This window comes from Diadema antillarum, unplaced genomic scaffold (assembly GCF_040938485.1).
Source record: "Diadema antillarum isolate AM-2024a unplaced genomic scaffold, OU_Dant_1.0 seq00000059_RagTag, whole genome shotgun sequence".
Classification (NCBI taxonomy): domain Eukaryota; kingdom Metazoa; phylum Echinodermata; class Echinoidea; order Diadematoida; family Diadematidae; genus Diadema; species Diadema antillarum.
In genome coordinates, this window is record NW_027271164.1 from 1,164,735 (window position 1) to 1,275,417 (window position 110,683).

The 110,683-nt window shown below is 38.8% G+C and overlaps 1 protein-coding gene across 1 annotated transcript; it reads left to right on the plus strand.

The window, feature by feature from the left end:
* The first annotated feature begins 5,038 nt into the window (after positions 1-5,038).
* On the plus strand, positions 5,039-98,625 carry LOC139725787 (telomerase protein component 1-like). Its single transcript, XM_071636868.1, has 50 exons — positions 5,039-5,165; positions 8,058-8,879; positions 9,906-10,040; positions 11,208-11,369; positions 12,191-12,287; positions 14,432-14,687; positions 15,793-15,950; positions 16,350-16,550; positions 18,759-18,870; positions 19,433-19,613; positions 20,562-20,714; positions 22,105-22,182; positions 22,816-22,961; positions 23,628-23,781; positions 24,355-24,437; positions 24,863-25,039; positions 26,187-26,429; positions 27,131-27,244; positions 28,145-28,265; positions 29,064-29,246; positions 30,154-30,329; positions 31,017-31,170; positions 31,726-31,902; positions 32,388-32,480; positions 33,033-33,165; positions 34,019-34,199; positions 34,922-35,031; positions 35,527-35,729; positions 36,361-36,642; positions 37,166-37,261; positions 40,227-40,351; positions 40,783-41,038; positions 42,061-42,180; positions 42,665-42,763; positions 43,207-43,470; positions 44,401-44,576; positions 44,973-45,075; positions 46,155-46,277; positions 47,023-47,130; positions 47,833-47,968; positions 48,533-48,735; positions 54,110-54,229; positions 55,808-55,902; positions 56,659-56,737; positions 57,343-57,479; positions 58,097-58,264; positions 58,734-58,830; positions 59,369-59,551; positions 79,733-79,834; positions 98,298-98,625. The coding sequence occupies exons 2-50, from the start codon at positions 8,175-8,177 to the stop codon at positions 98,415-98,417; spliced, it is 7,878 nt and encodes a 2,625-aa protein (XP_071492969.1). The 5' UTR covers positions 5,039-5,165; positions 8,058-8,174; the 3' UTR covers positions 98,418-98,625.
* Positions 98,626-110,683: the final 12,058 nt, after the last annotated feature.

Genomic DNA, 110,683 nt, shown 5'->3' on the forward strand with positions numbered 1-110,683 from the left:
TTCTAGTCGTACGACTGGGTCTTAGCGCCAGTCGTAGAGATTTGACATGTTGAATTCCTACGACCAGTCGTGAGCTTTCAGCCATTCACAATGCAGTAAAATGCAAGCGCGCGCAGTGCGCACTGCGCGCGCTTTACAGTCGGGTCGTATAGTGTGCGGTGTGCGGTCGTACGACTGGTCTTAAGACCCAGCTTGGCTTAAGACTTTAAGACCAGTCGGATCGTGTAGTGTGCGGTGGCCTTAAAGTGAAAACTAAGTTTCGGTAAGTGCTTGAGAACCCGTCTAGCACCATTTCATTTTTGCTTGCAATATATCGAAAGAGTCCACTAAGAAACTTACCTGGCTGACGCGGTTTGCCGGAATGATGAGTCGGTTTGGAGTATTTTGAGAAAAATAATAATAGTAGGAAAACCGACTTTTATTCCAGAAGGCTCCAGACTAACTCGGTCTCGGGAAAAATTCGACCCTCCTTCAGACAATTCACAAGCAGTACGTGATCGCCACATTCTACTGGCCACTGCATAATACCAAATGAGGCCTAAGTGAATGGACAGGAAAGTGCGTGCTAACGTAATCCTGTACAAAACAAAACAAAAATGACAGCGCGCGGTCCTCAGTTGCTGAGACGCGCGGTCTTTGGAGTTTTTGTTGTTGTTTATCAAGCGCCTTTGATTGTTTTAGAGGTGCTTGATAGGCGCACACTAATTTTGCATGCGCGCAAAAGAGGTTTTTGATGCGCGCATTGTAACAACTCGGACCATTACTGCGAGTAGCCAGAACACGAAGCGCTAGTTTATACAGGCCGCTCCCATAGGACAACACTGTACAATCAGAGGGACAACCATTACAACTCATCCCGCCGTCAAAGCGAAGCCGAGTTATCCCCAAGTCCGAGTTTAGCCTGACCCCGCTCGGGTAAGTACTGAGACTGAACCTTTTTGGTTAATATTTCGCATTTTCGTCGTTACCCATTGAATATCTTGTAATAACATCGTTATCCTGCACATTTCCTAAGCATACGTTCACATTTGGGAGTGAAATTTGACAACTTTTGCAGGCGTACCAGAACTTTGTTTGGGCTTTAATCTTGAAACATTTGCTATCGATGAGAAACAATCAACGTGACCACGTGGTTGTTAATGACATGTAACTTTCAGGCCTTTTGTCATTACTAATGGCGGGTCATTTTCCCTAGCGAGCATACCGGATAGATCAAGTATGGAAATGTAATTGATGATATAATAAGGTAAGCAAAGTGTCGGTGGGGAAATGCTTTAATTTATCAAAAATACAATATGCTGAGATATAATCTTACAACAATAGTTAACATAAAATTTCCATTATAACTTACTATACATGTTTAGATAAACACAAAGAATTTAGTGAATGAGACCATTTCAAGCGGAGAGTCGTCAAGCACAACATTGTCTGGCAGCGTTTCAAGCGAATTGCTAAAAAGTATAAACTTATAGTCTTTGGCAGATTATATTATATGTATATGAAGAGCTTGCTTCCAAAAGGCGCTAAATCCATTGAAAAATGATGGATTTGGCGCCTTTTGGAAGCAAGCTCTTCATATGTATATACATATATATATATATATATATATAAGGGCCGGCGCAGTGTTTTCAAAAGTGTGGGGGCCCACTTCCGGGTTTCATGAGCTAACAAGCAAAAAAAAAGGTCCTCAGCTCATCTCTCCCCGTCCACTTCCGGGTTTCTGCAGCTAACAAGCAAAAAAAAAAAAAAAGGTCCTCAGCTCATTCTCTCCCCTCCCATTTTAGTGCCACTTACGTACTTCCGGGTTGAAAAAAGTGTGGGGGCCCAAAGTGATGACACCTTATGTATTCCTTTGTATGGTGCACAAAAAGTGTGGGGGCCCAAGCCCCCACGGCCCCCACGGCTGCGCCGCCCCTGTATATATAGAGCGAGAGATAGTTCCCTGGGTCCTAAACGTCCCAAGCTTGACTGAATAAAAGGGAGACTCAAGATCGATAGCAACGTCCGCCTCAGTCTAGTTTCTTTCAGTACATATATATATATGTATACATATATATATATATATATAAATATAAATATAAATATAAATATATATATATATGTATATATATATGATATATGTATTATATATATATATATATATATATATATATATATATATATATATAATTATTGTTGGCTGGTATCCTTTGTGTATAATGTTAAATCTTCCTTGATAATTTGTAAAGGGATTTCGAGATCTCTAATGATAAAACCGATTACAGAATCATTGACAAAATTAATAATACAATGAAAGAGAGCGTATCAGAAGATCTATGAAACACGCTGATACAATAATGGATAAAAAGTTACTAGATACCTTGTGTACGCCACAACATGACATTGTCACAATATTGTGGATACATTATTGTCAACAAAAACAAAATGTATACGTTGTCTATTGGTGAGATAACTCCTGAACCACTCCACGGCCCTTTCACGGATGTCGAGTATAATGCTGTAACTTATTGAGTAAGATTTCATGGTTCATTGTGTCAAAGGCCTTGGAGTTGTATCCAGGAACATAGGGCCTGTATGAGGAATACACCGTTTAACAGTCGTGTGGCAGTGGTGTAATCTATGCTAGTCTATTAAGATTATTGTCCTTCTTTTGACTGAAATTGACACAATGTCATGTTGATGTACTCTCTAAAAAAAAAAATCGAGTGAAAAAATTCACTCTTGAAGGAGTGAATACAAAAAAGAGTGAATTTTAGAGTGAAATTGGAGTGAATTTCGACTGAAAATGTTCATTTTCACTCATTTTGGAGTGACGTCAGGGATCACTTCAATTTCACTCTAAATTCACTCTTTTTTGTATTCACTCCTTCAAGAGTGAATTTTTTCACTCGTTTTTATTTTTTATTTTTTAGGGAGTATAATTCGTAACCCTCGTTTTTCTGTTAGGAATAATAGAAGTAAATCGTACGAGTTTTGTAAGAATTTCAACTGAGTTTGAAAACACTTTTTCCTCGTCTCTACTGCATGTGTGAACACATTGATTACGAAAGATAGGATAAGAGACATTTTTCTCAAATTGAGAGAGTTTGTCTTCTGCGCAATGTAGGCAAAGCGCCGTCTTGTGTTTATCCAGGCTGATAGCTGTCGGCGGTCATGATGAGATTCAAAGCAGGAAGGCATGGTTGAAATTGGTTTAAATGCTATTGTGATCTGGATCTGGATCTGGATGAATACGCTGAAAAACTCTGGATAGAGTATCACTCAGCACTGTGGTGTGTGATGTGCAGCTAATCACAACGGAGGTGACGCTGGAGCGCTTCTTTGAATGTGTCAAATTTATGAATCTGCTTTATGTTACTCGGCAGATTATTCCAATTCTTCGCTGTTCTATGGAAGAAGGAGTTGGCGAGAGCAGTTGAGGAACCGTGTAAAGTAGAGTAATTATCCGGATGATAACTTCGGGTTGTCATACCTCTCGGTGCTTGAGCAGGACTGATATAATCCTCGAGATTTAGATCAATATTTCCGTGCTTTATTTTATGAAATGTTGATAGCCTTAAAAGCTTGCGTCGTTCTGGGAGTGGATGAAGTTTGAGATCCTTTATCATTCCGGAGACGGAAGATTGCCACTTGTAATCATTACAGATGAATCTGGCTGCTCTATTTTGTACTGCTTGAATCTTGGAGATGTTACGTTGAGTGAAGGGGTCCCATACTGTACAGCAATACTCCAAGTGGGGACGCACTAGGCTCTTGTATGCTTGTAATTTAACATTTCTCGGTGCATTATGTAGATTACGACGGAGAAAGCCAATCATGCTGCTTGCTCTGGCTGTAGTTATATCAATATGTCTATTCCATTTTAAATTGTCTGATAAGACAACTCCTAGGTATTTGTGACTGGACACTGTTTCTATCTGGTGACCGGCTAAGGTGTACGTGTGATGAATGGGACGAGACTTCCTTGTGAAGCGCATAACGTTGCATTTGTCCAGCTTGTATTTCATTTGCCATTTTTTTCCCCAAGCCTCTAAGGTACGTAGATCTTGTTGAAGTATGACACAATCTTTATGTGTCTTAATGGGACGGTAAACTACACAATCGTCTGCGAATAGGCAGACGTTGGATGAAACTTGTTCAGGGAGGTTATTAATATATGATAAGAAAAGCAATGGGCCCAGAACAGTGCCTTGGGGCACTCCTGAAGAAACATGAACGGGTCTTGAGGATGACCCTTGGACTACGACTGTTTGTTCCCTTTCTGTGAGAAATTGTGAAATCCATGAAAGTAATGAGCCCTGGATTCCAAGATACTTGAGGCGATGAAGGAGCCTCTGATGTGGTACAGTATCAAACGCTTTTGCAAAGTCTAACACAACAGCGTCAACTTGCTTCATGGTTTCGACAGAGGAGAAAATATGATGAATTGTTGTAATCAGTTGGGACTCACACGACCGTCTGGATCTGAATCCATGTTGTGTGTTACTGAGGATATTGTTATCCTCCAGATGGCTCATAATGTGGCGATAAATGATATGTTCTAAGACTTTGCAGCAGGTGGATGTGAGGGATACCGGCCTGTAGTTGGCTGGGTCGGATCTACTACCATTCTTATACAGAGCATTTATATTAGCTTGTCTCCAATCTCGGGGTAGCGTGCCAGTCCGAAGACTTTGCGTAAATATGACTTGCAATATAGGTGCTACTTGTGCAGCACATAACTTGAGAAATTTGGGAGAAATGCCGTCTGATGATTTTGATAGAAAAAGGGTTCTCGTTCTAATAGATTCTCAGAGTTTCGTAGTGGATGGTTTTCAGGTTCAGCCTGATACACGTGTATGTGCTGAGTGTACATAGGTCTGTACAGAGGGCGGTAGATATTTCCCCATCCTTTCATCATGCACTTGCTACGAGGTTGGCAGGTGATGGTGCAAGACAAAACAAGCCGCACCCCCTTTCCGCGCTGGGCATATGGGCACTGCATGCATGCCCGACACAAACGCCGGGGACATTGGGGACATAGCTTGAATGCGACTTCGATCACACAGTCAGTCGAAGATATTCCCTGCTGCCCAGCTCAGCCTTTGCTATAGACATCGTGGAGCTGGCGCAAAGATAACTTGAAATGTCTCTCTTGTAATAGATATACCGGCACTTTATGCCAGGTAAGTTGACATGCAAGATTCAGTGTTTTAAGTAGACATAATTTACCATAAAAAGGTCTAACTGGTTCCCATAGCAGTACTACTACGTGTATACTGTGTAGAGCTCTCGGGCCTGGGAATGCTAAGTGGGTCTAGTAGAGTAGTAACTACACGCAGCGCTGGCGACAGCGCTGCACCTGTATTCCTTCGCGGACGTTGTTATCGTTCACTGTTTCCTTCATGAATATCTTTATTAATCGTGGAAAACTACAATATAAGGAATTATCGTAATCTATGACCATCATTCAATAACCGGTATGCGATTTTTTGTTTAATTACGTCTAAAACTTACCGAAATCTATGGCTGAAATCAGGTCTGTAAACGTCCTTACTGCTTCACTCCTCATCTGCGTGTTATGTGAATGGCATTCACTCTCGTATACTACAACGTAGGTAGTCGGGGCGGAAGTGATGAGATAGTCGGATGACCCCGACTAAAAAAGTTCAAATCATTGCCGGTGCAGCACGCGCGGATCTACTACAAGCTTTACGTAACACATGAAACGCACGGGCGCACGGGCGTACGTAAAAAGCAACCACTTCTCAGTGCGCATGCGTGGTAGTTTGTTGCTTTTGTGAAGCTCTCGAAGGAAAAGATGCCACCGCACGATCTACTCCGAAAAATTCAACAATAAGGTCTGGATACCAACAAAACGCCGAATTCAACTCAACCATCAGGAAAATACGCTGTAGGTAAGTGTTGCAAATTATATTACTCTTAAAATCATACAAAATAAAAGGTATTTTATGTGATTTTGCCGTCAATAGTGACGGTCGTTTACAACGTTGAAACACTAACACATGTCAGACCCTGTGCGCAGCACAGTGTCTGGTCAGGCTAGTAGAGTAGTAGACCTACTACTGACTGCTGTGTGCTAGCTGTGACGATGTCAAGTATGATCTAAACATTGCCATTGCGAACCTTCGTTAGAATAAATTTTACAGTTTTTTATTTATTAAAGCTAACAGTAGCTCTACAGTCCAGATAAATGAGTAATGACGAATACTGAAATGTGTAGAGATTTAAGCCAAATATGAACAATAACGTTGATGAAGCGATTTGCACAAAGGAGAACAGGAAACAAAAGCTCAAGACTCCATCATTGCAATGGTGCAATGCCTCTGCAATGGTGGGTGGGAGGTACCACCAGACATAGTGAAAGAGCACTTGTTTCTGTAACCCGACCAGACGCTGTTAGTATGCTGTGCGAATACAGCGTCTGACCAACGAGGCATGCACCTTCATAGTGGGGAACCACAACACGACTACAAAACTTGTCATTACTCACGTTAAGTGCATGCTTGTATTACAAAAGGTTCATAAGTCCATAGAGAGCCTCACGATAAGTCCATTGAACGAAAAAATGGCACTTTCTAGCGCAGTAGAACAGCGAAGGGTTCATCGTTTCAGAATTCAAAAATGGCGAGTGATGACTACTCAGCAAATTATGTGTGAGCGTGCATGGCTGGAAGTGCAGCGATCTATTGCGTGCGTGTATGGTAGCAGCACGCACGGTCGACAGATCGAGTGAACTGCCGATTCAGATGTGCCGTTCGCGCATGCTGCATATTAAATCATTTTTGTTAAGATGTGAAATGTGAATTTCAATATTGATAACATAGATATGAAGTCTCATTATTATTTTATTCATTAGATGAGTTTTAGGTGACAAAAAAAAATGATCTTAGGTATCGAAATTTAAAGCAATCGCCATGCGATCGTTGAACTCTCTTTGTGTTTGTTGGTTCGTTGGTACAGCCCTGTCGCGCTACTTTTATACAGCGACTGGGCTGTGTATAGTTATTGTTTCTGTTGAAATCTTGCACCATCTCTAATGTGCAGACCACTTGTGTCATAACTGTTTTTGTTAACTGCCCACTTGGCATGGCATTTGAATAATAAGAATTTACATGTGAGAACAGCAACAAGCTTTCTTTGCTTCAGTTTCACAGATATCTTGGTACATTGTTCGGTACATCATTTGTGTAGAGAGCTAGACAACTAATATTGAAGACTCAGCTCAGACTAAGAATACTATGTGAAAACAGAGCACTGAAAAATCCTGGGCTTTGGAAAAAACAGCAAGATATTGGCTGTTGATATCATTTTTATTGTCTTCTTTTTTTTTTTTTTAATTGAATGGTTCATGACTAATACTGACATCCACCTTCATTTTTTTTTTCCCATGCTCAGTAGCTTTCTTTTTTTACCATACTGTTGAAAAATGTTCTATTTACAAGCAATTTACTGATATACATCATATAGTCATACTGTTGCCATTACGATTTGAGTAGAAATATGTTCTGTTTGAGGTTTTTAAACTAGTTCATGTACCGGTAACAGTCTAAGATATTGTATTTATATTATTAGGCCTACATGTATATTCAGAATTTTACTAAAATGTCATTTAACAAAACAAAACATGGACTGTTCCAAGTAGAGGGAAGTGGAAGGCTGTTAAGGTTAGTTATTTTTTTTCCTATTGAAAATGGCATATTTTGCATAGTGTAAACCCTACACACAAAAAAAAAAATCCGAGGCAAATGCTCAAATTGACTGCATTTTAAGGCAATGATCAATTGATCTTTTGCTCCATAATGCATTTTTTTTTTTATTATTTTTAAAAAAATAAAATGTACAAGAAGGTATGATGTCTAAAGACCCTGTTTGCTGTTTTTGATACCGGTGTCATGATGATGGTTGATGCTTTGTATGAAAATTCTATCAAGACTAAAAAGGCAGTCACTGTGGGCTACTAGTGTGCTAGTGTCTGTGGGGTCCAAATTTGAATCTGTGCAAGCCAGAAATTCATACTCTGCAGTGTTATTCAATGTTTTTTTTTCTGTTTTCAGCTTGTTTCAAGAACTTCACCATGGAATAAAGTTAAGAAGGCAACACGGCAGTGGCAGAGAAGGAACATAGGTCAAGATTTTTTGTTGAGATTCAAGTAGTGTGAGACCAGCACTAAGATGAGTCTGTTGCAGAGCAAGTCCCGGCTCTCTAACCCACTTCTTAGTGGGAGCACATCATCAACTGCAGGTTCCTTGGGATTAGGAGCCACCAAGCGTAAGGCTAGCAATGATGGTCAGGCCATGCGGTCCTCTCCAAGCAAGCAGAAGCTTGGAGGGTTGACCCTCGGTTCGGGCAGCCTTCTGCTGGGCAGCTCACTCCTGGGGCAGTCTGGGATTGGGAAGAAGGAGGAGAAAACATCAGCCACAGGCTTTGGCCTTCGGTCGTCTGGTCTCGGACTGAAGTCCTCACTCCTGGAGAACAAGTTACTTTCATCACCAACCAGTCTGAGCATCCGGGGCATGCTAGCTGAGAGCACTTCAAGGAGCACCTCAAAGTCTTCTGCACCAGAGAGGAGCAGAGCCGTGTTGGCTGGTGGGGGAAAGTCCCTGCTCGGCAAGCAGAAGTCCCATGGCAGACCCAGCAGCAATGAAGGCAGGGAGTCCAAAGCGAAGAAGGTCAAATCCCAGCAGCCTCAGGACTACCTCGTGGAGACTGCCCTGGACAGTAGTCTCACCACCTGTGAGCTGCCGGATTATGACTTTGCCCGGGAGCTGCCCGTTGTGAAACCACATCCCCAGGAGTCTGTGGTCTCCTTTGATAAACTGGATGATATTGGAGGAGTGCCAATGGCTGGTAGAATTGATCCTCTGACGAAATCCAAGGTATGTAGTTGGTTACTTGTACAACTGTTTCCTTTAAATGTGGTTGATACTTAATGAATACAGGTTTTAAACACAAGTAGGTTCATCGGAGAAAAACATATTTCTCATTCAGTTAAAATGTTTATGACAAGTAACTCATCTTTTGCATTTATGATTGGCATATTTTCATATTTCAGCACAAATGCTTTCAATTTCATTGTAACTTGTAAAAATTTCCTTGAAATCTGTTGATATTTCATTTTACTTTAATTGCCTTGAAATTGATGTATTGATAATGTCATGGAAATTGAGCTTGCTGACAATAGTAATGGCTGCACGAAGCCTGCACTGCCCAGCAAGCTGACCAAAATTATGATTCCTGTAGAAAAGTGTGTGTTAAATTTGGAATCATGTAGAGCAGATGCAATAATGTGACACAATTTCTTCAGATTGGAAAAGTGAATTATATTAGTTTCTTCAGCTGTTAAATGATGCACCATGGTGTGTGTTAGGGTTTTTAGTATCCTGCCATGCCTGGCAGTTTTACCTATTCAGTCCCAGAAATCAAATTTCTGTGGTTTTATAGTTGCCAACACATCTTTCATTATAATATCTCATTATTTTTCATTAGTGCTTTATGAGGTTGAGTAAAATGTTTTCTTTCATTTTTAGTGCTTTTGTTGTTCAGATATAATTATTTGTTATGATTTCAGAGTTTTAAAAAGTCTCTTACTTTCTAAACTTGAAACCTTATCCTTAATTGCAACACATTAAAAAAGAAAACATTTGCAACACATTTTAGATTAGTATTCCTGTAATCCTGTTTATCAGCCAAATTAGTAAGTTTGGGGATTTTTTTCTTCTGATTTTGGTGCAGATTCAATTGATTTAATCACTTCCATAACCTTCCTCCAATATTATTGATACAAAATTAAAAAAATTAAAGTTGCCAATTGAGTGAAAAAATAGTGCTACTTTCTGCAACAAAGATTTGGTGACTTTGATAATGCAGAAATAACGCATTTTATGTTCTTGTGCAATCAACAGCAACAGTTCATCAATGCGATCAGCGCTTCGCTGATTGGCGGGCCAAATTTCCACGAGCGAGGTGATCTTACCCGGAGAGAAATCAAGAGACAGGCCGAGGCGATCATCGGACAAGATGCAGAGTTTGTCCTCAAGGTAAGTACAGTATGTCCCAAAAAAATTATAATCAGATTTTCGCATTGATAACACATAATATAATTGAACCGTCTGAATGCTACTTCGAGGTCGTAAAATATAACATCTTAGCTCTATTGTGCGGAAAACCCCATTCAGTGTGGTTAAGTGGTCACAGAGAAATGTGGATTGTTGTGAATAAAGCATGTCATGAGTCTGATTCTTCCAAGTTTAGCACTTGGATGCTCTTGGGCTTTCATGTTAATGTGTGAACACAATAGACAAAACTTGAAGGGAAAAGATTCCTAACATGCTCTACAAAATTCCTCATTTCTCTTTGACCACTGAAGCAAATCGAATGGGGTTTTCTGTAAGGTGTGGGCAATGAGTTAAAGTTTCATACCCTGAAATTGTGTATGGAATGAATCACAATTTTTAAAGTTATAATTGTTGTATTTTTTGGGGGGACATACGGTACTGTCTGGCAGTTGCATTGTCTGAACAAGAGATAGTATTTCATGCACTTGTGTGATGTTGCATCATGTACACTGCAATATTGGCCCAGCTTTGTATGACTGACATATAAGGGTAAACTTGTCTGTCATTGTGTCTATCAGGATTATAAATTTATTAGTGAAAAATTCAGCAGAGAAAATGGGATTCAAATTCCCAATGGAATCTCATTTTCTTTGCTCAATTTTTCACTTCTAAATTACATACATATCTGGTCAATTTCCGTTTGTTTGCAAGGATTACAAATTGTTACAAATCCTGGTAGCATATTTGTCAATAAGTTCTTCTTTGTTTATTGTATATGAGAGCCATTTATCATTTCCATTACTTTTTCCTTAGTTCAATGATCTACTTTACAGGTGTGTGTATATCAGGTTTTGCATGTTTTTTAGAAAAGCTGATTCTCATAGACTGCTGGTGTGGCACATCTGGTCCTGGTAAACATCAGGTTAACTATAATGAAGTTACTGAACCTGCGTACAACTGGTATATGGTGCAGAACTCTTGTCTTTATGAGAGTAAACAATGTCTTTATGAGAGTGAAAAATGTCATGCTTAAGCAGACAAGAGAGGGACTGAGTTGAAACCACTTCAGAGTTGACACAGTGTATTGTACATATATTGGGCTGATTGCACTTTCGTAGCGGGTCTTATCAATGCATCTTTTTACACAAGGTGGCATTGTACACACGCAAAGAGCTGAACATTCGCACCACGGCAAATTTCCTGTTGGCTCTAGCAGCGATGACCCCTGACTGTCGACCTTTCCTCAGGAAGTACTTCAGCTCCAGCATCAATCTGCCATCTGATTGGATCGACGTGGCCGAGCTCTACCAGGTATGTGCGCTCACAGAACAGGATGCGCATTGATTAGCTTATGATGTGTCATGAGGGGAAAAAAGGGCCTGGTTTATGAATTAATGGCACAGGTGGCTTCTTTGCATACATGTAGATCGTAAGTAGACCAGGAAGTAGGCAACCCCTCCCCCATAAATTCTAGAGAGAGTGCTGAAATAAGAGGTAGAGAGTCAAAACAAGTTTTTGTGTACATGTACAACTGTAAGTAATGAAGACAGTTTTTGAAGATCTTATTTTCTTGCAGGTTTCCGTTACTTAGAAAAGTCATACAAGATTTGTCAGCCTAAGTCCCTGCTGGAATTAAGTCAGAAAATGATCCACTTTGTCTAATTTTTTTTTAATTCTGGCACATAACATCCAATTTCTTTATGTAAGGACTAACAAAACTGAGGGTGATTTAGGGCATTTTTAAGCCAGGATTTCTCATAATAGTAACTAAAAGCAACACCTGGATAGGTGACAGGGCTGTGTGATATTTGGGACAGAATATGTAGTTAGAACCACAATGGATCAATATGAAAGTATGAAAATGAAAATGAAGATGTAACAGACAACACTTTTCATTTAGCACTTTCTGTCTTTATTTTCTGTGTGTTACCATTCATTTTGAAGGTAACCACATTGGTGAAAGATAAGGATTGCCAACTTATCTGTTGTCCTCCATTTTGAATAATTGAGATAAATACCAGGTACATGCATGTTGGTACTGTGTAGGTTCTACATTTTTAAGCATACCAAAGTGATGTACACATACTATGTGATTGTCTCATTAAAGATTAAACTTGCCCTTTTCTATGAAGACTTTTCATGACAAGAATATCAACTATGGATCACTGCCCTCCGCCCTCCGCAAGGCCATGATTGACCGCTTTCCGAAGTTTGACCAGTACCAGCTGGGTGAGTAATGAAGCCTGAGTGTGAGCTCTTTTTAGGAAGTCTTTAATCTTCAGTTCTACATACCCATTTATTACATGATCTCTGCATTTTTGTAGCACGTCAGATGTGCCTGGATTGTCCCAAACAATATGATGTGATGCATTCTAGCTGCTTTGCATCCAGTCTTAAAAATGTTCTAGTGAGTTTGACTGTGTAGCAGACATGTTACAGTTGAAATGTTGTCATCTGTAAATCAAAAGGTGATAAAAGCTTTATGATTCTATATTACACTTGTACATAGTTTCTCTCGGTATGAAGTATCAAACATATCATGAAATCAGATATAGTTCACTTTGCATGATCTCTGTTCCTCAGAACATTTTCATACTTGCCAGATGAGATTGACACATATAGTGTGTAGAGATTCCTTTAAAATTTGTGGGAATATATTGCAGAGGTTTGGTATGTCAGTCAAAGTGTATTAGGATTTAATGAAAGCCAACTCCAGTGGTCTGCATGAAAGCTGTGGGTTCCTGTTTGCTTTGGTTTGAAGTTAACTAATTCATAGCTATAACCGGTTAAGTCTCATGGCGATGTGTGTTAAGGATCTGCTCTTAAGATAGTCTATTCCTCTCATTCATTCCATGCCCACCTACCTTTCCTCTTTGTTCTATTTGCAAGAGAGCTGCCTCATGTTTGTTTGTGTGTCTGTATGTGTGTACTTCTTCTTTGTCCTACATTACTTCTTATTTTTGCCATGCTTTATCGGTTTTGTAACTAGATTTTTTTATGAGGGGACTGCAAACTACAAGCTCTGATTTATAGCAGTCTCCTCCATTTCCAACAGCTTTTCTCTTTTGTATTTTTAATGAAATTTTCAAAAACCGTATCAGTTCATAGTTTCGTTCTCATGACATTGTTGTGTTATTTGTCCCCGCCGAACGAGTTCGAGCAGGGGACTATGAAACGGGCTCCGTACGTGTGTGTGTCCGTGTGTCCGTGTGTCCGTCCTTCCGTCCGTCCGTGTGTCCGTCTGTGTGTGCGTCCGTGTGTGCGTCCGTGTGTGATCAAAATGTTCAAAATGCTACTCCTTCGCCATTTCTAACCCGATTTTGATTCTGTTTGCTTTATATGATAGCACTACATGGGAGCTTTGAAACTTCTATACAGAATTTCAGTTGTGACCTTTGACCTTGACCTTTGACCTATATTGTACATTTTGCTTCAAAATGCTACTCCTTCGCCATTTCTAACCCGATTTTGGTTCCGTTTGCTTTATATGATGGCACTAGGTGAGGGCTTCAAAACTTCTACACAGAATTTTGACCTTTGACTTCTTTGACCTTTGACCTTGATTTTTGACCTACATTGTACATTGCCTACAAAATGCTACTCCTTCGCCATTTCTTACCCGATTTTGATTCCGTTTGCTTTATGTGATGGCACTAGGTGAGGGCTTCAAAACTTCTACACAGAATTTTGACCTTTGACTTCTTTGACCTTTGACCTTGATTTTTGACCTGTATTGTACATTTTGCTACCAAATGCTACTCCTTCGCCATTTCTAACCCGATTTCGATTCCGTTTGCTTTATGTGATGGCACTAGGTGAGGGCTTCAAAACTTCTACATAGAATTTTGACCTTTGACTTCTTTGACCTTTGACCTTGATTTTTGACCTATATTGTACATTTTGCTACAAAATGCTACTCCTTCGCCATTTGTAACCCGATTTCAATTCCGTTTGCTTTAAGTGATGGCACTAGGTGAGGGCTTCAAAACTTCTACACAGAATTTTGACCTTTGACTTCTTTGACCTTTGACCTTGATTTTTTTACCTATATTGTACATTGGCTACAAAATGCTACTCCTTCGCCATTTCTAACCCGATTTCGATTCCGTTTGCTTTATATGATGGCACTAGGTGAGGGCTTCAAAACTTCTACATAGAATTTTGACCTTTGACTTCTTTGGCCTTTGACCTTCATCTTTTTACCTATATTGTACATTTTGCTACTTAATGCTACTTCCGGCGGGGACATATATTACGCACCGCGTAATTTCTACTTTTCCTTGTATGTGTATTAAAATGCTGTAATCATGTGTGTTGGAAATGAATTAAAACAGAATGAAATGAAATGAAGTCTTTTAATTTCCTCACTGCAGCAAAGTACAACAAGGATAAGAAGAAGAAGAAGAAGGAAACAAAACATGACTCCACCAAAAAGGATGGACAGGAGCCATCGGAGGAGGAAAAGAAGAAGAAGAAGAAGAGTGAGAGTCAGGACAGTGATGATGAAGGGAACGACAGTGATACAGATGAGGAGGAGGTGGAGAGACTGAGCTTTACTTTAAAGCAACTCATCAGGAAACTTCACATCACAGAACCAGTAGACAGTGTCATGTGCCTTCTTGGGAAAAGGTAAAGCATGTTTAGAGCTCTTTCTCTATATTTCTCATTTTCCTTTGATACTTTTCTGGTACGTTTGTCATATGAATCTACATTTTTAATTTTTATGTAATTCATCCATAAACAGTGTGGATGTTGACTCTGTTTTGAATTTGGTGCACATGCCATACTTTGTAGGATGTTGTATTACCCTCCCAAAATAAGAATGTACCCCTGGGAGGCATTTCATGAAGCGTTTTGGTCGGATATCTTTCTGACAAACTGTTACAAGCTACTGAAATCCTTACATCTGGGGGGCATTTCATGAAGGAACTTGTCGGATAAAATATCTGACAAGTCAATTATATCCGACAAGTTTTGAGAAATTCTTTAGTCTGATTGGCTGATTTCTCTGAACTTGTCGGATATAATTGACTTGTCGGATATTTTATCCGACAAGTTCCTTCATGAAACGCCCCCCAGATTGGCTGAGAGCAAATTTGTCCGACAACTTTGTCGGACAAAATGCTTCGTGAAATGCCCCCCTGATATAAACTTTGGTGCCAGTTAACTATAGAACATTTGAGAACAAGACAGACGTACAGTATATATGGGAGGGGGTAGCAAAATGAAACAAATGCTGCTTGCTTTTGAAGACATTAGTTTGCCAAAGAAGTAATTTAGGTAAGAATTACATTTGATGATCGAATGCAGCTAGGTTGTCACCATCAGTGTAAATTTGTAGTCCCATGGTGAGATAGTGACCATAAAAGGAATTATATCACTGATTCATATATCTGTAATCGTTATGGCATAGGATGAACTCTCCTGGTATAGTGGAATAGGAATCTGTACAGCAAGAAACTTGAGTAGAAGAAACAACAATATAATGCTTGTAAGTGAGTGCTTTTCAATGTCTCATGGTCAAACTCATGTTCTGTGTACAGAAACAAAGATTGTAATGTAAGTGTGCATTCAGCTTCCAAATCTCTTATGTTGTTTGTTTTGCACTGACTTGACTTACCGAACACATGGTGTTGTTATGTTCCAATTTTACAACACATTCTCAGTTTTATCTTGTTTTAAATGTTAATCATGAGATGTCAGACTACACTGCTGTCGTTTTTGTATCATCCAGGTATCCTGAGAATTTGGAGACGTTCTACCAAAGTCATCTTCCGGGCACTTGGGACGCTGACCGGGCCGGCAAGAGGATGAAGCTACCTACCCCAGAGACATGGGAGACCCAGGTGTCACTGAAGGGTAACAAGGCCCCAGTCTGGGAGCAGCTCATTGGTAAGAAAGCTCAGCAGAATCTCATTCCAAAATGTCGTAATCATGGGAAAATAGTAAAAGGCACAAAGCCACAGTCTCAGGATCAAGTCCTAAGATAAATCCCCATTAATTGTAATACTAGTCAAAAGTCGTGACTGACTCTAGTAATATTGAACATGGTCTAAAGTTGTGCTGCACTCCGATTAGAATGTGCAGAGAAAATTATGAAGTTATGTTCACTGGTTTTAGAATCTGCACCAGCCAAAAGTAGCGTGAATATGCGAAAATTATTGTACCATGAAAATTTCTGCGTGTACAGTATTGGGATTCAAGGTTAAGTTACATATAGACAGTGTTCATTGTTTGCCCTCTCTTTTTCCTCCTGTTGTGATCAAAGTTTTTTGCTGTTTCCCTTCCTAGACAACAAGAAGCTCCCCTTCATGGCTATGCTGCGCAACCTGCGCAACATGATCGCGGCAGGGATCAGCGAAAAGCACCACAAGTGGGTGATCTACAAGCTGACTGACCGCGGCTCTGTTGTCAACAGTAGGCAGTTCCCCTTCCGATTCTTCTCAGCCTACGACGTGCTCACAGACATGGAGAGGGATATCGTCAAGGCTGGTAAGTGGCACTCGCGATTTTTCATCGTAACTACTGTATTTTCGGTACAGGACTAGAGCCTCTACAGACCTAGTAGCGTGAGGAAACATGGGCAGTCCAATTGCAACAGCCTTCATTCGCTGCCCACCGGGGTACTTTCAAAGCCATGAATAGCGCCCGTCAGCCATGTGTCAGCGAATATGTACACTGAAGTGCTTTCTCATCGGTAATGGTTGACTCTGGTCAAGATTCTTCGGCTGTGCATGTAATCGCATAGAGATCAGTGATAAAGTTGTACACAATTTGTTGCAGGGATTCTCGAATGTAACAGAACCGGGCCCTCCTTCCTATTCCGTGAATCCCCATGCTGGTCTTTTATAGAGATATTGGGCATATATCCTGACTTTAAATTGTCAGGAGGCTGTAGTTACCCCTGAATTGCTTACATTACCCTCGACTGTCAGCTCCCAGAATATAGACTTTTTTGCCACTGTTTAATGTTGAGTGGTACCTTGAAGGTTGTTTTGTTTGAATTATCTGCGTCATTGCAGCCCATGGTGAGATAAAAAGGAAATCAAAGGTTACAGCAGAATAGTGAGATTTGATTTGAAAGGCTTTGTTGTCCCCGCCGAACGAGTTCGAGCAGGGGACTATGAAACGGGCTCCGTACGTGTGTGTGTCTGTGTGTCCGTGTGTCCGTGTGTCCGTGTGTCCGTGTGTCCGTGTGTCCGTGCGTCCGTGTGTGATCAAAATGTTCAAAATGCTACTCCTTCGCCATTTCTAACCCGATTTTGATTCTGTTTGCTTTATATGATAGCACTACATGGGAGCTTTGAAACTTCTATACAGAATTTCAGTTGTGACCTTTGACCTTGACCTTTGACCTATATTGTACATTTTGCTTCAAAATGCTACTCCTTCGCCATTTCTAACCCGATTTTGATTCCGTTTGCTTTATATGATGGCACTGGGTGAGGGCTTCAAAACTTCTACACAGAATTTTGACCTTTGACTTCTTTGACCTTTGACCTTGATTTTTGACCTATATTGTACATTGCCTACAAAATGCTACTCCTTCGCCATTTCTAACCCGATTTCGATTCCGTTTGCTTTATGTGATGGCACTAGGTGAGGGCTTCAAAACTTCTACACAGAATTTTGACCTTTGACTTCTTTGACCTTTGACCTTGATTTTTGACCTATATTTTACATTTTGCTACAAAATGCTACTCCTTCGCCATTTGTTACCCGATTTAAATTCCGTTTGCTTTAAGTGATGGCACTAAGTGAGGGCTTCAAAATTTCTACACAGAATTTTGACCTTTGACTTCTTTGACCTTTGACCTTGATTTTTGACCTGTATTGTACATTTTGCTACCAAGTGCTACTCCTTCGCCATTTCTAACCCGATTTCGATTCCGTTTGCTTTATGTGATGGCACTAGGTGAGGGCTTCAAAACTTCTACACAGAATTTTGACCTTTGACTTCTTTGACCTTTGACCTTGATTTTTTTTTACCTATATTGTGCATTGGCTACAAAATGCTACTCCTTCGCCATTTCTAACCCGATTTCGATTTCGTTTGCTTTATGTGATGGCACTAGGTGAGGGCTTCAAAACTTCTACATAGAATTTTGACCCTTGACTTCTTTCACCTTTGACCTTGATCTTTTTACCTATATTGTACATTTTGCTACTAAATGCTACTTCCGGCGGGGACATATTTTACGCACCGCGTAATTTCTACTTTTCCTTGTTACAGTTTGTACCCTTCTTTTGTTTCACTACAGGAATGACTTCACACGTGATTAGCTGAGTAATGATAGATTATTACAGCACATATGTAGCCTGCATCTACAAAATGTATGTCCATTATACAATGTTTGGCACTTTATTTTTTTCTGAAGTATTTCCATTGCATATAATAAGGGTCAATGATTTCTAAAACTTCCTTTGTCATTGCCATATGCCCCCTTGAAATGAGTATAATGCAATCTGTTTTTGTATGTATAAATGCATAATGCTTTAATAAAAAAGCAAGTATTTCTAAGAAAACTGAGTAGAAAGTGACACATCTAAAAGGCTTGGTCAGAGTGAGTCAATACACTTTAGCCCATTGAGGATGGGCTGATTTTGCTACAACACCATAGACACCTGCCTGAGTATACTCGGGACCCGTCCTCAACGGGTTAATGATGCATGGTTTGTGATGTCTGTCTCCCCATGCAGAGAAACTGAAGGAGGAGAATGAGAGTGGCGTGAGGCAGCCAAGAGGCAAGCGAGCCAGGAAGGAGGATGCCATGCCAAATTGGAAGAAGAAGAAGCTGGAAAAGAAGCTGAGGTTATCAGCTACTTTTACTCACAGATTTGTTTTTTTACCATGTTGTTTCATGAGATACATTTTCATATATACGTTGCCATTTTATGACCATAGTTGATTACATTGCAATTCACACTTATGCATTATTTGAAACAATCTTTTTTTTTTCGGGAAAAAAAAAGATCATTAGTGCTCTGACAAATTGCATACAATTTCTTATATGATTGAATCTATTATTTATTTCTTTTCTGTTGAAGCTAATATAGGATCAATATGATGTAGTATCACAGATTGTAATGATGCAACAGGATAAGTGCCTTCTCATTGTCCTGGCCAGTAGTAGGTGACAGGCAAGTGGATATGTTGCATTTGGAATCTATTAGCCGTTCATAGTTTGGGTGGCCAGGTTTTCATTTGTTGTTTCTTTTCATTCAAAGACTTGTAGTTTATGTAGAGTAGAAGAGGTGTTATTATTTCTTGTTGAGGGCCACTTTTATGATCATAATTTTATTGTGTTTGTGTTTGTATTCATATGGCACATGTCTGTGGTGTGAACCCTTTAACTGTCTTTTCCCTTTATCAGCTCACTGCCCTATGACATGGCAATGTTGAACCGCTACCGCAAGGCTCTGGACACGGCGGTGAAGATTGCTACCAGCTACAACGTCAAACCCATCCCAGGGAAAACCGTGATTCTGTGTAATGTTGGCGGCTCCATGGAGAAGCCTTGTACCTCGGCCAGAGGACTGGGCAAGAAGCGTACGGTGAGTTCAGCTGTTCCCCTCCTTTTCTGTCTCATTGGAGTGTCTGGCAGAAAATGTAATGACATATATGTAGTGACATATATATTATGTTGTATTTACAGACACTCTTCCTCATAAAGAAGTCATTACTTATGGCAAAATATTTCATATTTATGTTTCACATTTTTTGCTCTAAAAGGGAAACATATGCATATCAAAATTATTTTACACTTTTTATCTCAAAAATGCTCCCAAACAACACATTATCCTGGCAAATTGTGTCAGCCAGACAAGTTTCTTCATAGACCCCTTTGATGTATTGCAAGCAAGTCAAAACCCTTGTGAGAAGTATTTTTTGGATTTAATGGCATATATCTAGATTAGCTTCTGTTAAACAGGAAATAGAAGGATGAGGTTCACAGGCTGTGTGGCAATTGCAGAAACTCCTCACAGATTTAAATAGTTTATGTTGAATAGCCTGTTAAGGGAAATCATTTAGCACTGTTCATCAATGTAGATATATGATGTAGCAAGAAATCTCTGAATCCTTCAAAACTGTCAGACATGAAACATGTTCAACATGTCATTGATTATAGAAGATGCAATAATTTGGGGTAAAACTACATATTGCCCAACTAAAAAGTCAATGGGAATAAGCCTATGTGAATGAAGGCAGAAATGTTGATGTTAATGTGTGCAAATGAATGAAGAGGGTTTCTTATAATCAAATGATATATCATATAGAGCATACTATTTTCCACAATTACGCTGTACATGCAACTGGTATAATAAAGTTTTCTTGGAGTCTTGTTCACATTCTACACGCATAGGCACACTGGTATGCACTATTGTGAAGAGTAAAAATATCCCTCAGAAGTAGTTTCACTCAAAATGCAGTTGTGCTTCTGGAAGTTACGTGCATTTCTTTCGAAATTATCATTGAAATTGTTATCTTCTTGTGGTTTCCAGACGATGGAGGTGGGTATCCTGCTGGGTCTGATGTGTAAGTATTCCTGTGAGGACTGCTCCATGATCATCTATGCTGGAACCAGTTACCTTGAGGTCCAGCTGGAGTCTGGCACCATCCTAGACAACATGGCCAGCGTGCTGGGACAAGCTAGGGTGAGTGAGACGTCTTCCCTCACTGCCACCTTCTTCCAGACTTAGAGGCCCGAATTCTCGAAGGTGGTACAAAGACAGTAATTTGTATGGAGCGCCAAGTATCGCATGGCCTATTTCGTTAAATACCAAATCAGTCATTTCGTTACGAAATGTTAACATTTTGTCGACAAAATGACTAATTTCGTAACGAAATCAGCCATATGACACAAGGCACCCCATACAAAACTACAGTCTTTGTCCAAGGTTTAAACCATGGACAAAGTTTGTACCAACTTCATGAATTTGGGCAGGAGAGAATAGATCAAACTCTGTGAGCCTATTGGTCTCTTTCTCTCAGAGTCATTTGTGTTTGACTCATAGACAAAAGCATTAATAGAATATATCTATTTTCCAGTTTGTGGATACTTTTGTGACTTGTGTTTGCGATGATGTATTGATATGTACATTCGTAGTTTGTTTGTTTCCCTCTGCATTCATTCTCTAACTTATAGGTTTGTAGCATGTATGAAGTATTGAACAATGATTTATAAGTATTTCTTAGGAAAAACCTGAACTCCATGGTAGGGAATCAGTTGAGGAAAAGACAGTAGTTTAGGGAATAGCCTTAATCAATAGATCAATTTTGTTTCCTACCTCCAAGCCACTGCTGATTACACATCTCGTAGCTCTTCACTAAATGCCTGTCCAATTTTAGAACAAGTGCATGAATCAAGTCTGTGACTAAACCTACTTCATGTGGTGGCTCAAGATCTGTGGCATTGCTGTTCCCCCCACCAAAAAAAAAAAAGCAGCTCAAGTAGTAATCCCCCATTGACATTGGAGTCAGTTCTCCTGCCATTTTGTACATGGACTTAGTTCTATTCTTTCTTGTCTTTCTGTAATATTTTGTGAGGAAATCATTGGTAGCAAACTATCTTATGCGATGAAGGAAATATTTGGTGGTTTATTTTTCCCTAGTGGAAATAATGGCCTGAATGATGTTTGCCCACCCCCCCTTCTCATGTTACATCTCATTGAATGTGAGACTCCTGGTATTAAAGTGAACTTCAATCCAACAAGTGCAAACTAAATTTATATTAGTTACGATAGATCATTATGTCTTAAATTATTGCATCCAGATATTGTTAGATCAGTCATAGCCTGCAGTATTTGACTATAATATGAAGACAGTGATCAACTAATGGTCCAGAACATCAAGCACCTTCAAGTGGAGATACCTTTCATCACCCAGACAGGAAGTTTGGTATTTTGCAAATGAAGAGACATTAATACCTTTACTTCATTATCATTCAATTGTATTGGTGTCTGCATACATGTATTTGACAGTGTTTGTCCTTTCTTAGTTGCGTTCACACTCAAAACTTATTTTGCCTTCTGCCTCTTTGTACAGGTCATGACGTACAATGAGTCATCTGGCGAGGGGCTGAACCCAACCATCCTTGGAGAGATTTTGAGAGACAGGGTGGAGGTAAGATGTGCAAAGAAATTATTTTTTTTTTTACCAGGGGAAGGCTGCCTACAATTGATAGGAATTGATGAAAAATTGATAAACAGTTTACACATCTCTAAATTCACTGTAGATATGTATAATGGATCACTTCCAAGATCAGTTTGATGAGTGGTTATTGAGACAGAGTAAACCAAAGCTTGTGATTAGGAGCCAGTGACCAATTAGAAAATAGTCAAATACAAGCTAGTCAGACTGACCATTAGGATTGGAGTGAAAGGAAGGAGATTCCAGCAGAGTTTTATCTCTTGTTTTGATGGTGACATCTTGTGCAGTTTGATTTAAAGTAAACGATTTTTGTTTGTTGGATTTGTGGATTTTATTGCTGGTAATTATGGAACATTTTAAGATTATGCTAGATACACATGTAACCGCTTGATATACATAAAGTGATCAAGTATTCCTTGAGAATGGAGCAGTTAATGAAAATGTGTTTTGACCACGTGCTAACAGTGATTTTAGAATGACGGGAAACATGTACAATTATATCCACAAAATGTATTGCTGTTTGATGAAGAATTAGGAGTGTAATAGTACATGAAACTGTATCATAAAACAAAGAAAATATGTCTTGACTTCTCTCTACCCACCCAGCTGGACAATCTGATGATTTTGAGCAATGGTAGCAACCAGTCTGGTGATGAGGCTAAGATGATTTCAAACTTCCTAACCAAGTATCGCCACATCGTCAACAGCAACCTGCTCTACGTCAACGTCAACCTGGGTGGGGGACGATGCTGGTATGTCAACCTCTGATTGACACTGGAAAATTATTTGAATCTTTCTACCTTGTTCCTACCATTAGCATGTGTACCAGTAGCATTTTGAGATTTTGGTTCTGAGAGGAATGACAGGACTCATTTCATTCATTTCTGCTGGGAATCTGCAGATTGCTTCCTTCAGTTTGTAAGGATTATGTCTGTCTGACCAGCAGGTTGATTGTGGAGCATTGATTTTGGAATTCTCTTGCCGTTTGATGTAGATGGATTTCATATCCTGCGAAAGGCAAATTTTTTGCCTCGTTGTGGTCATACGTTCACATTGCTAACCAAAAGGTTGAGAAGTCATTAGTCTGAAGTATTGACATCATCTCATGGCATTAATTCTGATTCAAAGGTTAAATGTGAGATATCTTCTCAGTGGTCTTTGTACTTGTTTCGGGGATTTTACTAATACATCCAGTGGTCAATCAGTCATACATCCCAACATTTTTTTTTTCTGTCAATCAAAGAGAAATTTGATTGCATTGAATCAAAGAACAAATCTCTTCTGTAAATGACAAAAGAAGAGTTTTAAGACAGATTTACAGTCACTACTAGTGATTCTTATTTCGTCATAAAGTCACAAGTTTGGATGAATGTGCCCAGGATGGATGCTTACCATCTGAATTTCCTTCTCCCAAACAGTATGGCTACTTCCGATGAACCAACACATCCCAACGACATTTTCATCGCAGGGTACAGCGACCAGATCCTGCGATTCATCGCTGAGCGAGGTGACACAGGCCAAGTCACACATGTGGAGAACATTGACAAAGCCTATGGCTTGGATAAAATCAAGGTATACCACTGACATATGCAGCTTAAATCCATGTCACTTAATGGAGACAGTTATGAATGAGTGTGATCCCAAATTGTGTGTGCTGAGGTACTTCCATACCTTAAGAAAAGGAGGACAAACATTGAAGGCGCATCTAATGCACAAATAAGACAAATACCGGGGACTCGTATGCCATGTTTAAGAAAAAAATGGAATTTTGCTGCCTCCTGTGTAGAAGTACACTATCAATAGTCCATTATGACTTGTCATTCAAACAGATGAGAATTCCCATCTGAAGAATTATCATGACAACAACTTTAGCACCAGAGCTCTCTGATTTGAAATACTGTCCCACTCATTGAAGCCGTCCTACTTGACAAAGGGCAAGGTACTCAGTGATATCCCCCTGATTTGATGAGATTGCATTGATTCAGTGTGCTCTATATGCCTCTCTCTATTTTTCCAATGATAACCCAAAATATGACTGGATTGCACTGATACATTATGCTCTATATGTCTCTCTATTTTTGAAATGATAGGCCCATAATATGACTGGATTGCACCAATACATTGTGCTCTATTTTTCTCTGTCAGATACACGCAGGCAAGAAGACAGCTGTGGTTGACGTCGCCCCAGAGAAACCTCTCACCCTCTTGGCTCCACAGCAGACCAGGCGGTAAGACATCAAATGAAGCACCCTTCATTCAAAGAAACAGACTGTGCAATTATTTGGAATCGATTGTTGATGTAGGAAGGAATTTTCATCATTGCATCAAACAATTTCTATTTAGATGATGTACTCAGTGATGCAGAATTTCAACCCCCCCCCCCAAGAAAAAACAGGAATTGCAGTGGGGGAATATCTAGTAGTGATAGAATTTGTCTTCAGCGAGTAAAGGAAATGTTGCATCTGTGTTTTAAGATTACCTTTACTAAGTGGTTTGAATATATGGCTAGTACTTCTTGTCAACTTTGTGAATTAGCTTTTTGTATTAGAATGTCTACTGTTGGAGGACTTGTGTCATCTCCAACATTTTGCAAACAATGTGCTGAGTATTTGAAGCCATGTAGTTAATATTTACCCTTGAATTATCAACCCAGCACTCACACTCTGCGAGTCTTCATCTCTTCGACCTTCCGCGACATGCACGGCGAGCGTGACCTCCTGACCCGCTTCGTCTTCCCAGAGCTGCGCGCCAAGGCGAGGACCCGCTTCGTCAACCTGTACGAGGTGGACTTAAGATGGGGTGTGAATGAGGAGCAGACCAAACACAGCAGGTGAGAAACCATCGTCTCTTTCGGGTGAATTGTTGGTCATCGCTGATCAACACGTTGCCGGCTACGGCACATTGTATATTTGTGACCCGCTACAACTAAAGGATCTGAAAATTGGGAGAGGACGATTCTCTGAAAATGGCATGACATTATTCCCTTACTCTTCCACTTTAATTTCATATATAACATGGCTCATAAAAGTACTTGGTTGCGGAGATACAGATGATGTTATTAGCGCATGTCGAGTGGTCTAGGAAATCAGCATTTTGAGAAAATTGCCTTCAAAATTTTCTTGCCGATGCTATCATGATAAAAGGAGAGGCAAGGCAGTTTTCACCTCTTGACAATAGAAGGTATGCCTGTGGCAACCTTCGCGATGTTCATTCAAGCCCCCTACGCACGACCAATCAGCAACCAGTATGCCACGCACTGACAAATAAGATCACTCCCTCGTCGTTAGGGGCGGAGTCTCTCTGCAGCGCTAAATCCAAATCTTCGGACACGTTTCTGTTCCGTTGAAAGTCGGAAAATCATGGCCTAGAAAAATGCTAATTTCTTGCCTTTCCTTTAATCACTTAGCTTCGAAATTTCAGCAGATGGAAGACAATACATTAGACTACAAAATCATGCTAAAAACAGAAATCCGATCGTTTTGGCTAATTTTGATGATCTGACTTCCATCACAATTTCCTCAGCTCAGCTGTCAGCGACTTCAGGATCCTTTTGTTGTGGCAGGTCATATTTGTTTCCTTCTGTGAGCAAGAGACTGGACACGGCAGCTATGAAATGACTGCCTCTGTTTTAGTAGGTAGTTGGTAATTCCAAAGCACTGTATCACTGGTGAGGAAAACTTGGGAGCTCTTTATCCTTACATGCGGTGAGCCCCCGACACAGCAGGTGAAATATCGCTGTTGTATAGATTGCTGATTATAGTCAACTATTGCATCTTGGAAGAGGAGAAAAATGTGAATATCATTCATAGGTTAGAAGGGAAAAGACATCATGCATCTAGTTCACAAAAAAAGAATGTGTCTTCTGTAAGATATGATGTATCAAGGCATACATGTCGTAAAATAAAGTTTTGTTATGAGCCAAATGAGCAGCAAATGAAATCTGTCAGTTACTTTCTCCAATTAATTTTCAATTTTAGTTCCGTGGAGATATGTCTGCGTGAGGCCAAAAGATGCGACCTCTTCCTGGGCATGCTGGGAAATCGCTATGGTTACATGCCACCCTCCTACCCTGACCTGAGTGATGAAGATGAATTTTACTGGTTGCGATGGCACCCGGATGGCCGCTCCATCACAGAGCTGGAGATGTATCACAAGGCTCTCTATTCTGACGAGTCCACAGCGAAAGCCTTCTTCTACATCAGGAACTCTGAATTCCTCAAGTAAGACTTTATAGCAACTATAGCCTAGGGTCCTCTGAACACTCAAATATGTAACAGGAAAGCTGAGAAAAATAAATATATATCAGTCTTATTAGACTTTTGCTTGAATATTTGTCAGAGAGCACTGTGACATTCTTCCTTTGAGTCACAGATTTTTAGTTGAAGATGATGGCGCAAAGTCCTAGGGCACTTATGTCTGTTTCTTCCATGCTGGTACTATGTCTTTCACATGTTTTAGAGTTATTTTGGTATTTCCACACTAAGTATGTCAGTTTGATTTATTATAACTGTGAATTTATTTGAAGATTTTGATGCTCCATTAGATATGGAGTTGTGCAAATCTTGTATGCAAATATTTCCATAGATCTATAAAATCTGGCAGAAAGGTTTTGAATTCAGCACAATTTTGGTTAGCTGTATCCTGCAGTGGTATATGATCACAGCTCTTTTGAAAGGTCTCACACCAACAGGCCATTTTGCAGAGCATAAGAAAAATATGCACCCATTGTTTGTGATATGCTGTATATACTTTTGACAGTCAATCGCAAATTTACAGTACGGTAAGTACAGCCTTTTTACTGGACCAGGTGCATTATTCAAGGTTGATTGTCATGAGCATGTATATGAATTAGTTGTTTAATAGTATGTATATATGAGACTTTGTGAAAAAAACCAAACAAGATTTGCTTCTTTCTTTCCAGGGATGTGCCGAACAAAATACGTGGCCAATTTGAGGATAGCAGCGATCAGACCAAGGAGAAACTTGCCAACCTGAAGGATACTATCAGGAACAGTGGCTGTGAGGTTTTTGACAGGTAGGATGTCCGGAGCACAGAAACTGTGTTGAACTTAAAGGTTCCCTAAAATACAAATGCATGAAATACAAATGCCATGTCTTTAGTTAGTCACATTAATATCACAGAAACATGCAAGTTATGCTGAGTCGAGGGGAAGGTGCATTCCAATGTCTTTTGTTAAACATATCGGTACTTTAGCAATGATTGACAGATGAGGTCACAACAGGCATATTGGTTTGGGAGGATTTTTTGTGGGCGTTCCCAAGTATTAAAATCTGAAAAAAAATCAGAAGAAAAATTAGTTGAAAATATATGGGATGTTTCAAGATATTCATTTCACAGCAAAAGTGTTGTTTAGGGTATCATAAATCAATGCAAATCAACATGCATTTGTATTTCAGGTAACCTTTAAGAGACCGTGTAAAGACAGAATACCTTGATATTGTTCAGTGTGTGCTTTACAAGTATCCTGTATCTACAATGTATACAAGTGCTTGGATGATGTCTATGTACTGTAATATTTACCTGTGAATTTCAAGTCACAATAGTTCAGTGTTTATACTAAAATCAGCAATAGGCAAATGAATGAGTGCACTATAAAAGTAGAACCAGTTTGTTGTCTAAATCAGAAAGGAATATGAATTGTAATTAACGACAAATACACAAAAAACTTCAAAACACTTCAAACATGTCACTTATATTATGCAGGGTTGACAAAAATATCTCATGTCTGATAAAAAAAGATTTGTACAGATTTTTTGCTGTGAGCAAAAAGACTGCCAGTATCATTTCTACTGATTTTTATACATCTTTATTAGATAGAAAAATGCTTGTTCTGTAATTCTACCCAGGACAGTAGATGAAGCTGGTACTGAGTTTTCAAGAGAGAAATGATTGTTATTATTTTCCTTGATGCAGCTATCCATGCAAGTTTGGTGGAGTGGTAGAAGGCAAGCCAGTTGTGATGGGTCTGGAGGACTTTGGTCGACGAGTCATCAACAATGTCTGGAACTACATAGAGAACACCTTTCCAGAGGATGTAAGATTTACCAATATGACGTCTTTAGTCCAATTCTTAATATCTATTCACATGTAAAACTGTTATGAATTGTATTTAGAAGCAGCTCCTGATGTGTAAAGTTTGATTTGGTTAAGTCCTGGCATACCAGTTTGAAGTGTTTGCACAAACTTTCTCAGTATTTCTTGTTACAGCTCTTGCCTCCAGCTAGTCTGTTATCTATCTGGAAGATATGTGAAAATAATACAAACATAGTTTGGGATAGCTTAAGTCATTGCTGTTATAAGGTATACACTTTAGAATGACTTTGCATAGAAAAAAAAAAACAGATATTAAAACAGGAAGAGTATTTGGTATAGTGTAAAACCAGAAACATTTGCTAATTGGAGCCAACAGCATTTTGACTTTCACAAATCGGTGATCGACTGGCATTCACTGCATTGTGTAACGTCCACATGCATTATACTTTCGCAAATCTTGGCTCCTTGCAAAATTCATGACAATTTCATGCACACAAAATTTCTCGTTTTACAGTATGTGACATAATTTTTAGGAGACAGTCTGAACTTTGGGTGTATTATGTCAGAGATGGATATAGTGGCCTTGTGCCAGGAATTGCTGGTAACATTGTTACTGCTGAGGATACAAAATTCTCTTGCATAGTATCTCAAATCACTGTTTGTATTTTCTTTTCAAAAGGCTTATTAAAGTCAACTCTGTCCTAAATACTCATGGCTTTATGCTCATGCTGAGACCAAAGTCTTGAGACAATGCCTTGAGTTGTACTAACACATCACATCTCTCTGTTTCTTGTGAAAGGGTGAGATCTTGGACGAAGTGGCCCACGAGGGCGCTCAACACAACATGTTCCTGCAGTCACAGCTGGTGACGTTCACCGGGAGGCAGACCCAACTCAAGCAGTGTCTGGATGTCATCAAGAAGGCAGAGTCAAACCTTGTCCTTCTCTCTGGCAAGCATGGATGTGGGAAGACTGCTCTCTTGGTAAGTTTGTAAGGGTGACGCGACATTTACTCATGCGACAATTGCTGTGGTCTTATTTTCTCCAAGGACATAGAGTGAGGGATAGGGTTAGGGTTATGGTTATGGGTAGGTTTTATGTTTGTCTTAAATAGCATGCAGATATTTCATAGGAGCAATTGTCGCAGGAACAAATTGTCGGCTGAGAATGAGAAGGGTGCTAAGTTGCCTCAAACACTATGGGTTTAGTGGCAACTTAACGCCCATAGCAATCTCAGTCAACAAAATGTTGTGGAACTGTTTGTAAGATCATTAGCCCAGGGCTGTTGACTATCATTACGAAACTCACTCCAACAGCACCTTATACTTATTTCAGTTTGGTGGCCACCATGCAAAGTTTACCAACTTTACCAACTTTACCAACTGAAAATATTTTCCTGTTACAGTGTGCCCCAAATTTGTTAAGTTAGACACTTCTATTTCTACCTCCATTGGTAAACCTCACCTGTATTTAGAATTGATAGATGTGCTAGTACTGCAAGATGTTTGTTGTGGGTCTAGTTCTCAACTGTGGATATGAAATTTTACTCTAATGCAGTGTATGTGTGTGGAATATTGTGAGGTTTCCAGTCATTATGACACAGATTTTCCTGTTACAGTTATGTATTGTATTGAACTGATGAAAAGATGTCTTGCATATTATTCCTTGTTTCAAAAACTTGTCTGCATAAACAGGGATTTGAAATGTTATTATGTCATGGCTTGGCCAAATGGACCCAGCTTATCTTTTTCTCTTACAATTGGATGTGATTATGGAATGTCAAGGAGTTCTCATATTAAGTTTTTATGTGAGGTTGTCTTCTGATGATATTCATGTGTTGATTAACATTATGTTGTTGTAAACTGAATCTCTACATTGTCTGTCATCCAGGCTTCAGTTGTTGATACCATGATGTCCAAACTGGAGGAACAGGACAAGCGTAACATCCTGATCCATTTTGTTGGGGCTGTGTCAGGGTCAGCCCATGTCACCCCCCTCCTCAGGAGGCTCTGTAGTGAGCTGCAGCGTCGCTTTGGTCTGGAGATTCAGATTCCTCAGGAATACAAGTGAGTGTTCATTTATCATTTGCTTTTTTCTGCATTCAGAAGTGTTCAGTGGGTTGTTGTTGTTGTTTCTTTAGGGGGCAATTTTGCTTAGCACATATTGCCATTTTGTTGATGAACAGTGTCTTTGTTGTTTTATTTGATTTGTTAAGTTGAATAAGTTTTAGACAGATAAAAGAAGAGAGTCATGTAATTGACAGTTATTGTGTGTGTGATATGTAAAGTTATTTCAGGATTAAGTTGTGCAGCTGAATTATATCAAGTGACAGATATTTTCTTGAGGCATTAACAAAGTGTTATTCAAAACATAGCATGTGTCTGCGATGGGTAGACTTTATAATAATGAAAGAACACTAGTCTAGATTGACATTAATTGGTACTTCAGCCGAGGGCATATACCTTGAATAAATTGAATTCCCTTAAAGGTTGATGACTTTCCCTGAATGAACACCAGCCCATCATATAGGTTGTTCCCAGCTTGAAAATACCCACTCCTTTACTGAGTGAGTAGAAGCAGTGTGACAACATTATTTACTGTTGGATGAAGTACGCAGCCAGGTCCTGATTTAAATTTGAAACTCTTGGATGGGCAGTCCAACACCTCAACTGAAAGACTCACACTGTACATGCTTGCAATGAATGGGTATTTAGTGTGATCTTCTTCACGATGAATGCATTTGTTTCTTGTAGGAATCTTGTGTCTGAGTTTCCACGCTTCCTGGAGAAGGCTGCCACACATGTGGACTCCACTTGCAAGCTGGTCATCTTCATTGACGGCATCAACAACATGGATACAGCCTACCAGGCTCGCAACTTAGACTGGCTGCCACAGAACATTCCTCAGGTGTGTTGTTGCAACTCTTCTGTCTATTTTACATTGAATTGATGTTATGGGGTTATGATAGTGTTTCTGGGTTCTTGTATGGTTGCGATATATCAATATCCTCAGGCTTTGGTAGTATTCATATTTCCTTTTGTTATGACAGTGGTTCTTTGTGGTGTTATGGTAATGCTCCTGTGGATATTTAAATGAGTTTATTGAGAAGCAGAGGTTTTCGTAAACCTATAAAAAAAGTCTATAGAAGATGTAGATCAATGTTAATCCTCTTTGCTGTGATTGCTAATAGTAAACTTCGAATTTTGTCAGCATCATAATCATCATCAAGTATCTTCACTGTGATAGGGCATAATATAGTGTCTTTTAAACAAATGTTCCTGCAGTTCATTTTCCTTGCAAAGTGGAATGAGGCTACATTTATCCTTACCACAAGTAATATCCGTAGCACATAGTTTTCATCAGAATTACCTTCCTCTTTACTTTATCACATTTGTTTGAAAGTAGCCATAAGTGACTATATGTTGATAAGATTATAAATGTTTTTTCCCTGTGACTGGCTAGAATGTGGTCTTTGTCCTGAGTGCGGTCAGTGGCACCCCTGCCCACGCTGCTGCAGTCCGTCGCCAGGCCACTGTGGTGGAGCTTGGACCACTGGACCTCATGGACAAGGCTGAGGTTGTCCGACGAACTCTTGCTTCTTATCACAAGACTCTGGATGAATCTCCCTTCAACAACCAGGTAGGATTCACCAGCTTCACTGCATTTAGTTTATTTTACTTTTGCAGTTAACCTTTTTTGTGCCAAATAAGTTTAATATGCACAAATTTCACACAAATACCTGTGGACAGGGAGTTAGTGTAGCATGCAGAGGATTAAAACTTGTGTAGGACACTATGCACCCAAGGCATGTTATTGAATACCAGCTAAACCTGGCAGAATTTCTCATCCTTGATGGATATTTGCAACAAAGTAGTTGATATATTGAAAGGAAAATGAGGCTACTGTGGATTTGTGTGTGTGTGTGTGTGTGTGTGTGCGTGTGTGTAATTTGCTCTTATGTTCACTGGAAAGCATATTCATTAAAAATATAAACACGAAGGAAATGTGGTATCATAATCATATAGATTGTGACTTACAAATATTTGAAATAGAGACTACCATTTTTTGTGCTGAAAACTTTTCGTTTTTATGCCTATGTCTGTTTTCCCCCTCAATTCTGATAGATGAAGCTGTTGGTATCAAAGAAGGAGGCCAACCTGCCCCTCTTCCTGAAGCTGGCCTGTGAGGAGCTGAGAGTTTTTGGAGTCTTTGAAGAGGTATGGGGAAGCCCCATCGTCCTATCTCCAATTGAGAATGGAAGATAGGATGAAAGACTTTAATCATGGATGACTTTTGTTTCCTCAGTCTGTAATTTGCTACTAGTTTGCTGAGCTTCACAGTTGGTCATTCTTTTTGAAACTAATTTGACGAAATTCACTGTCAGCATTTAGAGATAGATGCAATTGCTAGTGCAAAGCCAGGAAGTGTTTAAAAAAGATGAAAGATGAGAAATATTTATGCATATTACAGTGTCATGTGAATTTTTCTTTCTGCCCAAGAATTACAGAATTATCTAATAAGGTGTTCACAAATTGATGTAACATATCAGTTGATAGAATACGCGGTACAGCTATGCATGAGTTTCCAATTCTTATGTTGCTAGTCTTTGAGCCGCTTTTTTAGTGATCTCATTTGTTGTATATCCGTTGGTAGTTTTAATTCAGGTGTGATATATGCCATAGTGGTATGTAGCCCAGAATGTCAAATAATTCTATAAGTCTTTGTGATTGAATGAGACTTAAATTTGTTCCTGGTCCTGTAACAAACAGGTGTCGATCAGGTTGAAGGCTATGTCACACACCATCAGCACCCTACTACAGGAGGTACTGAAAAGACTGGAGGATGACCATGGTGTAGATATCATCACCACTGCCCTGGCATTGCTGGTATCTTCAAGAGATGGTGAGTTACCAGTCTGAGTTTCTTGTCTTGCTTTGTGGAAACAATTGTAAAATTCAAAGGGAAGTCTGGAATTTGATGTGTTGAAACAATAGAACATTGACACATAGTTTAACCCTATATTTGCCCAGGCACTCTGCTTAATTTGCCAAGTTTTTTGTTTAGTTTAGTTTTGTTTCTTTGTTTGTTTTTTCTTTAAATCAGCATTCAGAAATTCCTCTAAATGTAACTTAGTTGTAAATTTAGCAAGCCCACTCGGGTGTAGTATTGTATGTTAGTCTAACAGGAAGGCCATGGTGACACAATAGGGAATGGTGAGATGAGGTCATCTCTCGTCATTGGCAATTCATTCCCAGACATCTGAGCCAATTGGCAAACAAAGCACATTATGAGTTAAAGAAGATTGGATTATCATGTCTTTGGTACTCCAGATACTTCTGGTAGTAAAATATGAATACCTGGGTTGACTGTGTATGTTGACATGCAGTGATCTGGTTTATAGTGTTGAGAATGGTGAGGGGCCACTGAAGAGTCTATGTGCAATTATTTATATGTAGGTTGACTTCTATGTCGTAAGAATAAGAAAATTAAGGGATAAGATCTCATCCTTTGTTTATATTTCATCATCATATTAGAAACATTTGGTCATCTGTCGCTGTAATTTCTTATTCTTTGCCTCTTTTGTATGCTGTATATAATTGTCAAACTCGTTGAGGATGGACTAATTTTGCTACAACGTGCATTTTTCGTAGACACCTGCCTGAGTATACTCGGGACTTGTCTTCAACGGGTTAATAGTTGAAATTGAAGAGACATTGATATTGTATGCCATCTCCCTGTGTATGCAAATGTGCAGGTTTGCTGGAGGAAGATCTCCACCACCTGTTAAGCCTTCACATCAACCAGGGTGGAACGAAGTATGGCTATATAGACATCCAGTTGACCATACTGACCCCAGAGCATCTGATGCCTAAAGCTGTACTGGCCAAGGTGGTGCGGGGGATCAGGTCTCTTCTGGCGCCTACTGGAGAGCACAGGTAGGAATAATGCTAGATTCATGGATGTTGGAGCTGTGTAGTGGAGATTCATTCTCCTGTTGATTTCCTTTATCTGTAATCATTTTCAAATAAAGGCAAATGAAGCCAGCAATTATTGCAAAGTACCATAGCCTTGTTATCAGTACGCTATAGCTGAAGCAGGATAATTACCCCATAGCTAAATACTAGTTAGTGATAGGGTTAGAGTAAATAAGGGTTTGGGTTAGGTTTCAGGTTTGAATTTGGGTTAGGATTAAGATGAGGTCCGGGATGAGGATTAAGCTTAGGATAATGGGAAGAGTCCTGGGTAATCGTCCTAGAACCCCAAAATATGAGGAATTAATATGCCATTCTCATTGTATAGTGTAAATCCTATAGTACTGTGCTGTGGAGTGAATGTTTGAATGAAGCACAAGGTCAAAAGAATACATTACAGTTAAGTTTGGTTATGACACCTTTAACAAAGATATAGTTTCCTTGACCCCTTGCAGTTTTAGGTTTTGATGTGATGAGGATAGTTAGGACATAGATAACTTTTTGCCATTTATAAATGGAATTTTCAAAATTCAGATATTTGTTACAACTAATGTTCTACTAGCCTGTTGTCGTGAAAGTCATATCATAAAAGTTGGAAGGGTGCAAAGAATGCCGTAATCACAAAACGACTTTTGATTTTGCATTGAGATCAAATGTGTACCACTCCTGTATTCCTTCTGTGACAGTGATGGCAGACTGAAGGTGAGCCACGGTCAGATCAGTCAGGCCATTGTCCAGCGGTACATGAAGGGAGCAGCCAGTGAGCTGCAGCAGAGAACCAATTGTTTGCTGGCTGGTAAGTGACCGGGTCATTTCTGTTGTTCCTTAAGAGACTGGATCGACCCTTTCCTTCTTTTAACCCGTTGAGGATGGTTTTATTTTGCTACTACATTTATTTCCCATAGACACCTGCCCGAGTATGCTCGGGACACATCCTCAACAGATTAAGGTCTTAGGCTTTTGATGAAGCGGTGTTTGAATCAGACTGCCAGTTTGCTTTCAGATAGGAAGACTAGGTCAGACCTTGACTTTACTTTAATATTTAAGGATCTTTAAGCCTGAGTAAGGGCCTTGTCTAAACTGAAATCAATACAACACCATACTTCATGTTTGTATTGTGAATGTCTTTGCTAAACTTAGACCAATAAATATTTTGACCTTTTAATGACCATGAATCACAGACACAATTTGTAAAAAGTTGTATTGTTAACATAGACTGGCCCTTTCTACATACTGGACAAGAAACCATTGTGTGATGAAATAACCTGACTTGAATGATTTCTTCCACCAGGTTATTTCCGCAAGCTGGCCAGGTCATACAGAAGCTTGGTTTCTCCCTGGGTTGTGTCCTTCCCCTACGCCCTGACTGAACTACCTTACCATCTGGTGCAGGCTGGACTCTTTAGGGAGCTTCAGGCCATCCTCTCCGACCCATTCTTCATCCAGGCCAAGTGTGAGGCTGGTCTTATCACATCCCTCTTGGAAGACTTCCAGGTTAGACTGGTAACCTTTGTTTGTTACCCCCGGCAAGTACTGATGAACTTAGAATTATGCAAGACTTTGCATCAAGGCTGTGCCTAATACATGTTCATTATTGCCAGCTATTCTCCCAATGCTAGTTAGAAATATATTGCATCGTTATTTGTAGTTTTCTGTTTAGATATGCAGACTCCTGCTTTTTGCAGATAGACAGAAGGTGTTGCCTACATGAAGTCGTGATGTTATGTTACCCCATAAGATGCAAATGAGAGGGTATCACTGCTTATTAAATGGGATATGTATACTTATTGTAAGTCCTATACTGTAAAAGTGGATATGCTCAGCGGGGTAAGAAGAGTTTCGCATGTTTTGTATTCCAAGGAATCAAGACATGAACTACTGGAACATATAGCAAGCAAAACTATTTGTGTGCTTTTATTTTCATGCTGGTTTGTGGTTGCGCGAGATGCGCAATAATTTCAAAACCGTGAAAATTTCCACTTTTACAGTATATGTCTCGATGTGGTGCTGGTTGTTTAACTAACTACAAAGTATTCACAATATCTATAACAGTTGGGTCATACCCATTGTATCAGTCTTGGATACAGATACACTTGTAAATGATACAAATGATATCTTTTTCCAGGCCAACACACCTTCTGTCTCCAAAGCTGTCCTTCGTGAGCGAGAGAAGTTCCTGACCAACCCTCTGATGCAGGCCTTCCGTGCCTTCCTCTCACGCAACCTTCACATCCTGACCATGTGCCCCCAGTTGCTATGGCAACAGGCCCTGAACGAGCCGGACTCCTCGGCAGTCCGGGAGGAGGTGCTGGACTGTGAAGGAGCGGACGGTAAGGGTGTGGTCACTTGGAGGAACAAGAGAGAGGTGGCTGATGAGTGCTCTATGACCCTGACAGGATTCACACAGGTGGGTAGCAGGGCTTGACACTAACTTTTTTTTGTCTGGTGGGCCATTAAGGCCACTAAAATTTTCAAAGTCTAACATTTTAGTGGCCTGAAAAAGATTATATAGGGGCCTGAAGTAAAAGTTAAAATGACATTCCATTTTGAATCTTAGTTGCCCGATCAGGCCACCAAAAGCTATCTTTTCGTGGCCTGACACCAAATGTTAGTGGCCTTGGCCCAATGGGCCACCGCTAATGGGGCCAGTGGGCCACCACTAATCTTGAGCCATGGGTACAAGCATGTTAAAGTCTGCTTGTTTCTCTGTGGTCGTTTGTTTATGGGGTTTTCTTTATTCTATCTCTACTAGAACACGTAGTAGGAATTTATGTTTCACATAAAATATTTTATCGCTCCACACAACCAAGCACAAAGAACACCTTAAGCAACTATGCAATAGACTGTCCACTTTGTAGTTTGGCAGTCATTTCATATCCGCACACACTAACACTTTGACCATCTTGCTTTCTTTTGTTTTTCCTGTACAGGCTGTCTTATGTGTCGCCATAGCCCCTGGGGACCAGTATTTTGCTGTTGGAACCAAGAACTGCCAGCTGAAACTGTTTGAACTGGCAACAGGAAAGGTAAGTTGCCCTGCAGTAGATCCAAAGATTGCTGTGGATAGGCCAATCCAGTGAAACTGGTCACGGCAAATACACACAATATGTTCTACATTACTGAATCATAGGATACCACAACAAAACTTTACCTTCCTTTCACACATGTACGAATGAAAAGAGAAGGTAGTATTGTGAAGGTGAGGTAAAAACATACAAATTGTTGTAAAGGGAGATTTACATGATAGTGATGAAAGAAACCATACCTACAATTTAAGAATGTTGGAGGCAAACTGGACCAGCACTAAGAGAATTATGCAGTCAGAATGCAGAGGTTATCCCATTTGATGTCTCTTGAGATACAAAGTGGCTGCTTTGATCACATGACAGTGAGGTGACAAAAATCCTGATTAGTGTGGAGATGAAGAGACAACTGTATGATGTCCCTTAACCCATTAAAGATTAGTCCCGAGCATACTCGGGCAGACATGTATGGGAAATGTGTGTTATAGCAAAATCTGCTCATCCTCAATGAGTTAATCAGTGTCAGTGGGTAAACTATCTCTCTCTTAAAAGATGTGTAATGATGTGGTATTCATCCACATGGAATGGTAGAGGTGCCACCTTAATTACTGGAATAGTTATTGACAATTACTTCCATAGGGCTGGGAAATACATGAAGGGGCTCTGTGCTAAGAGTGGGAGATCATCATACACTGAAGTTGCAAAGTTATGTGATGTTGGTAAATTCTATATTGGTGTTTTTTTTATGCCTCTGCCACGAAGTGGTGCCGGAGGCATTATGTTTTCGGGTTGTCCGTCCGTCCGTCCGTCCGTCCGTCCGTACGTCCGTCCGCATTCGTTTACGCGATAACTTGAGAAATATTGACTGGAATTTTACTAAACTTGGTCCAAGTATAAAGTATGATGGGGCAATTATTTGATTAGATTTTGGGTGAAATCGACCAAAGGTCAAAGGTCAAGGTCAAATCATGAAATTGTATCCGTTTACGTGATAACTCAAGACTGGATTGAGCAAATTTCACTAAACTTTGTGTGAGGATGATGAATGATGGGACAATTACATGATAAGTTTTTTAGCGAAATCGGATAGAGGTCAAAGGTCAAGGTCAAATCTTAAAATTTATCTGTTTACGTGGCAATTATTTGAGGAGATTTTAGTGACATTGGCAAAGAGGTCAAAGGTCAAGGTCAAATGCTAAAAATGTTGCTATTTCCCCATATCTATGCAATGCCCCAAGGTATTTTATTGAAACTTAGTGTAGACATGTACTACTGTGTAAAGATTCTCCAGAGAGAGTTTCATGTCATAAGGTCAAAGGTCAAAAGGTCAAAGGTTAGGTGAAAATGTTGCAATTTCACTTTTCTCACAAATGGTTCAATGTATCTTCATGGAACTTGGTACACATGCATGTACTGACTGGCAGGGATTATCTAGGGAATTTAGGGGTCACTCCCCAAAATTTTACTGTTTCCCTCATATACTAGTATATGCAATGCTTGCATTATTAGTTTAAAAACTTATATACATGCATTACCTAATGGAGATTCTCTGGGAAATGTGCAGCCAGAAGGTCAAAGGTCAAAGGTTAGGTTTAAATGGAGAAAAAAAAATTATTTTGTACTGTAATTACACTCTTTCTTCATACCGTGAAAATTACTCAATGCATAAACTTATAACAGGGTCGGTCAGAAGTCAAGTAAAAATCCTCAATTCCCCAAATATGGGTACCTGCACTGTTAGACAATTATAGCAAACCCAGTTTGAGGAAAGTGAACATTCAGGACATATCTGACAAATCTGTCATATCAATATTTTGCCAGTTATGTGAAATTGTCATCACACATTGTGACGACATTGTATTACAGTATACAACTATTGGGAGAATCATGCATTATGGCGGAGGCATCAGTCACCATAGCGACATTTCTAGTTTATTAATTATGCCTCCGCCAACGAAGTGGCCGGAGGTATTATGTTTTCGGGTCGTCCGTCCGTCCGTCCGTACGTACCTCCGTCCCGTTTTGTTTTTGTCGATATCTCAAGAACCGTGTGGTGGTTTTACATCAAACTTGGTATGAGGGTATAACCTGCGGGGATAATACTTTGTTTAGATTTTAGGGTCACAGGGTCAAAGGTCAAAGGTCACAGATTATTTTGTGAAAAAAGGTTGAAATTTCATGTTTTTCTCCATATCTCGCAAATGGTTCAAGGTATCTTCATGGAACTTAGTATATATGCATGTACCGATGGGCAGTGATTATCTAGGGAAGTTGGGGGTCATGGGTCAAAGGTCAGGGGGTCAAAGGTCAATGTCATCTCCTCAAAATATCACTACTTTCCTTATATTTATGCAATGCCTGAAGGATTTTTTTTAAACTTGATGTATGCATGTATAACCCAATATATATTCTGTGGGAAGTTTCTTGCCAAAAGATCAAAGGTCAAAAGGTCAAAGGTCAAGTGAAAGTGCTAAATTGCACTTCTTCCTCCATATCTCAAAAGTAACTCAAGGTATTATCATGAAACTTACATATTTATGCATGTTCTACCTTACAGTGATTCTCTTTGGAACTGTGAGGTCAAAGGTCAAAGGCCAGGTTTAGATAATACTATTTTACCATTTGATACTGAAATTATACTTTTTCTCAATACCTTGAAAATTACTCAATGCATAAACTTATAAAAGGGTCAAAAGTCGAGTAAAAATCATCAGTTCCCCCAAATACCTGCACTCTGACGTTTTAATCATTCATCCAATTGAACCTAGTTCTAGGAAAGTGAACATTCAACACATTTGTGGCAAACCTGTCATTTTAATATTTTGCCAATTGTGTGAAACTGTCATCACACATTGTCAAGACATTGTACTATAGACCTATTAGGAGAACCATGCATTATTGCGGAGGCATACACCAGTCGCCGTAGCGACATTTCTAGTTTATTTATTTATTTATTTTTGTCCTTCAGGAGCTGAAAAACTTTGTGGGCCACTCTGATGCAGTGACAGCCTGCTGCTTTGTGGGTCCCACCAGACTGGTGTCAGCATCCAAGGACCACACCCTTAGCCTGTGGGACGTGGACCAAGGCTATCGGTAAGCAAGGCCATGAACAGATAAAAGTGCAATGCTGCTCACAGTGGTCTGCAATGTGAAGTTACAATTTTAGAGACTTAATACATAATACTACAACTCTCGTACTGCTCCAAATAAAATGAGATCTTAAAACCATTCATGATCTTGGACCTTCTTAAATATTTATACATGTATATACAAAATAGTGTATGTATGTATTGCATATATGTGTATGTACACTGTATATGTATCTTTATGTGTCTTTATATGTGTATATTTTATTTGTCTGAAAAGGTAGATATCTTTAGACATGCTAAATCAGATGATTTATAGATATTTTGATCATCCTGCAATTCGATATATATCAGATAATTTATTGCTGTCTTGATCCTTCTTCATTGTATATCATTGTATGTCATATCTCTGTCTATTAATGTCTGTGTGTTTGACAGAGTGAATGTTCTGAAGGGACACAAGGCCCTTGTCAGTGGGTGCATCTCAGACCCCAAGGGGGGCAGTCTAGCCTCCTGTGGCTGGGACTGCCGGGTCCTGATCTGGGATGGGCGGAGCGGCAAGCAGACAGCCGACATCACAGAGCCCCGCCCCATCGGCTGCCTCTCCTACCACCCCGATGGTAAGCTGCTGGTCACGGGATCCTGGGACTCCACCCTCAAGATCTGGGACGTCTTCAACAAGAAGAGGGTTGCGGTAAGCCAAGAGTTATATTTTACGATAATTCTGCCATAGATATAGATTTTTTTCTTTCTTTTTTCAGTTAGTTACTGTAGAGAGTAACAATGATACTTTGACAGAATGAGCATCCATAGCAATTTGTCTATCCATTTTCCCATAATTTATTTTGTTCAGTAAGAAGTCTCACTGGATATACATGACCAGACTTTGTTGAATGGGGTATCATAGCTTTAAGAATACTGGTACTTTGGCCCACTACAGAAATCAAGCAAAAATTTGCATGTCTGTTTTTTCACCCACGTTTACCATTTGATAGATGATTCTTTTATCAATGACTGACATACAGTGAAGCTTAAAGGCATAATTTACCATTTGCAGATGAAACAAAAACCCAGCATTGCTGCTTCAAAATAGTTCTAAAATGTGACTTCGGGATAGAAACAACCAATGTACAAATTTGAACCAGTATAGTCGGTGTTAAGTATTGTTAAATATACAAAATGTGAACAGTAGTTATTATAAAAATGTTTCCAGACTAAACCGTCTACAGTTACGGTTTAATGAGAAAAATAGTGATATCTCCTTATATTTTAGGCTTTATTGCAAAAATTGTATATGGTAGGATGTTTCGTGATACAACTGACCTACACATATGCATCAAAAGTGATACATGTATCTTGAACATTTCTAAATCACTGCTCCCAAAGATAAACAGGATCTTTAATCAAGTAACCTGCTTGTATTAACAATATTGAATATTGAATTATCCTTTGGGTTTATGCCAGGTTTAAGTGTGTGTGTGTGTCAAACACAAACACACTGCTATAGCTTCTGACCATTCAAGCATTGAGAACTTAGGGTTTCTGGGATGAACACTGAACTAGGGCTTTCTATAGCTCAGTCGGTAGAGCACCGGGCTAGCATCCGGAGGTCTCGGGTTCAAATCCCGATGGAATCCCATTTTCTTTGCTCATTTTTCCATTAACAATATTATATGTTACGTGTTTCTCTAAGAATTTTGATCCACTTTTCTGTAGATCCTGAGAGGTCATCAGTCGTCAGTGAGGGCAGTGACCTACTCACCAACTGGACGTCACATTGCCTCGGCCTCACTGGACGGAGGGGTGAAGCTGTGGTCAGCTAGTACTGGAACACAGGTTTGTTTTATCATGTGTCTGTTTTAAACATATACATGTATAATAATGGTATATAATAGAATGGATACAATACATAGAGTTTTGACTGACAGGCTATGACTTGTTTTGTAAAGGAAGATTACAAGATGTAAATTTGCCAATGTAAATGAATCACAGTCTTTATTATATTTTGAAAAAAAGAAAGAAAAGAATTCAACTATGTCTGATTATCTGAAAATGAAACAACAATCTGAAAATAGATATTCAACCAAATGCCATGAGAAATTTTTGGTCATCATTTCTAGGGTACCTGTATTTGATTTTTAATTAAGAAATGAAACTCTTCTCTGAGTTAATATATTTTTTTAAAAATCATGTAGCTTGGGATGGGTAAAACTACCCACACTAATATTGCTATAACAGAGGCACTGCAATCATTGTTGACATGTAAACTTAACAGGACTGATGTTAACTCAATGTTTCTCCATGTTTTCATCTCTGGCAGGTTGGAAGTCTCTGTGGACACTCGGAACCCATCAACCACATCACTTTCTCCCGCAGCGGTAGGGAGCTTGTGACTGTCAGCAATGACCACAAGGTCAAGGTGAGGTTTTCATACCAGTATCTATAGGGGGCTTAGGCACAGTATGGTCAGGGTTGCCAGCTGGCCCTGAAGTGGAAACGTACCTATTCCCTCTATCCCACCTCCCCCTCCAACCACCCCCCCCCCAAAAAAAAAGGTCTTGCCTGATATTTCTCAACCCCAGTCTGTCTTATATCATATGGCACTGACCCAAATTAAATTGATTTATTTTAGTTATTAACAGACCATGTAGTCTTCTAAGGAAATTAGCATTAAGGACACAGGAACAATTGTTAGAGTATGGCTTTTGTTTTTGGTGGGTCGAATCAATTAGGTAATAACCTTGTCAATTTGGAAGCAAAATTATGCCTAGTGTTTTGAAAAATGAAAGTGCATATTAAAGCCATGCATGATGTATTCAGTAGTATGTTAACGTGTTGCGCATTCTTGGCTTGACATTTAAGGTGTGGTCAGGAAACTTGGGCAAGCAGCTGGCCGTCTTCCGAGGAGAGAAGAAAGACGGTGCCTCCCAGACGGTCATCAGCTGGGATGGCTCCCTGGTTGCCATGGGTTACCACTCAGGTGTGGTCAAGGTCGTGGATGTTGCAACTCGTCAGGAGCTCTACAGCAAGCACCACCAGGAGTCTCGTGTGAGGGCGCTAGCCTGGTGTGATTCCTCCGCCGATGAGCGTCACCTCCTGGTTGGCTTTGAAAGTGGCCGTCTTGTGGTGAGCATTGTCTTCATATTTCTTCCTTGGTGTCAAGACAGTCTTAAAGGGGATGGCTAGTAACCGATCAGTGGGAATCAGTGGGAATGCTGAGGGATGATTGTTCCAATCCTTGTGGGATTCATTTAAGAGTACATTATATATCTACTGTTGTGTGAAAATTATTTGCTTCAGAACAGTCTCATATTCAAGTAATGTGCAGATTAATGCCCCGTCACTGACCAGGGACGCTTACCTGGAAACATTCAACTGCACATTACTTGCATATGAGACCATTCTGAAGCAAATGATTTTCACACAAGAATAGATATATAATGTGCTCTTAAATGAATCCCACAAGGATTGGAACAATCGTCCCTCAGCATTCCCACTGATTCCCACTGATCAGTTACTAGCCATCCCCTTTAAGTGCGACTTTGTTTGACATGTAGTGTACATTATATTGTCATATTTGATATTGAAATGTCATGTAATGTTGGGAAAAAATATTAGTAGACATTGTTTATAGTCACTGAACTGACTTTATCGATTGAGCCATTGTCGTTTCTCAATATCGTCTGTTACCAATTACAGTGGGTCATACATCATTGTATGAGATAATGATATACAACTGCATCAGTTTGGGTGAGCACTAACTTGTAAGTGTGCATGTGTGTGTGTGCTCTTTTTTCTTTTCTTTTTTTTCAAAGGCAGGTAGACTGATCTGAAATTTTACTTTTCCACTGTGGCCAAGACGGAACCACGCAGAATATCAATCAGTCAAAATCCACCATAACTCCCATAGAATTAGATAAAGGTTGAACAGAATTGATGTACTAGTACATGTAGGAGTGCATCCCTGTAATGTAATGTAATGTAATGTAATTCTGTGGTAGGTTTTTATGGAAGGGTAGTGTGCTCATTGCCATACCGATTTGATTTTATCACCAGGTTTTTGCGGGTGTGACCTCGAAGAAAAGGTTTACAGTCCAGCTCCAAGCGATGCACTCCGCCATCACTAGCATCGCTTATGACAGGTCTTGCAAGACCGCTGTTGCCTGCTATGAAGACATGAGTGTCGCCCTCTGGCACCTCGACACGGGCGACCTGACGGTGCGCACTGCCACGTAAGTCACAGAGCTCTTGGTTTGGGGCAACAATTGAAGGAAAGGATATGAAACCAAGATGAAAAGTGCAGTGAAACACAAATGCGAAGAATTTCTGTCATGGTATACTGAGACAAGAGGGTCATGATTTCAGTAGTACAATGCAAAAAAATAAAAAGGGGGGGGGGGGGTCATAAAGACATCAGTATGTCACCAAGTGGAATGTTGGTTGTATAGCTGCGGGTGTGTGGACTTGCCAAAACTGATTTGACAATCCTTAAGGAAAACTCCACCCACAGCTGGCTAGCTATTTACCAGTATTTAGCTGTGCTGGACAACTTGGAACACGTTGCTGCGGTGTAGTAGACATCTGCAGAAAAAATGAACCCTTTGTTCTGACTTTTCCTCCTGGTACAGACTGGCCTCATCAGAGACTCTCCATCCCAAGTGTAATGGAGTTATCACCAGCTGTGCCTTCAACTCCAAGGGAACCAAGCTCGTCCTTGGCACACGGGATGCTGTAAGTCATTACCAATCTCATCTCCATGGTAACAGTTACCCAGTATAATGCAATGGGACATTCAAACATATCACTCATTACCAGCATGAAATACTGTAGTAGTGTGTGGCAGGTGTAAGCACAAGCATTATGATCATTATAAAGTCACTACGAATAAAATTAGAAAGTGTTCATTTCATTTTCATAAATAAGTACCTGCACAATGTTAGAATGCCACCAAGAATTTGTCCAGACTGTTCTCTTAAAGGGATCGTACAGTTCTGGTTGAGACCTAATTTCAGGTTTCTAACATTTTTAGGTGAGATAATGAGACATCTCTTATGAAATATGAAAGAGCATGTAATTCTATGAGGAATTCAACACTTATTTGATAAAAATTGGTTTTGAAATGGCTGACATATCCAAAAAAGAGCAATTCTAATAAAGTGTGGGACCCACACTTTGTAACGATCGCTTTGTTTTACTTTGTTTTTGGATGTTTCAGTTATTCCAAAACCGATTTTCATCAAATAAACTTTGAATACCTCTTAAACTGGTATGCTCTGTGCTATATCATAAGTGTTTTCTTGGTATCTCGCAAAAATTTAAAAGTCCAATTCTCATCTCCACCAATACTGTACTATCCCTTTAAATGCAGGTATGCATAATGCAGATATTATGATATTGAATGTAAATAACAAATTGCACTTAATATGGAAGGAAGTGGTACATAAATGACATCTGAGGCATTTCTTAGTTTTTATGTCTTGATATGTGTATGGGCTTAGTATGTGATGGCGATTGGATTTTTGATGCAGAAACCAAATGGTGATGTCACTGCTCTGAGATGTTCTAGTAAGAACAAGTTTGTAATTGTTAAATTGTTTCCTACTTTGTTAGTTTTAGCTTTGTATGTAGTGACTTTTTATCAGATTTTGGAAATATATGAAATAGTGAAATGAAATGAAAATTCACTATTACACAGGATTAACAGATTCTTTTCTGTCTACAAAGACTATGTAGTACCAATTTTGTGTAAATGTCGACGGCATTTGGATACTGACCATTTTATTCATTATTTTGACCTGTTCCTCGTGTAGATGCTGTTTATGTACAGCCTGAAGAACGGAAAGGTCACCTCCACTGACCCCACACTCGAGCTGCATGGCTGCCACAAGGATTGGATCAACGCATGCTCCTGGGCTCCGAATACAAACCTAGTGGTATAATCACATTTTCATCTTCATCTGTGCTTCTGCCATGATTCCTAAGTAATACTGACAACATGCAAATTTCATATGATAGTTGGCAAATTAGACATCACAACAACGACACAAAGGAGAGGGTCTCCCTCTTCAAATTTATTCCTTGTCATGTCAATTTTATCAAAGTTTGTGAGGGAAACAAAGAAAACTCTATGACGAGGGAAGACAAGTTAAACAGCCTGTATGGGACTGGTGTTCCATCATGATGAAAGCAAATAAAAGTGATGGACATGGTGGTTTAGCCTCCTGTTTGTGACTTCGACATTTGGATGTGTCACATACAATAAATAAGAAAATCCATCAAAAATAGTAATCATTTCTATGATAGAGCACCAATATGTGAAATATTTTAACTAGAAGTATTTCATAGAACTGATCCTGAAGTAGCAAAATATCATCAATTAGCTTTCATGTGTGATGTATGCCTTTCTCGTTTCCATTTCACTTTCCTTGTAATGAGTAGACATTGTACAGTCTTGCATGCATTAGTCTCAACCTTTCTCTGTGAGGTATTGTAATTTTTCATAGGAATAACACATGGCACACCCTTTTTGTACGAGCGATGTGTTAGTCATACTGGTGCAGTGGAATTAGCTATGTGAGTGGTAAATCATAGAACATATGCAAACTGGTACAATGTTAGTTAGTTTGAGATGTAGCGTATGAAATGCTATGATGTATTTGTTATCATGTGGTTACCTAGGCAACTGCATCCAATGACTCCTCTGTGAAGCTATGGGACATGAAGACTGGCAAGGTGAAGGCTCAGCTGACTGGACACTCCTCGGCCGTCTACTCCGTGGCATTCTCAGTAAGTTTCTTCCCACCTCATCACAGGGAAAATTTGAATTCTTCTACTCCATTACTCTGTAAAAGTCTTCTGTCAGGTTTTAACCTTTAGGTGCTGTTAACTCTTTATGTGCCACGTTTACACGCCCGACTCAGTTGACGGCTTGCCAAGTTCGCCTATTCTGCTCAAACACACAAACCCGCCTGAACCGATCGATAAATCGCCAAATGTTACAGTAAAATGAAAGTGTTTCGTGTGATTCCATTCCTGTCACATGTAGCTTACATTTTATGTGGTGATTGACTATGAAGCGATGCTCACTTTCGGATTTGTGAGTAAATTCTAAGTTTCTGTCAGTGGTTTTTTGTGCAAAGGTCATGCCTGTACAATGATATAGCTACTTGTCATTTGAAAGAAAAACAATCATAGATTTGTCATACGATTTACATCAAAGCAAAGCTCACTATTTCCACTACAATTTTGTTCCTCACATGTCCAGGGTAACAAAAATCTATAAAAACTTACATCGATTTGAAATAGAAAATGTTTTCCCAAAGCATGACTATGTTGCTGTCTCAGAATAATGTGGCACATTATTCTGTCTCAGAATAATGTGGCATGCTTGGGTTACATGTGTTTAGTATTTGTAAATCGTTATAAAACTAAACCATGTTTTGGAATGGGATGTAATCACATTGTTGAACGGTCCGTTTTTGTCTCCAGCACGGCTGCATCGTGTCTGGAGCATTGAATGCTGAGGTCAAAGTGTGGTCACACAGCGGAGTGGAGATCACCACTCTTCATGGTCACTCCGACAAGGTCAACAAGGTGGACATCCATGTGCCAGATTTGGACCCAGGTTGGTATAGAAAGAATGATCGATCATTGTCTTGGTAATAGTGATTCCAGTAGAAATCAAAGATGCTTAATGTAAAGTTGATGCTGAAGATTCAGTAGGGTGTTCTTAGCAATGACAATGTGAAATTAGTGTCAGTTAGTATACAGTCATTACCATGGCGATGGAGATGGTAGCAGTGATGACAATGATTATGAAGATTAAGGTACCGATTATGAGAAGGAGCAGGAGGAGTGTTTTCTGAATGAATAAGAAAATTTGATACGAGGCATTTTTGGTAGATAATGTTGAAAGCAGAATAACTATTGATATTACCAGTGCTATTTACCAGTATTAGTGTTATATTTGATAGTAACAGTAGGTGATTATGCAGTACTAGTATACATCAGTGCCTTATTCAGTCTTTGAAAGTGCCTGAAGATAAATCTTCCTTTTGTTATCCTTTCCTGGTGAAAAAAAAAAAAAAAATATGCCAAAGATCAGAGAGTGTTGTGCACAGACAGCATTTTGACGCTTACTTAAATCCAGAATTTTGAACTGTGTTTCTTCATTCATTTCATGATGCAGATGATAAGGAGATCAACTTTGATGAGGAGTACACCCCCAAGGAGACGGGAGGGGTGGAGTGGGCAGCCATCATGGCGGAGGAGGACTGGAAGGAGAGACACGAGAAGAAGAAACTGGACAAGGTGTCAAAGGTCAAGCTGGAGGATGTGATTGTAGCCTCGGCCAGTGAAGACGGGACCACCCAGCTTTGGAAGCCACTCCAGGTAAGGAGGTGTTCTCATCCTCTCTCCACCATGGTGGTATCATTTATTGTATACAGGGGCGGATCCAGGCATTCCGTAAAGGGGAGGCGCCTTTGCAAAATTAAAGGGGGGTGCACGAAATCCCCCCAATATTTTTCTTTTTCTTTCTTTTATTTGAACGAAAAATAAAGAGGGGGCGCGTGCCCAGTGCACCCCCCTCTGGATCCACCACTGGTATACACCATATATTTTGTGAGTTTTTAACTTTTGAAAATTTTGCGAGTTTGGTGCTGTTTGGTGCAAATTTAACAACACATAAAAATATTAATTCTGATCCTGACATGCATGCAATGTTGGTGATTCATTTACTGTACTGTCATTGTTGGAAAGTTACGATTTGCGAAAAATTAGACTCACTAAATATATTGCCTATGCGGCATAACATTTAACTAGTAGTCATGTGTGTTTCCGTCCTCCCAAGTTTCATTGGATAATTCCATTTGAAAAGTTACACTATCCCCCCCCCCCCTAAAAAAGACTTATGCAAGTCGAATTGGCAGCACCATGAAGTAATTTCTTCTGAAGTTGTCATTCACACCAGGGCCCCGTTTCATAAAACTTGTTGTCAGTGACAAGTTGTCATAGTTATAAGCTACTGTAATCCTTGTATCTGATTGGCTAGGAAGAAATTTGTCACAGAAATATGGCAGTTGTCACTGATAACAAGTTTTATGAAACGGAACCCAGGATGATCACAGTTCTGCTAAAGACCCATCACTTGTTAGCAAGAGAAACCTGCTGGCCTAGTGCACAACTACATTATTATTATCATTATGAAACTGAATTATACAGAGTTAAATGTAATATCTTCAGACTGCTATACTGGCATTTGGTGAAATTCAGAGTAAACTGAATGGTCAGACCAGGGCCCTGTTTCATAAAGCTGTTTGTAAAGTTACGAACAACTTAAAGGACAAGTTCACCTTCATAGACATGTGAGTTGAGCGAATGCAGCAATATTAGTAGAACACATCAGTGAGAGTTTGAGTAAAATTCATTCAATCCATTAAAAATTTATGAATTTTTAAAGTTTCTGCTCAGTCACAGCTGGATGAAAAGACTACTATAGCTTGTGATGTCACATGAGTACAACGATATAAAGAAATAATAAAAAAAATTCAACATATTTCCATTTTCCTCGCATAACAAAAGAACACTCAACTTCTCTCTTTCAGAAGGCAGGGGGAATAATATTACCCGTAACATACTTCAGTAGCAAGTCGAAGAAATGTGCACTTTATTCAAAAAGTAAAGTTTTGTGAAATTCTCTTTTTATTTTCGTTATATAGTTGTACGCATGTGACATCATACACTGTAGTAGTCTTCTCTTCCAGCAGTGACTGCGCAGATACTTAAAATATTCGTAACTTTTGAACGGATTGTCGAATTTTCCTTGACCTTTCACTGATGTGTTCTACTAATATTGCTGCATTTTCTCAATCCTTATGTATATGAAGGTGGACTTGTCCTTTAAGAATGACTGGTGATCAGTTCTGATGTGCTATGCTTATCAGAATTTCCATAATTTAGCATGAGAACTGATCACCAGGCGTTCTTAAGTCGTTCGTGACTTTACGTACAGCTTTATTAAACACCCCCAGGCTTGCTGTAAGACAGACTTGTGAAAGATGACAGTTGGCATGTTTATTACACAGTTAACTGTTTAGTGTAATTGATATCAATCTCACAATTGATAATTAGTCCTTATGACATGAGGTCAAGGATACGAGTGGCATGCCACTGTGTGTAAATTGACAGAAAGTATTCAGTTTTTCTATTTGACGGCATTTTTTGTTTTGTTAGCCTTTAATGCCCTTTGATAAATAATACAAATATTTTGGATGCCTTGAAGGAGAAGAGCAGGTACGGTATAGAACATGCCCCTTTTCCTGAATAGGATCAAATTTCTATATTACAATGTCTTGAAGTGCTTTTGTTGAGGGGATACATTATTTGTTCCTTGTGGAGTGAAGTAGAAAGAAAATGATGTCATTGATGAGCATTTATACCAAAACATTTGTCATTCAAGGTCTCCAATTGGGCCTCCCTTGTGGGAGAGAATAAAGAGAATGCCGGTTTCCGTGGTAACAGTGATGTGAGTCAGAACAAGAATGGAGAAGAGAAAGACACAATGTATTTGCATGCGAGCTTATAATGCCAGATTGTAAACAAAGGCCGCATTCGAGTGCTCAAAAGCAAACCGAATCAAACCAAACAGAGCCATACGGTACAATATTATACCTTAAAGGACAAGTTCACCATCATATACATATGGATTGAGTGAATGCAGTAATATTAGTAAAACACATCGGTGAACGTTTGGGGAAAATCTGACAATCCGTTCAAAAGTTATGAATTTTTAAATTACATGCAGAATCACTGCTGGAGGAGAAGACTACTACAGTGTATGATGTCACATGCGTACAACTATATCAGAAAAATACAAAGAGAATTTCACAAAATTTTACTTTTTGAAAGAAAGTGTACATTTCCTCGACTTGTCACTGACGTATGTTAAGGGTAGTATCATTCCCCTTGCATTCTGAAAGAGGGAAGTCAAGTGACCACTTACTAAGTGAAAAAAGTGAAAATATGTTGAATTTTCTTTATATTTTCTTTAAATCATTGTACACATGTGACATCACAAGCTGTAGTAGTCTTCTCATCCAGCATTAACTGCGCAGAAACTTCATAAATTCATAATTTTTGAACGGATTGTCCGATTTTCCTCGAACTCCCAATGATGTAATCTACTAATATTGCTGTATTCACTCAATCCACATGTATATGAAGGTGGACTTGTCCTTTAACGTACCATGTACCATGCCAGACTTGGAGCATTTGAGTGTTCTGCACAGGAGCATTGGGTGCATTTGAGAGCTCCTTTGGCGGGGGTGCGGTATGGTACGGTATGCTTTAGGAGAGCGTTTGAATGCCCTTATAGATTTGTATGCATTGCTCCTTCCCTTGCAACATGTATAATTTTACTTACAGCAGACTTATGTGACAATTTTGCACCATTGCATTTGCATGATTGTATTGTAACCAGTGTAAATGCAACACCTTTGACACAACAGCAGATATCAATAGCCTCATATTGAATATCAGATTTTGAAAAAGGGACTGGACTTTAGTAGACTAATTGTTATCAGAGAACTATTTGACCCAAGCCTAGTGAAACCAATCTGTGTGGTCTGTAGAGTGATAGTCAGTAATGCCCTGGTAGTCACATGATAAATGTCAATTCCCTTGCACAATCAATGACCCCCCTCCCCAAAACATATAGTTAGGAACCACTCTTTTTAACACATTTAACTGATATGACTGTATGCATAATTTTCATTATTTTTTTTTCTTCATTTGTTCAGTGCATATTAAATCAGGATTAATTTCAGATCCATATTAGGGATTGATACTTGTGTTAGCCAACATGCTGTAAATTGTTTTCATTGGTAGTCCAAAACATAGATACAGCCAGTGGGTATGTAAAGTAATTAGAGCAGCAGGTAGCAATGACAGAAGTTACCTTCAGTCATTGAGTGAATGTTACATAAATATGATGGTAGAGGTTACCTTAAACCTTTAAAAGTAATGTTACATAAAGATCAGAGGGCCTTATGAGTCCTTTAACTCCCCAGGGCCCTGTTTTATGAAGAGTTAAAATTGATTTTATGGTTGATTTCAGCTGTAAGTCTATGGCAGCCTGTGTGGTAAGGAAATTTAAAATCGATTTTATCTTTTGATAAAATGGGGCCCAGGAGTCATTATTCACCCACTAATAAACATATTTGCTGCTCATGATTCCTTGCAGTGCCCCTGTAATGCATCATTGATCTATCTTGCCTCAACTCATGTCCAAGATTTACAAAATGGGCCTTTTTTATTGCCCTGTGAATAGTGCAGTATGGAGGGTATGGATTGATATGATACTTTAGTGCATTCTGAACGTTATAACCATGTGGAATGATTGTATGTATTTCTGTCATACGCAATATTCTCCCTCACTTCATCTTAATTTCTGACTTCACTTATTTCACGTCAACGATTTGCATGTGGTGCAGATGATCAGTAGCTTCTATCACCATTTTCCTAATGATTAGAATGGAAGAATTTAAACTATATTCCGGTATTCCATCACTTTGCTCACTTTTGCATTCAAACAAATTTCTTATCCTAAAGGGGCAGGTAAAATCCTGTAATACAAGTAATAAATATGGAAATCACTGTCCAGACTGTACATAATGCATGCTCCCATGCTCTTCTTCAGTACGTGAAAGGGGGGGGGGGGGGGGGGGGTTTGATGTTCTAGCTACAGCTGTGATTTTTTTATTTGTCTTCTGATAAGCCAACTGGAAGGGAATCATTGTGCAATGGTCTATGAATTACATGATTCGGTAGGGAACATTACAATTTTAAGTGTATTTTATATTTCCATATTGGTGATAGGGGCTTATCAATTTGTCATTCCATCTTCAGTTTTTTTTTCCTCTGCTTCTTTCTATCTAAATCTATCATCATTTGTGTCGCTAAGGCTGCGTTCACATAGAAGTATTCGGTATTCGCTATTCGTTATTCGCTATTCGCTATTCGGGCACCGAGTACACCATCACCCGCACCCGCACCGTCAACTCACCATCCCATGCAGTGAGGATTTCTTCCTCCTACATCACAGCAAATCTTATTAACAATTTCTAAACTGCATCACAATGTCAGTCTACATGCTTATTTTTGCTAAAGGGCAAATCCAGAACAAAATTGTCATTATTTCATAAACGAGAGACGGTATACGCTGCAAGAAAATCAAACAAGCTCGATTCCCACTTTGCTATACTACATTGTATTCGCAGCTATTCAGTACTTTCGAATAGTGCCCTCTTATATGAACCGGTGTGAGGAAATCCTATCGTTCGATTCAAGCTATTCGCGTGCCCTCGAAAACGAGCCCCGAGTACCTGAATAGTATACTTCTATGTGAACGCAGCCTTACTTGGTTACGTGTACATGTACTACTTCATCGAGTCTATTGTATGAATACTGTTTATTTATATTTGTTTGCATTGAGCACATAGTTCAGTTACATGTTAGTTTTGGATTGTCTACTGTGCATGACTTCTTTTCAACTTTGTGGTTTGTATGGAACATGAATGACATCACCTATGTTAGTAGGGATATCATTGGATTAATTATGGTGTCTCAAACACGTCACTGCAACAAACACCTGTAGACAGCTGAGCAGGAAAACAGGAACTGTGATTGGTGAATCTAAATAAATGACAAGAAATTTTGAAGCCATCTTATTATAGTGAAATCGTTTATCATTTTTTTTTTCTTTCAGGGCAACGAGCTCACCAACCTGATTGGTCACTCTGACAGAGTCTTGAGCGTTGCTATGGCAACAAATGGACAGGTGGTGACGGCCTCCATGGACTGCACGGTCAAAGTCTGGAGTCCTGAGGTAAGATATGCGATGTCCTTGTACCGTACTGATGGATGTTGTGTGACCTGAAGAGTTCGTTCTCAATAGTGTTGTCTGAGGTTGGCATTCCAGACAACGCTCTGCTGTTTAGTTGAAGGAGACCTCCGAATGATTTTCAGATTTTTACATTTGAACAATGATAAATTACTTATACTGAGTACAGAGTTTTAGAATTTGTAGTGATTGGGATGAGGAATAAGAATGTTTTCAGAATTTATAACAAATTGCAATGAACAAGGATGACATGGCAGCCTCACCATAAAAATGCATGAGTTGGGGCTCAAGGAAACAGAACAAAAGAAGAAGGTATGCATACATTCTACACAGGTGAAATTGTCAATCAAGCGGTATTGTGATGGAATTACACTGAAATATGTGAGGCTCCTATGTCATCAACATTGTTCAGTGTAACTACATGTAGTTTAATCCTAAAAGGGCCGGGGGGGCGGAATCCGCCCCCCCCCCCCCGACGTTTCGCGCTATAATTCTGTTAACGCGAGAAGGCCTCGTCGCGAGGCTTCATGACTTTGTTTGTTCAAGTCTCGCGCAACTTTTGAGACCAAATTTGCGACGTCCGCGCATACTTTTGTGAAGCCACGCCCATTTTTATAACGGAATGTCGCCCCAAAACGGGCACAATTTTGTGATTTTGTGTACATTTCCTATGGAAAACAGTGCTCTGTCATGAAAGTCATAAAAACCTGATTATTTTTACAATTAATCACTTTCACTGATTAGTTTTGTGCTAATTATGATAGAAAAGTGGTCAGTGACAATTTCCAATGAAAAAACAAAGAAAAAACTAAAAAAAAAAAAGAAATTCTGAAAACAATAAAATACATAAGAATTGAAATGAATTTCGAAGTTTTTGTGATGTACAATTGTTGAATATGCTAAAACAGATTTACAGATCAAAAATTAGACTCTCAATGCTTTTTATTAGGCTAAAATATGATCTTGAGCTTAATTTGCATAATTAATTAGTTAAAATTAGAAATTGATTGTTTCAAAAAATCTTATGACACAATCTTGTAGATTATGACGCAGGTCTCACGCATGCAAAATTTCATCGCGATCGCACCACTGATGGGGGCGGAATCCATCCCCCCCCCCCACAAATCTGTACATGGAGCTGTCGATTTATGTACTACATAATGTGAAATTATGAAAATCGTCGGGAATGCCCCTTTAAGCTCTGCTTAAAGCTGCCACCATATTCAACATAAAGGAATTACCTGTTCATTCCATGCAAGAAAAGGAAACTGTTGTCATCATGACAGTGATTTTCAGTGGCAACACTATGATAACATTTGCTTTAATGCACAGATGTTTGGCTATGCCACTCCACTAAAGTCTGTGGGGAGGGTCCATATTGGTGAAGGATCGTTTATACTCCTTGCTTGTGCTAGAGATATTTTCCAAAATTGATGAACAAAGGGAAATTAGGGTAGTGAGGATACTGTAGGTACAGTACGACAGAAAGAAAGAAAAATTCTGAAGCAAATTGTGTTGGAATAAAGACTGAGATGTGATGTGTTCTGTGTTTATCTCATACAGCTCAGCCCAGACTCTGTGCAGCATGGAGCCCACAATAGTGAGGTGACTTCAGTGGCTGTGTCAACCAAGACTAGCATGGCCCTATCAGCTAGCCGGTATGATATCTTTATAAAAAATATCACTCACTTTTCTTTCATGTGTTAGCTCACATCAGTCAAACAGCAAGCTTTAAATGAATCAAGCATGATAATGACAGCAATTCTGATATCAAGTGTGGTTGCCTGGTCACACTTGTAACCCAACTTTATCAATCATATATGGGAGTGTTATTGTATCAAAGTGCAGAGTGTATAATACCAGAAGTCTAGAAATCAATCAGATGTACCAGTTGCTGTAAGTTTCAGTGTATTCTCACTGATTATCATTGTCTTACATATGGATGGGAATTCTGGGCAGGATATTTATCAAATTCTTCTTTAACCATCAGCCACATATTTCCTTGTATGGGATTTGGTACATATTTATGTTTGATGTATATCTCAGTGCCGTCAAAATATTCTTCCAGTTTAGTGATTTTACTGTGCAGTGGCCATCTCATTATTCCCAGATTACCTGCTGAATGAGTACAGATTTACCTTGGTTCATTACCTCGGATTGGATTAGGCAGTAGCATTACTCCCATTGATTAAATGAACTGCACCTGACTGATATATACATAATCAAATTGAATACGTTTCGCAACTTTATTTCAAGTTAGCTCTAATCTGAACTCTGAGTGACCATATTATGTCCTGTAGTAATGACTCCAGTCCCTACCATGACTTATCATCATTCTAATCAACATGTATGAGAATAGTCTGATATGTTTTGTTATAATATCTCCCTCCTGTGTTGTCAACAACACCTGACAGGGATGGTATGGTCTCTGTGTGGAAGATGCCCAACTCCTCGACACCATCAACAAGTCTGGCACCCATCCACTCCTGGAAGGTAATTAAAGAGCAATTCAGCCTCGAGTCAAGACTAGCACTGAGCACACTCAATCTTTAGGGGCGACCATGACACAGGCTTTGATTAAATCTCTTTAGCAGAAAGCCCCTTACATCAACTTTGATGGAGGAGGGCAAATATTTATCAGTGCCTTGCATAGTGTTCGCGTCATGATAATGAGATGATTGCTTTCTTTTTTACCTTCCTGCTCCCTGCCCCTTCCCTTTCTAATTTGTAATCAAATTACTCTGTGAAATTCAATTCACAAATCAAACATCTTGGAATGCATTAATGTATAAAGTTATTAGTATCTTGATATGAAGTGTTCGATCACAAAAAATGGGTTATTAAAATGCATTTTCAAACATTTTAAAAAATAAGTCCATCATCGGATACAGCAGAATAAAACCTTTCCATTGATAGCTCACATGCTACATAACAAGGGATATTTTTAAACTTATGATTAAGAATATCTCATATGTTCCTTTCATTCTCATTTTTAGCAGCTTGAATAACAGATATCTCAAAGTAAAAGAACAGAGTTAGCTCATTTCGTGATCAAGCTCCTCCTATGTTCTCTGTCTCCTGTCCTTGCCCCGTCCCAGGCATCTGAGAGCAGCTCAGCAAACTCTGTAGCCTTCGTCGGTAACCACAAATCCTTTGTGGTAGGCTCAGACGACGGCACCGTGACAAAGTGGCATATGGAGGAGCTGAAGGACTCGGAGGGATCGTTCACCGTCGTGTGAGTATCAGGGAGTTGTGTCCTGAGAAACCTTTCCTCTCGGAATACTGGGAGGGCAGCATTGGTAGGGGGACGGTATGCCTAGGAGCTGCCTTATAGATGTGTTGACGGGAAGCGACTGAACATTGAGAATTCTTTATGTGATGTAAAGAAGTAAGTATTAAACATTGCCTTGAAGCTGGTCAGATTGCTATTAGACTTCCTGTAGGCTAGTGGGAAAGATAATTCTTCAGATCCGGTATCCCTTTTGATCAAAGTGTCTAGCTGTGCAAGTTTAGATACATTTTAAAACATTTGAAATGATTTCAAATCCTTTATAGTATAAACACAGGGGAACATTAAACATTGACTTGAAGCTGGTCAGAACTGCTTACTATCTGCAGGTTAGTGGAAAGATTATTCCTCAGATTTGGTACCACTTTTATCAAATTATCTAGATCCATAAGTCCAGATACAACTAATTAAAAGAAAAATCGTGGAAGAAGGGGTAATGATGCAATGGACTAATATATAGCCTGTCTTCCATTCAATTAGTTAGAACATTTTGGGGGCACTTAGAGGTTTCACTAAAGCTCATAGTTTGTTTGTTTGTTTGTTTTTTGCGTTCTGTATTGTAGGAAGGACCAGACATTCTATCTGAACACCTGCAGTTTTCAGTCCATGCCAGCTCCAGTGACCTCTCTGTGTTACGATGACACCCATGACACGCTTTACATCGGTACCTGGGCCTCTGTCATCTCTCTGAGGAACTTTTCAAGTGGGAAGACCAAACAGAACACCCTCAGGTAGACAAGCATCCTCCTTCATTTGGCATAGAATCAGTTTTATTCTTTCGAATTGTTTTCTTAACTTTTTTTGAATAGATTGTCAGTGTAAAGGATTATGATATGAAATGTAAACATGAAAGGTGCAAATTGTAGCAAATCATATCGGTGTATAATTGAGCAAAAGGTGTAGTTGTGTTACTGCCTCATTACAATCGCACGACTGAAATGTTAACAAAAGAACAATGTCGTTTGGTGGTATTCATATTATCAATAGAAGAGCCCAAGATTTTAATGTTTTGTTTTGTTTTGTTTTGTTTTTTCAGTATGATATTCTTTTAAGTGATTGCCATATAGTAGGTATGAGGGAAAAAGTTTGTATGATGCCACCTTTTTTAGAAGGAATGGCACTTGTGATTGCACTTGGGCAAGTTTTGAGCCATGCACCAGTGACCTAGAAGTCCCCCCTCTCTCCTCATGCCCCCCGCAGCCTACCAGACTGGGTCCTGGATGTACAGCTGGCCAAGGATAAGGGTGTGGTTGCCTCGCTAGCCAACAGCTCTGTGGCCTACTGCAAGGTTGTGGAGGTAGGTTCAGGGTTCAAATCTTGAATGCAATCTTCAACCAGTAATTTAAAACCAGAAATTTTTGTGTGTAATGAAATTTTTGTGACATTCCCCGAGAAACCAGGATTTATGAAAGTAAAATGCATGCAAATGCTTTTTCTACACAATGCACTGAATGCCAGTTGCGATTTGCAAAAGTTTCATGCCACAAACGAGGCCATCGGCTCCAATTTGCGAATGTTTCTGGTTTTACAAGCTCATACATAGTACTTTTTGACTTTCAGAAAGTGAGATGGTTACCAAGGACATTTACATCTGTAAACAAATATTTCTTTCACAGCTACTGTATTGCAATTTTTACTAATTTGTATATTTCATTCTTGATGGACAAAGAGATAGAAAAAGAAGTAGAAACTGACATAAGAACAGAACAATACTGACACAAAGTCATTCAATATGACTTACTGTACATGTTTAATATGCATTAATTTGTCAATGTTTTTGTAGAATTTCTGTGGTCAGTATTCCTCTAAAAATGGGTCGTTTTCTATTCCTACAGAAACGTGTGACGACTGTGGACATCCCAGGCACTTTCCCTCACCCGTCAGATCCTTGGCAATATTCTCTGACCCTTGCCCCTGCTGAACTGAAGAGCGCCCCCAGTGGTGCTTTCCTGACAGGAAATTCTCATGGATCTGTGATCACTGTGACTGAAAATGAGGAAACCAGCCTAGCACAGAAGGTAAGAATGGGAAGACTGAAATATTGATGTTTTAGCCTGAACTGCTTGGGGAGCATGTGTTTCATGTAAACTACATATACATGTATATTTCTGTAAAAGTGGACATTTTTCGTGTGAATAATTTTTCATGCTTGGCTGAGGAAGATGAATTTCATATCTTTTTAATTCCATGGAACCAAAATATTAAATAGTGTTGCATATGACAAACAAAAATATTTGTGTGCTTTTGATTTCTTGCTAGTTTCAGTTCATGAGAAATGCATGAACATTTTCCACTTTTACAGTATTCGGTATACATGAGGACATAAACCATTATCTATAGATTCTTTCACAATTTGTTGTGATTTGAGCAAGACTACCACAGCTGAAACTTGTAAAGGTAAAGCTAGTAACACCTTTTAACCCAACATAAATGCCAGGAGATGATGCTATGCAGCATGAATTTATTTACTTGTGGAAAAATTCAAATTGTAACGAGACATGAAAACTCGTCACATTGAGGACGAGTTAGGTGATACGCTTGTGGTCATGAGATGACAGTCATCTGTGATCGACAAAGAAAAGAATGTGATATAGGCACCTTGAAGTTATATTGAGCGTGCATGCGAAACCGTATCTGTAACCACTCGACCACGGGTCATCCACGGAAATGGTAAGACAAAAAAACAACAACAATGTATAGATATAACGGGGGGAAAGTCAATGCTTACTCAACTAACGTGGCCGTGTGAACATCTATTGCATTGCTAGACGGAAAAGCGGCCTTGTAACGACTGAGGTCGCTATGCCATTTCTGGCAACTTGGGAAAAATACGTCCCGCAGACATAAAACCTATAATCGGCTGGTTTTGATACCTTGCCTTTAATCACAATTTTCAGTGTAATGACGTCATCAAATTACAAAACAATGACATGGTCTTGAAAGAAAATTGTTCAAAGTACAACACCTCAGTCGTCGTCATTACATACTATGATCGGTTTGACAAAGTCAACCTGCAAAATGTTGCTGCAGTCGAAGCAATGTGGTCTCCAACACACAAAAAAGAGGGATATGGCGTGTGTGTGTGTCTGTGTGTGTGTATAGGTGCGTTTATATACGAACGTGATTTCTACATGGACGAATATGTAATACAAAATTGAAGAAAAAAAAACAGTAAAGTAGCTAATTATTTTGTTTCGTGATCTTGTGGGGTTCGAACCCGCAACCTCACGTCTCTGAGACGTCGCCTTTAACCACTCGGCGACACGTCTCGACGGGAAAATATGGGGAACGTTATGGACTTGAAAGACAGTTGTTCAATATATAACACATTCATCGTACGTTGTCAGTTTGCTATTGACATGACGATCTATCATTTGAATATGAGGCAGGCATTAGTACCTGTATGAAATTATTATAGGCATGGTTATCAAATTGCCCTAAAATATCCTTATAATTGCCTTATTTTTACACACAGTTACGCTATCCCTTTAAACTCGTCACAGTTTAATCAGAATCATTAACATCATACATTAGTACCATATTCAGTTCCATAGCTGATCACGTTTGCTAATCAATTAAGAGTAATTGTCTAGCATGTGTCATATGGCCAACCTGTATACACACGTATATACACACACACAATGCTAAATGTATGTATCAAACATCTGTAACACAGCTTTGAACTAACTATAGGAATTATCGCTGCACTTATCATCCATACTTTTTATCACTATCTGAAACTCCACAAAAACCACTAATTGACAAATAATCATCAATACAGAAGACTGAATACCTTTTTTACAATGTATAGCTTGTTACATGTATAAATCAGCACAAAGTAACCACGACTACATTGTGTTACTGAATTAATATGAACAAATTTCATGTTGTGACAGTATACTATATCAGTTTGAAAAGCCCAACCTGCAAAACTATAATTTTGCAGCAGTCGAAGTAATGCAGTCTCCAACGCAAAACAAAGGTATACTGTGTGAGTGTGTGCGTATAGGTGTGTTTACATGCAAACGTGATTTCTACATGGACGAAGGTGTAGTACTCTATTGAAGAAAAAAAGTAAAAAAAAATATATTATTTTCTTTCGTGCTCTTGTGAGGATCGAACCCGTACGTGTGCAACCTCACGTTTCTAAGACGACGCCTCTAACCACTCGACCATACGTCTCGACGAGAAAATTAGAGGAACGTAAGCTTACAATGTATGTACGTGAAAGATGAATCAGGAATCGTTTGGTCCGCATTCCATTCTCATTTTCAGTTTTAAATTGCAAAATTGTCAACCTCATGAGGAGATTTCAAAGAATAAAATGCATGATTACTGCAGCTTATTGTCACAGCTACAACATAAATAAGTTTCAGAGGAAATGAAGCAAAATCAGCTGAGATAAAGGTGCTTAAACGTTGTCAAGTCAATGCATGGTTTCTAAAAAAATCACCTCCCATAGACATAACACGTAAACTTGTCCGATTTTGCGTCTTTACCTTTAAACACAATTTAAAGCATGATGACGTCATCAAATTTCAAAACCATGACATGGACTTGAAAGGCAAATGTTCAAAGTACAACATATCTGAATTTGGGATAATATTGAGCTTAAACAACAGAGATACGAGCAAATGAATGTCAGAAACAGTACCTCAAAAAAATTAATTCCACTTTTTTGATTTCAGATGACGATATGATGACGTCATAATGTAATTATGGAAATAATGATACTTGAAACGTCATGTCCAATTTATATGCTTTTGTAATATGCAATAAAAACATAGGGTCACCTGACGTTTTAAAGAGCTATGGCGAAATAAACAAAGACATGTTTTTTCACTATATTTGCACATAGACGCGCACGCGAAATTTGAACTTTGACGCAAGTGCATTGCTTTGTTATTTGTAGGAATCGATTAGAAATCAATGGATATTGTTGCTCAAAGTATCAGGAATCCAAATCTGTCAAAAAAAGTGTATTTTCATGTTGCTGACGCGCTGTGCGCGCGAAAATGCGCGGATGGACGCGCACGCGCAAAATTGTTTGAAACGCATAAAATTGTCTGAAACTTCGAGATTTCCCATTGGAAAGTTGTTTTGAGCCTTTTAAAATTTTGACGCGCGCTTACGCGCACTTAATGATGTCCTAGGTAATTAGCATCAAAAGAAGTAAGATAGAACGTGACCTGAACTTTATGTCCACAAAAAATGATACAGAAATGACCTTTAGTTATGAAGTTATGATCGATCATGTAACATGGTCCAAAAATCACAAAATGGCGCCTAGACGACGTCATAGATATGTTACTGTCATGAAAACCTTATTGTGGCTAGATATTGTCATGAGACATGTTCCCTGAAAATGTCATGTTATTCCGTAATGTCATTCTTGAGATATTGATGACACAAAATTGTCCAGAAAGAAAGAAGAATAAAAAGAAATAAAGAGAGATTTTGACAATCACAATAGGTGATACGCTGATAGCGTATCACCTAAAAAGAAACGAGATATGAAACTCGTCACGCTGACGAGTTAGGTGATACGCTTGTGGTCATCAGGTGTCGGTCATCTGTGATCGACAAAGAAAAGAATGTGATATAGGCACCTTGAAGTTATATTGAGCGTGCATGCAAAACCGTTTCTCTAACCACTCGGCCACGGGACATCCCCGGAAATGGTAAGGGAAAAAAGAAATGTATAGATATTACAGGGGGAAAAGTCAATGCCCACTCAACAATCGTGGCCGCGTGAACATGTATTGCATTGCTAGACAGAAATGCGGCCTTGTAACGACTGATGTCGCTATGCCATTTCTGGCAACTTGGGAAAAATACGCGCCGTAGACATAAAGCCTATAATCGGCTGGTTTTGATACCTTGCCTTTAATCACAATTTTCAATGTGATGACATCATCAAAGTACAAAACAATGACATGGTCTTGAACGACAATTGTTCAAAGTACAACACCTCCGTCGTCGTCATTACATACTATGATCGGTTTGACAAAGTCAGCCTGCAAAATTTTCCAGCAGTCGAAGCAATGTGGTCTCCAACACAAAAAAGAGGGATATGGTGTGTGTCTGTGTGTCTGTGTGTGTGTATAGGTGCGTTTATATACGAACGTGATTTCTACATGGACGAATATGTGATACAAAATTGAAAAAAAAAGTAAAATAGCTAAGTATTTTGTTTCGTGATCTTGTGGGGTTCGAACCCGCAACTTCACGTCTCTGAGACGTCGCCTTTAACCACTCGGCCATACGTCTCGGCGAGAAAATATGAGGAACGTAAACTTATGTATGTGAAAGCTGAATCGGGAATCGTTTTGTCCACATTCCATTCTCATTTTCAGTTTTAAACTGCAAAATTGTCAACCTGATGATGAGATTTCAAAAAATAAAATGCATGATTACTGAAGCTTATTGTCTCAGCTACAACATACTTAAGTTTCAGAGGAAATGAAGCAGAATCAGCTGAGATAAAGGTGCTTAAACGTTGTCAAGTCAATGCATGGTTTTAAAAAAGATCCCCTCCCATAGACATAACACGTAAACTTGTCCGATTTTGCGTCTTTACCTTTAATCACAATTTAAAGTATGATGACGTCATTAAATTTCAAAACCATGACATGGACCTGAAAGGCAAATGTTCAAAGTACAACATATCTGAATTTGGGATAATATTGAGCTTAAACAACAGAGATACGAGCAAATGAATGTCAGAAACAGTACCTCAAAAAAATTAATTCCACTTTTTTGATTTCAGATGATGATATGATGACGTCATAATGTAATTATGGAAATATTAATACTTGAAACGTTATTTCCAATTCATATGTTTTTGTAATATGCAATAAAAACATAGGGTAACCAGACGTTTTAAAGAGCTATGGCGAAATAAACAAAGACATGTTTTTCGCTATATTTGCACAAAGACGCGCACACGAAATTTCAACTTTGACGCCAACGCATTCCTTTGTTATAGGTCAAAATTGATCGGAAATCAATGGATATTGTTACTTAATGTATCAGGAATCCAAATCTGTCAAAAAATGTGCATTTTCAGTTTGCTTACGCGCACTACGCGCGAAAATGTGCGGACGGACGCGAACGCGCGAAACGCTTAAAATTGTCTGAAACTTCGAGATTTCCCATTGGTAAGTTGTTTTGAGCCTTTTAAAAGTTTGACGCGCGCGTACGCGCGCGTAATAATGTCTTAGGTAATTAGCATTAAAATGTATGATAGAGCGTGACCTGAACTTAATGTCCGCCGAAAATGATACAGACATGACCTTTAGATATGAAGTTATGATCGATCATGTAACATGGTCCGAAAATCACAAAATGGCGCCTAGATGACGTCATAGATATGTTACTGTCATGAAAACCTTATTGTGGCTAGATTTTGTCATGAGACATGTTCCCTGAAAATGTCATGTTATTCCGTAATGTCATTCTTGAGATATTGATGACACAAAATTGTCCAGAAAGAAAGAAGAATAAAAAGAAATAAAGAGAGATTTTGACAATCACAATAGGTGATACGCTGATAGCGTATCACCTAATAATAAGGAAGTTATTTACATCAGTAGTAGTAATAGTTCTATGGCTTGTTTGTCAATGATTAGAAATTAGTACTAAACGTTCATTTTAACTCATTGAGGATGAGTCCGAAGTATACTTAGGCAGGTATCTGTGGGAAATGCATGTTATAGCAAAATCAGCCCATCCCTAATGGGTTAACTGGCACAGCAGGCTAGGATATAAGCTTGAAAATTGTTTCTGCTTCAACTGTATCCAGTTACAGTAGATATGTGTACTTTGGCAAATTACAAGACATATTGAATCACTTCAACTCGAAAGCAATTCCCACCCTATGACCATCATTTATGACTTCTCTGTGTTTGAACCCGTTGAGGATAGACTAATTTTGCTACAACACGCATTTCCCATAGACACTTGCCCGAGTATACTTGGAACTCGTCCTCAATGGGTTAAAGTACTGTGAACATTCTTTGGCAGAGTCAAATTCACAGGAAAAGCAGATCATGGAAATGACCCCCCCCCCCTTTTTTTTTCTTGTGTGTGTGCGTGTGTGTGTATGTATGATCATGTTTTGACATGGGACAAACGCATACCTGAATTATAGAACACTTCACTCACATGCACTCATGTACATTTTGTGGTTCTGCAATGTGTAGATCAGATATGAAACAAACAGCTCTCCAAAATCATTTTGCTCAACTGAGGGCAGAAGATTTGTTGCACAAAACTTCAATCTGGACAGGATTGTAAAGAGGAAAGGATTGAGTTTCAAACAACTTTCATCCTTTCACTCACTGATAATGCCCCGTGTCCTCCGGCCGTTACACCTCTCAGTCTAGGCTCTGCTATCCCCAAGGGTGGGCGTTTCTCCAGTCTCCCATTTCAACCGCAAAACAGACTCAAACTGTAAAGACAGCAACCTTCTTCCAAAGCCTGTGTAAACTTGAGTCAGAGAGCTGTAGGAAAGGCTTGTTGTGGTTCCGAGTGCACATTTCAGCACCTAAAAGGCGGTAGCAGTCCCAGGCTTGGAAGCCAGAGGGAAGGCCTATCACGTCATACGACCGTGCCATTCCAAATTCACCCAGGGTAACACAATAACAGTTTGTTGTAGAGTGTATCGTCTTTCACCAGGGATGTGCTTTTGACTGCTGGCTGCCTGTCACATGAAAGATAACTCGGCTAGATTTCATAGATAATCACACAGTAATATGCCATTTCTCTTTTTATTTCAAACTGAAGCATGAAATTGAATATCTTTCCATATATGAGCAGCTTTAATTCTACAAATGGGTTTGTGCATGATGGTCTAAGCCCATGTTAATTGGACTATGCCTTCAAAGTTTAAATGACAGAATGATGCTGTGATCAAATACGAATTCCGTGCAGAAGTTAGATAAGTCTAGAGTTCCAAACAGGGGAAGAATTTTCTTTTACCCTACTTCTATTACTTTGACTTCATTCCTAGGCTTTTGGTAAGGAGAATGATTATGTCTAACAAGTTGATCCCTGCACTCAATAGTCTCTACATCATAATTTTGTGAGTAAATTCTTTTACGAAATCATGAACATTATATAGATGATTTGATCACAATCAAAATCACAGTTATGTGTGTAACAGATTTATTTTCATCACTTAGTAATTTAACCAAAAAAAAGTGCTGCAAAAAAAAAAAAAAAAAGAAGAAATGTGGCCAGCACTTTCCAGTGTTAATGGTATGAGCAATTGCTTACATTGATATTTTTAGTTATTCAAGTGTTTGAATTGAAGCAGTTCCTGCTTGTAGAGTTGGAGAAAAATGTCAATTTTGGCAGTGTTTGGGTGGAGTGTAAACCAAGATGTTTGTGTGGAGTAACTGGAGGCCTGAGGAGGTGCCGTCCTGCTCCCGGCAGAGTTTGTGGTGGTGTCAGAATGCAGTTATCTGCATCACATGAGGGAATGTTGTCAGGCTCTCTCCACTGGTGATGACAGACCAGGAATGACATCTGGGAGGGAATGTGCCTTTAAGAGAAAGCCATGCATGGGGTGGGTATCAGTGACCCACAGATACAGACCTCCCTGTGAAGAGATAACTCCCCCCCCCCCCCCCACCCATCCTTCATCCAGTCAGGATGTCGTCCCTGACAACAAATTTCCTGAGTTGACAATATCTCTCTTCATGATCTCACCCCTCCAGTGCCAGGGCTAAAGATTGGGTTACAGGAGCAAGGGCGTAAATGATTTTTGTTTTATGTACATATATTGCTATTATATTGAGGGTTTTTGAGAGTTATTGAACCTCCCTTGCTGTAGGCCCCCATCACTTTATACTTTCTTACCAGCTGCATCCTTTGTAGTGAAGTTTCCCACCCCCTTCCCCCACGCGTTTTTTTTTAAGACGGCACAGATTGGGGCATGGCGCGTGTTAAACCTATGGGAAAAACGTTGGGTTAGGGTTTTTGGTTATGGTTATGGTTAGGGTTAGGGTTAGGGTTGGGGTTAGGGTTAGGGTTAGGGTTAGGGTTAGGGTTTGATGGTTAGGGTTAGGATTAGGATTAGGGTTAAGTTTAGGGGTAGGGTCCCCGATAGATTTTTAGTTTCCCCAATCTGTGCCGTCTAAAAAAAACACGCTTCCCCCACCTTTGACAATCCCCCATTCTTGCCTCTCTTTCCTCTCCCAACCTCCAGACATCTATTTCATCTTTCATCCATTTTCAGAAGTTTATATGTACCAAAAATAATTTCTTCATCATATCTGCCCTTTTATCTGTCACCTTGTAGGGATCTATGTCAATTTTTTAGCATACCCATTTATTCTTGTCTAATCTGTATCTTTCTGTACCAAATACATGTTTAATTTCCCTTGTTTTTTTTCTTTCAATTTCTTGTCTTCTATTTTATACATCCTCATTGTTTGTCCTCTCACCTTTACTTATTGAAAAATCATCCGTGACTTTAAAAATTCCATAAGGTGTTCCCTGTGTGCTTATTTCTCCCTCTTTTTCTTTTAAAATCTTTTAAAGAACCTGCAGGATGCGCTGTTGTTTTCTTCATTGTCTTAGTCATCCTTGATATTCCCTTCTAGATAATACCATAGATCTTAAATATTATTTTAGATGTACTACCAGTTCCTGCCCATTTCCAAGTTTTTCCTAGTAGTATGCCATCCAGTTTTCCTCAGTTTATCTAATCTAATTTCACAAGGGATTAAGACATGTTCATGATAATTATAGTACCTGGTTCATTAGTTGATAGGGAACACATTTACATGTATTGACAATAATCACCCCCCCCCCAAAAAAAAAAAAAAAAAAAGTACATAGGCCCCAGTCAATTATTGAAAATCATCTCAGATGGAATACATTGTAATAGGTTGAACAAGTTTACATTATGCATGTCAATATTGTGGTTTCAACACGACATGTTTGCCTTACCTGAAGTTGATATCTCTTTTTTTTTCTCTCTCTCTCCTCCTCCTCCTACTACTATCTTCATTGTTTTTTGTTGCTCATCTGTTATTAATTCTTTCTGTTTTCTCTGTCAGATTATCTTTAGGGTTTTTTTCTCTTATAGTCCTCTTTTTTATCTTTCTCTTATGTGTTATAAGTAGAATAGCCTTTGATAAAAATTAACCGAACTGTGTAATGAATAAGATGTGCATTCATCGGTAGAATAATATGATATATCATTTTCTGTCTAAAAGATGTACCCAAATTTGAAGACAAAGTAATACTCTGTCCAAGTAGATTCTTCTGGTGATATTTCACTGTTTATTGATTTGAAGGAGGCTTTTGTTGTTGCTAGGCAACAGTTGCTGCGGTAGCCCCTGTCCAAGGAGGAAGTTTGAAGAGGCTCAAATAATCACCTCCAGGGAAGAAGGGAGATAGAGTGGCAAAGTCCAATGAGATATTTGATATGCCCAGAATTAGATATGACTGCTATGGAATCAAAGCCTATCAAATGAGATTGAAAGGATAAGGCATGGCATGTGCAATGGTTCTATTGGCAGTCTTCTTAAACACTTTGACATTTATTTATTTATGTGGATTTAGCATCTTATGGGGTGCATCATAGGTCAAATTTTGTTCCAGTTCGCATGTTTTGCCAGCATGGCAATACATTTTGATTCCTGGCTGTTTCTATTGCTTGTTGCATCTGGGTACAAATTTTTTGCACTGAACATCACTTTATCTTTCATATGGCTTTATCGTGAGATGTTCAGAAGTATGAATTATTGCACTAAGATTGTCCCAAGACAAATGTCTTTTGTCGTCTATTATGTCAACGGAACCCAGAAAAAGATTTGCTTGTGAAGGAAAAATAGAGTATTTTACATTAGTAACATCTGCAACTAATTTAACAACAGCGAAAAGTGACCACAAGCACTCAGTGATTAAATAGTTTGCAATTCTGTACAGTGAAAGAACCCATCTCATAACTCTTGAGTTATGTCTGTGCACGTAGTGTAATGACTAGATTATTCCTAGGGACTGACAGATAAAAATTTTGCAGAATACAATGCAAGAAATTAAAAACTATTGATGTGTATCATATTCATCTATATGTATAATAACAAATTATGCCTACTAATTTTGTGAGGAAGAAAATGGCAAATTGATTTTTTGCCTGTGGGGATTAGCTTTTGTAGGATCTGCTTCCTGGGATGTTTTTCATAGCTTGGAGACATGAGGAGATTATCAGTGTTTAATCAATTAGATGATGTCTCCCATCGGGCAATATCCACATATATCACGTTTCATGACTGTGATTTGATTGCTTTTAATTTCATTCATTTCGTTCAAGACTTTGATGAAAGATGAAACTGTTTTTCATCATAAATTATGTACATGATGAAAAAAAAAAGGATTTTATTGCAGACATAGAGCATGCATACATTCTCGATGTACATGGAACTCCAAGATGAAATTTTACATCTGATGTTGTTCAGGTTGTTTGGTAATTTGTTGTTGTTGTTGTTGTTGATATGGGATGTAGTAACTTATCTCTCATTTCTAGAACTTGTTTGGTTACGTATGATGAAAAAAATTAAATGTTGAAAAAACTTATGTAAACAGAAAAAAATTTCATTGGCAATAGAAAATGTGATCAGCTCCATCAGCGACGCACAGAGGCACAGGTGGGACTATGAGAGCTGAGTTTTTGTGGAGGGAGACCTCATTCTCCCTCACCCAGGAGTAGGAAGCAACTGCACACCCTTGTCACTCCACCTCCAATTACCAGTTCCACTTCATGCCCTGTCGGCTCTCAAGGACCCTTGAGATATAATTTGTATGTTCCTCTCTGAAAATATCATCCCTTATAGGACTACTTTTCTACTCCAGCAACCCTCTCCCTCCAAAGTTCCACCCCTCCCCACCTAAACTCCCTCCTATAAAGTGCAATCAGCACCTTTAGCCCTCCCACCTGCTCTCTGGCGAGTGTCTAGGCGTCAGAGAGGCAGGGTCCATTTGCTGCCGTTAGGATTCATTGGTCCTGTGGGAAGGAGATAAGGGTCCAGCTCTTGTGGGGGGGGGGGGTAAACTTTGTGAAGTGATGTCAGAGTAGCAGCAGGTGCTCCGGTTTAAGACTACCTTAAGTGAGATGCCAGTGGACTTGGGATAGGAAACAACACTGATGCTATCACCCGCTGGCTCCAACTAGACCCCCGTTTAGGTCTGCATACCTCAGTTTGGATGCACCTAGCTTCAAGGAGGCAAATATGATAGAGAAATTTGGTTTTTAGCGATAAGACTTGCTAACGTCAGTAATTCCTCATTTGACAGTCTGGTGAGGAATAAATAATATCATTGGATTCTAATAGATGTTGACCCAAATTTCACTTGAGCGAAAGCGATAAGAATCTTATCATAAGTTTGAAGGAAATGAGCTGAAATTTTGAATCAAGGCAAAATCTGCCCTGTGATTTGTTGATGAATTACACCCAGTTTCGGCTGATACTTTTAAAATTGGGTGTTCATCTGCATTTCCTGCATATAGTCCTTTACATCAAATGAAAGAAATCTATCCTCTGTAGATATGGTATATATCAATCCAGTCTTGACTATTTATTCACAGAGGGAAAAAAAAAATCACAAGATTCATTTTCAAGTCAGTGCCGATTTTAGTTGTGATTCAGACAAAATTTCTCTCTAGGTATGTAGCTACCCTAGTGGATAAATGTTGTTATGTTTATGATGACACATTAATATTTCTTATGAGCTCCACTTTTTATGCCTCCGCCACGAAGTGGTGCCGGAGGCATTATGTTTTCGGGTTGTCCGTCCGTCCGTCCGTCCTTCCGTCCGTCCGTCCGTCCTTCCGTCCGTCCGTCCGTCCTTCCGTCCGTCCGTCCGTCCTTCCGTCCGTCCGTAATGAATTTTGTGGACAGGGTAACTATCAAAACCTTTTGAGGTATCCTAATGAAACTTGGCATGTATGTGTATTAGGAGGTGAAGTTGTGCCTATCAACTTTTGGGTGCACATGCTCAAGGTCAAAGGTCAAAAGGTCAAGGTCAAATGCTTAAAATTTCACTTTTTCCCCCATATCTATGCAATGCCTGAAGATATTTTCTTGAAACTTAGTGTATACATGTATTACCCAATTAAGATTCTCTGGTGAAAGTTTGGGGTCATGAGGTCAAAAGGTCAAAGGTCAAAAGGTCAAGTAAAATGTTAAAATTGCACTTTTTTTCTCTGTATCTTGGAAATTGTTCAAGGTATCTTTATGGAACAAAGTATATATGCATGTACTGACTGGCAGTGGTTATCTAGGGAATTTGGGGTTCATGTGGTCAAAGGTCAAGGGCAATACTTCAAAATTTTACTATTTTCATTATATTTATGCAATGCCAGCAGGATTATTTTTTTAAAAACTTGATGTATGCATGTATAACCCACTAGAGATTCTCTGGGATTTTCTTTTTTTTTGCCAAGAAGGTCAAAGGTCAAAAGGTCAAAGATCAAGTGAAAGTGCTGAACTTACTTCTTTCTCCATATCTCGGAAGTGGCTCAAGTTATCTTTAAACTTAGTACATATTTATGTATGTTCTGCCTGACATTGATTCTCTTATGAATCAAAGGCCAGATGAAAATGATAACAATTTACTTTTCAATACAGAAATTGCACTTTTTCTCCATACAATTTATACCTTGACAATTACTCAAGTGGGTAAACTTATGAAAGGGTCAAAGTCGAAGTTAAAGTTCTTAAATCCCCAAATACATGCTCTCCTATTCATCCAATTAAATATAGGTCAAGGAAGGTGAACATTTGATACATTTGTGACAAACATGTCATTTTAATTTTTTGCCAATTTTGTGAAAATGTAATCACACATTGTCCACATGTACTATAGACCTATTAGGAGAATCATGCATTATGGCGGAGGCATACCAGTCGCCATAGCGACATTTCTAGTTTAGTTTGTGTTCATGTTGATTTACCGGTAATGACTCATTCTTCCACCAAAAAGACAGTTTGATAGCATGGGTCAGCTGCTGCAAGAATCAGTTTTGAGCGTGGCAGTGTTTGTTCAGCTGCCGTAAAAGAAAGACTGACAACATACACTGCAAGCTACGGAAGCAATGTCTTGGTTTGGAGTCTTTATTTTCATGGAAACCAATGTGACTGAGATCACGGTAGATAATGCTGCTGCGGTGGTGTTTGGGAGATTCTATTTGAGGGCATTGTAGGAACACAGACTAAATCCTAGTGTGGATGTGAATTTAGCATGGAGTAATCCAGGCTGGATTCCCAACGAACAGGAAGCAGCGTGTTTTGTCTGTGCGTGACCATCATGTGTGACTGCCATGTCTCTCTAGAAGGTAGAGGAGAAGGAGAATGAAGAAGAGAAGGAGGAGGAGGAAGAGGAGGATGTTCTAAATATAACTCAACGCACGAGGATCTCTTACTAAGTTACTGTGATATGCATGTTTCACTTTACTGTCTTGGGAGAAAAAAAAACTCATATTGTTGTCTAGTTTGATCATTCACTTTGTTCTTCCCCCCTCTCCCTCTCTCATACTCTGATACACAGACACACAAACACACAGACACAGACACACACACAAACACTCAATCAGACTCACAATAGACCGCCTCATCTCTGATTCTCCTCTAAACAAAGGTCCACTGAATCATCCTTGTTGATCAAATCAATTACGTGATTACCTTATTACCTGCCTTCTCGCATTTTGGCACTAGGGAGTGAGAAGTGTTTATAAATAAACTGGGATGCAATCACTGCTGGCCACAAACCTACGTGATAGTGATTGATGATCTTGCTGTGTGCTCTGAACTTTCTTGATGGACAGTAATGCATTCTGCAACTTACGACCATTTCTGCATTTTGAGCTAGTTCCTATAGTCAAGCTGTTTAGTTTCAGAAAGCCACCAGCAATGGTTCATGGTTGTACAGAAGACATCATAGAACATGGAAATAAGATGGAAATTTGCACATAGTACTCTATATTTGATCATCTATTCTGTCATATTTCATGAACAGAAAATGCAGATTGGAACATACTGTCCTCTTGTCATGTTGCTCATCGTTTTGAACAGTGCAGCAGCTTGCTCGCCTTCTGTAGTATCAACTATAAAAATAAGGACAAAATGGTTTTGGATTTCTTTCATAACAGCAGCCATTCAAGTCTTCAGTTCTGTTAACTGCCCGAGTGTAAAAACAGATTTTTTATTTAGGTATGAAATTCCCACGCATATTTCTTCTTATTTCTGTGACATGTCCAGGTTCGCTTATTGATAGTTTGAATACATTACTTCTAAAAAAAAAAGGAGAGTGTAAATTCTCATCCATATTATTCATGTATTCCTGCAGCAAGCCACTTTCATAGCATTCAATTTTTCACAAAGTATTAACTTTCGTTACATATTGCAGTCTTCTCAGTAAATGGTGTGCTCCTCCAATGATGATACATATCTCAGTTGAAATGTAAAGCATAAACTAGTTCACCAAATAATGACATTCACAGCCTGAGATGACATGTAACCATCAAGTGGAGGACAATATTACGAGAAGGTTGCCAGGTTTCGAGAGAGTTTGGAAGATTCTCGGTCAACACGACTTTCAGGGTGACCTGTTTCCAAGGCAAACATATGATGCACTCTTACTCACTGGGCTGAGGACTTCCCCTCCTAACATAATGTTTGCCCTGAATGGAAAAATTTCATTTGACATTGTCCAGACATCATGCCTGTGTGTCAACAGTCCCATCTATCGCAAACCTTGTTAGCTTAGTTCCTGATGTCTTGATTTTGGTCTGGACATCCAAAGATTGGATTTCCTCTATTATCTTGGATGTGTGATGGACAGTATTCCATGGCAGATAGTTTTATGTATACACTGTCATACTGGCCACCCCCTACCCAGTTTATTGTATTGTTTTCATCTTTACCATTATCATCTTTGATATTTTTTCCTTATTTTCTTGTTGCGGTTTGTTTTTGGGGGGGTTTCTTTATGTTTTTGTCTCTTTTGATGTGTGCTGGTTATGATCTCATGGGTCATCCGACAGACCTGGGCCATAAACCGATAGTCTTTAGAGATAAGAGAATAAAACCTGGAAAGAAGAGGAAACAATTAAGGAAGGAAACAAGTGCTTAAGGTGTCCAGTGACCCAGAGAAAAGCCCATTAAACCTCCCTGTGCCTGGCTAGCCAGATGATGAAGGGTCACTTATTTCAAACTCTGAATCATTAGGGAATGACCCCCCCCCCCCCCCATGTGTGCATCATCTGCTATATTTTGTGCATTTTTTTTCTTAATAAGCATCTTACTCCTTATGATAAGTCTGTTTTAGGTAACTTTTGGCTGAATATTTTAAGGATGGAAACTGCTCACGTGAGCTTTTGTGATTGGTCACTGTTTAGCAATTGTACAGCATCACTCAATCAGACAATGTGCATTATGGGTAGATTTGTTCCGTGTGACTGTTTCTTGGAAAGAACACAAAAAGTCTCGTACTTTAGAAGGAATCATCACCAGAGGAAGGGGATGGCAAGGTGCTTGATACTAATGATGATGATGATGATGATGGTGATGGTGATGGTGATGGTGATGATGGTGATGATGGTGATGATGGTGATGATGGTGATGGTGATGGTGATGATGATGATGATGGCGATGATGATGATGATGTTGATGGCGATGATGATGAAGATGTTGATGAAAGGAAATATAATGCCAAGACCTTTCCCAGATCACTGTTAAGTTTAGCACAATAATGATCATAATCAGCATTTTCTACTTCTTCTTGCTCTGCTGTTTCCTTTTTGTTCGATCCCTGTTAAGTTGAGTGCAATAATGATCATTATCAGCATGTTCTACTTTATATTTTTCTACTGTTTCCTTTTTGTTTCTTGTTCTCAATGTTCTTGTTATTTTTTTGTTCTTGTTATTCTCTTCTTTGTATTTGTAATTCTATTGTTCTTCCTCTCCTCTTCTTCCTCCTCCTTCCCTACGTTCTCTTCCACTGTTTTCTCTACTTCAAGAAACCCAGTTTACCTATGTGTTATTGGCAATGCTACAAGTCATCTTCTGTGTGAATTAAGTGTTTTCCTTTTCTCCCATGTACACACCCACTCTCCTTGCTCTTGCTCATGATTTTTCCCCCAGAACCTGTCTCATTCTGTACATTTCATTTTGACTAGCTTGATGCATCATAGTTTATCCCTGTTTAAATCATGAATATCACGTTCCGTGCATTCCCTAGGCGGTTGTTTACTTTTCTTAATCTACCATCTCCAGTCTACATGGAAATTGGCAGCAATTCTCAGCATCAGAACCAGGGGCCCTTGCAAGATTCCTTGAGGGTGCTTGCCTGAGCTATTGGCTGTCTAGCACACATGTTCTATGAGGACAGATGTCTCGTTACACTTCTTTGGCATTGATCTCCTTGCTGATTCGTGGGCTGTGCTGATCAAACTTCACTCGAGACGTTTGCTGCCAAATATTGCATAAAATAAATTACAACATTTTGGTTAAAATTGGAAGGAAGGGTTAAAATTGTGGACTGCAACATTCTGTGAAGAATATGATGTAGTTGTCTCTATTTGCATATCTTACTTCATTGTGAATAGCTCTCTGCAACCATGTAGTTGCTTTGTCACTGCCTCATAGAGTCTGCATGCAAAGACTAGACATGTTATAGCTTCGTTTGTTGCTACATCCCCTTAGGAAGCCCAATTTAGGTGATTATTCCCTGGTTTAAAGTATGATAATCTGAACACGATGTGTGATCAAAAAGATAAGATTTGGAAAAGCTTAGTGACTCAAGCTCTTGAGTAAATGTAGGACTTTTTTTAGGAATTTTGCCTCTTCTGAATAGAGAGTTGTTCTTAATCCTCCACAAGACGTTTTCCTTTCTTCCATTAAGATGCTTGCAAGTCTTGTGGTACACCCACATGGCAATGAGAAAGGAGGTAATAATGAACATCACTTATTTCTAGAAAGTGCTCTGTCTGTATTGGTTAGGCTTTAGTGAATTCATCTCAACAAAATATTTTTGTTTGTCTGGCTTCACTGTTTTTGTTTCGTTTTTGTTTATGTCTGTTTGTTAGATTGTTTTAGTCTCTGTTTGGTTGTTTGTTTGTGTCTGTGGAGAAAACCAGAAAGAATAGTAGCTGGTCAGATCGAATCAGTGGTGCATGCATTTTCCAGTCAATGTGTTTTATCTCAAGGATGCACAACTTTGATCATATGAAAGTTGTCCTTTTGTTGTTGTAATTTCTCCCCCACTTCTTGAAAAGCTTGATTTAGCTAGCTGGAAGTCCAAATGATGGTTGAGAATTTTGTAGTATGCTGTAGAAACTCCTGTTTAAACCTCTAAGTCTCATTTGCTGCATCCAAAGAGAGGAATGAATTGTGTAATACCCGTACTGGAAATGAAAGGAATTTCCTTCCCTTCCTCCAAAATGTCAGAGTTTCTGTGTCAACCAATCCGGGATGTCCGTTTCTGTTTAATTGGTGAATCATGTTGTCTGGGCTTGGCAATTAGAGTTATTCTTTGCTGGGTCTTCTGCCTTTGAACTCCACCAGACTTTTGGAAGTCATGCTGGGTTCGACATTTCGTCGACCCCCTGTGACCTCTTGGAACGTTTTAATTGGTCAGTATTGTCCCCGTAGACAGGATTCCTCCGGTCTTCCTTCCTCCGATGCAGTCTTCCCCGTCAGCTCAGGATGTCATAATCACCACCACCACCAAGGGAGATTTCCTGTGGACTTTCCCCATTAGCATAGATGCTGTCGCAATTCGCCAGTCATATTGGAAGGACAGTAACTACAGTGTACTCTACTAGTCAGAATATACATCAAAGACAGGCAGAGTTAAATGATCCTATCCTAAACTGATTTCCTGGTTAAATCAAAAAAGCTCTCTGTGAATAAGTGCCATCTATTGCCAATTGTCACTCCGCGTGGCTATTCTAGGAAAGAACGAGACAAAACAAAACCAAGAAACATCTCGGGTAAAGGGAAGATGGAAGCTCTCATGTTATTGACATCGATCTGAACTAGACTTGACATAGTGTAGGGCCTACTGTGAACAGTGAGTGAGAACATTGTGTTTGAGCTGTATGCTTAGTTCAACAAATTGAGGGGAAAAGAACAGATAGACAGATGTTGACAGTAAATTGCAAGCCACACAAAAAAATCTGAAGAGATAGGAGTTGTTTTATCTCTACATTTGTAGAGTGACAGTGAGTGTTGATTTGACAAATTGTCATTACACACTGTCACTGTATGTCAAACAAATCCAGTATTCAGAAAGGCAGAACTTGATTTCAGCTCAGTGTTTACCTATGTCTGGTCCCTGAGTGCATTGTAAGCTCTCATAGCGCCATGCGTCTGTCTATCTGTTCTTTTCCATTCTTTGTAAAAGAGGATTCTGAATGTTCTGTGAATTTCGCCTGAATAGTTGTGAAAGAGAAGCTCATAATGAGCAAATAAATAGCCAGGGAAAATATAAATCAGCTAGAGAGATAGCGAATGATTACTTTTCAACAGTGAAGATATGTGTTGCATAAATGACTGAGTTTGGGGAATACTACTAAAAATGTCTGCAAATCTATCTTTTGTATGGAAAAAAGATTCTCAGTTACTGTTAATGAGAGTTACCATAACAACATTCTCCATTATGATAATCTTGCATTTACATGTTGCCAGCCTTGGGTAAACTATTCTCTTTCCCTATGTGACTAGCAGAGAATCGAAGGTATCTTCCTTTTAGGACAAAATGAAAACAAATACATCAAAATGTATCACAGGTATAGGAGTGATCTCTGTCTTGTAAATCTGTGTCAGTGAAAGGCCTATGAAAATGAATTTGTGAATAAAAGATTAGTTGATAATATATGATTTTGAATTGAGGGGAAATGTCTTATTTTCAGGATGGGTGTAGCTTGTGGTTTGCAAATTCACTAACTCTCTTCAGTTTGTGGAGAAGATTTTGTGTTAAAAGCTTAGATTTGTGGCTGTGCATGTAGAACATGGATTTATGTCATTTGGTTTTAATCAGAATTAGCTTACCCTACCATTATTTGCTATGAATAGGCCTGAGAGTGCTATATCAGGCAAGACTGATCCACTTGTAATGAGCGAGCTACATGTTTTTTCCTCTTCATTTAACTCCTCCGATCATCTTGAGAGGAGGCAAGGCTTTAGCAAGATTACAGGCTTGACAGCCTACACCTCCCTTCTCCCACAGTCCTTGTAGGCTTCTCGAGATCTATTGTGGGCCAACAACAAACTGGTCATTTTCTTTATTCACTCAATTCCTGGCATGAGCCACCTAGCTGACAGAGACAGAATATGTATAATGAATGTGGAAAGTCAAATTCATTTTCACCCCAAATAGTATGAAGATGAAATTGTAACAAATAAAGACAGAAAGAATATAAATTATTAGTGGAAAAGTGAGCAAAGAAAATGGGATTCCATCGGGAATTCTGTCTTTATTTGTGACAAACTCAAAAAGCTGCATCACTTCGGTGATCCCTCGCATTTATCCCCAAGTTGAATTATCCTTCGGGTTTATGCCAGGTTCAAGTGTGTGCATGTGTGTCACACACAAACACACTGCTATAGCTTCTGACCACCCGAGCATTGAGAATTAAGGGTTTCTGGGACGAACACTGTACTAGGGCTTTCTATAGCTCAGTCGGTAGAGCACCGGTCTAGCAATCCGGAGGTCTCGGGTTCGACTCCCGATGGAATCCCATTTTCTTTGCTCACTTTTCCACTAATAAGATGAAATTGTCATGTCATGCAATGAAAAATTCTAAAATCTAGAGTGTTTTTGTGTTTGAAAGTGGACAAAATTACGAATGTTTGTTGTTGCTCTATTTTCGTAAGTTATAAAAACTCACTCTAGCACTTTTTATGTCTTTTGCTTAGGCTCAATGAGCACAGTGCAATTTTTGAATTCTTCTGACATGCTTGCACCCATTGTAGTTAAAATATTATAACTTTCCCTACAGACTTGTTTCTCTTCTCAGAAAGCAATGCTGTTTCTGTGCAGGTTCCTTCCTGCTTTAAGGAGACTGCTGACTCACAAGAGTTTAAAGTGCCCATTTTTTGTTCTGTGTTGGCACGGAGAGCATTGCTACATAAACACTTGCAAGATGATTTTTTTTTTGTCTCTGTTGTCATTTATGTCTGTAGGTCAAGTCGGCTGTGACTCGTCTCGGCACCAACAAACTTCACATTGTGTCTGCTTCCTCTGATGGGACGGTCAAATTTTGGGACAAGGCAACTTTCACTCAGGTAATTTATCAAAATTGGCTTGCGAAGACCTTTTTTATCGTAAAATCCTTCATTTTCATCTTCTCCATTTTGATATGAATGTACAATTATATTCCTTTAATTGGTTACCTCACAAGCAGGTAATATCAATTTCATTCGCAGCATCATATATGATTACCATTCTCCAGATTTTGACCGCCTACTTGTTTGATGAAAGAAAATAAAATGTGCCGTTCAGTGACGGTGATGGAAAGGGGTGCGGTCACCAAGCAGGAGAGCTTCCCCATGACACCGCCCACACGGAGACCCCTTCCCTTCCCCTTCATTCCCCCCCCCCCCCAGGTTAAGAGGACTGACACCGCTTGACCTTGCAGGATCTTTCTATCCAAACAATATCTCAGCGTCACCTCACTCATCGTAGTCTGTGGGACCCAAGGTTGGGAGTCCTCAGGGAACTCGTAGCCAAGACCAAGGTCTGTGGTTACCCCGGGAGCAAAGACCTCTTCTCAAAATTTTTTCACTCCAAGGAGTCGAAGGGGGAAGTCAACGAGAGTTTTCAATGCCTATCCTGCTAGGTCAGTGCATTTCAGGCATCCCAAACGTGCTCACGGAGGCTTGGAAATATTGGCAGACTGGGAATTGTGGTTTCTACCTCATCTTGATACTCCATTGTCTCTAGTTTTTGACTCCTGCTTAGGGCATTTGGGATATCATACTGCTGTCCAGGATTATTCCATATTAGGGAGAGTGAGCCCTAAGGGTTCCACTCTAGGACAGAAATAGGCTCCTTGCTCTTTGCATACAAGAAAAAGAAGGGAAAGTAAAATGATAGGAATGCTGACCAACGATATATTTGGAGCTAGTATCAGATGAATGATATTCTGATTCTTGGTGTTGTCTTCAGATAGAATGGCAAGACTGCCATGAGAGATGTTCTCTTGTAACCAGTTTCCTTTTGTTCTTCATTTAGTATTCTTTAACTGTAGCTTACTTCGGCAGTTAGTCACCACTTTCTCTTCATTTTGCACCATACTTGGGAATTTCATGCCTGTTCCTTGAACTTTCCCTTCACCTGTCTGTGGTAATGTATCTGTTTCTCCTGTATTCTTTCACCTGTTATGTTCGCTCTCCTAATCTTGCCTCTCACTCTCTTTCTGTCCATCTTTGTCCTCTTCTTTTTCTCATTCGCTCCCTTTTTTCACTCTCTCTTTCTCTTGCTTTCTTTCTTTTTATCCAAAACATATGTTTTCTAAGTATATGTTCACAAAGAATACCTGGATGACAAGCTACAGTTAGTCCCATGTGCAGAATGTGTCATATCAGCTGGAGTGTTAACTGCTCCCACACTCATCGTGTGAATTCCCCTCCAATGACTGGCATCTCCTAACCTCTTCTGACTGGATGTCAAAGTAATTCGCTCGTCTCCCAAGTCCAAGGTCGCCTAATTCCGGGCATTTGGGTTGCCCCCGTGCGTGTGCGCAGAGGCTGGAGAAAGAACACATGCTGCATGGCTGTAGGGTGGAATGTTGGGCCAAATTAGGTCAGTCCATGATCTTCACTGATTTCCCTCCGACCTTTCCCCATGGAGACAGCAAGGTCTGGAGAGGAAGCCGGTAGTGTGTCTTCCATTAGGATTTACTCCTCGCTGTCTCTGTCAAACTCCCTCCTCCTTGAAATCCATCAGAAAACTGGATTTAGTAGCAATTTTTCTGCTGATACATTCATATCAATATCCATCCCACGGACCACGGAAAGTCAGCTGTTCATGAAAGTAGAGCTGAGTCAGTGTTATCCAGCCTTACTGTGTACGTAATGTACATATCATGCACTTACCTGTTGTTTCGTCATGTAGTGTGATACTAAAATTGAATCAAACCAATCAGATCATAGAATTAGACTTGGTGAGCCGTGCTGGCTTCTGTGATCATATCGTGCAAAGCCTCCGAAACAGACCGAAAAATGACTTTTTAGGCCAAGAATAGTACGTGCACTGGGTCACGTTTATGCCGAGCAAAGATTTTGATTTTTAGAGCGAGCTACAAGCAAGCCACTGTGGGATTTATGAGCTTTCCCATTTCTCCCTTATCTACAGCATTGAGTCATGTGTACATAGTGGTTAGGGAATGTTCTGAGAATGTGACATATCGATGCAGTCCTCTGTGATAGTCACCATCTTAACACTATACAGTTGAACCTCTCTTATCCGGCCTCCCTTTATCCGGATCTCTCTATTATACGGACGCAATCTTGCCGTGATTTTTTTAAAAAATAATTACGGGAGGAAAGGGGGATTCCCAACTCCTTGAGAACTCCTACACAAACACACATGAATTACATATTACTTCCAACATGATTAACATACATTACATCAAATTTCCTTCCAAATTGCTTACCTTCAGACATTTTAACATCCCCAAACATCCCCAAATGTAACAATGAAAAGGTTGCAGTATACACATTACTACATGTGGTACTACAAAACTGGGCTACATCAGTACATGTGTATGTATATGTACATGTATAAAGCATTGAGACTCCCGTATCCGGCCAAATCCCTTATCCGGATGAGCCCCGGTCCCGACTTGTCCGGATACGAGAGGTTCAACTGTAGTCTTATTACCAGCTTGTTGATAATATTAGTTGGCATGTTTTTTATTTCATTACCACAGTGTCAAGTATTACCTTGCTATTCATCTTAACTTGTCTTATTTTGGAGGGAAAATCCATTTGCATATAAATATAGCTCACAAAATAGCTGCACATTTAACAGCATCAATCATATGACCTCATATATTGTTTATAGATCAAAAGAATTGACAAATTAAAGTTCCTGGGAGTGGGGTCTTTATTTGCATCTATCATTTTATTCATTATTATTTTGGGTGGGGTTTTTTCGTGGGGAACTGTCTATTTTCGAAGAAACGTCAGGGAGTGATGGTAGGATGGAGGTGGGGGGGGGGGGGGGGGGATTCAATCCTGGATATACAAATCGGTTTATTAAAGCACAATGAAGGATTTTTATGATTGTACAGATCTTTGGTTTGACATCAGCCGGAAGATGTTGTAAACTTTCTCAGAAAGGGAAGAGTGGGGAATATTTCGCCTTTTCTCTGCTGAAGGAAAATTGAGTATCAGCAGTTAAAGTGCATTCCTTGTCTGTTCTTACTACGTGTATACCAAGCACAAACTTTAGACAAACTTGGATGAAAGCAAGAGAGTATTAATCCCAGTAGTCCAAAACCTTGGAGGGAGCATTGTTCTTTCATTCCTCTCCAAGTTGGCTAGCATTGTGATGAATAATGTAAACTGCCATATCTATGTCACTTGCCCAAGCAGGGAATTTCAGTGGTTAAAGCCAAGACCTTCAGGCATTGAGACCTGTAAGAGTCTATTAAACAGAGGGCGTAGGGAAGGGGTTAGACCTGGGAGTTTTTCCCCCCTATGTCAAGTTTGCGTTGGGCGTGATGGCTGTAAACTCTTCACATGGTTTGTATGCTTTGGCTGAGTTGGCTGAAAACTGACAATTCCTTCCTGCCCTTCTCCCCCTTCATCCTCCATCAATCAGGCTGTGAGCCATTTTTAGCCGATTCTCTCCCGACACAGCAGATGTGAAGCAAGCTAAGAATATTCAGGATGACAGAAACAACATCAGAAAGGGGAACAGCATCTGATCTTGCTTTTATATCTTACAGAACAGTAGATTAGGCCCTTCTCTTGTAATGCATGCTTTGAAAAGACCAAGGAGAAACTCACTTTATAAATATTTTTTCTGTTTTTCTTAAAGAGGAACTCTTGTGTTTAAATCTTTTTGTTACACAATTACGTTCATATGCTGTAAAAGTTGATAATTTTGCATGAGTAGTTTTTCACGTTTTACTGAGCAAGATGACTTTGGGGTGTTTTTAATTCCAAGTAATCAAGAAATTACATAGTGGTACATATAACAAGCAAAAATATCGCATACATTTATTTTCATGCTAGTTCTGGTTGCGTGAAATACACCTCCCCCCCCCCCCAAAAAAAAAAAAAAAACCAAAAACAACAACAACAAACAAACAAACAAACAAACAAACAAAAAACAAAAAAAAACTCCACCTCAAAAATTTCCACTTTTATAGTAGTGAAGAGGCTTTTAATTGTATAATCATTATCATCCCTCTGATAAAATGTGAAACTGAATGACTTTGTTTGTAGTAATTATTAGCTCTCTCTCTCACAAAATTCAGATGGTTTTTTTTTTTTCTGTATTAAGTCAGCATACTTTAATGTTGCTATAAAATATAAAAGCATCAGTTTTAAATAGTATCTGCATGGTATTACAAGCATCCTTTTTAGTTTGAAGATTTTCACAATATCAGTAGGGAAGGCATTTTTTCAGGAATCTTGAGGCCTCGAAAGAGTGAAATGCAAGTTTGCGAACTTTTAGCACTTATTATCCCAGATTTACCCATGTGGACCCCACATAACCTCATGCCAGTAAGTGATGATGTATGTTGACATATAAGGTTGATATGTTTTAGCCTCTATTCAAGGCTTTTATCTCTATTCCCTTGAGTAAGAATGCATCATTTTTTTTTTAAATCATGCACTGATACCACTCATGCTCCATTCGTTCTTTTGGAATGATTGATGCATTCTGATACATTTTCAATTGCTCCAATCAGACAAGAAGATCTCCTCCAAAATTGCCTAACAACTGCAAAATAAAAGCTATCACTGATTATTGAAAAGGATCGACAAATTCTCAAGACTACAAGAAGCCAATGTCTTTTAGAGAATACCTCGCACACGCACGCACACACACACACACACACATCAAAATCACCCTGTAATGTTCTGTCATTTAGCGATCCTCAAAAGGGTGTCATTGACTGCCTGTGTTTGATGTTCCCTTTTACCCAGAAATTTCCAAGTTGGGGTAGGATATAAGTCGAAGCCCCTCCCCTACCACCTTTTATGAATTTCAAGGGCAACGCAAGTGGGATGTAATGGAACAGACATCTCATAGGCAACGGAGTCTTGGCTTAAATGGAGCATACATGTAGGGGGCAGATCCAAGGGTGTGTTCACACTGCACACTATATCCTGACCTTTGTTTGTAATAGTGAGTCAGGTTTTGCGGGTAGAGAAGTGTGTTCAGGTTTTAACCCGTGAGGACATTTTATTTTGCTACAACACACATTTTCCATAGACCCTTGCCCGAGTATACTCGGGACTCGTCCTCAATGGGTTAATAGAGATAGCAGATCTGTCAGAAGTTCTCTGTCTCATGTGGCATTACCTTGCATGTGAGACCCAAGTTCCTTGTGCTTTTTTTTTCCTTCTCTTGTTAGTATATTGACTGGCTTGACACTATTCCAATTTTGTTTTTATGCATGACCATGGGAGTTTGAATGCATGTATCTTGTGGTATAGCCACTTTTTGTCAGGTTACCTCCAGTAACTGTAGAGAGGAGATTATATGGACTTTGGCTCTTTGCATTTCAGAAACTAAATGTCTGTTGGCTTTTCATCATTGGTTAACTGGAAGATTTCACCATAACCCCTGCACACCTCATATACCTTTCTCCCATGTATCATCTCACACATCCCCGATTTCAACAGAGATAACTAAAGAAAGAAACAAATGTTGTTCCTTTCTGTGTTGGTCACCCCCAAATAAACCTTTCTTTGTTTCTGTTGTATTTCTATCCCTAATCTGCACCTTGCCTCTACTGTATCTTTCTCTATGGAAGATATTGATTTCTCTTCCAGTTGTACTCTTGTTTGAGAGCATGTTTTTCCAGCCAATCTCCAAATTCCGCTCCAAATTCAGGTCACAGGGATTATGGTTTGAGGGTCTTCCTGATTTGGGCTATTAGTATTTTGTGGGGAGTGGCTGTCATATTTACAGCATTGTAAACTGAAACAGGAGACAGGCTAAATTGTATTTCCAGAGTTATAACAACAAAGAGACAAATTGCAACAATTGATTTATGATGATACTTGTGACAGGAACTCTTGAAACTGAATGGAGAAAAAAAAAATCCCCTATTGCAACTTTTGCAGTGCCTGTCAGAGTTTGTTGATGATGTATTTTGAAATAACAGAATATTGAGGAAATAGGTAAAATTCTTCAAACAAAAATAGATAGCTGTAATGCTACTATCTATGCTGTTGCAAGTTAGATTCTTAAAATAAAGTTTACTAGCAGATGAAAAAGAAAAATAAACTTTCATAACTCTTCTTATCTCAAGGTTAGGAGAGGCTTCTTTTCCTTTTAATGTTGGCCCTTTTAAAAAAAGAAAAAAAAAGAGATTTTGTCCTGACTTGGCAGAGACTGTCGCACCTGGGCCCCGAGTTTCCTGTGCAGGTCTACGTCATGGTGAAGTTAAGATACGGCTCACTGCTGTTCTCGTTTCCTGTCATCCCAACTTACCTTGGCAGGACCCGACATGTTATCTCTTTCTCCAGCTATCACGCAGAGAACTCATCGGAATGAGACGATGAACAGGAAATATCCAGAGAGCGTTTTTATCCTTGACTTTTATTTCTCCTCTTCATACTTAGATATTAAAGAAGTATAAATTTGGTGACTGAGGCAAACATTTTTCTCTCTCTTTTATAGGAATGTTTAAGTCTCATATCTAGGACAGTCATTCATGGTAGCAATCAAATTACTCTTTTATATTAAAATTTGTTATGATTTTGTGACAGTTAAATGCAGCCACTGACTTATGAGTAACTTCCTTGTCAAACATCATTTAAAAAGCCTCACAATGACCCACTGTAAATTTGGGCCAAAAGGAAATGTATTGATTTCTCTGTGCATGTTATAGTTTTCATGTCATGGAAGTGTTCTGTGTGACAGTTCATATGAAAAGAGAAGTTTTTATGTTGTTCTTTTTAAAGAGCATGATATACAGGTACCTTGCTTGTGCCCCTGTGGGGTGGTCTTTTATGGATACCTGTTTATGAAGTATTTGGCAATTAAACTTTCTCCTCTCGGGAAATGAAGTGAGATCCCATGTATACTTCAGTTGCGTCACACTAGTTCTGTACTGTCCTTTCAGGCAACCCTTTATCTCTATACATAAAGGGGGGGGGGGGGGGGGAGGAGGCATGCCAGCACACAGCATTTGTCAGACTGACCCTTATAGAAGTAGAACTGAGCTCCTTTAGTGTCAGGGTCAGATGCACTGTCCACAGGGCCTAGTCACCATCTGTATGGTAGTGTGGATGTTTCTACCTGCATTTATGAATTTGACAAGTCATGTGCAGGAGCAGATGTGAGCTGTCTTGTGTTGTGGAACATTCCCATCCGAATAGATCATCTCACACAAGGGTTTTCCACAAACAACATCCCGTAGGTGCAACAGGTGCATTGTCTGGTTGTGGTGGGAACTGTAAAGTTCATGTAGCCACAGTGACCACATAGACTGTCATGTCTATTTTCACTCCAGTGGTGGTTGTTTTGTAGCACATTGAAGATTACTCACGCTTGACCAACCAAAATGAATGTCGTTTATCGTGCATGCAAACAAAAATGAGAGTTGAGGGATTGAAGCCAAGAAAAAGAAAATTATATTAACAGTGAAATAAGGGAGATAAAAAAATGTAATGCTAACTTGTCAGTGATGCAGAGTAGTTTGTATTCTTACGGGCCCACATCTACTATCGACAGTAAGCATGCATTCACACAGTATGTGCTAATATTTCATTTGTGTATCTATCTCATTGAATGATTTGGATGAATTTGCATCTTGTGACAACAGAGACAGTCAAGAAATGCATTGTGGCTGACTGTTTCTCTGTATCTATCTGTTTCTTTTTACCCTTTTTTGCTCCCTCCTAGTACCCTCTGTATCTCTCACTAAATACACCAGGCTCTGCAGACCTCATGTAGGCCTCTCACAGGTAGAAAGTTAGATATGATAGAAGTCACTAGATGAGTTAGTTTTCAAAGGTGACAAGCTACATGTATCTCTCTCAGATGACTAAAAGTGACCAGTCATCTTTGCTTAGGCAACAAACAAAACAGATGACACCAAAGTGATTTTTAAGTATCGAGGAAGCTATCTTATCTTATTATTTGTTTCCATGACAACTTGTCAGACTTACTGACAGATTCAACTTTAAAAACCATGAAAACAGGTCTCTGATGGCAAAACTGGAATCTTGAGTTGAACCAAGTCTCTTTTGTTGATTGTACTTTGTAGAGATCATCAGAATCACTTGACATTATGACACAAATCATTTCAGTCTTACTGAACAAAACATGTTAAAGGGTGTGTACAGTTCTGGTCGAGGTGAGGATTTAGCTTTTAACGTTTTGCGAGATATTCAGAAACCACTCTATGAGATGTCAAAGAGCATGCAATTCTAAGGGGTATCAAAAGTTTATTTGATGAAAATCGGTTTTGAAATGGCCGAGATATCCAAAAACAAGGTGAAACAAAGAGATCCTAATAAAAGGCGTGGCCTGTCGCCTTTCATTATTATCACTTTATTGGATATCTCGGCCATTTGAAAACCAATTTTCATCAAATAAACATTGAATCCTTCTTAAAATTGCATGCTCTTTAATATTTCATAAGCGGTTTCTCATTATCTCACTTAGGAATGGTCAAAACATGAATCCCCACCTCAACCATTACTGTACAGTCCATTTAAGGTAGCTAGAGACAGAGCAAGAAAAAAATAATTGGTCAATCCTTGCCAATGCAAAGGTAATTGCTTCTATTATCCAATAAATTACTATTTCTTCTTTGATTGGTGTAAAGTTGCTAACCATGGGAATTACTCTTAAGACTTGTTAGTGATTACATTTTTTTTTTTTACAGAAAGATCAAACAAATTGTCTAATAGTTTGCATGTATCAAACAAGAAAAAGAATTTTTCATACTTCATGACAATATGTTTTGAAGCCATCAGATACAGGCAACAGGGGCCTTATAGAGAAAACAATTAGTTTTGGGTTTTTGTACTCTCTGAATGATATGTATTTTGTTAATTGCTAGTAACATAATTTCTAGGCATCAGATGAATTATACAATCATCTGATAAGTGGCAGAAAGCAGTTATAAGTTTTTTTATTAAAAAGAAAAAATGGTGATTAATTCATTTCTGTCATTCAAAAATGGGCATTTCTGTTATTCAAAAATGGGAGGCAGTGCAGTAGTAGCCAGGGCTTATTGGATAAATTTCCTACTACCACGTAGAAATCCAATTTCAAAAGGAGGCTTCTGGCCGTGAAATATCAGTTGAGATAATCCCCCTTGGACTTGACTGGCATCTGGCCAGAACCTAAACACAGTGTCTGCCAAATTTTAACCAAGGGTTTCCCCCCATTTCTGACTGTCCAGCCCACAGTGGTCCAGCTATGATATAGTCACAGTCAGCAAGCCTTTTCCTATTTCAGGCCCCTCATGTAATAGGTGTAGGTATGAGATGGCAATCATATAAGATTATATTTTGCATACAGTATATGTTTTTGTTGTTGTAGTTGTTGTTGTTGTTGTTGTTTGTTTGTTTGTTTGTTTTTGGTTTTTTTACCCTTAGCCTTTTGTGCCCAAGCACTTAGCTTTAAAGGGATGGTACAGTTTCAGTTGAGATCGGGCTTCAGGTTTCCAATGTTTTTTGATGATGATTCTTTTAGATTGTGAGAAACCTCTTATGAAATATGGAAGAGCATATAATTCTAGGAGGACTTCAAAGTTTATTTGATGAAAATTGGTTTTGAAATGCCTGATATATCGCAAACAAAGCGATCCTAATAAAAGGCGGAACCCACCTTTATATGATCACTTTGTTTTACTTTGTTTTTTTAATATCATGGCCAATTAAAACCCATTTTCATCAAATAAACTTTAAATTTCTATTAGAATTGTATGCTCTGAAACATTTCATAAAGTGGTTTCAAAGTATATTACAAAAAGCAAAAAGCTAAATTCTCACCTCAACCAGTACTATACCATCAGTTTTTAACTCTTTAAGCTTTTTTTTTTTTTGACAGCATTCAACAAGCCATCCAAACCTGGCCTAGTTGTACATCTAGCAAACCCACTGAGGTGTAGCAATGATGGTGGCACAATAGGGATTAGGGGTATTAGCTAATCTCAATTTCATGGAAAATTAAGTTTTGTGACATCTATGCCATTTGGTGAAGCAAGCACAGTTAGGATTAAACCATTCATCTATGACTACCAGTACTTAATGCTCTTTCCTTTTTGTGTTAATAAAGACAGCTTTAGGTTTGCAACAATTTATTCTGATTAACTCTGGGTGCCAAGGTACTCACCACAAGTTGATCTCTCAAGGCAATCATTTCTTGTTCAAATCGAGCATTTCCGTTTTTTTATTGGCCCCCTCCCCCCATTGGTTTATGCCATGGGGAAATTAAATCAAACATTAATCAGGGTGGTTTGACACCCTGGACTAGTATATAAGGTTTATACAATTTCTTTGATGGTAATAAAATCTTTTGACTGTGTTTAGGAGTTGAAGAGTGAAAGAAACTTGACAATAATGCGTAGATGGCAGGAATTAATGATGCAAACTATGTGTCACTTCCCAATTCTGACATCTTTAAAGTTTTATTCTAATTTTCATCCCAAGTGCATGTTTGTAGATTAAGTTATGGTGATGATGTAAAAACGTGCCCAAATCCTCCGGGGGACTTTTAAGAAGTTCCGATTCTCTTTGGGTGGTAGAATGAATGGAGACAGGAATGTAGGGGCTCAGTCTGAATCAGGATGCCCCCCTGAGATGCAGAAGTTGGGGGGGGGGGCAGGAAACATTAGCCATTACCTTAAAGGGATCGTTAAGTTTTGGTTGAGACCTAATTTCAGGTTTCTAACATTGTTTGGTGAGATAATGAGAAGCCTCTTATGAAATATGAAAGAGCATGTAATTCTGTGAGGAATTCAACGTTTATTTGATGAAAATTGGTTTTGAAATGGCTGAGATATCCAAAACAGAGCGATTTTAATAAAGTGTTGGACCCACATCTTATTATGATCGCTTTGTTTTACTTTGTTTTTGTATGTTTCAGTCATTCAAAACCCGATTTTCATCAAATAAACTTTGAATTCCTCTTAAAATGGTATGCTCTGTACTATTTCATAAGTGTTTCCTTGGTATCTCGCAAAAAGTTAAAAGCCAAATTCTCATCTCCACCAATACTGTACCATCCCTTTAAAGGAAGCACACTGTTCTGGATGTATAATGCTCTCCTTTTCAACTCGCTATTATGATCATCTACACTGCTTTCATCTTTTCACCTTCCTATGATGTTGGGGTTCTGTTTGTTTGGCCTTTATTGTATTCCTGAATTTGTATGCCATTCCACATTTACATCAAGTTGACTTTGAATAAATCATGTTTCGCTGTTTTTATCTTCTTCATTTTCTCTTTCTAGCACTGTCCTCAGTGCTCAATATTCTTTTTCTTCTCCTTTCCATTCTCTACATTTTTAAAAATCTTTTCTTCTCTTTTCTTGTTTGTGTTGTTATTCTTTTTGTTTTCCTTCAAGTTTTTAACATGACCTTTCTGATGTGAGTGACGTATCTGGTTTTGTTCAGTCTTTAGATGCTGCTCATATCTCATTCCTATTCCCTGAGATATCACTTTTAAAAATTTCAATGAGTCTTGTCATTTGTAGGACTGATCTTCATCGGATGATGTGAGTTGAATTAGATGGTTGAATAAGAATGCCGTCAGAGATATACCAAAATTTGTGAAATGAGATTCCAGTCATTCCTGTCTTTGTGTTGCTTGATTTTCTTCGCGTGCCCCTGATTTTGTATCTTCATAGGACATCTTAACCCGTTGAGGACGAGTCCCGAGTATACTCGGGCAAGTGTGTACTGTAAAACATGATATATTCGCGGCATGAATTTTTCGCCAATTGGAGCTGACGGCCTTTTTTGCGGCATGAAATTTCCGCGAACTGCCACTGGCATTCAATGCATATAGTGTAGACAAGAACTTTCGCGTGCATTTTAATTTCGCGAATCTTGGTGCTCGCGAAATTCGCGAAATTAAAATGCACGCGAAAATTCCTCGTTTTACAGTATGCGAAATGCGTGTTGTAGCAAAATCAGTCCGTCCTCAGTGGGTTAAAGTGCAGTGCTAGGGCAAGGGGATTCTATGTAGATATCTCACTTCAAGCATGATATGAGCCTGAGTCTTTTTTGTCCTATAGATATATTTGATGGAGAAAGTTGAAGGAGTTTTCACATTTTATTCAAATTAACCAGTTAAAGACCAGTCCGGAGTAAACTCAGGCAGGTGTCTGTGGGAAATGAGTGTTACAACAAAATCAGCTTGTCCTCAGATTGTTAAGACAGTGGTCAGGCACTGGCGATCAGCCTGTAGAGTGTGATCTTGTTGCGTGCAAACATTAGCATGTTATGACCTCACCTTTGCTTCATCTCCTAAACTCAGAGTCAAGAACAATGGACAATATGGAATGTGTCCTTCAGAAGAAGGGGGAAAAAAAGATGTGCCTTCAAATTTGATTCATGCGATTGTGTTTGAGATGAGCTTAATTCAGGAAATTCTGAATGAAGGAAGCAGTTTGTGCCCAGGCCAGCTAGAAATGATGACTGTTGGATTCAGAAATAGGTTTGGTAGTAGGGTAGACCATGATGCAATGGTGGATTGAGAGAATAAAGTCAATTGGTTGGTCAGATGGGTGAGTGGTAACCCTGACTCATCCACGGGACCTTTGTTTGTGGTCATGTGACCTGTCTCGCCAGCCATGCCACCAATGTCATTATATCTACAGTTGTTGACGGCATAAGGAGATAAGAGACGGGGACATAGGCATGACAAACTCTGATATCGGTTTGGACTTTTGTTGGTGTTGTCTCCAAGCTGGTCTTTACGGGTTGTCCTTGACCTTGTGAGATTGTAAGTCAGTTTTTTAGTATGGTAGAGATATATGACTGATAAACAGTTGTCCAAGTCATACTGGAGTGGCGCCAATGTTGTGCCGTACACAGATGATTTTTTTTTCCTACATACTAACCAAGTCTTATTGAGAATGATGGTTTAATCATGCTGCCCCTTCACTTTGGTATACTCTCCATCTTATTTGAAGGATTCATCTACTCACTTTGGTACACATCCCATTTTATTTGAAGGACTCATCTACAAACCAAAGGTTCAAACCGTCCTAAAACTTATTAATTTGAAAAACCATATTAAGTGGGTTTATGCTTACATTTGATAGCATTGTTCTGTCCTTCCATTTCAAAGGCAGTGATATGTGCTATATCAGCAGCATTGCATTATCATTGTTGTTACATTAGTCAATATGAAATTCCTGCCTTTTCTGTACACTTTTGATATTTCCTTTTTGGGAGCTGTTCAATCAGTTTCTTTAATTTGTTGTTGTTTTTTATTATTATTTTTTTGTGGGCAGCAATCACCAGTTCAAACATGAGTGTATGAATTAGACTCATTTGTTTCTCTTTTTGTCTTTTATGTGAGATACTGTGTTTAAAATCAGCATCATATCTCTACCTATTAGCTATGAAATATGTGGCACATAAGGAACAAAGAAATGCATGTATAGTTTGTGCAATTCATTCTCATTTACTCATATTGAATTGCAGAGTATTGCAGTCCTTCTGTTAATAGTATGTTAATTTTGTAGCATCAATCATATGTGGAAAGTTCATTTTAAGCTGGTGGGATATTCATCTACTGCTGCATCTGAGTCATGATGGAATTATATTCAGCAGCATTAGAAATATTGCAGCCTTACTGTGCAAAGACATGCTATCAATCACGATCCCCCAGGCTAATTAATGTCGCAACAAAATGGATTGTGAGTGATATGTAATTGGACCACGTCACAGCTTATTAAATGTCGCCTCATCTATGTCTATGGTACTTGATTGAGGCAGTGTGATTTTATTCCTCTGACTCATGGCCAAATGTTTTCTAATGTGGCTTCTCATAATTACAAGTAGAACATTGCAATAATCAATGCATGCATTGGGATAGATTAAAAATCAATTGAGCATGCAGATCCCTTGCAGTTCTTATTTGACTTAGGTTGTAGGGGAGAGTTCAGTTCAGAGCATTCAAAATCTCATTCCAGAATTTACAAACTTCTGTTCTGGACCACCTACACCATCAGCAAAGTGACAGCTTATGATGAGAACTGTTTAGTGAAATTTGACCAAAAATTATTTGATGAAAACTGTGAATTTTTTGTAAAATTTGTGCTACAGGTGAAAATGATGTGGATAATTTGTGTGAAATCCATTGCAATTGATAATTGGTGAAACTAAGGCCGTGTTTATGCTTCCCTTTTTCGGGCCAGAATCAGCGTTTTGAAACGTGATTAGTGCAAAACGCTGTTGCGTTCATGCTCACTTCGATAGAAACGCTGATTCAAAACGCCGATCCAAAACGCACAAAAAGGTGCATTTATGATCGGCGTTTGTAACTAATCACGTTTGACGGGGAAGCATAAACGCAACAGTGTTTCTTAACGCGTTTAGAGTGATGTCATATAAACGCCTTTCCGGTTCATGTGAAAAAGCGCACGCTGCCAGGCCAGGCCACCGATCGCAGCGCGTGCCCCAATTTGACCTGCCTCTGCTGAGGTCAGCGAAGCAATCGCAAACGCTCTTTCCAAGGCTCGAAGAAAGTGAGCATAAACAGTGCTCCCGTGAACGGCGTTTTGAATCAGCGTTTTGAATCAGCGTTTCAAAACGCTGGTTCTGCCTTCGCAAATTGAGCATAAACACACCCAAAGTTTGCAAGGATGTGAGTATTCCGCTGCCTGGCTGGAAGGTTAAGTCTCATGTCAGAAACCACAGAGGGTTTCATCCCATATACTCTTCAGAAGTGATGACAGGGTGCAAATATTCCCCCCTTGTCCCGGCAGGGGTGTGTTGGTTGACCTCCCCGCTGTTAATCCTAGATGTCATTCTCTTTGCTGCTAGTTACTAACTACTCACAAGACTTGCACTGGTATATCTACCCCCTTGAAATCTAAAATATCCGGAGTAGGGATATTGTGTATTCTATTTTTAGCTAATTCTTCGTTCAAAGATGAATATCTTGTGATGTTTCACTTGGAAATGAACAGTTTTAGTCTTGTCAAGTTTGTTTTGACATGCTATTTTGAACATGGGAAAATGTGTTATAGCAGGCTCTGTAATTGGCATACCTTAAAGGGCTATATCTGTGAAGTACACATAATAGCAAGACTCTCAGAAATATTGAGTCAAGCTAACATCTTGTCCATGACAGAAAAGCTAGGTCTTGTCAGAAGTAAATTCTTGTGTTTCATACCAGCCTAATTAGTAGATCAAGGCATTTTTTACAGTTCACAAGATGATGTTAAAGACATTTTGTTTGCTCCCTTTTCACTCCTGCACTTCAGCCATATATGTAGAAATTGTTCTAGGGCAATTATTTCCTGGACAATTACCCCAGACCCTGACCCTGACCCTAACCCTAACCCTAATCCTGAACCTAATCCTAATCCTATCCCTAACCAAAACTCTAACCCTAAACTTAACCTTAACCGTAATCTTAACTCTAACTTATCACTAACCAGTAATGGGGGGGGGGGGGGTGGAATTGCCCTGATACGGTAGAAATTGTTGATTTGGCTATGCATCGGAAGATTGATGTGCTTCATCTTTTTCACTGATTTCACTGGTTCTGATGAGTCGATTATGCAAAAATTTCTGGTTTTACAAAAAGTCACACCTTTCCTTATAATTATGAAACTGGCAACTTCTTTATGATGGAAGGGGATGCAATGTTATATATTTCCAGTGAATTTATTTGGAAAGTGAAAAATTCTGACCATTATTCTCTGTACAGAAGGGGAGAGTATTTTTTTAATGACATAGGGTTAGTTTTCCATTTCCTAGAAAGAAAAAAAAATTCTTACACAAAGTTGGGAGACATTTTTTAAGCATGCAAAAGTTTGTGATGTGTACAAAGGGGAGATATGACCTCCCCCCCCCCCCAGTCTCATTTTCTACTCAGCACACGCACACATCTCAACATCTCCATGATTAATATTTAATTGATGCCATGCAGAGCATGAGTGAGTAATATTCGAGGTATAACTGCAGATATTGACATCATAAGAGGCACCTTTGTGACTGCTGTACCACCTCTCTTTTCCTCACGGTTCCTCATACTGTTGCTCCAGAACCTCTTTCAAGCCTCCAAGATGCAGTTAGATGATAATCAGCATGATCTTACATCATGTGATAGTACTTGTGATACACTGCCCTTTACCTGTCCATGTGGAACTGACACGGTCCTTGCTGTGTGTATACGGATTTATTATTGGGTATTCTTTGCTTATTGGATTTCCCGATCTGGGACTTTTTTGGGTCTCATTTCACCTCCAACTGCCATTGTTCCCAGCTCTAAGATTACAAAAATGTAATTTTTATCTCCGCCATGTCATGAGACCAGGAGGTACAGGGGGAAATCACAGGAGCTGTGATCATGGGAGAAGGAAGAGTATGTGGCACTGAAGTTGGTGCAAAGATGTGGATGCACCAATGATCTCCTTTTCATGACAAAAACAAAAATCTTCGTCTGCAAGATAGTTTCCTTCCAAAATGTATGATGTTTAGCAGTGATCGTAATTATAGGTAAATTTCTGATCAGCTAGAAATTAGTTGGAAAAAAAAGTAAACTTTTGTGGTAAGCATAACAGTGAAAAGTTAATCAAAATCGGCTAGAAATGAGGAAAGCTATGAAATTGTAAAGTTTTGCTGATTTTTGCAAAAACAGTTCTCAAACAGTTATTATGAATATGCAAGTTAGTGCAATGATGATGTCATCACCTCCCAATTTTCTATCCATTGCGTACAAACAAACAAAAAATCCATTTTTTTTTGGCCTAGAAAAGTTAAAAACACTGTGCTATTTCTGGCTGAATAATGTTACAATAATGATCAGTGAGGTATATCAGGATTTGAGACTTTAATTGCGTTTAAACAAAAGAAAAATGGAAGTATAAGATTTTTGTGTAAAGCTATATATAATGGTACATGGTGAGGCAATGACATCATCAACCCCACATTTGCATATTCATATTGACCCTTCATCAAGAAGTATTTTGTGAAAATAAGCAGACCTTAACAATTTCATAACTTCCTCAATATTTATCTAATTTTTAAAACTTTTTAGAAGCACTGAGCATTTGTTATTTTGAATCCTAATTTTTCAATAACTTGATATCAAGAGAATATTAGAGACTTTGGTTGGAAGTATGACCACCTAGTGTAGCTTTTTCAAACTGGAAACATTGCTGACTGGTGCCTTTCAGCCGAATGTTTGTCAGGGAAGATTATGATTGTGGTCATAGCATCTTACAACCCTTTCACTCCAGAGCTAGGCCCCAAATAGTATGTTTAATAGCCAGTCAATGACACCCTCAAGGTCAAATCTTTATTCTCACCTAATTCCCTCCTCTAAATGAGTATAGCTTTCATCCTAGACTCGCTAATCCAGGATTATGCTGTCTGTATGACCCAAGCTATCCATTGCCCAACTCTGTATGCAGCAAACCTGGATGAAGTGTAGGCATCTCAAAACAATATCTGTATGGATGTGTATGATGAATCAGACCATACTGACTCTCTCTTGATGCCTTGATCTCTGTGTATTGATTGACGTTATGTTTCATCTGACAAAGGATAATAATGGATTGCTAAAACCAGACCTACTTTCCCATTCAGTTTACAATGTTCAATTCTGTTTAGCAGCGATTTCACTGGAAGGGTTTAATGTCAGTTGACATGATTAGCTAGTCATTTTGTAATACCTCATAACAAACAAACAGTGACATATTTCTGACTGACTGCTGATGGCAGAACTCCAGTAAGGAATGCAAGCATTCATGCGGACTTACCAATGTAAAGACTCAGATAGCACTTTGTGTTGCAAATGCATGAAAGACTGCTATTTTGATTTAATACTGGTAGTAGGGATTTCCCCCCATGTGTTACACTCTGGATGAGAAGGAGAGAAGCACATTGTGATATATACCAGTCAGACATGATAGACAGTAATGAGTTCTGGGACGAAGTACTGTAAAAGTGGAAATTTTCGCGGTGTTGAAATTTTCGCGCATTTCGCGCAATCAGAAACTAGCGCGAAAATAAAATCACGCGAATATTTTTGCTTGCCATATGTTCCTGTGCGTGATGTCTTGATTCCGCTGAATTAAAAACACGCGAAACTCTTCTCACCCGGTCAAGCGCGAAAATATCCACTTTTACAGTAGTGTGGTATTCAGAGTCAAAGTAAACATTGGAAGGTAAACAAGTTCAGTCAAGAAAAATGTTAATTCCTGTTTAACGAGATGTATCATTATATCTTTATAAAGCTGTTGCGCTTGAATACCTTTTTTTTTTGGCACATCAGAAATGTTTACTCCATGACTATGATTTGATTAATTACAGTTTTTTCTTCCTCTTTTCTTTCTTTGGTTTACCTGCAGGTTGGTCAGTTCTTCTGTCCATCCCCGGTCACTGCCCTGTCCACCCAGTCTGGGGCCAGTAGAGATGTGCTCTGTGGTGACCGTCTGGGCAACATCTACCTGCTGACCTGGAAGGACTAAACTGACCTTAGGTCAACTCACTGAAATCAGAGACTCACTACCCTAGCTATCATTCCTTGTGTTTCAAAACTGATTTTATAGAATCTAGTGCAATTTTTTTTCCCACTTTGATACGTTGTCATTAGTGATGAGTGTGTTCGTTCAAGAGACGTAACACTATGTGTAATCTGTAGATTCACATCATGCAGTCATGTAGGTCTGTTTTTCCATTTCCTGCTTGATTTCCTATTTGCATTAAAAAAAAAAGAGTTTGAAATCTAGTTTGAAATCTAGCTTGAAATCTAATCTATTTGTTTTTTTCTACCAGCAGAGAGATATAGATATATTTTGTTTTTTAACCTTTACTCTGAAAGGAAAAAGAAAGAGGAAATTATCATGACTATCTGTAATAGATTACTTGAGATTTAAGATACCTTATATCTTCTGAGAGAAATAGAGATATATTGATATCATATATACACTTCTATTCATGTACGTTTAAAATGTGTGTGTTTTAATGGTATGTGTGCTTATATTCTTCTAAATGATTCATTGTTTTGATGCTAATGATTTCTAGTGCAAAGCATTTCTAATGCAAAGCATTTAAAGCAATTTCAGCATTTCTGCATCTTTCAAGAAGAGCAGAAAATCGCCAACAATCATGACTAGTAAATCAAATTTACCAATCTCAGTTGCTCCAATCTGATTTATTTGCAACCAAGTTGCATTTGAATGTTTGGTTAGTTGCAAAAAATAGCAACTATTAAGTCAATATTATTTTTTTTTGTGGGTTCCAAAGAAAATCCTCTTCCCTAGTTGTAGAAGTGTACATCAATGAAAAGTAGTAACACCCCACTGCAAAGATTGTACTACACAAAAGACACAGAGTGTATCAGGGTGGTTTGCTACAATACATTTATCACATTGCAATATCTCTGAAAGTTTAAATTAGTACAGTCCATTCCTGTTGTATCAAACACATTATAAAGAAATTTTGTTACAACAGAGTAAAAATTCAGTTCCTAAGATTATAATTTTTATATCTTTATATACTTTATTTGTTCAGCTGAAACAATATTTTGATAGTATAATTTAAGAAAAATGCCTGTCCCCAGGATCTCATTATAAATGGAGTGACCTGTAGTAAAGATTCTTTTCACATTTTTATAGCGTAAATGTTGTAATATTTGTCTCATGCCTTCTCACATTACTCATTTTCTTCTTGTCAACAAATGAATGTGCCATGTTAAATGAAGAATCCGTATTTTAGAAGAGTTCGATTTGTGTGGCACCAATGTGTTTTGTATGTCAGCATTTTCAAAGCATAGAATTGCTAAGATGTGCCATTGATTTAATATGTCATCACGGCAATGGTCTTTTTGATGGATAACTATTTGATTACAATACATATATTATTTTTAAGAGTTACATAACCAAACAGTTTAGAATTCAGAGGACAAAATCTATCACGTATGATGCAATTATGATGATCAGGGTAAACTTCAACATAGATTATTGAATATATCACAGATTGAATGAGAAAAGGTGTTCACATAGATTTTGTCTTTTATTTTACTTTGTTTTAATGTGTGACTAGAGTGTTGATTGTGTTTGCTAAATTTTTGTCAGCTGTAGGTTACTCGAGTGACAGTTGAAATGAGAAATACCTGCAAAAATATAATGTGATCCAGTTTGTGTCCAATGAACTTTTATCTGTTTGGCATGGTCTGTTGGAGATATCAGTTTAGTATACTTTGAAAATGACTTTGATATGATCATTGAAGGAACTCTTTGATTATTATGTCCATTTTGTATTATAAACCCCCCCCCCCCCCAAGAATTATAGTCAGTGTATTACGGCTTTAGCTATAAGTTTCCATTTGGACTATAGTAAGATATAGGCTCTTTCACATGAGTGCATGGTTTGTTATTGCGACATTTCTTCTAACCACTAATAGTGTATGCATCAATGTAACAATCACTAAATGTGCAAACTGGGCAGGGATAAGTTCATTTCAACTTTGTGTGTATTTCCAGAGCTAGTAAAGCTGTTCTTCCCATTGGAAAGCACGTTAGCATTTCTGTTAGTTCTAAAGACTCTGATTTCATGTGTGTAAGAGTTGGTAATTTTATGTTCTTTTATGCATAGATGATGCCGAGTCTCTTTTCTCCCAGGAATATGGGATATAAAACATGATACAAAATGACTATATAATCTGCATTGCTGAGATAGCTTATATGCAATAGCTTGAAAATGGCAGGAATAATATCTATATGTTTTCTGTGAGTTGAATGTATTGCTCACCTTTTCTGTTGCTTTGGTAGAGTTTAATGTTTATAAACTGACTTGACTGATGAAGATTGATAGTCAATAAACAAATTTCTTTTAGATGAATGGAACAGTTTTTGTGTGTGTCAGCTATCAATTTGTTGTAATTCTAGCAAGTGTAGTTAAGTGACAGCAAAGGTAATGATATGTTTGTTTGTGTGTGTGTGTGTGTGTGTGTGTGTGTGTGTGTGTGTGTGTGTCTGCATGCATCCTTGTCAATTTTTCAATAGTGGACCATGACCACGCAGAAATGCACCTGCATTCGTCGACACACCTTATTCAAGGATATGCTTGGTAGAAAGTTTCAATAGGCATCGTATCTTGACAAGATGTCTTTAAAATGAGTTGAAAAATATCAAGACTAGTGGTCAGCTGAGAACACACACACACACGCACACACACACGCACCAAACAAATATAAGGTCTCGTATGAATGCCTAGAATATACCGTCTTGCATGTGCAATGGACATCCTTTTAGTAGACGTCTAAATGATGTCACTGAGATGATATTTCACTTTTTTATTCGATGTGAAATAGATGAGGCATTTGAGCCATTTCCAAACTATTATATCACTTACAATTACCTTTTACAATTACATTTTTTTTTCTACCAAAACGCGTACATGATAAACAGAATGTGCAGATGTATACGCTTACATGTAACACATGTCACAAAAAAGCAAAATGTTTTCGCATTCATTGAAAATTATCCTGCGTTGTAGTGGACTTCTTTTTTTCCCCTCCATTCTTATAGAAATTATACCGAGGTAATTCTCGGTCAATCTCAAGCCCAACTATTCCTTTCAGGAGAGACTGCCGCACAGCAACAATTCACGATGATATTTGCTACTTAGAAAAATTTGGTTGCTTTTATCATCAAAGTAATGACTCACGTTATTACGAAGTTAAATGTCGAGACTGACAATAAAATTTTTCATATCACGAAACAAAGCAATCAGAACTAAGACCACCACGGTGTTTATTAGATAACCTCGTCTACACCGTTTATTTAAGGTTGTTATATCATTTTGTGACACATACTCTTGTAAATCGGTGATTGATTCGTCGAATACCTGACAGGAACAAACAAATTTCATTGAATGTGGCACAAACAGAAAGTCTACGCGCATGAAAACCTAATTTTGGATAGAGGATTATCGTAAATTTTGAAATGCCGTTTTAAGAATGCGTCATTTTGCTTGAGGTCAGTGCTAAGAATGGATGGCGCATGCTCGTAAGTGCCAAATCTCATCTGCTTGAGGACTTAGCAAAAGTTCTATAATTTGGCCAATAAAAATGCAAGATGATGAATATATCGAATATTGGCTCCATTAATGACTTCTGTGTCATGTCTCGTCTACATAGTATTATCTCGTGAATAGTAAACTAGCAATGTTTTTTTTGAATGCGATGAATAACTTGCCATATATAGTTTTAAGAAATACATTCATCTATGTGATTTATTAATTCTTCAACAATGTCTAGAAAAGAGAGAAAACAAAGAAACAAACAAACGTACTATAAAGCTGAAAGTTTAGGCATAAAAATCAACATAATTATGTAGATTACATTTCCTGAAACAAAAACGAGCCACAAATGTTAGCAATTTATTTTTATTGCTGTGTTTAATAGTTTATAGAAACAGTGCACAGGAAACGGTTTTGTATAAAGTACATTAAAATACGTTATATAAGGCGTCAGACATTTATTACAATTTGTTTTTTCGGAAAGTAACCTAAATATGGGCTAATGTATAATGATATTCTTCTGTCAAAACTAATCATGAGTTTATATCTGAACTGAAGTAAATCATAAGATCGGATTCTTTGCAATGAGGATGGAAGTGAATGCCACAAATATGGAACTCGTGTATATATATATATTTTTTTTTTAAATTATTATTATCAATAATTTATTACAAAAAGATGAGAATATAGACATTCCATAAATGGAATTCCTCTAGTAGAATTTTGGTTATTACATGTGTACGTGGAGGAAGTGGAATTATATGCAATTTAAATGTTGTTTAATGTCGAAACATTCAAGAATTGCATTTCTATTAACTATTTAATTACACAACGACTTTCGTGTGAGTTGTGAAATCCAGACTTCAAGATTTCCGAGAGTGATGGGCAACCCTGTAGTATGAATGTGGTCCTGGCTTGCACGTGATTTCCAAACAGACTGGCGTTGGCAGATTAAGGAAGATACTTATTGACTTGGGCAGCAAAAACAAAAGCAAAAACAAAAACAAAAACAAAACAAAACAAAAAACGTTATGTTCGTGATTTATACGAGTCTAGGGGGACACAGGACAAGATATTGACTCCGAACAGAAGATGAGAAGAAGTGGAAAGAGAGAGAGAGTGACAGAAGAGTGAGAGAATTTAGAGGAATAGGAAAAAGGAAAGCCTCGTGCGCAGAAAAGAACTATTAGCATGTCAACGAAATACGAACATGAAGACTGACATGTACTGTGCACGATTAAAGGAAGGAAATAGGATTACGAAAGAAGAGGGGAAAATAGCAAGAATTAGGGGGGCAGGAGAGGGGAAAGGATGTTCGGGATGGTTCATGGTATGAAATTGACATGATCGCTTTTCCTCTCAAGTCAGATGGTGTAATACTCCGTTTATGTAAGATTATGGTATCTTCGCAATTCAAACAACAAAGGTGACTCAAGTATATGGCGCCAGTCAAGGCGACAGGTATAAGTTATAACAACCTTTGACGGGTAGAACTGGATAGCATTGTTAGTGCCAATCACCTCGACCCATCACTCACATCTTTTGATATGACGTGAAGTTTACTGTCACTTAGTCAAGTCTCTCTGTATCCCTCTTCCTTTCTACGGAGTTATTCCGACAGACAGATGGATATTGAGTTGTTTCCTGAGATCACGGTGACCTTGATTAACGACAATCCCAAGCTTCCCTCTCCTATTTCATCCAGTGTTGATTGCACGATGACTGATGACCCCCGCACTAGTTGTAAACAGTTATAGACAATGTCTTCACAGAATGGTAGCACGAACGCTCACACACGTACATAATGAGCATAGATGTTACACACAAGCGCACACTTTTTTTTTCAATAATCTTTATCTGATTCCTATAATTTCACATAACAAAACATTCATCTTGAACGTTCGCACACACACATCCACCCAAATCATTCATAATGAATTGAATTGAATTGAATTGAAAGGGTATTTTATTGAGTAATGTCCATCATATTCGTCACACAGTATCAACATTCAAAACAAAAACACAATTCCCATTTTTGTTGTAATGATATCAAATGTGTGGTTATGATAATGATAATCAATTTTGGATATTGTTAGTGAAGAAAATGAGGTAGAAGTATAAAAAAGTGAAAGTTGGATAATGTAAAGCTGAAAAAAAGGAAAAGAGAGAAAATGAAGAATAAGAAGAACAAAAAGAAGAGAAAAAGGAAAACAGAAGATGATGAGAAAGAAGTTTAATTTACAGATATTTTTAAAGTAATCGTGATTATTTATGGTAATGAGAATGGTAATGAAGTGAAAGATCGGATGTAGTCAAATATACGTTGATATAACATCACAATCAATGAACAAGAAGAGTGGGTTGAAGGAGTGGGGGCATTAGTGATAGATGGAGAAGATGAGAACGACAGAACGAAGAAATGAAAGGAATCTGAAAACAAATGGGTGTTTGACGATGCAAACAAAATAAAGTAAGAATTAGAGTAGGAAAATGCAGGATTTGTTGAAGAGAGCCGCTTGAGGAAAGAAGGTGAATTGTATTAAGGAGTGAATACAAAACAAAACACAAATTTACCTCCTAAATATAAAAGATCAAAGACGATTAAGAAAAAGAAAGGCAAACAAGATGTCGACTAGTGTTGGTACTTTGCAGAACATGAGTGATGTAGTGCACCTTTTTACAAGATCCAGTCAAGAATGAATAGAAGTAGGTTGAACTGTTCGGGGGAAGACAAAGTATTAAAACGCGTTTGAGCATGGATGGCGTTACTAAGAGCTCCATGGTTTGAGCAAGGAGCTGGAGAGAAAATGAACAGCCTGATGACGCTGTTCGTACAAGGTCAACATTAATCGAGAACACTCGGTGTGGAGACGATGAGGATGTAACCGAAGTACGATGATCTGAAGTAACACGACTTGACCTTGTACGAGGACAACAGGATTTCCCGCGTATATGATATAGACAGAGCTGAACTCGTGCGAAGGGATAAGCAGAGACTCGGTAGGGGGAGCGGGATGAAGAATGGTGCGAAATTTTTTCTGTGATCTTAATTTCTGATTAAAAAAGAAAATAAACATAGGATCTACTGCTCAGAAGACATAATTACCTTAAACCTAATACAAAACTCACACGCATGCACGCAAACACACATGCAGAGGAACCTCTTTTCGCTTTTAATTTTGTTTCTGCTTTTCATTTGTTTTTGTCATTGCGTTTGCTTTCGCTTTTGTTCTTGTGTTTGTTTTAATTTATACACTAGCAACGTTTTCCCTGGGCGGGGGGGGGGGGGGAATGAAATATTATGAAAGTTAAGAAAATCATTTGCCGTCATGTACAGTTTGATATATTGAGCATGAAAACATGTCCACCGTGTGAAGGCGTGACAGCTTTAATCAAACTTCTCACTTCAGAGCCTGATGGTGTGAGATGTACTTATAGTACGATAGACCAGATGATAATTTCAGGATATGCGATAATTTAGATTCGGAGAAATTATTATTCTATATGTGGTGTGTTCTTACTGGGCTTTTGTTCTCTCTTGCCCCTGAACTGAACTACCTGCCTCAGCGATGCAATATACAAATCATAATTGTTTGTCATATTGCTGTTATTGTAAACGTTACAATGTATTGTATTCATGGAACATTATTTGTCATGACAGAGCAGTATACATAAGACATTGTAAAGAAACAAAAGACATGTGATAGCTAGATTTCACAGTCGGTAAATGATTCACAATCGGTAAATGATTAACAAAGCAGTGCAAACAGTCTTATTATTTGTGAGGAAACCGTGAATATTTTTCCTCAAAATAATATTCACGATGTTCTTCGATTCAACACAGACTCTGCATTGAATGTTATATAGACCTCTGTCTCACTTAATCTTGGAAGAGAATGTGTTGTCAAAGAGCTCTGATTTTTAGCAAACTGTAATAATGCGTCCTCCAGGACAATGGTTAACCTCGACCTTCATGCGATCGTCTGCTCAATGTTCTCAAAAAGAGGAAGTGTGCCCTAGATATTAATCCTAGGTAGAGGAATAGGAACTTGCTTTAGAACATTCTTTGCCAAGCCTTCTTGTGGCTTTGTGATATATATGCACCCCTGTTGGTCTGTGTCTAATTTTTGATCGAAGAACGGAACATTAGAATTAAAGCGTGAATGAACGAATGCACGAATAGCCTCATAGAATGTTAGCCGCGGCTATGCGGGACTCTTGAAAAACAACGGTCTTTGCTGCTGTACTCATTTGAACAAACACATTAGAAAATTATACATTTGAAATAAGACCCTTTTCCCCATGTGCATAATGGGTACTCACATTCAAATGATAAAGTGTGAAGGACAGAGAGGGAGCTGATTCCAAACATGTATTTCTATGTTGGAAAAAAGTGTTGCATAATGTTTCTCATGCATGCCTCCCCAGTTTAGCTGTTCCGGACGCTTACAAAATGCGTTCCTGGATGTTCATTCTCTACAAATTTTACTCACCCGTCTTATAATATGGTCTTATATGTTTGTATAAATTTCAGAATAAAGCCCCTATTTTGGAATATTTTAAGGCTTACTTAAAACAAAGAAATACACCGGTAGAATATAGAATTTCTAAAAAACTTGTCACTCATTTTCAAAATTGGAGGTTTGAAATCTAAACTGAAAATGTACGATTAACTTAGAGGGTATTTTTGTCACATTTGACGTGTAATATTTTATGTATATTCATTTTGTCATGCTTCATCTTTTTCCATAATTTTGTGATTCTGTAATTCACTTGATTTTTTGATATATAAGATACCAACAATTCATAACTAAGCCCTTTACGTAGATTACCTATCGCCTGTGTATGGAGAATCAATAACAGGCCATTAGGTGACCTATAGAGATTAATATGATATTGACCCAAGCTGTATTAAATTGTTGTCTTCCTCCTCTACCGATGAAGTCTTTTGACAACACCTCCAAGATGGCAGCTGTGACCAGATCGTGTTCAAATTGAAGACGGCACGGTCACTCGTCCAACGCCCACCAAATGGCGACACACGCATGACGTGCCATCGCGTGCGCGCTTTCACAAAATGAAACTCGAGAGATATTGCTGGAAATCTAATCAACCAATATGTCAGTTTATATATCTTTGATAAGTTTCCTTCCACTTGCTGTCCAGGCCATCAGACAAAACATTCTTAACATCCGCCTGTCGTCTGTCGGTTCTTCTTGCCGCCCTTCCGATGTGACTATATACATGTCAAGACTTCCTCTTGCTATTTTGCTCGGGATTATCTGAGAGGAGACTTACCTGGTTTTCCCATTAATAGTACACTGTATCATTATTTTGCATTTACATGACATTAAAAAGGAATGACTTTTTTTTTTTTAGAAGAGTGACAATGATATTGGCTGGCTGAATGCAAGGTTGAGTCAAAAGAATGTTGTTTAAAATGACCGTTAAAAAGTCTATACGTCTGTAGGTGTGTAGGCCTACTCGGTGCTTATTTTTTATTCTTTCTATTCAAGCAAGATGTTACGATGTTTTTTGATATTACAACGATCTGTATAACAGTTGACCGATGAGTGGTGATGGTGCCATTTCACATACAGTCACCCCTATAGCTTTGGACGAGTTTTCGGTTCACGTAAAGTAATCTTCCAGAGTCTAACGGGTTTAGAATAAAACTTTTGAAAGTTTCAATTGCCAAGTCATACAGAAATTTCTAGGGAAAGAAGAGGGAGAGAAGAGAATTCCTTGGATCGATCATGACTAGATGATGAATTCGTAGAAGAGAAGCCCTTGACACTATTCACGTTCTCTTTCTTATTTTTTCAGATCCTGGATTGGTTTCTGTTATGACGGGTGATAGTGTATAATAATGGCTGCTGGCGCCACCAAAGTCCCACTTTCTGAAAACGTCGTCAGTTACACTTTCCTCCAACGTTGTGCAATTATTGTCTTTATCTTCGTTCACCCGGAAAATCCGTCCGTGTCAACAAAGATGGAGCCTCGAGACGTCATAATCGACCTTTTCAATCTGGACAAAAACATTTCATGCGCTTCCCCGACTCCAATCCACCCCGAAAATAGCTCCTTTTAGCAGCATTGTTTTCCATAACCTTATAAAGTGGCACTCAATCATCTGCACAGGGATTTTCGTCCATAGAGACCCAAAGCACAGCGATCAGCATGCAAGCGAAATTTGCCCAAGAGATCGGCGTACTGTCCTTGATGTAACTCAAATTTTATAAGATGTTTGTCTCTCACTGAACGTAAGAGAAATCGACAGAACAATAAGAATTCGCAGAACAGCGACTAGTGACGAGGCCTAAATATAACACGTGGGATTTTAGAGCGTCAAACAAGTTGTTTGGTCATGGAGGTACGGTTTGGGATGGGATTTGGTTGGCTCTGGTATAAGGAAAGATTGATACCACATGTATTAGTATAATCATAATCATGTGTATGTGTGTGGGGGAGGGGAGGGGGATGGTATCGTAGATATAATGTAAAATCAAATATCTTGGAATACCTCGGGCAGATTTGTGAAGGCATTTTGTTTTTTCTTGTCACAGAGAGAAATCAAAAGTGAAAGTTATTGACATTGTTCGCAGAAAACGAAATGAAGAGTAAATTGCATGTAGGTATACAATCACTTGATTGTCATTGTGTTTTTATTATCCGTTTGGTGAGGCTAAAATTTCGAATCAATTCCTCAAAAATAAGGTATACTCTCCTTGACTGCAGAAAGTATTGACTAGTAACCCCTGCAAGTGGTTACACACGAACACTGCCCTGTGTAATCTATACACACGACAATCTGTTACTGGGTTTCGGAAGAATGATTTCTTTTATGCAGAACATGGATGAAATTGAAAAACTCATTTGCCGATTACCGCTCATTTAAGAGCCAAAGCTAGTAATGCTAGTGAACAAAACAACACATTATTATTTTCTCGCGGTATTTACGTAAATCATTGAACTGCCGTGTCGAATCAGTACACAAAAGATTGGTATCATGGGAACCATGTAGGCCTGCGGAGTCATATGCTATCAGAAATATATGGGAGTGTATATATATTACCCTATTAAAGGGACTGTATAGTACTGGTTGAGGTGAAGATTCAGCTTGTAACGTTTGCGAGATAGAAACCACTCTATGAAATGTCAGAGAGCATACTATTCTAAGGGGAATCAATTTTTTTTTTTGGGATGAAAATCGGTTTTGAAATGACTGAGATATCTAAGAACAGGGCAAAACAAAGAGATCCTAATAAAAGTCGTGGCCTGTCAATTTCATTAGGATCGCTATTTTGGATATCTCAGCCATTTCAAGGCCAATTTTCATCAAATAAACGTTTAATCCTTCTTGAAATTACATGCTCTTTCATGGTTCTTGGGAGATTTCTCATTATCTTACCCAAAAATGTTACAAACCTGAATCCTCACCTCAACCAGTACTGTACAAGTCCCTTTAAACCACTGCTAGCTCGTACCAGGAACAAGTGTTTCATGTAACAATATCTTGGAACGCTTGGTGGCATTTCATATGACGTCAAAGCCAAAAAGAAAATTTTGGTAAGGGCGATTTTTCTGTCGAGATGTCCAATGGGAGTTGTCCACAAGGCATTAGTGTACAGGTATGTCTTGTTATGGCTCATTTCTGTTTTCCAAACGAAAAGTACAACAATCTAACCAACACAACAAAGCATCAAGCTTTGCAAAGTTACGTTTTGGATGATTTATTAGGGGCCAAAGATTGATTCAAGAAAGAGAGAGAGAGAATTGATGATGATGTTTTTTTATATTTTGTTGTCAAGTTTGATTCATAATCCAAACAGAGTCTTATATCATACAGTGCACAAAGTATCCGTAAATGCACGGATTGAACTTTCATGTACTTTCGGTACGATTTTTCATGAATGCACGTCATATAAAGTAAAGAAAGGGCCATTTAGAACAACTTGAAGACACTGTACTGCTGAAACCAGTGCTTTAGTAAAAACAAATCACAGTTTTGATTTTTTGTTCTGTTTTGATTTGTGTTTATTTGTATTATTTGTTTTGTTTTGTTTTGTTTTTTTGTTATGTCTAACCAGTATACACTTTTACGTATCTCTTTCTCAGCGGGGGTTTTAAGAGTGAATGCAACCATAAACCAAGGAGTTACGAGACAACTCCTTGCATGGACCTGCTCCACGTAACTACGCAACTTGATTTCTTACTGACCTGGAGTTGGCCACGAGTTGGTAGAAGAAAAAAAAAAATTTTTTTTTTAGTGTTATTTTCCCTGATCGAAACTCCCATTTGATAACAAACAAACTGACCGAATTCATCATGCTTTGACGTGAAAGCAGCGTGTTCAAATGAACAGCATACGATCAAGAGTAGACCTGGTGTGTGGTATTTTTTGTTTTGTTTTATTCTCCATCCCGACGAAAATGGTTTTCACGATGCCCCGGATAAATGGCGAATTCCAATTTGGTCTGGCAGTGCATCTGTATACGCTTTACAGCGGTTTCCTATGACGAGGCGAATTGGCATGAACGCCAACCCTGAAAATGTCTAGAGCAGTCTTCGTCAACAAGACACCACAGGGGGATGTTGAGAAGCCGAGGAGTAAACTGGTCTCGAGGCCCAACCTGAAACTGAATCACAAAATCCTTGAACCGAGGCTATTCGGGAGCAATCGAAACCACGTGTCATAAAATGAGACTCA

Bases quoted from the DNA above. Each gene is read 5' to 3' on its own strand.
- LOC139725787 (XM_071636868.1), top strand. From the start codon at position 8,175: ATGAGTCTGTTGCAGAGCAAGTCCCGGCTCTCTAACCCACTTCTTAGT. The intron at 11,370-12,190 runs GTATGTGCGCTC...TTTTCTATGAAG, and splicing joins ACGTGGCCGAGCTCTACCAG to ACTTTTCATGACAAGAATAT. The intron at 35,730-36,360 runs GTTAGACTGGTA...ATCTTTTTCCAG, and splicing joins CCCTCTTGGAAGACTTCCAG to GCCAACACACCTTCTGTCTC.